The sequence below is a fragment of the Mustela putorius genome, unplaced genomic scaffold (assembly GCF_011764305.1).
Source record: "Mustela putorius furo isolate JIRA1106 unplaced genomic scaffold, ASM1176430v1.1 tig00003896_pilon_pilon_pilon, whole genome shotgun sequence".
Taxonomy (NCBI): domain Eukaryota; kingdom Metazoa; phylum Chordata; class Mammalia; order Carnivora; family Mustelidae; genus Mustela; species Mustela putorius.
Genome location: NW_025422045.1, coordinates 3,629,059 through 3,773,237, shown reverse-complemented (window position 1 = coordinate 3,773,237; position 144,179 = coordinate 3,629,059). Strand labels below are relative to the sequence as shown.

Below are 144,179 nucleotides of genomic sequence, written 5' to 3'. Positions count from 1 at the left end.
GTTGAATTTCACAGCAGAGCAAGGGATGGTAGAAGTTTGAGTACGTTTAAATGTCAGTGAGAAGCAGCTGCCTGGGAGGAAAGGGCCACACACACAAAAGGGAGTAGAGGTGACTCCCATTCTGACTCTGTCCCATATCATCCCTCTGGGCTCATTGCTCTGGGCTGTTCTGTACAGCGTTAGACCATTCAGAGCATCTCCCTGAACTGCATTGTGCATAGACTGGGGCTGGTGACTGACATTGCTGCCTCATGCAGGATTGTTGGGAAGATTAAAATAAGCTAACAGGTGAACAGAAGCTCTCATCTATAAAATCAAATTAAGAAGCTGCCAGTGATTATTGCCACTCCATCTCTGGTTCAGCCAAAGTTTATCTTTTCTATGTCCTCTTCCTTCAGGTCCCTGCTAGATAATTAACACCTGTCCCCCCCCCCCATTTTCTTATCTGTGTCTGATAATGACTTACTGTGCTACCGCTCCTAAATGTCAACAGGGGCGGGGTGGGGGAGAATGTAGGGGGCTCCTTATAACCTCAGAGGTAACCCGGAGAAAGGGGACTCAAAATCTGGTTGCATGTAGCATGCTGACCAGCAGACAGAGAGCATTGTGAACGAGACTTTCCTACAGCATACCTAAAATCATAGCCAGTAGACGACAGCCTTTTCGACCCACTCAGCACTGATGATTAAATAATAGAATGTGACTTCCCCCTTCTCCCCGCCAAATCTAGTCACCCAACTTTGTGAGGATTTCAGAACCTTTTTTTTTTTTTTTTTTTTTTTTTAATAACCAGAGGAGTCATTTAGAAAAATAAGGCAAGAATGCCATCTTGGGGTTTCTGCAGACAGCACAAGATACCTAAGCAGCAGATGGGGGAGGGGGGTGTTCCTAGAGGTGGTTCAGTGTCATTACAGCAACGGACTTACATCCTTAAGGGGTTTTTCTTTTGACTGAATTGAACTGTTGGAACCCTATAATTAAACAATGTACAGTTTTAAAGTCAGACTAATTCGTGACCTTTGGGTTTGGGGCTTCCCCTGTTTGCCTTCTAGCTAAACCATGCTCAGCTTTTGCCTACCTGTTGACAGTCTTACCTAGTTATGATCTGATTGAGAGGATGATTTGGAGTTTGAAGGGATTGTTCGATAGCTTTCATTTTCAGCCATCTTTTCTCCTTATCTCAGGATATATTAAAAGGAAGAGATGACAGAATGTATCAGGCTTTTGTTTATGTATTTTGGAAGGCAGAGAGCTTATGGCTTAGAGAATTAGCTCCCAAGCTTCAATCCGTGTGACTATAAAATAATAGGATTCCTTGGTAGAGATGAACTTTATTACTTCACAGACACCTTTGTAGTCTTTTCTTTTTTTGGCATGATACTGCCCTCATGGTTTTCTTTTTTTAAGAGATAGTGGAGAAGGCAATATACTTTGGTTGGCATACTTCATTAATCTTCCTACATCTTACCCTGATGGACTCAAAAGAAGTAAATGTAGTCAAAGTTGCAAAGAATCCACTAGCAAATAATTTGGAACCCAATTTTATGTGTTTCCTTTCTTCGCAAGGTCTTCCTGTTTAAAGGACAATCTTGCTTTGAGTAAGGATGTCTATGGAATTCTATGCATAAGAGACACGATACAGGGTGACAAAGAGAGCTTTGTGAAATGTAAAGACTTGTTTTCATTGTGCCTTCTGTCATCTTCATATGATTATCTCCACCCAACTTCAGTAGGTTTTTAAAAATTCCTTAAAATAAGGATGCATGCGATTATCTATCTGGTACGGGGCTAGAGATCGGTAAACATTTGTTGAACCCAGCAACGTGCCTCTGAAAGGTGCAACTTCCTCTTTGCTTTTACTTTGCCTTCAGGTTTCAGCATATACTCTTACAATCTTCCCCCAAGTTGGGAAGTGGGTTTGGTGACAGCCTGTGAGACACGGTGGTGAGGATAAGAAAGAGAAAGCTGAGCATCAATCAAGGCAAGTGCTGATTGCTTGTTCCTTTGTCTTTCCTACTATAAAGAACAGTATGATAATTATTTAAAAACAAAGGAAGAAATTAAAATTATGAGGGTTTTTTTTTAAAGACCAAATATGGAAGGGACAAAGGTTGTTGAGAAAGTGAGGGGGTAAAAAACTTCTGATGGCTGTTCAGAGCCTCCCCTTGTATCCGCTGAGGTTGGGGGTTAGTGGGACTAGATGTAGAGTTTGGGCTCGGTGCGAACTGTGACCTTAGATAAGTAACTTAAACTTTGTAAGCCTCTGATTCCCCATCTGTAAAATAGGGTTAATAACAGTAGCTTCTTCATGACTTTATGATTAGTGTTAAATGAGCTAGGGAATGTGAAGTGCCTGGCAAATGACCATTGTTCTACAAAAGTGACAGCTCCTGCTAGTAAATTCTGAAGTCCAAAAGACCAGTTACCCCAGTTAGTTCTGTGGGGTTCCTGGCTTTGGGCATCATCGACTACATACCCCTACTCCCTTGGAAGGCGCGACCCCCCTTCTAAACAAGTATGTATGTTATTCCTGCTAGGGGAAAGAATGATTACGTGTAAATATGGTTGTTGAGATACACAGTTGACCCTTGAATAACATGGGGGTTAGGGGCACTGACCTCCTTTGCAGTTGAAAATATATATAGTTTTTGACCTCCCATTAAAATGTAACTATTAATAGCCTACTGTTGACTGGAAGCCTTACCGGTAATATAAACAGTCAATTAGCACATATTTTACATGTTATAGGTACTATACACTCTGTTCTTATAACTTGTTAAACTAAAAAGTTATTGAGAAAATCCATCTAGGATACTGTACTGTTTATCAAAAAAATCCACATGTAAATGGACACACACATTTCAAACCCATGTTGTTCAAGGGTCAACTATAGTAAAATCTCTATATTCAGCAACAATTGCTAGGTTGACTTCAAAATTCAGCATCAGACAAATGACATGAGCAAGGGTTTGAACTCTTCAGAGCAAAAGGGAATGCAGGTTAAGGCAGCTTCAAGAGTCTACTCATTATGAGAAGAAAATGAGAAAGAATTGACAAAGGGAGTGGTTACTGATAGGAATGTGCCCAGGCAGAGACAAAGTCCCAGGAGAAAGAAATCAGTTCAAGGAGTGTACTAGGAGAAAGAGAGAAAGAGGACAGGGCTCATTGCATATGATGTCATCACAATCCACTATGATGAGCAACAAAGAGAACCTCCCTTCCTGGCAGTCAGGGGAGCTGAGAAACTCACTTAACTGATTCACAAGGGAAGGAAAAAGAGATACCAGAAACCTGAGCATTCAGTCTTTGGAAAAGACTCCTCTGATCCTCTGGGTGATGGGAATAGAGCTTGAACCTCAGGGTTCATGTCATAAAATGTTCTCTTGTAGACCCGTTTTAGAGTAATAGTGATTCCAATTTTTCTTTCTTGAAAATAGGTTTCAGGTAGATAAAAGTTGATCTCACTCACTTACCTTCATTTAAAGACATCCTAAGTCATTTATTAATTTTTAGAAAATAAAAAAATTATTTTAGTGCCTAAACAGGCACTCAGATACAGGTGGTGAGGCAAGACCAGTGGAGGGAAGTATGTCAATGTACATCAGAATTACAAATGCAGGGCACCTGGGTGGCTCAGCTGGTTAAGCGTCTGCCTTTGGCTCCAGTGGTGATCCCAGAGTCCGGGGATTGATCCCCACCTCCGGCTCCCTGCTTAGCGGGGAGTCTGCTTCTCACTCCGCCCCTCAACCTGCTTGTGCTCTCTCTCTCTCTCTCTTAAAGGGATAAATAAAATCTTTTAAAAAAAAATCTACAAATGCATGTGAGTTTTGATGCAGCATTTCTTCTTCCTGAAAATTTATTCTACAGATATACTTGCCCACAGATATATGAAAGCTATATAACTATAAAAATGAATGATGAATTTATTTATATGTTGGAATGAAAAGATCTCAAGGATGTGTTAAGAGAAAAAAGATACATAAAACATACAGAGTATGCTATCCTGTAAAAATACTATTAAAGCAGGAAGAAAAATACATGCATGTATGTTGGCTTGAGTATGCATAAAAATCCTCTGGAAAAATAACTAAGAAACTAGTAATTGGTTACATCACAAGGAGACTGTGAGCTGTGGGGTAGGAGAGGAAAGCTTGAATTGTGTGAATATATTAGGTATCAAAATTTCAAATCATTGAAAGTTATACTTTATGAGAAACTTAATAACAGTACATTTGATGCTGAAGAAAAACTTCTAAACCAACAAATTAGTACCAAATAACCACATTGGGGGCACCTGGGTGGCTCAGTCAGTTAAGCATCTGATTCTTGACCTCAGCTCAGGTCTGGATCTCAGGATCATGCATTCAAACCCTGTATTGGGCTCCACACTGGGCATGGAGCCTACTTAAAAACAAAACAAAGCCCCACATATTGGAAAATACCCCTCAAAAAAATATACAAAGAAAGAATTTAAAACAACTCACAAACCTCACATCAGACCCTTTGAGCTGAAAAGGACTCTGGAAAACATAATTCTCAATTTCTTAAATCATAAATTCCCACCAAATAAATACAGACTTCAGCAGTTTGGTTGGCATCTCTGTGGCTTGAGGTCTCTGATTATGAACTGTAAACAGCAATGCTAGCTTGTCATGTAAAATCTCAACCAGGATTATCTGATAGAGGTACCTTTGAGGGACTCTATCAACATCAGATACCCCATGGCAGTCTGCAGAAACCCGACCACCGCATGGCCGAGAGAGAGGCAAATATGAGGACGCCAGAAGTGAAGTACAAAAGAGGTTCAGTGCACTGGGTGTCGCACTGTAGGAGCTCAATAAACATTTGTTCAATGAGAAGACCCCAGGTGCCCAGGTCACAGCCATGGAGAGTTGGAGGAGGCCTTGGAAGTGAAGTCAGCTCATCCGACCTCCCACCTGGTGCAGACTTTCTTTCCAAAGGAGTCTGGCAGATGCTTCCTGAAAGGGAGAATGAGCTCACCACTTGCAGGGAATCCTTTTCCTGTTGAAGTATTTCCACCTGCTGGGATGTTTCCCTCACAAGAGTGGAAATCTGGGGGCTTCTACCATTGGTTCCTGTTTGGGCTCAGCAATGGAATGGAGCTACTGCCTTTGGCACACAGCACCCGTGCAGGAGGTCTGCAAGGGCAGGCGGGATTTAAACAGGGAGGTGAGGGGCTGTTAGTGTCCTCCAGCTTCAATCTGGTGTAGCTAGAGCATGTCCTGAGTTGGGGCTTCACTCGCCCAGTGGCCTCATCTACCCCATGCGTGAGTTCCCACCATCTGTCCTGTTAAGGAGGGAACTGAGTTCTCTCCAGCTGGGGAGAGTGGCATGATACTCTCAGAAAAGCAACTCCGGTTGAATGTCAAAAGCTTTCTGTCCACCAACCTGTGATGAGCACCCTGTCCCTGGATGGTCACCCAAACACCCCCCCCCTCCCTGCTGGAGAGGGACATCTTTGAGAAACTGAAGCACAGCCAGATGCAACAACCCTGCACAGTCTCTCAGGTGTTTGAAGACAGTGACCATGTATCTTCCAAGACATTTCATCTTCTTCAGACGTCCCAGTTTATCAAGTATGAACTTAAACTCTCTTAAAATGCTGAGTCCGTCATTAAAACAGTACTCGCTGTGGGACCTGACCAGCTCTGGGCACAGGGAGACTCTGATTCACACCTACACACATTTGCTCATGTTAAATTAGGGAGGAAAAATCCTGCATTTGGTTCATTTTGGAAAACTAGAAAGAATGAAATAAATTATAATGAGAAGCAAACAAACAAGTATGTTGTTTATTAATACAAATTCTTTTTTTTTAAAGTGTATATTAGCATTTAAATAAAAAGAAAAATAAAAAACAAATGTGGTCTTACATCCTAAAGATCAGGTTTTCTTTTCTCACAGTACATCTTCATATTTCCCTGGTTGAAGAAAGATACACAAACTGCTCAGTGACTACCCTTCAAGGTCATGATCACTCCCCTAGAGGGATGCTTAGTTCACCTGGAACTCCTACCAGTCTGTTCACTCTCCTGATCTCATCGACTATTTCCTAAATTCTATCTCTCCTCCAACTTCCCAGCCCTTCTCTCAGGCCCACTCTCAACTGATTCCTTGCTTACCATTTCAATAAAAACATAGAAGTATTCAGAAAAGAATATCTACCAATTCCCCCTCACCACATCTGTGCCTGCATCTGCCAACTTCCTTCCTGTTACTATATGTGGTAGTTTAAAAATATATCTGCAAAAGTAGAATCTAAATTCCCTCCCCTTGACTAGGACTTAATGACTCATTTCTAATAAGCAGAATGTGGAGATCCTGAGGGTGTGTAACTTCTAAACTAAATTATAAAATCGTTAAGGGTTCTGCCTTATTCTTGCTTGAATCACTGCCATCTTGTGAGTATACTCAAGCAGCACTGTGGAGAGGTGCATCTGGTGAAGAATCTAGGCTTCCTGTCAACAGTTAACATGAACTTGCCAGTCGTATGAGTGATTCATCTTGGAAGCAGCTCTGCAACACCCAGTCAAAATCAAAGCTTTCTATGACTACAGCCTTGGTCAACATCTTGACTACAACCTCATGAGGCACCTTGAGCCAGAACCACCCAGCCTAGATGTTGTTAAGCTCCTAGGAAATTGTGTGAGATAATAAATGTGGGTTTTAATGTTGTTTTAAGCCACTAAATTTTGGGACAATTTGTTACACAGCAATGGATAACTGACACTATGGATGAACTGTCCTTGCTATTATTTTAGTCCAACTTTGTGCACTAAGCCGCATCCCTTCTCTCTAGTGCAAAAATATTGTTCAAGCCAAGTGTCCCCTTTCACTCCTGCATCACTGATATTTTCCTCCATGGCAGAACATTCCCATCAACATGCCACCATGTTATAATATCTCCCCTCTAAATGCACACACACAATACCTCTTGATCTCACAAGCCCCTTCTCGCTACAGCCCCATTTCTCTGTTCCCCTGTATAGCAGAATTCCTCAAAAGAGTGATTTCTTTCTTTTCATCCTCTACTGAACTCCCTCACATCACTTGTCCCTCCACTCCACAGAACAAGATCTTGTCTGCGTCTCTAGTGATCTCAATACTAAAATCCATTGCCTCTGCTTGGTTGACCTCTCAACAGCATTAGACATCATCAAAATCCTTGTTTCGTTTTCTCTCCGGGGCTCCTCTCTCCCTTGGTGTTCCTCCTAGTCTTCAGGTCTGATCATTCCCCCTCAGGTTTCTCTGCTGGTTCTTCCTTATCTTCCTGACTCCCTGTGTCGAGTGCTCCCAAGCTCAGTCCTTGGGTCAGTTTCCTTTTTCAAGACGTCTGTCATTATCCCCATGCCCTCTGATGACCGCTTGCCTCTGCCATGAGCCCTCCTTGGTGTGAGGCTCAGGATTCTGGGAACACTCGACATCTGCTTTAACCAATTGACAGCACTGTATGTTGGGTCCCTACCCATTCACGAGAGAGACATTCACTGAGTGGGAAAAAAAAAAAAAAAAAAAAGAGTGAAACCAGTTATTTTGATCTACTAAGATCAAAGTCATAAAAGATGTGTGGAATTGATTTTATTACCTTCATCTGTCTGAATTGAAGTTAGACTACCTTAGGCCAAATTTTGAGGTGTGGGGGGGGTGGCTGGGCTGTGTGTTTTGAGATGTTTAGCAGCATCTCTGACCTCTCTCCACTAGCCAGTAGCTATCCCCACCCCAGCTGTGATACCCACCCCAGTGTTTCTAGACACCGCCAAACATGCCCTCGGGTGCAATACCCGCTGCCTTGAACATAGTGAGTATATAGGTAAAGAGGTTGGGGGATCTATTCAGCATTGACATATGGAGGAAAAGGCTAACACAGACAGACCCTCCTTAAGGTATGATGAATGAAGTCTTGTCACTTCCATGTTTATATTGGGGAGGGGGCACTGCTGCAAAGACCAGTCAACTGGCAGGTGTTCAGTTGCAAAGCAAAGCTAAGAAGGCCCCACCTACATTAGTAGTGCCTATCCGTATCTGTATTATTATACTATGACACCGTTGCAAATTGGTTCATTCTCATTTCCCTAAGATGCACGCAAATTGAGGTCAAGGACTTGCCTTTAGCACAAGCCCCAGTGCCTAGCTGATGTTTGTCAATTTTTAATTGAAACTGCCTGAGGCCCAATGCACAAGACTGGACTTACCCACTCTTCCTCCCGCTGGTGGTTCTCTGACTGCATGGGGCTCCCCTCTGTACACTTGCTTCTGTTTTCATCTTAGCCAGATTCATGCCTTAAGTATGTCCTAAGTGCGTCCCAAGCTAGCTGGACGAGGGCCATCCATCGCCCTTCAAGGAACTTGGCTATTGAGACAGTGACATGCTACAGGGGGGAGATAGTAGTGACCACTTTCACCCATGGTCAGCCCTCAGAACCCCTGGTAGTTAACAGAGAAACCTGATGGATTACTGTACAGTGTCTAAAGGATAGCTGGTGGGTGAGGCAGCTAACGTGTCCCGCCAGCAGCTTACCAAAAGGAATTACAGAACATCAGAGCTAGAAGGAACTGCACAGTGTGTGTTGTCTAGCTCTTCTTCCTAGAGAGGACAGAGGCTTCCAGGGCCCAGGAAGAAGTGACTGGTCTAAGGCCAACTAGAATCCTGGCAACACGTCCCTGACCCCAGCGCCTGCTTCCTGAGTTCCAGGTCAGGGCTGTCACCACCTCATTGAGCTGTTCTGGTGGCGAACACAGAAACTCTAAGAGACCCCCCCCACACACACACACCCCACATCACAGAAGGACAAGCTTAACACTGTAGCTGAACTCTGCCCCACCTCGACCACCCTGGCCCCGCCCCCCAACCTTGACTCACAGTGTGGAGGCTCTTTGCATCCTTGGACAGTTTCTACTTGCATCCGCATCAATTAAACCTTGATCTCATTTATTATCTCAGGAAATGGTCTCAAGGTCACAGGGCTGGAAATTTAATTATGGTAGCAGTATATTAAGTGGCACATTTAAAGATGCTGAATTGTAGTAATTAATTTTTTGGATGGTGGTCTCGGAGGAATGGGTTTTCTCCACACTGGGTGTTCGGCATCCATCATGGCCATTGAGCTTGGCAGCTGTCTTTTAGCTTTAAACTGCCTCGTTATTCATCTTTTATGACTAGCCTTTAAAAACACTAGGCGCCAATATCCCCTTTTATTGTAATATATGTGTGCAGTGGGAACGGAGCCATACTTCACCTTTGCTATAAAACATGAACCAAGGGTGCCAGCAGCTACCTGAGCTGGCCTCTAAATTGAGACAACAATTACCCTTCGCTGACATCTAGTGTCAAGGCATGAGATATAGCCAGAGCGCTGGATCCATTGGCCTGGAAAACTTAACGCTTCCCCAGCGATAAAGCCTGTCTCGCCCACGAGGCCCCAGCCCCAGCTGTAAGATGGGAAGCAGAGGGATGAACTTGGCCTTGGCTGTTGACTTTGCCAGGGCGCCAGGTTATCGAACGGGGTACCTGCCTGCCAAGGCCTTAAAGAGCTTGTAACGTTTAATGAAGGGACTGACATTAAATACATTTGGTTCAAATATTAGGCTCAATGAGCCTGGGTGGCACTTAAAAGAGAGGTGGGGAAATACGAATTAAATTAGAGAGATTCATTAAAGAAATTGGCCTGGAGCCCGAGAAGGACGGGTTGGTTGTCAGACAGAACTGCCAGTAGCTAGGTCCTCAGCCAGTGAGGAAAACTCCCAACTAATTTTAGGTTTTACATTCCAGAATACCAACTGTAAAATATGTTTAAACACCAGTCTGCAGTGTTCTTGCAGAAAGAGCCACAAAATGAAACATTTTATGGAAGAGAGTGTGAATGAAATGCTTATACACAGATTTTTGCCTTCTGGAGGATCCCTGGCCGTTGGCTCCTACAGTGCAAGAAAGAGCACAGTTTTTTGTACACATTTACGGCCGAGTTCCTAGATCTCTCCACTTCAGCTAGAGCCTGCTCTATTTTGGAGTTTCTCAGTCTGGGCACATGGCTATTTTGGACTGGATAATGCTTTGTTGTGGGGGAGGGCTGGGGCTGTCCTGTGTAGGCTAGGTTATTTTTTTTTTTTTTAAGATTTTTATTTATTTATTTGACAGAGAGAAATCACAAGTAGGCAGAGAGAGAGATTGGAGGAAGCAGGCTCCCCACTGAGCAGAAAGATCGGTGCGGGGCTCCATCCCAGGACCCTGGGATCATAACCTGAACTAAAGGCAGAGGCTTTAACACACTGAGCCACCCAGGCGCCCCTAGGCTAGGTTATTTAATAGCATCTCTGGGGGCGCCTGGGTGGCTCAGTGGGTTAAAGCCTCTGCCTTCGACTCAGGTCATGATCTCAGGGTCCTGGAATCCATCCCCGCATCAGGCTCTCTGCTCAGTGGGGACCCTGCTTCCTCCAATCTCTCTCTCTCTGCCTACTTGTGATTTCTCTCTGTCAAATAAATAAAATATTAAAGGAAAAAATATGAAAAAAAAGGAAAATATGAATAGCATCTCTTCCCTCTACCCTCTTTATGCCAGGAGTCCTCCTCCCACTCATTCTGACAATTAGAAAAGTCCACAGACATTGCCAGAGGTCCCCTAGAAAGCAAAATTGCCCTGGTTGAGAATCACAGGTCTATTCTCACCTTAGGAAGCTGGCTCAAACCCCTAAGCTGATCCGCCTCGGAGCTGTTTATAGACTGGAATATGCACTGTTGGGCCAGCACATCTGAGTCACCCTAGTAGCTGGCTTGATGATCACTCATGCCTGATTTGGGATCATGACTTTGTTTTCTGGTTTGTATGTTGGACCTTGGCCTGGTGAACTCTAACCTGACTTTGGCCTTAGTCCTGAGTCTTGACCATGAGCGTCATTTGATCTCCTGTCCTTATTTTGGTAACACTTATTCTATAATAGAGCGGTACTATCACTGGCTCTGGACAGTGGAGGCCTTGCTAAAGAAGTGAAGACAGCCAAGATGTAAACAATGAGAAGAAGGTGGTCTGAAGACCATGTTGTTTCCATTATAGCAGGCTGTATTTTAGTAAGAAAATTAATAAGATTGTAGCATATGCAGAGTAAAGCACATCAATCTTAGGTGTACATCTCAATGAATTTTCTCTCTTACACGCACATACACACACGTGTATATATGCTTGTGTAACCACCACCCAGATCAAGACCTGAAATCTTTCCATCATTCCAGGTTTATTCCTGTCCTTCCCTGTTACTACACATCCCCAGAGGAAACTGTTCTTTGATCACCGTCAATTCATTTTGCCAGCAGCCTGCATTATTTTTTTGTTTTTCTAAGAGAGCCAGTCAGTAACTTTTCATAAATTCTTGTAAGCCTCCAGTGACTTATGAAACTAAAGGAGCCCACTGCTGTTTCCTTTAGGAAACGATAGGAACCAGTGGGAAGGGGACTCACATTCTCAAGCCCCAGTCATATGAATCCAGCCCTGGCTAATTCTGTGATACCCCGAAGGGAGAAGAGACATGGAGGGAAGCAGAGTCCCTGAGCTCTCGTCGCTCCCCCAGCCTTCTTGTTTGCTGAACAAACATCCCTGCCAGGGAGAACAGCAGGAAAACACTGGGCTCTGTCAGCCCCCCGTTAATCAATGAGGCCATAACAAATCACGGGATGAAGTCTATGACACATCAATTACACTAAAAACTGAGGGCATCTACGGGAATTGGTAATCAGGTACAGGACTTTCGGGGTCACCTCCATCCTGGTTGATGAGGCTTGGATGCTCTGATATTTATTGATCCAGCTATGGGGTGCCATGGTTTGGACGTGGCTAAGTGGCTACAGTGTAATATATGCTTCATGTGGGCAGTGGTCTGAATCAGCTGTACCTGATGTATGCGTCTTCAAGCTAGTTCTGGATGGTGCCTTTTTACAGAACCTAGTTATGAGGAAGAGAAATGATCCAGTAATTGGAGACTTGTTTCTACCTCTGCCATTGACAAACTAGAAACGGAGGTGATGGAGTTGGCCTCTAGGTGTCTCGATGTCTTCGGCAGCCTGTAGGGAATCACTCCATCAAAACATTGTCTTTTGAGTGTGTGTGTGTAGTCAAGAAATGTGTATATTTATGGGTGATTATATTTGTATACGTTAGTATTTATTCACTCCACACCATGACATTAAATGTCTCTACTATGCGTCAATGTTCATTGATGACGTCCATGTTCATTCTCAATGCCTCATCTCTCTCAAGGGAGATTCCCACTGAAGAAGAGAAGATAGGTTGAGTTGGAAATGAGAAGCCTACATGGAGGCATCCAACAAAAGCTGTGAGTGCCCCCAAGAAAAGGCTGGCATTGCCTTGTTCTTTGACTCCCATGAGGCAGTTGGCACCTGGGAACAGGAGGAGTCAGATTTCTGAGGCTTATCTGAGCCAGCCTTGTGGAGGGTATAGTGGAGTTCCTCAGCCCTTATCCCAGCTTAGAACACTTGATCTTTCCCATTGCCCCACTGCTCCCTGAATATGAAAATGGAGCAGAGGAAAAGGACATCATTGGGAAGAGTCATGAAGGACGGTGGAGAGCAGTTAAAAATTGGCTAGGTTCAGAACAGTACTCTGGGACTGGGTTTGTGAGAGTCAGGCGCAGGAGCAAGCCCTTGCTCAAAAGGACACCGCCCCTTCACGAGCCAGTACTGGCTCTCTGGTCTTCCGGTGCCATGCTGTTTCTTACTAATAGGAGGTTGCTTACTAAGTCAGAGTCCTTAGCTGTAAGAAACAGAGACTAATTTTGCCTGATAAAGGAGAAGAAGAGTTTTTAAGCTGGAAAGTTGAGCACCTGGATGGGTCAGTCAGTTGAGCGACAGACTCTTGATTTTGGCTTGGGTTGTGATCTCAGGGTCTTGACCTAGAGCCCTGCCATCCAGCTCCACACTTAGCAAGGAGTCTGCTTCTCTCCCTCTCCCTCGGCTCCACACCCCAACCTCATGCAAACATGCAATGGAGCTTTCTCTCTCTCTCTCAAATAAGTAAATAAATCTTTTTTTAAAGATGATTTTATTTGTTTATTTAACAGGCAGAGATCACAAGCAGGCAGAGAAGTAGGCAAAAAGAGAGAGGGAGAAGCAGGCTCCTTGACGAGCAGAGAGCCTGACGAGGGGCTCAATCCCGGGACCCTGGGATCATGACCTGAGCCAAAGGCAGAGGCTTTAACCCACTGAGCCACCCAGGTGCCCTTAAATAAATCTTTTTAAAAACGTTTTTAAGAAAGATATTTCCAGGCAAGAGTTACCAATAAATACAAATCATTAAAGTGAAAGGTTTTCAAGAAGATATTCACAAGAGGAAAAGTAGATTTCTTACTATAAGATTACTTGCCAAAAGAAAAGACATACATTTACAGTGGAGAGATCTGGCAGTGATCATCCTAACCAAGTGATCAAATTTAGAATCACAGATAATGGAACACTATCAGTGATATACACAGCCCTGCCTGTGAAATATACTTACCAAAAAATGTTAACATCTGCATCAGGGGCACTTGGGTGGTTCAGTTGGTTAAGCGTCAGACTCTTCATTTTGGCTCAGATCATGATCTCAGGGTTTTGAGAGAGAGCTCTGTGGCAGGCTCTGTGCTGGGTGTGGAGCCTGCTTAGGATTCCCCCCCCCCCCCTTCTAATCCTCCCCCTGATGTCTTAAAAAAAAAAAGTCAATCTCAAGGATAAACTTTTAAACTTTTAAAAATGAGAAGTACTCTAGGCTAATGGAGACTACAGAGACATAACCACCAGTTAAAATACTGAACCTAGATTGGATCCTGTTTTTGAAAAAAAAGAAAAAATGTAAAAGATACTCTCCTGCCGGAGGAATTTAAATATAGACTGTATTCCAGATAGTATTACGAAATTAATATTAATTTTCTTGGGCTTGATAAGTGTCGTGGTTCTGCAGAAGATGATACCTGGGCTTAGGAGATGTGCTCTGAAAATATTTAGGAGTAAGGGGTCAGGAGGCAGATGGCCTCCAGGCAGACAGCATTCAAGTGGTAGAGCAAAAATGAGAACCAGAATGTACACATAGACGGCAGAGGAAGGCATAAAGCAAATACAGTGAAAGAAGATTGGTTGCTGAAGCTAGGTGGAGGTAAAGTGAGCATTCTTCAGAGAGGGTGGAGGTTATCAGTGATGAGAGGGAGGCCGAGAGCATGAGGCTGAGCTTCCCGGAGCAAGGCCTGACTCACCTGACGCAACTGGCCAGGTGAGAACTCACCTTTGCGGACGGTGCCTTCCTAACCACCAGAGGACAGTGCTTCCATCTGCCCCCACTTCTGCACCAGGAATTTACCCTGGAAACCAGCTGGGTAAATCCCCCGTCGCCTCTGTTGCACCAAGCGGCACACACCTGGGCCACGCACCACCCCAGCAAACATGGAAACGCTACCCACGGGAGTTTTCTCGGTTGGCTCAGATGAATCAGTCCTACAGGTGCATCTGTTGGTGGAGGCTAGTTCTCACGCCCGCGTCCTGGTTGCCAGGTAACCTGGGAATTGGCATATTGATGCTTGTCTCGGTGAGCCTAGCAAAAGATGACAGGCAGCCTTCGATCTAATCGGTGTTGGCTCTGCAGGATGAGAATGTCCACAAAAGAGCTGAGGGTCCAGGCTCTATCCTAGTCCTACCCATGACTGCAGCGTACCTCCAGGTGAGAAGAACCATTCTGCCCACTCTTTGCCAATTTCATACACAGCACTTCTTTAATGTCGAGTCCTGGTATAGGAGTTTATTTATGAAGCAAGTATGGGACTTATTTATTTGGGCACGTTGCCTTGTTTGATTATCAAGTGACTCTCTTAGCTGTTTTCTGTTAAAACGCCGAGAGGCCTTGAGCCATGGATTGTCCATAAATTATAATGTATTATGACTATTATTGTTCACAGTGGTTCAAAAATATACTCTGTCTCTTCAGAACGTATAATCAAGACACTGCATACAGGAAAGTTTTTAAGTCTTTGTGTTTTATCCATTGAAAATCTAAGAGAATGGCAGTGAGGTTCTTCTGGCAGTTGGTGATAGATTAAAATACAACTGAATTCATATTTACCATGACCTAATATTAATATCCATTAACGTATCTTATATTGATAAATTCAGAAAGGGAACTCGCGGTGCTCTCTCTCGGAGACTGCTGGGAAGCAGCTTCCACCCGTCCATTTGTCATCATTACGGGGAAGAGCTATGGTCCACAGCTTATCGTCTGTTTATGGTAGTGAATCCAGCAAAGAAGGCGAACCGGGCAGTGAGGCTGCTGGTTCTCCGTCCTGACCCCTGTCTCAGGGCTTGGCAATGTCACACATCCAGATCCTCAAGCCACAAACCTAGAAGGCATCCCTGATACCTTCCCCTCCCTTACCACACCCCACGACCCAATCCATCGCTAACCCTGTTGACTTTAACTTTGAAATCTCTCTCAAATCCAGGCGCTTCTCCCCGATCCCTTCAATAGCAGTCCATCATTTCCCCTGTAGCAACGGCCCACAGACCTCCTGCTCTCTCTTCATCTGCAACCTCAGGGGCCTTTTAAAAATGGCAATCAGATGGTATATTTCTCTGCTCTCTTCTCCCTAACCAACCCCCACCCCCCAAAAAACACCTAAAAATTGTTTCAGTGGTTTCTGATTGCCTGTACAATACAATCCAAAATCCTTAGTGCTTTGTTGGCTGTGGCCACTCCCCACCTCCTCAGCAACCCAGCCCCATCTGGCCTGACTCTCCCCACAGGGCCCTGGGCTCCAGCAACCCCCGCCACCTCCCAGTATTTTTCATGCTCCAAGCTCCTCCTCCTCTCCAAACCTACACATGGAGTGTTCCCTCCGCTTGATATTTGTTCCTTCCCCACCCGTACCCACTCCTGGGTATGCCATCCACAAACCAGCTCTGTTCTACATTCCCACAGCACTCTGTCTTTCCTTTTTTTGCATCCATCATTGAAATGGATACACACATGTTGGGGTGATTGTTCGCTGATGTCTATTTTCCCCGCTACACTTCTATTTTCCCCTGCTATAATGGCAGCACCTTGAAGTCTGGCACAGTATTTCAATCTCTTTGCATCTGCACCTCACACACAAAGCCTGGGCATAGAAGGTGCTAAGTAGGTATTTCTTGAATAAGAGAATCTAGGAACAAATGAATGAGTGGAAGTGACCACAATCTGGTCCAAAGGGATAAGAAGACCTAGATGACATTGAGATGGTGCTGTGGGTTGACCACAGTCCTTGAACCAGGATTTAGAAATAAAAGCCATGTATGCTGGTCTCTTCTGGTTTTCTCAGGGCTTCCTCCCCATCTCCCCCCACCCCCACCCCCCACCCCCCCCACCCCCCCCCGCCCCAATAAGAGGCTGGGTGGGTCCTTTCAGATGTAGATAACTCTAGAGATTTGAAAGGTATTTGAAGGCAGTAAAAGCTGACTCACAGACCTTGGTAAGATTTCATTCCATCCTTGGTTCCCGTGATTGAAATTCCCATAGCCACCTCCCCTGAATTGCATTCAACTTCCCTAAATGAGATTTTATGGGAACTGATTGTGATTAGATAAATGGGTGACTCCACTAATGTATAATACAATTTTCCATTACAGCGTATGTACAATAATTTACATTTCTTGTTTCGTGGTGTGATATTTATGTGACATATTCTGGATGAGACCCGGCTGCTGTTTACATAATGATCCTGCTTTTTCTCTTAGAGAAGATCTGGCTTTCAATTTTCTTTTTGTGCTGCAAGGTATTGTCTTTCCAAGATAAACATTGTATATTCTAGGATGTGCAGGTGAGAAACATCAATAAAGTAATAATCTAGATGGGTTTTAATAATTCTTATTTATGCCACTGGATTAGGTAATAGAAAGGTTCACCTTTCATAAAAGGTTGGAATAAAAATGTCCCTAAAATTACAGTAAATTTTTTGTGATCTGCTTACTATGATCAGTTCTGTGGCCAGGTGCCACTGAGTAACAAAAATGAGGGCTTCATCCAATATACTTGACCATTAATAACATAATATTCATCACCAAAACACTGGTCTGAAGTTGAAATGATGTCAAGGGAAAATATCTTTCTTTCTGACCTGTAAGTCTGCATGAAACACATGCTTTTATGCAGCTAGCCCTGAATATTATTCTTCCCCTCCCAGTTAGACAAGATTGACAAAGGAGAAAATAAGTCTCAATTAAATGCATCTCAGATAGATAGCTCTTCTTTTTTATTTTTTTTTTAAGATTTTATATATTTACTTGAGAGAGAGCAAATGAAAGAGAGAGAGAGAGAGCACAAGCAGGGAGGAGGGGCAGAGGGAAAGGAGAAGCAGGTTCCCCACTGAGCAGGGAGCCCAATGCAAGACTTGATTGCCAGACCCTGGGATCATGACCTGAGCTGAAGGCAGATACTAACCAAATGAGCCAACTAGATGCCCCTGAAAACTCTTTTTAACATAGGGAAGGACATCACAAAGGAGAGAGATGAAATGAGCCCAATTTGGGGTTCAAGACCCCACAAGTACCAGGATATATAGTCTTGAAGTCAGGGGGCCACAGCTGGTACTGGGGGTCACATCTGGTACCGGCAGCCCTCCAGCCTGCTTCAGCCAGAGCAGCTCTCCTTCTATCCATGTTCTGTACTGGTGCTCCCAGTAAGAGCTCATTCAAAAAGGAGACCTGGCTCTTTTTAAAACTTAATCATGAAAAGAACAAAGACACTTAACAGTTCAAGAGCACCGTTCTAGAAGTCAGCTCTCTGAGCCCCATTTCCTCATTGACAAAACGAAGAGTTTGTGTGTAACATTTTCTCCCATTCCCCTATTCCTCAGTAGGTACTGTTTTATATTCCAGGCCAAAACGCTAGTGTAGATGTGGCTATTATTTGGTATAACAATCTAATTATGCCATGTTATCAAACAGCATGCTTGCCTCCCTTTTAACATAACAAGGGAAGTAAAACATCCAGGCGTGGAACTGGCAATATATCAACAGAGCTGGTCTCAGATATAAAATGCTCACTTTAACATCGGTCACTGGGAAGTAGTCAGATAGCCCTCGCAGATTTTAGACTGCAGGGTAAAATACTGTAAAAGACTCCTTAAGACTTGACCTCATTCAGATGAGCCCAACACTAGATTAAGTTGCAAATAGACCTATAATTTTACTGTAATTAAAAAAATCTTTATCATTTGGGATAGTGGTTTTTTAGTCATGACTTAATCTAGCACTAAGCAGTTTGTTGAGTTTCTCCTCCTTTCTGCAAAAAACATAAAAACGAAAACAAAAACCCCCACAACTAAATGATTATGGCAAAACCATAAAATCAAATACTGTGCAGCCATTAAAACAATGGGTGCATATTTGTTGGCATGAGAAAATGTTCAAAATATATTAAGTAAACAAGGCAAATAACAAAGCAGTGTATATAGTTATTACTTCATTGTGGGGGGAAAAATTACATATTTTCATGTACCCATAGGAAAAAGTTCTGAAGGATGGCCGTAGTTATCTCTAAACAACAGGATTATAAGTCATCATTATCTTCCTTTTTATTATCTTCTTGTGTTCTGAAATGTTTTTCAGTATTGAGGTGAGGGGAAGCAAATTTGGAAAAAAGGGAACTTCACTAATTTCTTACCCCATATGTTATTTGGAAAATGTACAGTTCTTTAGGAAAAGTGGGTGATCAAGAATCAAACAACTTTCTCTGTAAAGAGCCAAATAGTAAATATTTTAGGCCTGAGGGCCATGCATAAATTTTATAGCCCTACTCAAAAGCCTCCATAGACAACAGGTAAATGAATGCATGCACCTGTGTCCCAATAAAACTTTACAGAAACAAGGATGCCCGGGTGGTGCAGTCACTTAAAGATCTGGCCCTTTGTGGGGTGCCTGGGTGGCTCAGTGGGTTAAGCCTCTGCCTTCCGCTCAGGTCATTTTCCCAGGGTCCTGGGATTGAGCCCCGCATCGGGCTCTCTGCTTAGCAGAGAGCCTGCTACCTTCTCTCTCTCTCTTTGCCTGCCTCTCTGCCTACTTGTGCCTCTGCATACTCTGCCTACACAGACTTGTGATCTCTGCCTGTCAAAGAAGTAAATAAAATCTTAAAAAAAAAAAAAAAAAAGATCTGGCCCTTGGTTTGGGCTCAGATCATGATCCCCGGGTCCTGGGATCAAGCCCTCAGTGTGGAGTGGACTTGTTTTCCTTGTACAGAAAAAAGAAAGAACAATACTTCCCTTGAAGATTTGTGTGAGAAGGCACATGTCATGAAACAGTGCACACAGTTAAGTGGTTGTTTCCTGCCTTCTTTCTTTTAATAGCACAACTGGGCGGCTCAGGTCATGATCCCAGGGTCCTAGGATCGAGCCCCACATCAGGCTCTCTGCTCAGCAGGGAGCCTGCTTCCTCCTCTCTCTCTGCCTGCCTCTCTGCCTACTTGTGATCTCTCTCTGTCAAATAAATAAATTTAATAAAATAGCACAACTGGGGAAAAAAAGTGTGTTAAAGTAAGATTTTTTTAGTAAACTAATTCTAACACCAACATTTATCCACAACAGAACTATTTTGTAGTGGGGCACCAAGGTGACACAGTTGGTTTACCATCTGACTCCTGGTTTCTGATCAGGTCATGATCTCAGGATCTTGAGATCAAGCCCCAAGTCAGACTCCACGTTAGCCATTGAGTCTGCTTAAGATTCTCCCTCCTTTTCCCACTGCCCTTCCCCCACCTCTCTAAACAAAACAAAACAAAAACCTATTTTATAGCTAAAAGAAGAATTTATAGGGCAAACTATGAAGTAGGTTAAGGAGAGGCAAAATGACCTGGTTGGAGGCCTCTAGTTCCTACTTCACTGCTCCAGGCTGACAATGACTACAGAAGGCTTTGAGCAGGTACCCTACCTTTAATTTAAAATAAGTACAATGTATCTCATAAGGTGCGTGTTGAATATACCCTAAGATAAAAGTCATCCAGAACTAGAAGCATTGAACACTGGCTCCAGTACTTTCAGACAGGCCGACTCACACACCTCCTCTGTGAATGTGTAATGGGCATCGTCAAGGATTCATACTAACAATCACTGAGACCCTTAGCTGCTGCTTTTCTTTCCTGGGTGTTGGTAATGATATCTGTTGTCCTGCACCTCTCTCCCTAGCAATAGAAAGTGGGAGGGACATTTTACAAATGATCAGAATATATCAACCCCTCATTTATTTACCTGCAAAAGTAGTTCTTATTTGTGAGTTCAAAGCTCTTTGACCACTCACCGTACTTCATTAGTTTCTGTCTCCATGTCCAAGAAACATGTCTTTTATGTTTTTTAAATTTTATTTATTTATTAGAGATCATGAGCACAAGCATGGGGGCGGGACAGAAAGAGAGAGAGAAGCAGACTCCCTGATGAGCAAGGAGCCCAATGCAGGGCTCGATCCCAGGACCCTGGAATCATGACCTGAGCCGAAGGAATTAGAGATCATGATTCACGTGGGTGTCAGGGCCAGCTCTGGTGGTCTGTATTCAGCTACACTGCTTAAATACAATATTGAAATCCAAAATAGGTCATTGGTGCTTATTCCTGTTCGTTTTCAGAGAAACAAGGTCTGTAGTAAGCAGCTAGCCCTCTTCAAATGAGAAGTGCTCACAGGAGCATGAAGTCCAGTGGTCTGTAGGTGGCACAAGCCCGAGGGACGTGGGGGTGGTGGTGGGGGAAGGGACAATGGCTGGCATCCAGCACCAGCTCCTAATTACCGAGAAGGAGTTGTGAGAGCTGGCTTCGGCTGTGGGCGCTTGGGCAAATTCATGTGATCTCGGATAGAGACATCACTAGAAAATCTAGGTTTTTCCTGGGAATCAAAAACCCAGGATGAGAATAGTTCAAGATAACAGGGGGGCTGCATTGAAAGGCCAAACTACATAGTGTTCTGTCATACAATAAACAGTTAACCGATGTTGGGGAGGGATGACCTCTAGAAACTTACACTCTAGCCCGACATCTAATGTAATGACATACAACAGTATCAATGAAAGGATGGAGGAGATAGAGAATAACTCATGGGGGGCGTGATGCTGGGAGAGGAGGGACAGGCAAATTGGAATGGTGTAGGAGGGATTTTAAAGGAGAAAATGGTGCCTGGGGGTTAAAGCCTCTGCCTTCGGCTCAGGTCACGATCCCAAGGTCCTGGGATGGAGCCCCACATCAGGCTCTCTGCTCAGCAGGGAGCCTGCTTCCCCCTCTCTCTCTTCCTGCCTCTCTGCCTACTTGTGATCAATGTCTGTCAAATAAATAAATAAATAAATAAAATCTTAAAAAAAAAAAAAAGGAGAAAATGTTTGATCTAGGCCTTGACAGATTTCACCAACTAGACAAGGAGAAAAAGAATATTTCCTGTAAAGGACCAGCATGAGTGAAGTTCAGAGGCATGGAACTTGCCAGATTTGGGGGAGAACAAATAATGTCTTGTGCCTGGAATGAGGGCTGACTGCAGATAAAATTCAGGAACTAGAATAGTAGAGAGAACGTGTTGTAAGGGGTCTCTGAACTTGGCCAAGGAGTTCGAATGCCATCCAGAAGGCAATGAGGATGACTGAAGCTTGCTTGTAGATTTTTTTTTTTTAAGATTTTTATTTATTTATTGAGAGAGAGGTAGTGAGAGAGAGCATGAGCGAGGAGAAATCAGAGGGAGAAGCAGACTCCCCATGGAGCCGGGAGTCCAATGCGGGACTCTATCCCAGGACTCCGGGATCATGACCTGAGCCGAAGGCAGTCGTCCAACCAACTGAACCACCCAGGCGTCCCTTGCTCGTAGTTTTAAAAGATATCTTCGCACATGTAGCTTCAGGAGTGGGCTTCACTGCATGCAGACTTTAAGGGATTTGGAGAAGACTAAGGCAAACCTATTTTGTTTGTTTGTTTGTTTGTTTTTATAAATAAATTGTACCAATACTGTTTGAAGTATTTTTGCATCAACTCCCTTAATCCTCGCAACAACCCTCGGAGGTAAATACTAATATTTTCCCTGTTTTATGGAGAAGGCAACTGAGGCATGAGAGGTTAAGTAACGTGTCTGAGGTCACACAGCAAATAAGTGGTAGAGGCAAAATAAAAGCCCAGGAAGAAGGCTGGCTCCAGGGTTTTACTCAAAACCTGTCCACTTAGTTACCTGTCTTGGGCACTGAGCCGAGTGTGCAGCTCATGGTAAGTCTTTGGCAGATGCTGGCACTGACCTAACCTCCCGCTGCTCTCCCCTCTCTCAATAATTGTCTTGTTAGTATCATCCCATCATCTCTCTGCCTTGAAGCATCTGCTGGAGGTCATGAAGGAGAACAAGGAGCACCTACTTTTCATTTATTCTCTTTCGTGGGTATTCACCTCCCATTTACACTGCGTGAAATCGTTTCAACAAGGCAGATCCAGGGGCTTAGTGAAGAAATTTAAATATACCCATTTTTATATTTATATATGGGTTTTGGTCATGGATTTTTTTTTTTTTAATTTTGCGAGCTATCCTTTGAAAAAACCCTTTCAACTACTATTAACACTTTTGACATGAATCTGTAAAATTGATTCAGACAGTTTGCCAAAGCCGCCAGTCTTAATTAACGACTTACTATAACCTCCTGTTTTATTAGATCTATATTTCTAGTATATTGGCACATATATTAATGACTGACCCGTGAATAAACTGACAGTTTTTAAAATGATATGAGATAACTTGTCTCCTTACGGAGAATTCACTTTTGCCTTGAACTTACAGTAAAATGATTATTAGTTCAGTAAATTATGACTCCAATGTTTTGATGATCACCTTAGCAATAGAAAGACCATCTGGATTTCATTTCTTGGTGAAATTCTATTTTGGATGAGTCTGTGGTTAATCACATGCTCTAGCAAATAGAACTAGCTTCAGAGTCATAAACTTTTCAAGCAGAAAAACATTCACTGAGGATCTGCTAGTTTCCTGTATTAGTGATATCCAAACCCGGTTTAACAATACTTTACAGTATGTTCTGATATCTTAAAGGATATGTGTGTGTATATATATATATACATATGTATATATATACATTCAAAATTATATATTCAAAATTATTTGGAATTTTATTTAACTTTCAACAAAATGCATAAGGAACATTTTAGAATGAGATTGACTCTAATAAAATAAACAATGAAAAGGAGCTGGTTATCTACTTTCTAACTTGAAGCAATTTGTTTTATTTCCACAAAAGGGGGCACCAGATATGCTAAGCTTTGTATTTATGTATTTCACGGACAAATTCTGGCTGAGAAGTGGTAGTAGAAGCAAAAAGTTCTGAATTGCTGTTGAATTACAATATGTCCCAGGCTTTCTTTCCCAGTGTGGTGCCTTTTTGAAAGGTAAACTTTGAAATAAATGTCACAACTCAGACAACGAGGGTAATATACAGAGCTGAGATTTTTCTTTTGAAATTAACCCGGACAGTGTGAATCAGGCCTATAGTAAGGTAGTCAAATGCATAGAGGTTACATTGTATTTGAGGGTTATTCCCAAAGGCATAGCACAATTCAAGACTAGCTTTCTCTAGAGCAAACAATAGCTATTGTTTCCTAGTCGGAGTGGCGCCACCACGTGGCAATAGCGCAAACACAGTTTTACAAGTCACTCAACCTGGAGGCTTCAAAATTAAGAAATTTTGACACTTTTTTTTTCCCATTGAGGAATATCGCATGATTTAAAACTTTCTGCATAAGGAGAGAGTCAACCTCTATGTTCATATTATGTGATTTCAAATTAGCATATTTCGAATTCCCATGAAATGTGGCCATGTTGTGTTCTTATACAGTCAAATGCAGAGTGATGAAGAAAATGCACTTTGGAGCTAATTAGTCTGATTTGAACTCCAGCTCTGCTCCTTACTCTCTGCAGACCTTGGGCAAATTACTCAGCCCTTCCAAGTCTCAGTTTTCCCAGCTGTAAAATGGGGACAGTATTAGTACCTATCCTAATGGACTGTTATGAGTATTGAGTTACTTTAAAACACTTAGAACAGCCTGGCTAAGTAATCTAGAAGCTTTTTGTTATAGCTTTTCTATTAATTTAATTAAGCTTGAAGAGACTTTGATAAGTTGTCTGTTTCACCTTTCTAACTCCATTCAGGGTGCGGTCTAAACCAACTCATGAGAGATCAACACCAATGACCAAGTTAAGAGAATAGACCGCAGCTATTTTTTACAGTTTAAAAATCAGTGTCATACCATGAACTGATCATTTTAAAACAAATCAAAATAACTTCAGTGTTTTTGTGTCAGATTACATCATTTAAAAGCACGATTATAAATGACTGAGCTTCAACTTAAATGACTGAATTTCAACATTTTAATGAAATTTATTCTCCTAGACAAAAGCTTCTCAAACTTTAATATACGTGCTAATAACCTGAAACTCTGATCGAAATGCAGATTCCAGTTTAGTAGATCTGAGTGGTTTCTGAGATTTTTGCATTTTTTACAAGCTCCCAAATGATGCTGATGAGGTTGGCCTTTGGAGCACGCTTTGAGTAACGGCACTCTAAATCACTGAAATTGATTTCCATTTCCCATTGTTATTATCTTCCCTTGTCACTCAGAAAAACATGGTAATTTAATAAGTCAGAGAAAGCCGCAGGAACCAAGATAATATCTTGTGTACTCTTCACTTACACTGGTGGTGGCAGCTAAGGGAAGGCTAAGTGCCTAAAAAGAACTGGGGTAAGTATGTAAGGACCAAAGTTTATCACAGTTGTTGAGTTCCACCAGGCCAGAATTACCAGGGAATTGGAAATGGGGTAGCTCACATTTATATAGATCTGCCTCCTATGTGAAAAGTAGAAGGGACTGTACAGAGCCCCCTGAAGGCTGAAGCAGGGACACCATTATCCTGGGGACTATACAGGTTGAGAATCATGACATATACATAATCAGCCTTTCTAACCTACCCAGAAGGAAGATAAGGGGTTTGTTATTTGTGAAGCAATGCCAAAAAATGTTGTAACTTTAAAAATTCTTTGGAAATCCACATAAGTGTATCTAAAATAAATTAGTTAAGACCGAGGCAAACCAGATACGCTGTTATTGTCAAAATCAGAGATTAGAAAATGACAGTTCAGGGGCACCTGGATGGCTCAGTCGGTTAAGCATCTGACTGTTGGTTTCAGCTCAGGTCATGATCCCAGGGTTGTAAGATCGAGCCCTGTGTCAGGCTCCACGCCAGGTATGGAGCCTTCTTGGGATTCTCTCTCTCTCCTTCTGCTCCTCATTTCTCTCTCTTCATCCCTCTCTAAGAACAGGAAAAGAAAATTACAGTTCAAAAACCAGGAGATCATGAAAAAGACCTGAGAAACTGAGAGCTTTATGGGGAATGTATTGTAAGGTTCTGATAGCATCAACTTACACCAAATGAACTTTAATTTCCAGAAGCTCAAAAAATAACTATAAGAGCATCTATGTGCTTATTTTTTTTTACAGATGCAACATTTATGTTCTGTAAAAATCGTATCTTAGCAAAAGGAAGTGTTATAAATATATGTACATGGGAAAAGATTATGAAGATGCACCATAAAATGCCGAGAATAATTAACTGACGGGTGATTTTTATTTTCTTTTTGTTTACCTGCGCTTTGTTCATATCCCATAATCAGTGCATATTATTTTTGTAAAATGGGGAAAAATTTACTTTAAAAAAGAAAATCATCTCCCGAATGCAAATGCTTTATTTTTTTATTTTTATTTTTTAGGCAAAGAAGAGGGGAAAGGGGCAAAGGGAGAGGGGAAGAGTGAAACTTTTTTTTTTTAATTTTAGGTAGTTAACATACAGTGCATTATTGGTTTCTGGAGTAGAATTCGGTGTTTCCTCACTTACATATAACACACAGCAAGTGCCCTCCTCAGTACCCATCGCCCACCTAGCCCACCCCCCCACCCACCTCCCCTCCATCGACCTTCAGTTTGTTCTCTGTCATTAGAGTCTCTTATGACCTGTTTCCCTCTCCCCTTTTTTCCTTTTGCCCCTACCCCTATGCTCATCTCTTTTCTTTCTTGAATTCCACATACGAGTGAGATCATATGGACTTGTCTTTCTCAGACTGACTCACTTCACTTAACATAATACACTATAGCTCCATCCACATTGTTGCAAAATGGCAAGATTTCAGCTTTTGATGGCTGAGTAATGTTCCAGGGTGTGTGTGGGCGTGGGTGGGTGTGTGTGCGCGCGCGCGCCACATTTTCTTTATTCATTCATCAGCCGATGGACATTGGGTTCTCTCCATAGTTTGGTTATTGCTGATGATGCTGCTGTAACGTCACGTTGCATGTATCCCGAATCTGTACTCTCATATCCTTTGGGTAAAATACCTAGTAGTACAACTGCTGGATCGCACGGTAGTTCTATTTTTACCATTTTGAGGAACCTCCATAATGTGGGAGAGAGAGGATCTTCAGCAGACGCCACGACCCTGAGATCATGACCTGAGCCGAAGTTAAGAGTCTGACGCTCAACATCTGAACCACCCAGGCGCCCTAAATAAAAGTACTATAAAAATTTACTATTTAGCAATTGGAAAACTTTATACGATACAGGTAACCCTTGCTCTTCAAAAGTCCACGTCACACCACCCATTCTTGAAAGACCTACATGAATACCTGTGCTCACTAATCAAAAGAAATCCGAAGAGTATTTTGCTTTTTCAAAACAAGGAGAAAAACAAAAATAGCCTTCCGGGGGATTCACAGTCAGCCTTCCCAGAGGCAGGCTCACCCCGAGCGGCGAGAATGGCGCCACCAGGCTGCTTCCCCGGGAACTGCTCTCAGCAGCTCAGCCTGAAGACGCTGAAGCTTCCAACGGTGTCAAACCCGTGGGCTTTATCTTGATTTATTTTGTGCCATCTGTCAGCAAGATATGTCCTGAGGTATCAGAAAAATCTAAAAGAGGTTATTTTTTGGCCTGGAAATGCTAAAAAAGATTTCCATGTAAATTAATGGTCACTTGATGCCGTTTTGGCTTACAGAGGGTTTCATAGGCATGTTCCTCTTTCAGATAGCAGGGGAAACCTATGTAACCATAGCTCGTGATACACCTCCCTATACTTATTGCTAATGGCTGAATTACTGAAATATAATTTGATTCATTTTTAAAAAAGCAAATACCAGTATCCAAAATAGTGTCATAGCATATTGAGAATTTTGCCTGCTGATAATTAATTCTGTGTACTCTTTGGGTTCTAAAGGACCCTACAGAAAATCTGAAGTTAGAAAACTACCGCATTTTTGTTCGTGTCAGGTTCTTGTGGCTCGTGACTATGGCTCCATTTCAAGTGCACCTGAGCCTTCAACACTGAATTTCTTAACTTTCTTGACTATAGAAACATTTCCAAGGCACACTTGCAAGAAAACTGCTTCAAATTGGAATCCTTCCGCTCGGGTACAATCAGGCAAACAGCCAGCAGAATTTATTTAACCTTCAGCCAACTGCTCAACCAACTTGAAATTATTGATAGCCCATCAGCAATGATCAAGATGGAGAGACTAAATGAAGAGGTGCCTTTTTTTTTTTCCTTCTCTCTCTCTCTCTCTCTTTTAAAAAAAAAAAAAAGAGAGAGAGAGAGAGAGAGAACCATTGAGCTGGTAACAGGACTTGAAATGCCGTGTCAGCTCAGCTCGCATGGTCAGGGAGCTCAGCTGCTGGAGGGAAATAAAACTGTTCAGTTACGGCCGCCCTCCAATCAGTCACAGGGGTAATGGTGTTTGGCTTCAGTCAGGTTGTATGTCAGCAAATATACATCTCTTCGACAGCCCCTAAGAGTGCCTTAAGATCATGCTTATTGTTTTATATAGATAGGGGTCGGATGCTGATAGATGGTGGTCATAGGCCACCGAAATAAATTTTACCATGTTTAGCAGTTAAAGTTAATCTCAATACTGGGGAATGAGAGAGCCGTTTTGATAGAATATTCATTCCATTGACAGTGATGGGACATTTTTCCTCTCTTAAAGCGTGGTGCAGATCATATGAAAGTAGGTATCTTCTGTTCCCTGCTCCTCAGCCCCCACGATGTGAGGTCCACGTGCAGAAAAGGGACCTCAGGTACAACTGGGAAATTTACTAAGGTTGAACTTTAAAGACCCGAGTTTGTTTGAAGGCATTCTCCAGGAAACTGAACATACTGTTGCACTACCCTGCTATGGTCAGAGTGACACAGTCATCATATGCAGAATTCAAGAAACACAGGCTGTCACAGTGAATGTTTTCTGCCCTATCCTTAGTCCAAAAGAGAATTGGAAGCAGCATTATGGGGCACAAGGGTAGCCACCTCCTTCCAAACCTATCAAATGGTAGCAATCGGCCCCAGTATCCTTTTACCACTGAGCCCAGATGAAGCTCAGAACCTCAATCCAGTGTCTCCAGCACTCAGGTTAAAACGAGTTGGCTATCATCACACTAAGTCTTTAAAATCTGGAAACCTGCCTTCAAACGTTTTAAGAAAGATAGTGAATCTTCTAAGAGCTTCCCAAAGGACAGTTAGAGGCCAGCTCCTCTGTGAGAGTCTGTGAAAAACAGAGTATGATAGGGTCCTTCAAAGACGATCTGTCTGTCTGCAAAAGATTTTTCTTGGGAGTGATAAATGAGACCCGGCAGAAACGGGATACTGTGCTCTTCATTGGAGAAATTAGAAGACTTTTTTCAAAGGATTGGATCCTTTTACCCCAGGCCAACAGAGTCAGCGAGACTCACGGATCTGAGTCAGAGTGACTTCAAGAGCCCCTCAGAGCCAGTCTTCAGTAGGAACTCCTAGAAAGTTTGAAGGTGGAGAAGGAAAGAAGAAGTATTAGAATGTGAACCTCAGAACTGCCTTCATGTTTATGTTCTGGCAGATAAACTTAAAGAAACCAACCTACTCGCAGTGACTTCAGCCCTTGTAGGAACTGCTGTAGATGTGGGACTTGCCTCATCTCCCTGGCCTACTGGTTTATCAGACTACGTTCCTCAGACGTTATGACTTAGAGCATGCTTGGAAATGAAAAGAAATAAACTAAATTCTCATTTTCTTTAATTTAGTGAGAGTAGGTCTTTGTTTTATTAACTTGCTCACCTTCTTGCTCACTACTTTCTTGAGGGTAAAGTGTTGCTCACATAGCTCGGGGTCTTGGGGGCAGATGGCACCCAGTTTAGTAAAACCAGTGAGTTCATCCTTTACTGCCTCCCTTCCACAAAGAAGCCCTAAATTAGGCTGCCATATGGATTTTAAAGCTTAGTCTACCTTAAAAAGGCCAATGTCTGCATCTAGGCCAAAGTATGTGCTTATCTTAAGTTCGTGTTCCCTAAAAAAAGAAAAACAAAAAAACAAGAGACTAGACAGTTCTAGAATTTGAAAAAACAAAACAAAAAACACAACACTTCTTAATATTTTGATCCAAAATTAATCCTTAAGCACAAGTTCTTTTTTATAATAAAAATGTACTCTATGGTGTTCTAGTAAGAAAATGTCCCACAGGATATAAAGGAAAGGCCATTCTGAAATGAGACTCAACAGTAGACTTTTTTTAAATGCCCTTTAAAATGTTTTTAAATAATGAAAGTTAATTCTTAATGAAGTCCTGTCAAACACAAGTCCTAGAAGACTTGCCTTTGATGAATAAATTAAGGATTTTTAATTCATTAATTTAATGGCTTCCTTGAGGAAGGAACTAGCATTTAATGTAACCTCGTGTCACTTGTAGTGCTCAGCAAGCTGCCTTGAACCAGGGCAACACTGAGGACCTAGCCACTGAGGAGATGAATGTGCTTGTAAGGACGTGCAAAAACCATTGGCTCTCTTGAGTAAACATTTCTTCTGTACTTTCGGGTTTTACAGTGTAATTGCCACCTTAGCCAGAGCAAAGTTCCATTTTAGTCCCATCCATGAAAGAGTGATTGTAAATTCCATACAAGTGGGATCCAAATTCCTATCATTTTACTTGACTTTAAAATGTGGCACTACAACTTAAGAGTCTTAAAAATAGGCTCGACTTTCACTCAGTAATTTCCCTTCTAGGGATAGTAAATAATAATGGATTGCATAACCATTCTATAAAAGAATGTCCATCACTTGGAAGCAACCTAAATGTCTACATATATTTGGTGAAATAATAATTGGCCTTTAAAAATTGTCTTGAAGGTAATCATTTAGTGACTTGAAAGATAATAACTATATATTACTTGGGTTTTGTTTTTTTTTAATCAACTTAAAAGTGACAGAGCAGGGGTTGGGTGTTGGCCGCATAGAGACAGCTTAAGCAGATTAAGAAAAGTGGGTTCTTGCTGTCAGAAAAGAGAGTTACAGATATAAAAAGAGGAAGGATTAGAATTAACCCTGCAGTGTTGAACTGAAATTGGAGATACTGGTGTGAGCTCATTTTATTCAGAATGCATAAACATAAAACCAAATATAAATGTATATGTGTATATGTATATTTCCTGATTTTGTCCACTCTTCATTGCCTGGGCACACCAACATTCTAGTAAAAGGGCATCAGCACTGGAGTAGCAGTAAGGACACCACTGCTGAGGTCTGGTGTCTATACCACTTTCCATTCAAAAGGGAGGATCCTTAGAGACATGGCTGATTCTAGGGCTAGGGCAGGGAAAAAACACAATAAGCCTGGAATATCTTTGTTCCAGAAAAAAAGGTAGTGCTTAGAGAACAATGGGAACATGTCAGAAAGACATGTAAGCTAGCTTGCAGGGGCTCCCACTGACCAAATCTGGGATAATTTAATTGTCAGAATAATTAATAACAGTAATAGATTTTACCTCATTGAAAATAGTAGAAATCTGTGGATCCACTCTGTTATAAATTAATGAATGAATACATGAAAGAAGAAAAAGCTCTTCCTTACAGTAGAATGTCAACTAACAAATGTAGAAAAAATAATAGATGTAGAAAATCACCACTTGGTAACTATCATAGTAATAATAAATTTAATTAAGAAACATCAAGGAATGCTAGAACTAGCGGAAAAGTATTGGTTGAAGAATGGGATATATATGCAGCCTCAGAGTATCTGCACCCAAAATATTTATGAATTACAAAGGAAAATTAAGAATTTTATAGTGGGAAGGGGCGCCTGGGTGGCTCAGTGGGTTAAAGCCTCTGCCTTCGGCTCAGGTCATGATCCCAGGGTCATGGGATCGAGCCCCGCATCGGGCTCTCTGCTCAGCGGGGAGCCTGCTTCCTCATCTCTCTCTGCCTGCTTCTCTGCCTACTTGTGATCTCTGTCTGTCAAATAAATAAATAAAAATCTTTAAAAAAAAAAAAAAAAGAATTTTATAGTGGGAAAACCTGGCAGACACCCCCTTACTCAAGTAACAAGAGTCAGCCCTACCACTAATGAGCCAGTCAAGTACCATCTTATAAGAGCCCAACAGCCCTCTGAGATCTGCCTGCCAAAGATGCATCCGCTGCATCCAAATCATGAGGAAACATCAGACAAACCAAATCGAGGGACAGTTGACCAAAAATTAATAATCATAATCCTAACTAATAGTAAGGTCAATAACCATAATCTTCAAATACATCAAGGTCATAAAAATCAAGTTAGGAATGGGGAACTGTCCCAGAATGGAGACTAAAAAGACAAGAGCAGAGCAACAACTATTTCTGGATTGGATCCTTTTTGTATAAAGAACATTTATTGGTAGTTGGGGCGCCTGGGTGGCTCAGTTGGTAAACGTCTGCCTTCGGCTCAGATCATGATCCCAGGATCCTGGGATCAAGCCCCACACCGGGCTCCCTTCTCAGCGGGGAGCCTGCATCTCTCTCTCCCACTCCCTCTGCTTGTGTTCCCTCTCACAATCTCTCTCTCTCTCTGTCAAATAAGTAAATAAAATCTTTAAAAAAAAAGAACATTTATTGGTAGTTAAGTAGGATCTTTAGATGATGAGTTGATGAGTTTAGGCAGTTCTTTGTTCTGTACTTCCAAAATTTCTTAAGTTTTAAAGCATTTCAAAACTTTTTTAAAAATGGATATAAAACAAAATACAACTACAATTCCATTTTGTACAAGTTGTACAACAGAATGTATGTGATACATAGAGGCCAAAGAATATGCATTAAATATAGTAATCTCTTGAGTAATGGACTGTGTTTGCTTACATTTTTATTTTCATTTATGTTTTTGTTCATCTATATTTTCTAGTTGTCAAATAATTACTATGTATGGTCTTTACAAAAATAAGCAAAAACTTATTTTTGCTTTTTAATGTATATTCATGCACTTTGGTAGTTTCTACCCTTAAACGGATAGATTATATTACAAGACATAATTGCTTCATCTATAATTCAGTTAGCCTCAACAATATATAATGTACTTCTGAGACACTCAAGATTACCTCCCATTTCTAAAATGTGGAAAATAGTCATATTTGGGAATCATTTATCTTTTTTCTTTATTATATTGTCTGTTATTCATTGATCATATTCCTGAAAAAGAATCTTATTATAGTTGAAACACCGCCTTTCACATTTTTATGATAGAAACTTTAAAATAGATTAGATCTTCTAATTACTATTCCTCTGGATATAAAAATTACTAAAATAACTGTCTTTTGCTATTATGAGCATCAACATCTTTTTATTGCTTTTCTTAATTTACTCAGGGTCATATTATGATTATAAATTTCATTTTAAAGAATAATTATAAATACTAACAAGACTGATTAATTAGTAATGTTGCCAGAGTACACAGTATCCCTCTTATTTAGCGAACTCATACTGAAAGGATTTATGATCCTGTTGAATCATATTCATTGAAATGAAATGTGTTTAATATTCTTATCTTTTGCAAAGGCAAAACACTTATACATTGGCCATGACTCTTAGAAGAAAAATCTTGAAAATGGATTTGAAATCGTATCTATGAAATGAGATTCTTGATCAGATTCCAAAGAGTAAATTTGCACGCATGGACATTATTCACTTAATGTATAGAATCCAACATTGGAAATGTACACTAAGTGCATTTTTTGCATGAAGACTTCAAAAAACATCTCCTGGGTCAGGTTAGCTGGAAAGAAAATGAGGGCCTTTGTGATCTATTCAGACCCGGATGCACACATACATCTCCAATTAACTGAAACAGGAATTCCCAGCATGCTTCCAGTAAAAAAGATATTTTTAATCATGTCATGGTATTTTGGCAGGTATTTTTAACTATGCAAGTCAGAATGTTATATCATGAATCCAGAAATTTGAGCAGCAAAACCAAGTCAGAGATACAGAGTTCTAATACTAACGTCAACACCCCTCCCTGGATAGGTCTCTACACCACACACTACCTTACTTACCAGATCTATAAGACAGAATCAATATTACCATGTGCAGAGGCAGAACAATTTGAACTTGGCTTATAAAAATTAAATCATACCATATATATAAGCTCATACAGCATTCAATAACACTTCTACTACACTACAGCTATTCCTCAAGCCAAAGTCTTAATCAGAGAAAGACGCAAGGTGAATCAAATCTGTTTCTTACAAATATTCAGGGCAGTAACAAATTAAGATAGTTAATTTAAAGACTGTGTTTAAATTTAAGATTATTTTAGCTACAAATACAGAAAACCTAATTGAAAATGGCTAAAGCAAAGATCATCTACCAACGGTAACAGCCTCAAGGAGGCTGCAGGCAAGGCCAATTTAGTCCTTCAACAGTGACATCAATGATCCAGGCTCTTTCTGAATTAAGGCTCAGTAATCTTCAGTGTATTATCTGTTACCCTCAGACTTGTGCCCTCATTGTAGCAAGGTGGCTACTGCTATCCCAGCCATCAAGTTAGAGGTATGTCTGAAGGCAGAAAGGGCAATATTTATCTTTTCATCAGGGAGAAACACTTCACTGAACTTCACCAGCAGACGTCCCCTCAGGTCCATTGGTCAAGAATTATTGGATCCAGAGATGCCTGGGTAGCTCAGTGGGTTAAGCCTCTGCCTTTGGCTCAGGTCATGATCTCAGGGTCCTGGCATCAAGCCCTACATCTGGGCTCTCTGCTCAGCAGGGAGCCTGCTTCCTCCTCTCTCTCTGTCTCCCTCTCTGCCTACTTGTGATCTCTCTCTCTGTGTCAAATAAATAAATAAAATCTTAAAAAAAAAAAAAGAATTATTGGATGCCACGCCAATGCCCTAGTTACAGGGAAACTGGGGAGGTACCTTTCTGACATTGCAGCCTCTGAAATGAGAATCAGTTTCGCCAGCAGGAAAAACATATGAGAAAATAGAATGGTTGTTGAGTAGACAAGAAATCGTGTCTACTATACTGTGTGTTTTCTGGTGAAAAGCATGTTTTCTTTACTTTTTAAAAAATATTTGGACTTTTCGTATAGCTTCAAGTAAGCATTAAGTAAATCTGTCAGTGGCAATTCAAATGCTTCTGAATGTGGTAGGTTTATGAGACCGTGCTTCTATTTAACTTTGCAGCCATGAGGAGGATGTTCGTTCGTGTTCTCCTGTGTTTTTGATGGGCTGACCGCGGAGAGCTGTATTCCAGTACCTCTGGGCTGATAACATCCTGCATTGACTAAAGATAGCAGTAAGTTTTAAGATAAATGAATTTTGATGAATGAATGAATGAATGAGATACCAGACTTGTAGCAGAGGTGATTTGATACTAAGTCATTGCAGTCCTATTTTTTATGATAATAACTAGCATTTGTATAACACTTTATAGTTAGAAAAGCCACTTATTCATATATCTTTCTTACTATCCACATAAAGATTGTGTCCATTTACTTAAATGAGTGAGGACAATGGGAGAGGCTCTCTATCTGGCACTCCAGAAAGCCTGAGACTAGACAGGTAAGCACTCAACCTCTGGAAACGTTGTCAACAAGGAGCTGGGCCCCAGACACTGGCCTATAGCTCAGAACAGAGCTCCAGTCTCTGGGGGGAGGACTAAGAGCAGGATGAGACTTTAGTGCAAAGGGAAACTTTTCTAGTAGAAGATTAACAGATGAGGACTGGAATCAGGACGAAGGGAGAAATCTACAAATGAGACCTAAGACTCAGGGATATACAATAAACCCAGAAGGTTCTAAGTAAACTTTGAGATGAATAGATAAATGAATTTTGATGAATGAATGAATACCAAATTTGTAACAGAAGTGATCTGATACTAAGTCATTGCACATGGATCTAGAACCTAGTATTATTCCTGGGAACTGGGGGCTGACTACATCTATAATGAGGGATCAAGTGCACCATTTGGGAATGAAAGGAGGAACAAAGCCAGTTAATTCGGAGTTTGCTGAAAATATAAGTTACCTGGGAAGCTTCTTAATTATGCAGGTTTTCAGCCACCTCCTTAGAAATTGTGATTCAGGATGTCTTGTTTCAGGCAGAGACTTTTTTTTTCCTTTTTTTTTTTTTTTAGACTTTATTTATTTATTTGACAGACAGAGATCACAAGTAGGCAGAGAGGCAGGCAGAGGGAGAGGAGGAAGCAGTCTCCCCGCTGAGCAGAGAGCCCAATGTGGGGCTCGATCCCAGGACCCCGGGATCATGACCTGAGCCGAAGGCAGAGGCTTTAACCACTGAGCCACCCAGGCGCCCCAGGGCAGAGACATTTTTAACAAGAATCCTAAAGTGGTTCTAATACTGTGGTCAATGGAATCGTCTCATATTCCTAATTAAACAGTAAACTCCCTAGGAGCCAACAGAATGCCTTATATTCCTTCTGTATCCCCCATAGACTTTAACTGTATGATGTAAATGTTCAGTATGCATGTCGATTGAAATCCCTGACGGTTTAAATTAGGTCACTTGGATTGACCATTTAGGATTATCGTAGAATCACCTGCTGAGGAAGTTAAAAGTACTCACTAGCTTAATGCTAATTGGTTACTCCCATCTTTAAGGTACTAGACATTATAGGGGAACAAGAGGTGAGTGGAGCAGAGTCTGCATTTGAGATAGTTACAAAGTAATGGGGTACAGGTGTAATTTCATACAAAACAGAATTTGATGCATGTTATGATATGAATAAAAGTGCTGGGAGAGAGGAACAGTTAGGGAAGTTCAGCTATGCCTTGAAGAACAAAGAAAATTTCAGTAGATGTTGGAAAAAAGAAAGGTCATTTCACACAAAGGTGTTCACTCATTCATTCATTCAACAAATGTTTACTGAGCCCCTGTCATGTGCCAAGCACTGTTCTAGGGGTTAGATATAGAGAAATGCACCATACCATGTCCCTGTTGATATTCTAGGAAGGATGGGAGATAGCCAGTAAACAAATTAATTAGTAATGAGCTAGTATGCTATATTTGATAAATGCAGTCTATCTCTTGTGTATGGCAGCTACGTAAAAACTGAATTGAAAAAGAGGAAAGGTGGGTGCAAGAGGGCCAGCTAGGAGACCAAAGAAGAGAGGAAGACGTGACAAGAATCAGACATATTACATGACAGTAGAAATGGAAATAAATCAACTCAGTGGAAAACCTGTAACACTAATAGGATAGATAACAAGAAAAACAAATATGAGCAAGTTAAGGATTTGGTGACCTACTGACCCACATCCTCACCCCCCATACTGTCCATTTTCACCATCCCTTGAGTACTGTCCCCAGAACTTCCCTGTCTTCCCCATGGCCTTTGAAATGATATGAAGGGATGGCAGTAGATGCTCCGTTCTCTCCACTGGGCAATCTGCTTCTATGGGGCAGATCCCCTTGGATCCCCTTTCCCAATTATCTGTCTGTAAGGCAACCTAGAGAGTATAGACCCAAGGCGCTGACTTCAAGAACTCATGTTGTATCAGGATAACCAATTATAAAACACAATGGCAGGGCACTATGGAAGCGAAGCAACTGATTAAACTGTTCTGTTTTCAACCCACAATATAGGTTTTTGGAAGAAGTATTGAGCCAAGTTGTTTTAATTGAACTATAAATGGCTATTACCTTTGTTTTCACTGTTATGCCCTAGATACTAACCATATATGAATGGAAAATGGAAGGAAAGGAAAGGAAAGAAATAGTTTTTTAGTAATTAAAGTGAGTAAGTAATCAAGCTGAATTTTTCTAACTGGAATCAATTTGAATACTCTTAGGGTGTTTGATGGAAACATGTTAGGTATAAAATAATGAGCAAGCTCTAAAAAGACCAGAAATTCCGTTTTCCTGCAATTACAAAATAAATGTCTTTCAACATTTTACTTAGTACAACAGACATTCACATGTATCTTACATGTCCCAAAGTTTAGACTCCAAGTAACAACCTTGTGAAGTGGTCCCTGCTACCTCCTCATTTTTACAGATCGAGAAGCCATTCCATGAGTTCAAGTGACTTGCACAAGGTGACACTGCTAGGAGGTGATGGGCACGAACTCTAGGTTCTACATTTCACTCTTCTAAAGAGCCCCTCTTCCTCCCTATTTCTATGAATAATAGATCTGAATTTGTATATATATTGAGTTTGCTTAAAGCTAGATAAAACTAACTTTTAGATAGATAATCATCACCTCAGAAGTATTAAAGGGCTTTCTTGACAAATATACAGCTTTCCATGTCGATAAGATGCCAAAAGGTTATGGACAAGTTAGTCAATAAACAATTTTTGAATTATTCAAGTGTACCTTACTTTATCCATGATTTTCTAAAACACATGAGAGAATTTTATTATGTAAAGAAACCCTCTTTTCCCTTCTTTCATAAATGAATTTTTTACCTAAAAACATAATCACAAATCAGGCTTACAATTGCCATTGCATTCATGAGGGTTTTAAGTCGTAAGCAATCAAGACCAGTGCTGGCAGTCTTAAGCAGAGAGATGATATTGGAAGGTTCTTGGGGGCTGACCAAATCAAACAGAAGGCTAGGGAGTCATGCCTGAAAGCTAGGCTACAAGAGAGCCAGGTAAACCAAGGCCATCCCACGGATGCAGTGGCCTGTCACCACCACACCCATAAGAATGACCTTGGCCTCCAAAGTTCCCTTTGCTTGTGCCTCCACTCAGTCAGGATCCAAAGCCCCGGGAGCAAATGCCTTGACTGCCCCAGCCTACCACGGCGCTACCAGAAAGTTAGTTGAGGAAGAACTGGGTCCCCTTAATTTCTGTTCATGTCCAGAAATGGGGGGGAGGGGGGAGAACCCTGGGAATTGCCCCCTCACGAAGACTAGCTACAAGGTTGAATTTGCCGGAAAGGGAGATCCAGACAGATGCTGAAGGGGGAGGGTGGAGTGCTGTGTAATGGTTTGAAAAAAAAAAAAAAAATTAAGTCCAAAATGTCATCACAGTATTGTGTATCATAATTAATGTGGCAAGAGGCATGAGAATATTTTCTGACAATAAGAGATTTAGTTAAATAAATTATAGTTCAGTTTATATAATAGAAACCCCTAAAACTATGAAAATGATGTTAAGGAAAAATATTTAATGATCTGAGAAGATAGTTATTAAACAATGTTAAGAGAAAAAAATAGATTATAAGACAATATTTTAAAGAGGATCCTATTTTGTAAATAAGAACAATGGGGGGCGCCTGGGAGGCTCAGTGGGTTAAGCCGCTGCCTTCGGCTCGGGTCATGATCTCGGGGTCCTGGGATCGAGTCCCGCGTCGGGCTCTCTGCTCAGCAGGGAGCCTGCTTCCCTCTCTCTGCCTGCCTCTCCATCTACTTGTGATTTCTCTCTGTCAAATAAATAAATAAAATCTTTAAAAAAAAAAAAAAAGAACAATGGAAGGAGACCTCCCCCAAAATTAATAGTAGTTATCTCTGGGTAATAGAACTAAGAATGCTTATCCCTGTAATACAATTGTATTGTTTTTAAATTATTAAAAGCTAGTTTAATGTGCATAATTTTTCATTATAGATACCTCAATTTCTTTTGTTTAAATATTCATATCCATTGTTTGTCTTAAATTGTGCATATTGTATATGTGCATAAGTGTATATGCACATATATAATACATGCATACATATATAGTATGAGGATGGGGACATATATATGCATAGATCGATCAATTGATTGATAGATAGATTGATGTAGTCCATAACTACACCCACTTTCCTTTCAATGTTTTACTAAAACTGCTCAATTGTAAACTTCCTGAGGACAGTGGCCATGTCCTCACTCTTTCGAATCCTACACAGCACTCACCACACACATTATACATATTAAGTACTTAGTTATTATTTATTATTGAGGGAAAATTTTACTGGCCAGTAAAAGAGCAATGTGCTTTTTTAAAACACTAGTCATGTTTACATCCTGATTTCAGTGTTTAACAACTGTGTCCTGAGTGAGTCACTGCATTCTCTGAGCCCTTGTGTGTGAAATGGCGCTATGGTCAGAGATAATCTGGAGGTGCCTATACTCTTTGACTAAGGTACTCCCGTTCTCAGAATTTATTGTACAGGTAAACTTGCATTCTTAAGAAATAATGTCTTTATAGGTTGCTTCATTGTAGCCTTGTTTGTAACCACAGAAGTTCTTAAATAATGTAAATGTCCATCAATAAGGAACTGATAGGATAAATTATGGTATATGTGTACGATGACATCATGAAAGGGACTGAAGAAGATCTCTTTGTATTGATAGGGGAAAATCTCTATGATATATTGTAAGTGCAGAACTGTGTGTATAGTATACTTGCATTTATCTTTAAAAGAGTAGGAAAGAGGGGCACCTGGATGTCTCGGTTAGTTAGGCATCGAACTCTTGATTTCGGCTCAGGTCACGATCTTGGGGTCATGAGATGGAGCCCTGCGTCAGGTTTTGTACCAGGTGTTGAGCCTGCTTAGGATGCTCTCTCTGCCCCTCTCCCCCTCCGCTGAACCCTCCCTCTCACTAAAATAAATGAAATAAACAAATAAATGAATAAGTAAAATTTAAAAAAATAAAAGGGCAGGAAATAATATATTCATTTACATTCATATGCATAAATTAGCTCTAAAGAAACTGATAACATTAAGTACCTGTGAAATGTCACAAACAGCCGGTAACATTAGTTGCATGTGGGAGGGTAGCTGAGAGGCTGGGGGACAAATGTGGCTGGGAGAGGTTTTCACTCTATACTCTTGTACTTTAAAATTTTTGAAATTTATGAATATATTCTTATTGGAAAATAAAGACTACGATTTAAACTGAAGGGATTAAAAATAACGAAACACTGTTATAAAATACTTAGCATGTGGCTGGCACTTAGATACCAGCGTCCAGCAGATAAGCTACCTACCATCTCTGTGAGTAGCAGAGATGTTAAGGCTACTTGCTTTTTTTCTCCCAACGTTAACGGTGCTCCCTCTGGTGGGGATACCAGGGATTGCAGAATAAAAATTGAAACCTCGAACTCATGATTAAAGAAATGGATTGTATACCTACATTCGTCTCCCTGAACCACTCCAGTCTGTGACTTTCCAAGGTAGCTCTTAACCTGGGTAGTCTGGCGCCTGAATGCTTCCCATGTCACACAAATAATGAATAATATAGGTGGTCACAGTGGCCCACGGTGCCGCTCAGTTTACACAGATCTGTGAGTGTATCTTATAAAACTTCCACATGGTATATTTTTAAATAGATAACCTAGAAATAAATGTCCAAATATTGTCCAATGATCGAGGCAACTCAACTGCTGCTATACAGCCATAAGCGTGATTTGTAATGAAGATGACTAATTCTAACAGTTTCCACCATGTAAGATGTCAAAGGCAGTCAGTTGTACTATTCTCTGTGAGTTGATGTTTGTGTTGCTGAAGGAGTGATATTCCATCTACGTCAGAATTTTTCCTAATGTGGACCCTGGTGAAGCCTCAGGAATTTTTAAATCCCATTAGCACTATCCCCACTGGAGGGGGAGCTGACTTAATTGGGAATCAGCACACATTTTACACCTCTTTGGGAGGAAAAAAAACCTCAGGACTTGGGTATGATTAACAGAAAACACTCTGTATGGCACCATGAGGAATAATTAAGCTATAAATTTCATCTGTTTGCCAAATGAGAAACGCCTTTTCTTTAAAAAAAAAAAAAAGAAAAGAAAAAGAAAAGAAAAGAAAGAAAGGAAAGAAAAGAAAAAGAAAGAAAAAGATCCACACTTTTCCCCTTAACTTTATCTGTCTAGGTAAATATAATTAGGTAATGGATGATGATTTGTTAGCATTTTATTTCCTGTGTTTGCAAGGGCATTAACAGTGATCAGAAAGCGCACAACAAATATGGTCAGTTTCTGATTTTCAGAGGGAAGAACGTGACTTTTGAGAATCAGATGGGCGAGAAGCAGGCATTCTTGCAAATTAACTCTTCCTGTATTCTGAACAGGATCAGAGAGACTTTTGTCTTAGCTGATTTGCATGCACTAATTGCTAGTGCTGAGTAAATGTGGAGTGATCACCTACACAATTACATTCATAAATTAATATTTTTACTTTGCAGTTATTTACACACAGGAAGAAACAGTACAAATAATTTTAAGGCTGTGTCTACACTTACATAATGAAGTGGTTAATTAAAGTAATGAGCTAGTTAATGACAGGCCTAGAAATTTTTCATGAAATATCCATATAAGGGAGGAAGAAATGTCTTTGCCTGAATAATTCTCCTAATTGCCTCAACATTTGATTTCACTTTCTATGCACAGAGACAAGCCCTAAATGACACTTTGGTTATGAATCTGAATTATCCTTTGATTTCTTGTGGGCGGTGTAGATGCCAAGGCCACCTGCCAAGGTAATGGGACTAAACCAGAGGTGTCCAACAGAAAAGGTCCCCACCCCGGAAGCTTCGGACCCAGGCTGATGCTGGCGAGCACATGGTGTCCTGAATGTTCAGAAACGGAAGTGTAGGCTGGGTCTAGAGGAAATCAGTCCTCAACTATCAATACCAAGGGATCACTTTATCACTCCCAATCCAGTGTGATCCACTCCAATGTTAGAGGGACCCATCCTTACTTGGGAGCTCTGATCCTTTGCTCCAGCAGACCTCTAACCTCAGGACTTGGATACGATTAACAGAAAATACTCTGTATGGCACCACGAGAAATAACTAAGCTAAAAATTTCATCTCTGTTTGCCAAATGAGAAACACCTTTTCTTAAAAAAAAAAAAAAATAGAAAGAAAGAAAGAAAGGAAGTAAGAAAGAAAGAAAAAAGAAACCTAACCTCATTACTGGAGGCCAAATTACCACTGAATGCTTGCTTCACATCTGCACTTCGGTGCCTGCAACAAACCCTAATAACCTGGGTTTGGACAAGTGCCTCATTCCCTGGGAAAAAGAGGTAGCTTTTCTCCACTTGAGTGAACAGCACCCCATCCACCCTGCTGCTCGTAGCAGAACTCTAGCAGTCATCCTTGATTCTCTGCTTTTCCTCCTGGTGATCTAAGCCACCATCACCTCTGACTTGGGTCAGCACAGCAGCCTCCTCACTGATCTCCTTGCCTCCCTCCGCTTCCCCCGGCTGCACCAGGATCACCAAAGCCTATTCTCAAAGCAGCAGTGAGAACGGTTCTCTAGAATGTACGTTGAATCATGTCAGTCCTCTGCTCAAAACCTTGCAATGACGAGAGCTTATACTGCGGAGTGCACTCCGGGTCCGGAAGCATATAGAGCAGCTCAGTAGTTCGGCTTCTGTGGAATACCAAAGAGTAAAGTACCCAAGAAGTGGGGGACTAGAGCTCTTCTCACTGTGTGAAGCCAAGACTGGGGTACATCTCCTCCCCACTCCTCAAGCTCAAGAATGCATTGGTCCAGGGATATAATTTAGAGGAAAATGAGACTCTAGGGAGGAGAAAGGACACAGACAAAATTTCTCAATCTAAACCTAATCCAATATTGTAATTTGTTAGTATTTCCCTTCCCTGGTGTACACACCTTGTCTAATAATTCCTACACTTGAGTGTTGATGGGATACCACAATCATAATTAGGTTATGTTTTATGGAAGAGTTTCCTCTAAGAAAAGTAGATTATTTGGGGTGGACATGACCTAATCTCATAAACCCTTAAATGGGATTGGGCTCTGTTTAGAAAGAAAGATTTGAGACAATGAGAAGGATTTGAAGACAGGGAGACTTTCCATTGTTGCATTTGAAGATAAAAAGGCCACCTGTAGAGGAATGAGAGTGGCCCCGAGAAACTGAGAACATCTCCCAGTTGACAGCCAGTAAGAAATGGGAACCTGAGTCCTACAGCCACAAGGAATTGAATGGAGCCACATAAGGCCCCAGATGGGAAAACAGCTCAACCAAAACCTTGATCCCCACTTTGTGAGACCCTAAGCATAGAACCCAATCAAACTGTGTCTAGACTCCTGACCTACAGAACTGTGGACTAATAAGAGAGTATTGTTTTAAGCCACTAAATTTGTGGTAATTTGTTATGTTAACAACAGAATACTGTTTTATGTAGATTAGTTTAATGGCCATAAGTAGGTCTGATCCTAGTAGAAAGAATCCAGAAGTCATCACACCAGTTAGAAATTGCTACAATAATCTAGGATGAGATGTTAAGGCCTGGACTGAAGTGTTCACAGTCAAATGAGGAAGAAGAAACTAGTAACAGATTGTGAAGGAAGAATCCAGTAGACCTGGTATCCACAGAAAAACATACAGGAATGGTAAACTGCTATAGCAATGATAACTGAATAATTCATTGGGAATCAATCATGAACCTCCTTTTGATATCTTTCTTGTGACTCTGTTGGATTACTATTGAAGTATTCCATTTGATTTTTGTGTGTGTTTGTATTAGGTTTTCAACTAGGAGACAAGATCCTTATGGACAGAATCATTTGAACTTCACTGAACTGACCCATGGGATCCAATGTTAAAAATATGAAAAGATTTCATTAAATTATAAGGCACTTCACTGCATACCTGTCAGATTGGCTCAAATCAGAGCAGACTGACAATACCAAGAAGGGTGCAGAGCAACTGTAACTGACATGCATCGCAGGGGGAATGAAAGGTGGTGTAGCTACTTTGGAAAACAGCTTGGCAGTTTCTCATAAAGTTAAAAATAGACTTACCATACAACCCAGAAACCATTCTTGGGTATTTAACTCCTCCAAAATAAAGACATATATACACACAAAGCCCTATACTTAAATGTTAGTAGCAGCTTTATTCAAAATCACCAAAAAATGGAAACAACTCAAGTACCCATCAATTAATGGATAAATTATCGTATAGCCATACAATGGAATACTACTCAGCAATAAAAGAGAACCAACTACTGATACATACAACAACATAGATAAATCTCAAAAAGCATTGTGCTAGAAGAAAGAAGCCGTACTCGAAAGACAACATGCTGTCTGCTACCATTTATATGACATTCTCAAATGGCAAAACTATTGGGACAAGATGTAGGAGGTCAATGATTGCCAGGTGGCAGGGTAAGGTCAGGGAAAAGGGAACTTCTCAGGATAATATAAATATTCTATGTCTTGTTTGTGGTGGTATTTTCTCTTTCTTTCTTTCTTTCTTTTTTTTTTTTTTTAAAGATGTATGTATTTATTTTAGGGGCAAGGGGCAGAGAGAGAGGGAGACAGAACCTCAAGCAGACTTCCTACTGAGTGCAGAGTCCAATGTGGGGCTCAATCTCATGACCCTGAGATCATGACCAGAAACCAAGAGTCAGAAACTCAACTAACTGTACCACCCAGTTGCCCCTGTGGTGGTATTTTCAAGTTTATATACATTTTTCGAAATGTATGGATCTATACATCTAAATGGGGTAAATTCTAATATGTGTAAATCACAAATAAAGCTTTGCTTGACCTTCGCTTTTTATCAGTCTCCCTTTGATCACGGATCCTAACAGCTCAGGATGATAAAGAGGTCTAAAAGCAAAGAGGACCTGCCAAACCCAGAGAGCATATTTATGCAAATGTACACCAGGGCTTCCAATATGTTTTTAGCACCACGTGGTAGCATTCCTCCCTCCTCTACTCTCCCTGGTGCCATGTAACAACAGCTGCTTAAACCCAGAAAGAGTTCAGAACTACTCCAAATACAGGACCCTGAGCGATGTTACCTCTACGTTCCATAACTCAGAGAGGTCTCTTTCTGCCTATAGACATACACCGGTATCTGTGACAGGTCAAGTCTTAGGAAGGCCCGTGTAGCTTTCCCATGTTCATACTCCTACTGATGTACATGCAGACATAACTGGTAACTTCCTATCTTATTTGCCCTGACTTGAATGTAATTTCTGTATAAAGAGAGAGAGTGGACTATTCTAAAGTTCGTCTCTAATCTTGGGGAAAAGGAGGACTATTTACCTTGTTCTCTTCTTAACATTTCACACTCAAGCACACAAAACTTCTCCAGGTGCCCAAGTGACACTGTGGAGGAAAGCATGTCAAATGAGATTGGTGTCAGGTTGGAGCAGAAAGGAACAATAGTACTAGTCTTAGCAAAAACATCAAAGCTAACAGGTTATTAGAAATGAAAGCAGGGGAGCCTGGCTGTTTCTTGATAGAACATGTGACCCTTGATCTTGGGGTTGTAAGTTTGAGCCCCTACGCTGGGTGTAGAGACTACTTTAAAAAAAAAAAAAAAAGCTATTTTTTAAGAAAATAAAAGCACGGAGCACCTGGGTGGCTCAGTGGGTTAAAGCGTCTGCCTTCGGCGCAGGTCATGATCCCAGGGTCCTGGGATTGAGCCCTGCATCAGGCTCCCTGCTCGGCAGGGAGCCTGCTTCCCCCCCCCTCTCTGTCTCCCTCTCTGCCTAATTGTGATCTCTGTCAAACAAACAAACAAATAAATAAATAAATAAAATTTTAAAAAAGAAAGAAAATAAAAGCAAAAGAGTTCTATTTGAACATGTGGCACCTTACATGTTCAGAGAGAGGCAGGCATTTCCCTTCTGCTATGTTGGTTGTCTTGGGTTTCATCTTTAAATTTAAGACAGGGGTATAATTTTTTTAAATGATTATACACTGTTCCCTTTGAGAATAAGAAATTTGAATTTAAAATTAACAATATTTCCAATATGTTAAAAATTAACTACTTCCCATGTTCAATATTTTCTTAAATAACGATTGTATATAACAGGCCATTCTGAAGTGTAATAAACGATGTCTTCTAAATTCTACTAATGGCACACATTACTTATGACCCTTTCTATAGCAATAGCCAATAAAAAAGATTATATTTTCAGTATATACATATCATTTTGAAGACTCTAACATTCAGAAGTGAGTCAATTTATTTAATTTATGGGAAGATGAAAACCATTCTAGGAATAACATTTTATGAGTCTACTCTCATCAATATCTGATACTTTAAATTTTCTTTTTAAACATCTCCATTTTCCATTGTCATGTTTGAATTACTTTTATTATTGTATTTTACCTATTTCAGTGTCTACTTCTTTTCTTCTATAAATGAATTCACCAGTTGAAGTCAAAATGAGCCTAGAAACCCTTGAGATTTAGAATACCCTTGAATTACCATAAATCATGCCATTAAGAAAAATCAGATACTGCTCTCTCTGCTAAGAATTATGGTTACATTTTTCTTATCATTAGATTTGACTTACTAAAAATAATCTTTTAACAGCAATAAGAATGGAAGTAACATACTAAAAATGGGCTATTCTTATTTTATCAATGTAAAATTTCTAAACAATTTGAATGCTGGTGCGACTGTATTTCCATCATTCCCTCCGCTTGTTTTGCTTAAGGAAAAAATATGCCCATTGGAAATATACATGGAACAGAATCTATACATAAATATATATAAAATGAAAATATATACATATATGCATATCAGCAGGCAGAACTGTAAAATGACTCAGTAAGACCTATAGTACTGGAGATGCTTCAAATACCAGTGATTAGAAATTTATCAGAGGTTTTTTTTTTAATTTAGAGAACAGCATAATTAATTTCAGATAAGTCTTTATCTGAAGGCTGGTCAATTAGTCTGGTCAATTAGTCCATGAAAACTTTCTTCTGGTTTTTCATTCATCAGTTATGCTGTCCCATTTGGCATTTTATAACAAATTAGAAGAATAAATCCAATTTGTTATGATCCAAGCATTGTGTTTACAGTGTCTAATTTAAACCCCAGATTGAAAGACCCACACATTTGCCTTCTATTTGAATGGATGTTGAGAAAAAATGAGAGAGGAAAAAGAAATATGACTTTGTTTCATAAAAACTAAATATCATCGAAAAAGTTAGTTTATTATCTATGATTAAATATTTGACCCTCATAAAGAAATTGCATGATATGCTTTTGAATCACTTTCTATCATTAATTGCATTAAACCTTCAAGCTTTCACTCTCATAATTCTTTTCAATTCCCACTCATTCCTTCAATGAATTATTCCCTTTAACTAGTTCAGTTTAATTATCATGTTCACTTTCCCAAACTGAATTGTGTACTCTTCATTATAAATTTTGTATTTCCATAGAATAAATAAAATTATTATTGCCCTGGTAGCCTAAATATGTTACAAGAGTAGATATTAAATGTGTTGCAGAATTTTTAGGATTAGACATCAAAGACAGGAATTGACACCAAGTTTTAAGAATTTTATGGTAAAGTTTTGTGATGCTATACTCTGGTCCCAATTCATGGCTGAGAAACTTAGAGCAAAATAACCTGATATGCAGATCAACAAATAAGTAACCAAGCCTGACATAAATGCCTTGTTTCTTATGAACATGTCTCACCTCACCTATAAGATGGTCAGCTTTTCTGGGACAGAGCCAAAGTAACTCGCCCCACATCTAGCATATGCCTAGTAAATATTAGGGAATAAATGTTTGAGTTGTTTTTTTAAAACCAATGAATCTTTGCCACATATGTTTATTTAGCCCAGAATGTAGTGTTCTGCCATTAAAGATGTACCCCTACTAAGTTATGTGCACATCTTATGACTTCTACCCAAGTCTCACTAATCAACTACATTCAGGGGTGCCTCATTGGCTCAGTTGGTAGGGCATATGACTCTTGATCTTGGGGTCGTGGGCTTGAGCCCCATGGTGGGGATAGAGCCTACTTTAAAAAATCAAAAAATAAAATCTTTAAAAACAAACCAATTAATTTCATTTTCTATTAAGCCCCTGAGTTTGTTTCTTCAATATACCTATCATGGGGGACTGAGAATGCTTTTGCTGCCCTTTTCTTAGATTTTATGTCACTCTTCACAATACCGTACAAAACAGAACATTTTTTTTTTAGAAAACTTTTGTGCCTGACTTACTCTTTTTGCTTTGACATGAAATTTCACGTTTTGTGCTAGTAGAAAGAAATAAAAATTATTTTAAATGTGCGAATGAAATGAAGACCAACAAAAACTGTTCTCTGCATTGGATAATAGAGTTTTAATGTATTTCTGCTGTCGGTTTGGTGTATTTGTGTGATAATTTTATGTGACAGTGTAATTAAATTGTAAAACAATTCCCATTTCCTATGTATTTTATCTATTTATCATCATTTATTTCTTTACCTTCTTTTTCTGCAATAAATATTATTGTAAGGAGAGTTAAATAAGTTAAACCAATGCAATTACTTTTACAGATTGAAATTAACTTCATATATCAATTTGTACACATTTATACAAAGTACCTACAACTTGCCCGATATAAATAAATGTGTTTATTGCAGTATATTTATGATGTCACTGTGGTTTCCATGTTTGCCTTCCTTTTGAATGATGATCTATATGTTTAAACTTGACACTTTAACAGTATTTTCAAACAATTTCATTCATTATCAAATAACCATTTATTACACTACGGCAATTTCGTACAATTTACTGAACCCTTTAGACACTCCTAAACAATGATTTATCAACCAATATACAGATTTTAATGCTTATCACAGCAAATATAGACAGTAACATTAAGTAGTGACTTGACAAGAGGTAACTAAATTATCTTTTTAAAAAAATCTTGATGAGTCATGTTTAGTAATAGCCTGTATGCTTTTATAGCTATACTAGAAATTAAGAGAATTATATTAGACTGTTCTATTCTTCATGCAGTAAGATGGCTAATTATAAAACCTGCATAGATGTCAATCATACAACCTCATACGTTGATTTTAAAGGCAAGAAAGAAGGAAGGATATTTTAGAAGTTTGGTTGCTGACCTGGTTGGTAGCTTCCTATATCTGTGCTTCCCCATAGATGGGTTAACATTGCTGCTCAGAAAAAGCGCCTCTGGGTGACAAATCTGGAATGATCCGGATGGATCTTGTTGCGTGAAACCAGGGGTTACTTAAAATAATCCCATCCGCCTGCTGCACGCAAAACATATCCAGATCAGTCTCGTGAGGTCTGACCAGACCATCCTCCCTGGAGCAATCCCACAGAAGTTATGTTGTAAAATGTATTGAGGGGAAAATTAAATTTCTCCACCCAAAGGAACCAGGTAGGGGGCAGAATGTTATCTTTGTAGGATCGCGTAGTGGATTCAATGAAGGCTACCGTCCTCAAAGAAGCCAAGAGACAGTTTAGGTTTAAAAACAATTAACAAGGACAGAAAGGGAGGAGAGAGAAATAAGACAAGCTTCCTTTCAAGTAGGATCATTTACATGAAACATTAAACCTGATAAAGGTTTCTGACAGTGTGTGGGAGGGTCTGTATTTCTTTAGTTATCCACATCCAGAATGAATTAATTTGACACTAATTGCAGAAGGATTAAATTTATTCAATCTCTATAGACTCCTCCTTGGCTATTAAAATTAAATGAAGATAAAAATGAATTATTCTTTCCTAGATCAAAAATTAAACACCAAATCAATTTACGAGGACGTGGGGGACAATGGGCAGTGAAGACCACAACCTGTGACTTTTTGTTCTGAAATAAATTGAAATGAGAAGATTATTTTTTGATAGACGTATTAATTTAACAAAAAGATCCCTTATTTCCAAGGCCCCTGGGATACCTTTGGAAAGCATACTCTAGCCTTATATAAGAACCTAAAAACATATCCGTTTCTACTAATACTTTTAAAAAATATATAGCTGTGTCAAGAAATTGGCTTGCTAGAGAAGGTCTTTTTTAACAGTCAAAACCCAAAAAGAATTATTACAATGAAAAAGAGGAACAAGCTTCAAGTTGTCTCCAGATAACTTCAAGACCGCGGATGTCTGTCCCTCCACATCAGGTAAGAACTGAAGCAGAAACTATTAGGAGGAGACAGTCTCATAAACTAAACTGAAGGAACTCCTCATTTTCAGAATGCTCCTTAAACAAAAATGATCACCTCAGGGCAATGCCTGAGACTCCCCGAGACTCATCTCTTTCTTCATCTGCCCTTGTCTCTCCCAGTCTTAGAAAAAACACAGAGCCTACAAGGTGTGGCAGGGAATCCTCAATGGTCGGGTTGGAATTGTAAAGGAAATTTGCTGACTCTGAACTCCTGAGTTCAGGATGCTATCTATTGTATTTTGCAAACCTGCAAATTATAAATACCCATTTCCCTGGTAAACATTCCGATTCTTTAAAGTATCTTTCCTATCACCTGGCATGGATTTGATGTATGCATTTGGATTGGAGGTTTTTATGTCATTTTTTTTTTTAAGGCAAGACAATAATACGAAAGATGTGTCATTTTCCTGTATTTGTTCTTAAACATCCAGGTGACATTTGAGTGAATTTCTAAAATGTAAGGAGAGGCTAAAACCAGCTTTTGGCAAAATGCTCCAACCACGGTCAAATGAGTCTTTGGTGTACCATATGAATTAGTGACAAGGAAATTGAAGATCTGAGGAAGATAGGGAACTTGCCCAAGGTCACAGAGACTGTAGCCGGCTAAAGACTAGATGGCCGCTCCTAATCCTAGCCTAGTCCCTGGCCTTCCCTTGTAGTGTAAAGTTTATGTGTTCAACGCTCTCTGAAAAATAATTGCTTTTAAAAAAAAATAAAAAAAAAAAAACAATTGCATTTTAACATGAATCAGTGTTGTAAGCTAATTAAGGAAAGACTAATAATGTAATTTCAGGCATTAGTCATCTTACTAATTCAGATTCGCTCCATACTCTCTCCTATTCCAAACTACACACAAAGCATACCAGGTACAAATTTTAAAATAGTGTTTGTCAGATAGAATAGCATCTTACATTTATATATATATGGAAAGTCCCTCATATTAATGGGTGACCTGCTGAAGAGTTAGTACTCCAAAAGCAAAAAAAAAAAAAAATCTAGAATTTTAGAGATTAAGGACCTTATAAAGATGATAATTCATGGCAAACTTCTGTCATTTCATGTCTCCCCATTCCATAAATACCTGAAAGGGGAAAGTGTCCTTCTTTTTCTCAGTAACTATAATTTGGTGCTTTAGCAATTATATAGGGGAAAAAAGTGTTTGTCTTTAAGCATCATTAGGGAGCCATGTAAATGAAAAATAATGTTACAGTATTAATATTTTCTCCTCAGTGGTACAGCCATTCATTAAAAAGAACTGGGGGGGGGGGGGCACCTGGATGGCTCAGTGGGTTGAGCCCCTGCCTTTAGCTCAGGTCATGATCTCAGGGTCCTGGGATCATCAGGCTCTCTGCTCAGCGGGGAGCCTACTTCCCCCCTCCCCCTCTTTGCCTGCCTCTCTGCCTGCTTGTGATCTCTGTCTGTCAAATAAATAAAATCTTAAAAAAAAAAAAAAAAAAGAATTGGCTTAGTACATTTTAACTGCATTTTTACCCGTGCCATTTTAAAATATCAATAATGATCTAGATTGTCTCACTTGAGGTAGTTACTTTTAGGAAGTAAAATATTTTTGGAAATACATTTGTAGAACATTTAGCCTATTGCCATAGCGAATTAGATGACATCACCTTTTAATTTTTATATTTGTATTAAATTAAAGTGCATACAGAGAGCATTGTTAGCATTTGTTAAATAAAAATGCCTTATACAGAACCATGCTAGCACTTGGCTTTGTTAATTAGAATGCAGTTTCCCAGTGACCCAACGATTGTTTGTATATTTTGAAATACACCTGTTTTGTTTTTGTTTTAAAAGATTTTATTTATTTATTTGACAGATAGAGATCACAAGCAGGCAGAGAGGCAGGCAGAGAGAGAGAGAGGGAAGCAGGCTCCCTGCTGAGCAGAGAGCCCGATGCTGGGCTCGATCCCAGGACCCTGAGATCATGACCTGAGCCGAAGGCAGAGGATTTAACCCACTGAGCCACCCAGACGCCCTGGTTTTTTGTTTTTTGGTTTTTGTTTTAAGATTTATTTATTTATTTGTCAGAGAGAGAGAGCATGAACAGGAGGAGTGGCAGACCGAGGTAGAAGCAAGTTCCCCACTGAGCAGGGAGCCTGAGGTGGGACTCAATCCCAGGACCCTGGAATCATGACCTGAGCTGAAGGCAGATACTTAACCGACTGAGCCTCCCAGTGTCCCTGAAATACACCTATTTCCTTGAAACAAAAGATTGTATTTTGACTTTAAAAATGCAGAAGAAATGGTAACTGCTTTGGTGAATGACAGTTTTATTATCTAATTTTGTATTAATCTGGTTGCAGGTGTTATAACTGACTACAGAATAGTTCACCTTGGTTAGTAAATTCTCACTTTTATTTACCCAGCTCAGGAAGAATTTCAGAAGCATTATCTCTGGTAAAAATCATCATCATCATCATCATCATCATCATCAGTAGTCAATCAAACTGCTTTTTTCTAATTGGAGGCTATCACTTATTTGTATGTTTCTAAATATAGATGTCATACTGAGAGAAAGAAGAGTGAAATCTACTTTCCCCTTCAAAATTATCTCTATTTTAGTAATAAACCAAGCATGGGATACTATGTCTCAAGTACTTTTGCAAGAGCATTAATTAAGAAGGGGAGCAGTTTTTGTTTTTTGTTTTTTGGTTTTTTTTGTAATGACCCCTATTCAGTGTAGATGGGTCTCTGCCATCTTCTTTCGAAATGTCAGCCATGATCTCCAATTTATTGTTGCATTGATATGGCCAAATTTTGGCTTTTTATATGTCAAAGTATATACCCTCAGATACCTTTAAACTCATATTTGTTATTCCTTTTACGACATTGCAGAAACAGCTTCACAGAAGACTTGAATATGGACTCTGAGATTTGTTCACATTTTTAGTTTTAATGAGTAATCTAAGATAGGTCTAGACTCTTCTAACTTATGTTGAATAAAATGCACATCCTCTCTCATCTTCAACAAACATGGCTCACTCCAGATCTGAGCTCTTGCTCTCACATGACTTCTACCCATAACCTATTTCCCTGAATGAGGCGAATACTTAAAGTCCCATGGACAAAAATTCTCTGGCAAATTAGCCTAGTTTTCCTCTTGAATGGCCATAATCTAATTCTGCATGTGGAAATATTTCTTAAAAATGTGTGCTGCTGTTTCCCTCTATGTGCTCTGTGAAATGTGGAAGCATCTTGCAACAGTGATGTGTAATATATGTCTGCAATCCAATTTGATTTTCTGAAATGAAGCACAAATTCTCTCTGGAATAATTTCTTTTACTGGTTCATTGTCGAAAAGAAACTTGTCACCAAGCCAAAGATAAAACTGCTGCTGGGTTTAGTTTCAAATTTTAAAAAGTGAATAAGTGAAAAATATATATACATGCATTTCAGACTCGAGTTATGAATAATTAAATGAATATATAATTGTATCCAGTTTTACCCTCAAGCTCAACCAGCAAAGACATCTTCAGTCCATGTAAAAAGGATACTTCACATTTTTTTCAAAAATTATGAGCAAGCTGCCAAACAACACTGAATTTATATGCTCATAAGCAAGAATAACAATCTGTCTATAAAATTATACAGTGGGGAGTGCAGCATTATTCAAAAGTTTTGTTTAATGTACATTCTGCCTTCTAAAATTTGAATTTACACAAGCATTTTCTTAGTGTTGTCTGAAATGTCTTCTTCATCATCTCTCACCCTACCTCTCTGATCCAACGTTGTAGTGGGGGTGAGAAGCAGATAGACTCAGCACTCTCTAAGTCTGTTTTGGCTGAGTGCTTTTGTTTTGATGTATGAAGTATGGCAAAGTAATGTGAATGATTTTAACACACATACCAAAGTATGTGTGAGTGTTGCCTCCTTCAAAGTGGTTCTCTCAGAACTTGTCCTAATAATGCCATTATTATGAGGGACATCTTTCAATCTCTTCTTTTGAAGCAGTTATAAACAAATAAGTGATTGCTTTTCCATGTTGTTCATTATATTGGCTCTGAATAAATTCTTAGTGTTAAAAAAATATGTCCCCCTTTCGTGTGGTCAGTTTATTTTTGATACTGGCCATTCACACCCATTTATCCTCCCACTGCTGGGGCTCCAGTCATTGGAGAAGAAGGGGCAGTTCCTAGAAGCCTCTGTGCATTTGCATACGCCATTCCCTCTGGCTGGAAGATCTTCCTTGTATTACTAAGCCAGAACTAACCTTCAGAAAGTCTTCCTTGACAGGCCCCACTTCCCCCGGGCCCCCTGCCGGCTGTTTAGCTCCCTTCTATTTAGCTGAACTTTGGAAATTCAAATGTCGCCTCAGTCCACCAAAGGCTTTTGCCATGTTTCTTTGCCCTTCTCCTGACCTAGTCTGAGAGTCCCTTGCAAACAGACACTCTGTCTTTATTATCTGTACCCTTGGGGCCCAATAATGGGACTCATAATATGTTCATTGCAAGTTTGTTCACTGATGGTTTGTGAAGGAATACAAATGTTTGTCAAAATGTTCGTGAATGGATACTTGAATAACATCGGCCACCTGAGATGACCTCTTTGAAAGCAAACTTTCATTTGATTGAGTCCTCCTCAAGTTTAGGAATTACTGGATTATTCCATGAATGATGTTAGGCAAACTCATTTGTCATTTTGGCAAAATCAGATTCCCTACCTCATATCATAAGCAGACAGACAAAATTCCGATTGAATTTAATGTTACTGGTTTTTGAAAAAATGAAACTATAGGGGCACCTGGGTGGCTCGGTCTTTAAGCGTCTGCCTTTGGCTCAAGTCATGATCCCAGGAATCCTGGGCTCCCTGTTCAGCGGGAGGCCTGCTTCTGCCTCTCCCTCCCTCTCCTGCTTGTGTTCCCTCTCTCACAATGTCTCTCTCTACCAAATAAATAAATAAAATCTTAAATTTAAAAAAACTTAAATAAAATCTAAGCAACTATAACTACTTGTCTAATTTTAGGTTGAGGAGGGACTATTTAAACATAACGCTAAAGCCCAAAACCACAAGGAAGAGGTTGATGGTGGTTCTGAGCAAATGTATCACTTTATAGATGGTATGTTCTAAAGGCACATTTTTTCTTCTGAATTCTTTTCCAACTTTTAAGATTCTGAATGTATGTCTATTCAAGGAGTCACACAGAAGAAAACAAGTGATTGTAAAAATACACCGAAGAGTGTCCAAAAAATCTGTAAACACAGGGAAAACTTTTTTTATTAACCTTTTTAAAAAAAAATTTTTAAAGATTTTATTAATTTATTAATTTATTTGAGAGAGACCATGAAAGGGCAGAGGCCAGAGGGAGAAGCAGACTCCCCACCAAGCAGGGAGCCTGGTGTGGGACTTGATCCTGGGACTCCAGGATCATGACCTGAGCCGAAGGCAGTTGCTTAACCAACTGAGCCACCCAGGTGCCCCTTAAAAATATTTTTTTAAAGATTTTATTTATTTATATGAGAGCAAGACAGTGAAAGAGAGCATGAGGGGGAGAAGGTCAGAGGGAGAAGCAGACTCCCTGTGGAGCTGGGAGTCCGAAGTGGGATTCAATCCCGAAACTCGGAAATCATGACCCGAGCCAAAGGCAGTTGCCTAAACAACTGAGTCACCCAGGTGCCCTATTTTTTTTTTATTTTACTTTTTTCAGGCTATCAAATGCATCCATTGCTTACAGGTATTTCACCTAAAAGCTGAAAGAAAATATATGGAGCATCTTATTTGAAAATATAACTACTTTCAAACTGTTGTTTGAAAAATCAGTCTTAGGTTTCTGACTTTTTGGTTTGTAAGTATGGTTCTTAACTATTAAAAAATGGAGCAACCTAAATGTTCAATAAGGAATTGTTAATACATAAATTATCCATAATAAAAATGATGGTGTTGAGGAGTTCAAGATATATTTTTACTGACCTGAAAAGGAGTTCAGGATATATATATTTTTTTTATTTTTTATTTTATTATATTTTAAGTAGGCTCCACACACAGCATGGAGCCCAAGTACTTGAATTCATGACCCTGAGATTAGCCACCCAGGCACCCCGACAATATATTTTTAAATGAAAAAAAAAAGAAAAAAGAAAAAAAACATTATAAACTTTTAGGTACATTATTTTCATAAAGATTATAAACTTTTAGGTACATTATTTTCATTTTTATAAAAACATATACGTTATTTATATTGTTACATGTATACAAAAATCTGAAAGGATATACACAAACATATTAGTAGTTACTATCTTTTTTGCCTCATCTATAGTTTCAAATGTTTCAACAATAAATACGCGTAATTCACAAGATGGGGATAAAAAGACAAATCTAGAATGGATTATTCATAACCAAAGCAAACACTGACCAAACTTACTAAACAATAAAATTTCTGAGATGAAAAAGAAACTAAAGATGGCAAGAAAACAAAAACAAAAACAACTATGTATGATTTCAAATGATTTGCTGCCACCTTGTGAGGAATGCTCCTCATTGCAGGACAGAAACAAGCAAAATATGGAAATATGAAAATTCTGTAAGTGAAGATGAAATCGCTTACATATGCATGATCCAAGAAGTTGCTTAGCTAAAGCTCTGTTTATCAGTTTTGTTTTCTAAGCCAGCTATTTAACAAAACTGCTAGAACAGGTGGAAAATAATATCAAACATACATGATTACAATGTGTCAAGCACAGTTCTAGTAGATAGCGCTTTATCTCACAAAAATCCTAGGAAATAGATATCATCTTTACCTGTTTTTAGAGAGGAGACAGACAGTTTAGCCCCCTGCCAACTTTAGTCAATGTTGCCAAAACGGTGTAAACCCGGGAGCTGCGTTTCCGGTCAATGATTTAAATTTTTGAGCTTTCAGTTCCCCCTCAAGCACCCCCCCCATTCTCAAATGCATTGCGCAGAGTTGACTGCTGCCTTTGTCGGTATTAGTGGATAAGAATTCCTAAGAATTCTGAGAGGGATTATTATGTCCTCCAAACTAATCTTAGTTCCTTAAAGCTGGGGAGCAGCATTGTTACTCCAAGTACGATGCACAGAGCTGGGTCCTTCAGTTACCAGTCCAAGGCCAGGCAGGAACAGAAATTGAGAGTAAGTAACTTTACAGGTAATATATAGCTGTTGACTCTAATGATAAAATGTTTCTAACATTTTTATCTTATCTTACCAGAGCATGGACCACAACTAACTGGTAATTCAAAAAATTAATCTGATCGGCTCCCTACATATAGTCTGGGCAGCACTGTTGTATTCACCCTCGAGAATTTTACAAAATTCTAAGGATTCTTCTGAGGTTTAGTTTCCCAAAATGAGGCTTCGGATATTTTCCCCTCCCGTATCTTCACCCATTTTATCCTATAAAATTGTTTTAATGATCACGAAAGCCAACATTAATAATGTAAAAATATCTCTGAGTCTCACGGGCCAAGAACCAAAGTAGAGAGATACCCAGGTACCAAGGTACCCAGGTGGGATGCGGGCTTGCACTCAGGCGCGTGCGCGGACGCCAGTCCGCGACGGTCAAGGGGGCGGGGCAGAGGCTAGGCGGCTCGGAGAAGCCACGCCTCCATCTCCGCGGGCCGCCGCGCCTGAAGAAGGCCGGGATACTGTCACTTCCGTCGGGGCCGCACTCTGCATCCGGGTCAGCTGCTGCCGCAGCAGCTGTAGACTGGGGACTGGGCCCGGGTCGCCGCTGCTGTCCGAGGGGAGCGGGCTCCTCTCGGCGCTATCTCCTACGCCCTGGCCGTCAGTCCCACGTCGCCGGCCTGGAGGGGCGAAGAAGACGAGGGAGCCAAGGCTTCCTGCGGGGTGAGTGCGGCCGGGGAAGGCTGGGCACGGCGGGTCTGGGCTGAGAGCAGGCCTGGGGTGGACGTCGGAGGGGTGAGTGCCCCTCGGACAGCCTGAGAGAGGACGCTCAGAGGGTTATCCGACGTAGGGGGCGCCCGGGAACCTGCTCGCGAGGCGCTTCCCGGATCCCCGCCCAGTTTAGGCCCCCGCCCTTGGCTCGGCTCCTGTTTGCCTTTGCTATCCTTGTCCGCCCCCCGGCCACCCCTTTTCCGTTTGTGCTGTTGTGCTCTGGATGGAACTTGCCCCCCTCTCGGCCCCGCTGCACACACCCTGGTCTGGGTGCGGTGACCGGCCACTTTGGTCGCGAACGTAAAACCAGCGTCCGTTCTGGTACAGAACAAAGAAACTCGGACGTCTGATGTGCCCTGTACCCTCGGGGAATAGACACGGAAGCGACATTTGTAATGAAGGCTTTAGTAGACTTTTCCTACGTTTAAAAGCCGAGTTCCCGCGTGGATTCAGACATAACTTTTTACTTAATGGTTTGGGGTGTTTGGGGTGTATCTGATGCAGATGGAGATGTACTAGATCAGCTCCTGTTAACTTTATTCGCGTCTACAACGTTGCTTTGAAACTTCCCTTGTCTGCCTGTTGCGGGAGCCCTTTGAGAGCACGGCTTTTGTCGTGTTCATCCCGGCAGTCATAGTGCCTTCCTTAAAGTTAATTGAATGAAGTGTGTGATTGCATTTTAGAGTTGCTTTTTTTCCAGCCTCACCTTTTGATTAGATCTCTATTTCTCTTCATGCCTAGTTTCTTAACCTTTTCAATGAAACATACTCTTTTTCTAAAATTTTATAAGAATTTCTGCAACTTGTAAATAACGTTGATAACTGAAATTACCCAATTTAGTTACCTCCTATACTATCTTCTTGATGAACTCTCACATCTTTTGCTTAGTTCTTGTCATTTTACATTTCTTCTAAACTATTCTCGTTCTTCATAATCTCTTCTATTGCAGCCTAACATTGTTGGGCTTATACAGGAAGTATGACCGGTGTACTTCTGCAAACACGAATCTTGAACTAGATCATAAGTCAGTACCTTTGTGTCCTTTAAGTGTTAGAAGACCTTTGAAGTTAAAGATAACCAAATCTGGCATTACAGGCTTACTCTGTATAAAGTTCCCAGTGAACTGGAAACAGTGTGCTATATTAGAAACAGTCTACATTTAATCTGGGAACCAAGAAGTGATGTCATTTGCCTCATATGTAAAACCGGGATAATAACACCAGTGTTTTTATTGGGAAAACATTGTTTTTGATGTTTTGTTGATTAGAACATATAGGAATGATGAATGTGCAAGTAGTTAGTAAATGTGAAAAGGAAAGTGATTCCCTTCATGGCCTCAGCAGCAAAGCCTGTAGGAGCAGTGATGGAGGAGGGCATCTAAAAAAGGAAGTATATATAGCCAGGACTGAAATATTAACCACGGCTGACAGTGGATTGAAAATTATCTTAAGCTTATATTGTATAAAGCAGAATACTAGTACAGTATGATGATAGTAGTATTCTACAATTACAATTTTATACAACAAATAATATATAACTACAATAAAGTGTCAGAGATCAATATTAGACTTCAATCTTCTTAAAGGTCTTAGAGCTTCTCCAGTATGTTCTGCATACTGATCATAAAAGTACTGTTTGTAGGTGGCATAATTATCCTTTGCTTTATTTTCACAATTTTTTTTTAAAGATTTTATTTATTTACTTGAGAGAGAGACAGTGAGAGAGAGAGCTTGAACGAGGAGAAGGTGAGAGAGAGAAGCAGACTCCCCGTGGAGCTGGGAGTCCGATGCGGGACTCGATCCCGGGACTCCAGGATCATGACCTGAGCCGAAGGCAGTCGTCCAACCAACTGAGCCACCCAGGCGTCCCTATTTTCACAATTTTGAGAAAAGTCAGCAGCATTGTAATTTTTCTCGTATTTTTTGTGTTAACATTTCAGGTAGATTATCTCATTTTGTTCTTTTTTTAAATTGAGGTACAACTGGCATATAACATTATATTGGTTTCAGGTGTACATACAAACAATGATTCGATATTTTTATATATTGGGAAATGATCACCACAGTGAATGTATTTAACATTCATTGGCGCACATTAAAATTTTTTTGTGATGAAAACTTTTAAGAATTATTTTCTTAGCACCTTTCAGATATGTAACACAGTATTAGCTATAATCACCGTGCTATACATTACATCCTTAGAATTTACTTTATAGCTGGTAGTTTGTCCCTTTTGACCCCCTTCACCCATTCGTCCAGCCCCATCCCCTCTGGCAATCACCAGTCTGTTTTCTGCATCTTTGAACTCGGTGTGTGCATGTGTCTGTGTTTTAAGATTCCACATATAAGTGAGACCATATAATATTTGTCTTTCTCTGTCTGACTTAAGATCTGTCTGTCTGCCCTCAAGATCTATATCCATGTTGTCCCATCTGGCAAGATTTCATTCTTTTTATGGCTAAACAATATTCCGTTGTGTGTATATACCACGATTTCTTTATCCATTCGTTTATCAGTAGAAACAGGTTGCCTCCATATCTTGGCTATTGTAAATAATGCTGCAGTGAATATGGGGCTGCATATATCTTTTTGAGATAGTAATTTCTTTTCCTTTAGATAAATACCCAGAAGTGGAATTGCTGGATCATATGGTATTTCTATTTTTAACTTTTTGAGGAACCTCCATACTGTTCTCTGTAGTGGCTTTACCAATTTACATTCTTGTCAACAGTTCACAGGGGCTCCTTTTTCTCTATCATTTGCTCTTCCTTGTCTATTCAAGAATGGTCATTCTAACAGACGTAAGGTGACATCACATTGTGTCATTTCATTCTTTTTTTAAAGATTTTTATTTATTTGACAGAGATCACAAGCAGGCAGAGAGGCAGGCAGAGAGAGAGAGAGGAGGAAGCAGGCTCCCTGTTGGCAGAGAGCCCGATACAGGGCTCCATCCCAGGACCCTGAGATCATGACCTGAGCCGAAGGCAGAGGCTTTGACCCACTGAGCCACCCAGGCGCCCTGTGTCATTTCATTCTTAAAAACCTACATGACCCTGCTCTCAAGGAAACAGTGACAAGTGTTTAAGATTTTTCTGGACGTGTTTGGTGATCTTTGCAAACATATAGACTGGCCTAAAGTATTTTCCTACAGCACTACCAGTGTTGCCAGCCTCATAGAGAAAAGAGAACATAAATATTTACAATGAAGCCCTTTTGTTTAAATGGAGAAGTGAAAGACTTGCCTGGGCATTTGCTTCTGCCATTAGTAAGTGATTTCAGCATAGATGGTGGTTATCAGCACCTATTCCAGCAGCAGGATTAAACAACATAATAGTAAAGTTGCATGTAAGATTACAATTTATAATTTAGACAGTTGTAAATATGATTTTAATATTTAATTTTTGCTTATATTGCTGAGTTGCATAGGGCAATCCTCTTCTTCGTCTTGGTTGAATTTACCACCACATTTCCCTTGGTTGAATTTACCACCACATCTCCCTACTGACACAATTGTGTTAGTAGGTACTCCGTTTTTCTTGATTATTAACTTCACTGAGGGATCAGCAAGTGTTCTGAATTTATCTGAATTGGTGTAAATAATCATGTGGTCTCAGAAACACAAGTATGTTGAGAAATCAAGTAATTCCTGTTGCATTAGGTTATTTTAACAAATGGCATCTTAAAGTGTTATTTCCCCATTCTAATTGACCAGATTTATGAACAAAAAATGGGAAACAGCCACAGTTAATTGTGAGTCAGCATTGTCCTGATTTCCTTCTCAGTGGTTGTGCTTATATTGCTCCTTTCTTGTTTGTTTCCTGTTCTTACAGCTGCTGATGATTAAGCCCTTCCAAGAACAATACTCTCTAAATTGTTTGAACTTTTTGTCTACCTAGTGTATTTTTCGCCTTACAGTCTGTGCTGAGATGGTCAAGAGTGAATCTATCTGTATCTCTCCTAGGTTCTGTTTAACTAGCTTAAATAATTATCCCTGAACTAAATATCCATACCCATGTGCTTTGTGTATTGAAATCACATGCTTCAATACGATTTTGAAGTAAAAGTTTAATAAATCAGTTGAGAGACCTGAAGGACTCAGGCTTTCTATGTTGAGAGGAGTTTTCAAGTGATAGACTTATTCAAGTGGTAGGGGAACTAAAGGACATGGCTTGTCTTATAGAATTTCACAAGTTACATACTTTCTCTTGCAAATAATGAATGATTTTACCAACAGAAATTGATAATTGCATGTGTGTGGGTTGCCCTAAATATTTTCATTACACTTTTTGAGGGTAAAACAACAGGAAGCCTGTTGAATAATGTAGTTGAATAAGAAAAATAAGCCCAAGGGGTAGAGCAAAACAAAGCCTGCTATCCAGTGCCCTACCTTAAAATATTCAGATAACTAACATTTACAGGCTTATGTACCAGACACCATGCGAGGTGTTGGGAATGTAGTAATAGCAACTTTCAATCTCTGCTTTTAATTTTGAGATACTGAATATTTTTCTGTGTATGGAGGGGTATTTTTTTTTTATTTTTTAAAGATTTTATTTATTTATTTGACAGAGACAGAGATCACAAGTAGGCAGAGAGGCAGGCAGGGAGAGAGGAGGAAGCAGGCTCCCTGCTGAGCAGAGAGCCCGATGCGGGGCTAGATCCCAGGACCCTGGGACCATGACCTGAGCCAAAGGCAGAGGCTTTAACCCACTGAGCCACCCAGGTGCCCTGGAAGAGACAGTTTTAAAGCTTTAGTAATAGAGTGTTTCAGTCTCACATGAGCATTAATTTCTAAGGGAATAAGCATTAAGTATTTGGGTTTGTTGGCCACAATTTGGGGGTCTTTATACTAGTTCTGTGTCCAGAATATAAGAGATTGGTAGGATAGGTATCTCTTTTTTATTTATTTTCTTCTCTACAGAAGTTGCCATCAGAGAACAATCAATGAAGTGATCAGTGAAGACTGTGTTGAGGTGTAGACTGTGTATGAGAAACAGAATGTGGTAAATTAAGTTAAGATCACTGTAATTTAGGTGTGTTTTCCAGTAATTTCTCAACATTGCCTGGCTCAGTGTTTTCCCAGAGAATTAAAAATGACTTACTCACATATATAAATACTGAGTTTTCCAAGCAAATATATTGGTGAGGAATAGAGCATTGGCCATTTTTTCTGTCCTTGAAAGTGGGTCCTCGAAAATTTAAACCTTTTGAGAACGTGTGAAACCGTTCCTTGAGTATAAGTAAGAATTCAAACTGAGAAGAGAGCCTCCCAGTCTTGGCAGAGATATAAATTTAGTTTACCATGTAAAAATCTAACACTTTAGAAAATTATCAGTGTAATTTTGTTGTTGTTCTAAGCATAATGCTTTTTCTGTATAGCTTTGTATATCTTTTGAGCATTGTAATGGCAGCAGATAAAGCAATTGTAAATCATGACCACATCTTTGTTTTATTTTTTAATTTTTTTATTCCAGTATAATTAACAGTCTTGTATTAGTTTCAGGTGTACCGTGTAATGATTCAGCAATTCTGTGTGTTACTCAATGCTCATGATGAGAAGTGTACTCTTAACCTTCCTTCACTCTTCCATTCATTTCCTACCCGCCTCCCCACCAGTTTGTTCTATGTAGTTAAGTCTGTTTTTTATCTATTTTGTTCATGTTTTGTTTCTTAAATTCCACATATGTGTGAAATCATATGGTATTTGTCTTTTTCGGATTTTTTTTCACTTAGCATTATAGCCTCGAGATCAATCCATGTTGTTGCAAATGGCAAGATTTCATTCTCTTTTATGCCTGAGTAATACTCCAGTATGTGGAGGCATCATGTCTTTGTTTTACAAAACTAATTGAAGTGAATGGCTGGCACCATTTGTTTTATTTGAAAAGTATTTTTAAAATTATATATACATGGTTTTAAAAGTCAGATAGGTTAGGATTTACTATGAAAAGTATCAGTCATTCTCCCCATCTCACTTTCTTTCTTCTTCCACTGGGACCAATCACTTCTTGCTTTGTTTAATACTTGTAGTGTTACTTTTTATCTCTTAAGAAATGCATGTTCTACTGCTTTAAAAAAAAAAAAAACAAACTTCAGTCATCTATTGACTTGCTTTAATGCAGCTGAACTAAATATTAGCTCATTTGTACCTCTTGTGCCCCTAAAGTTGTCACAGTTTTTGTGACATTAACCCGCTGATCTTTATGACTTCTTAAATGATATACTTAAACTTCCAGGTCTTATTCCATCAACCAAACCAATCTCTGCATTCTTCACTTTGTCAAGTGAGAATGTCAGGACCAACACCTCTCCTTGGACAGACTGAAACTAAAACTAAATGGCCTAGGTGAGCATGTGTAATTGCATGAACAGAAATAGTCACTAAGTCCATGCCTGAAAACATGCTGAACTACATGGGAAAAGTTTAGTGTAGATACAAAGCAAATCAAAATGTAGCATTCATTTACTGGATAGTTACTGAGTAGCCTTTTTTTTAGTGACTCTGGAATGATGGAATTGAAACTACAGAAATGGAAGTATAGAAAACAGTGCACATATTAATTATGCTTCAGTTTAATAGTGTTAATTACAGGGAGACCTGATGGCTCAGTGGGTTAAGCCTCGTCTTTGGCTCAGGTCATGATCGTAGGGTCCTGTGATCAAGCCCCACATCAGGCTCCCTGCTCACCAGGAAGCATGCTTCTCCCTCTCTCTGCCTTTTCCCCTGCTTGTGCTCACTCTCTCTCTGTGTCAAATAAATAAATAATATTTTTTAAAATGTCAATTATAGGGCACCTGGGTGGCTCAGTTGTTTAAGAAACTGCCTTCAGCTCAGGTCATGATCCTAGAGTCCCAGGATCCAGTTCCATTCACATCAGGCTCTCTGCTTCTACCTCTGACCTCTCCCCTCTCGTGCTTGCTCTCTCTATCTCAAATAAATAAATAAAATCTTTAAAAAAATTAATTATATGTCAGTTTTTAAAAGATGCAGCACACATACCACTTGGCTTTACTGAATCATGAATGTAAATACAATTTGCTAATGTTCAATTTCTAGGATCAGCTTCTATCCAGAAGACAGAAAATTTAATTATGGGTCCAGAGTAAAGAATATATTTACTTTTGTTCCTTGTGCCTCACCCCCCCACACCTCAGATTCTTTCTACATTCTTAAAATTTAAATCACAACCTGGGACACACATGCATATATATAACTGAAAGCAGATATTTTTACTACACAATACCCTTACTACAAATGGTACTTACTTTACTAGAATATATATACCCTGATTTTCATTCTAATTCTTTTTTTTTTTTTTTTAATGGTAGTTGCAACCCAATAAATTGATTCCATGACCAGGGTGGAATGTGAATGAAGATTATTATAAGATTATTGCACCTTTTTAGCAGATAAAAAGGAACATGGAAAATATGTTGTCACAAATTTTCCTCTTTTCCCAGGGCATTGGCTCTCCGGATTATCAGGAGTTTGTAGTTGATATTGAATCTAAGCTGAGGATGGAAGGTGTGGAACTTAAAGAAGAATGGCAAGATGAAGATTTTCCAATGTGAGCAATGCTTTCAAATGAAAACAGATTTAAAACAAAACTTCAAAATGTCTTTACTAAGATGTCACTTATTAAGTGACTATTGAGCTTCTTACAGAAACCCAGTGTCAAAAAGTGTTCATTTGATACTAGAAAATGAAAATTCCTTTCCAGCAGTTAGATGAATTTTCCAGTATCTTATTTTCCACCAAATATATATGTGATCTTCCCATAATCTTTATTTTTGTTTTCAACATTTAAATGTAAAATGTTTGCTGTTATAAAGAATGCTTAAATGTGGTATTTCTAAATGAGTCTAAGGGCTTCCTGGGAGAAGGGATTCTTTAGATGTCTGTAAGAATTGTTAAATTTTCTGCTTCTATTTTAAAAGAAAGCTTACTAAATAAGGGTTTTTTAGATTATCCGGCCAGCTACTTGGACACGTTTGCATTTGTAGTTGTATTTGTGTGGGTACCACTAGGTTAAGAGAAAAAGGGCAAAGGCAGACCATTGTGCTTTCATCCCATCTTGGTCAGAAGACCATCTCAGGGCACAGGAAGGTCCCTTAACAGTGGGAATATGGACAGCTGGTGGAAGTACCAAGTCACTACATAGCACATGGTGATAATAGGAATAATATAGAAATGCTGAGCTCAGAAGAATTGTAGCCCTCGTTGCCATCCTCTCACATGAGGGACCATTTACCTTCACCACACATTGTATTTATTGTATTTCACATTAAGCTCATGCATTTGAGTTCTATTTTTTTTAGGTTGTTTGTAATTTTTAGGTTTGTTTTGTAGTTATACTTAAGAGCAGTTACATAAGGAAGTTATATCTACTTTTATGTGTTACTTACATAAATATGTAAATCATCTGACAGTCTGAAAATTTTGTCTTTAAAAGTCGTTTGTAAATTACTGAAGCTTAAGAAACCACTTTCTTCAGTTTTCCACATAATTGGTTCTATGAGATATTTTTAATAGCTCTTTGAACTACAAAAAAGTTCTTTTAATTTGTGAATTAAAAATTTTGTCTGTATTTTCTAGACCTTTACCAGAGGATGATAGTATGGAAGCAGATGTATTAGCTGTAAGTGGACCAGAGAACCAGCCTGGTAAGAACTTGGCACTTGAGTTTCAATGAAATGGTGGATTTTATGCTATTTTTTTTAACACATTCTTTGTCAAGGAAAAAAAGTATACTCACTTTTTATTCTATTATACCGAGCCAAAGAGTAAGTGAATGTTTAAGAAAGCATTTTTTGAATGCTTTGGAAATTTAACATGCAAAAACATACCCTTGGGCTTGGGAAATTTCTATAGTAAAAGGTTGAGAGGAGATCATTTTTAGTGGTAAGTTGACTGTAATGTTTGCCTCTATTACTTAAAAAGATATATCCTTGCTGGAATGTGTTGTCTTTCCATGATGTAGAAGCAATAACGATCAAAATCCAAGGTTTGTAAATTAATGCTTTGGAATTATGTTTGATTCATGTTATTTTTCTCAAGAATGAAGTGATTAGAATTTTTCTCTAAATCGGGGCACCTGGGTGGCTCAGTCAGTTAAGCATCCTACTCTTGATTTTGGCCCAGGTCATGATTTCAAGGTCATGAGATCAAACCATGGGTTGGGCTCTGTACAGGGTGGTGGGGGGCTGCCTAAGATTCTTCCTTTCTCTCTGCCCCTCCCCCTGCTCACATACTCACACTCTCACTCTCTCAAAAATATAAATATATTTTTAAGATTTTTATTTATTTACTTGAGAGAGAGGCAGAGAGTGTGAAAGGAGAGAGCAAGGGAGAGAGAGCGCATGAGCAGGGAGAGGAACAGAGAATGGGGGAGAAGCAGACTCCTCACTGAGCAGGGAGCCTGATTCACGGCTGGATCCCAGGACCCACCCTGAGATCATGACCTGAGCCAAAGGCAACTGCTTAACCGACTGAACCACCCAGATTCCTTAAAAAAATAAATATTTTTAAAATTTTTTTCTCCTATTCAACTTGAGCAAGTAAACATTCCTTCTAATCTGTTTTTCACTTTTTTTTTTTTTTAACCCATTCCGTGCTCGCTAGAAGTTAATGGAAATAAAGTAAGAAAGAAACTCATGGCTCCAGATATTAGCCTGACCCTGGATCCTAGCGATGGCTCTGTGCTGTCAGATGATTTGGATGAAAGTGGGGAGATTGACTTAGATGGCTTAGACACGCCATCAGAAAACAGTAATGAATTTGAGTGGGAAGGTAAATGTTTCAGTGTTTTATCTGATCTTTATTAATGAATGTTTGTCTTTCTATACATATGTTTTTTGAATAGTAGTCTCATATTAGGATAATTGAAAACTTAAAACTTTATCTTGAACCTAAAATCAATGATTAAGGGATTTTGTTGACATATGAAGTTACTTTTTTTTTTAAAGTTCCTGCTATATTTTGTTACTAAGATGGGAAATTCTGCTGGCACTGAATATTCTCATCGCTTTCAAAACTGTTTTTAATAGGGTGGCTTTATTTTCTGTCTTAATTGCCCAGTATTGTGAAGTTATGTTTTTTCATGCTGCTCCCAAAATACTGCTTGATCATTATGGCATGTTCTTTTATTTAGTCAATCAGCTAAGAAAAAAGCTTTAAAGAGACATGTAACATAGGGAATATGCTAAAAGTAGTTAGGGGTTTGCAGAGAGGGAGCTTTGAAGGGAGTTTTTTTAGGGTGATGTTTTAATTAGGTTTGTCTGATAGTACTGCACTATGTAAACAACCATCTTGAATTAATGTATACTCTTAGTCCCCAAACTTTATATTCCTTATTATTAGTTATTTGGAATTCAAAGGAATTGGCATCTGTTTTGCTTTGCATGTTTTCTTTAATTAGATAATTTCTGTGTATAGTATCTTTATATAGTTGTTTGTATATTCCATCTTTAGAATGATTTTTACTTGAAAGCAGTGTTTTAGCCCTATGTGTCTTATCTGCAGTAAAGAGTAAGATCCTTGATATACTGTATCTTTGTTCCTTTTCTCTTCCCTATTTTACTGGTTCAATAAGCAGTCCAGTAATAAGCAATATTTTAAAAAGATACTGAAATAGTTTTCTGCCTATGTGTTTTGTCTCTTCTTTCTTTAATGCTGCTGTAGTCATTTCCTGGAAGGATATTTTCCGTTAACAGCTTTATCTTGGAAACAAACAACTAACATGCCGTAGGTTCCCCTCCCCCCATCTTTTGGTAAGGACTACGATACTAAAATTTTGAAAATCATTACTTCATTTAAAATCCGCTAAAGTGCAATCTTGAACTATAAACTACACCTAATCATTGGTGCTTCTGCTTTGGCTAATGTCAATTTAAAATAGATGTTTGCATGTACACATCAGAATATTATCAGTAAATTTCTGCTCAATAAACCTGATCAAATGAGAAATAATCATTGACTGGTTAACCACTTTCTATCTGGTATTACAGTGTTTGGGGAATAATTTATGTGCTCAAGAACAAAAAACCAATTTGCTCTCAGTTACTTTAAATAACCCATAGTGGTAACTTCCAAGAATAGTGTTGTAAATAGAATCTGAACAGCATTGTAAGGCCAATGTACTAAGATTCTGATGGCTGTATGAATTATCTTTTTTGAACTTATGCACATACATTGCACTGTGAATTGCTTTCTGAAATAGCCAATACAAAAAAAGTTAACCATAATTTCCAAAAACATAAAATGGCTTCATTATCAATAACAAGCCTTTTCCTCTGTTACAGAAGTAGTACTTAAAATTCCATGGAAGGTATAATGAAATATTCTCTGAACAATCTAATTAGATAGTAAAGTGGTTAACATGTAATTTGATTTTTACTGTACAAATAACAATTTGTGATTCAAAAACCTTTTATTTTGACAGATGATCTTCCAAAACCCAAAACTACTGAAGTTATTAGGAAAGGCTCGATTACTGAGTACACAACAGCAGAGGAAAAAGAAGATGGACGACGCTGGCGTATGTTCCGAATTGGAGAACAAGACCACAGGGTTGATATGAAGGCAATTGAACCCTATAAGAAAGTTATCAGCCATGGAGGTAAGAGCTATCAAAGAGCATATTTTTTAGTGCAATATCAGAAATGTAAATGCCTAAAGAAACTCCTCTATCTTGAGTTAAAGATGTATATATAGTGAACATTTATCATGTCATTTTAGAAACAACAGGTTTGAAGTAAAAGGATAAAACTAAATTTAAAAATCATTAGTACATGCACACAGTATATTCAAAAGGTATAAGAATATACAGTGAAAACTGTTTTCTACCTGACCTCTAGACAACCCCGAAACTGGGGCTTTCTCTCCTTTTTTATGCATTTATAATTTATATATAGTGAAATGGTATAAATCTTTTTTGTAGCATTTGCAGTTTTTCCCCAGCTTCATGAGATATAATTGACATATTGTTAAGTTTAAGGTTAAAACATGTTGATCTGATACAATACATATTGCATAATAATTAGCCTTTCTTTTTTGTGGTGAGAACATTTAGGATCTATTCTCTTAGCAACTTTACATAATACAGTATTACTGTATATAGTCGTTACGCTGTGCATTAGATCCCTACAACTTACTCATCACGTAACTGTAAGTTTGTACCCTTTGACCAACATATCTTCTTTCCCCCTAGACCCTGGTAAACACCATTTTAGTCTCTGTTTCTAAGTTCGGTGTTTTTAGATTCTGCGTATAAGTGATACCATACAGTGTTTGTTTTTCTTCTTTCTGACTTTTTCACTTCGAATCTGAAAGGTAGGATTCAGTGAGTTTTGACAGATGCCCATAGAACCATATCACCTACAGCTAGACATGTAAAACATTTTCATTGCCCCCCAAAATTCTCTCAGACTCCTTCCCAATGAATACCCCCTTCCAGTAACCACTATTCTAATGTCCGCCCCCATGATTACTTTTGCCTGTTCTAGAATTTCGTTTAACTGGAATCATATAGTATACCCTCTTTTGTTGACTTTTTTTTTGCTCAGCATGTTTTTGACATTTATCCATGTTGTTGCTTGTGTCTGTTGTTCATTCCTTTTCATTACTAAGTAGTATTTCATTGTATGGATAAACCACAGTTGGCTTATTCATTTTTCTTTTGATGGACTTATAAGTTGTTTCCTATTTGGGCCGTTATGATTAAAACTGCTTTGAACATTCTTGTACTTGTCTTTTTGTGTATATAAGTAAAACCTGGCATTTTAAACTATGACTCTTATTTTACATTAAAACCCTGAATAGGTATGCCTGGGTGATTCAGTTGGTTAAGTGTCAGCCTTCTGCCTTTGGCTCAGGTCATGATCCAGTTGTCTTGGGATCTTGCCCCACATTGGGTTCCCTGCTCAGTGGGGAGCCTGCTGCCCCCCCTGCTTGTGCTCTCTTTCTCTCTCTGGCAAATAAATAAATAAAATCTTAAAAAAAAAAAAAAATCAAACAATAAAACCCTGAATAAATCATTTAGTTTTACCATAAAGTATAGAACTAGTCCATTCCACATTTTTATGGAGCACCAGCTTTGCATATTTGTAGGATATCCAAAAATACAAGGCTTCGTTTCTTAAATCACAAGTCAAATAGGAAAGGCTATGGGAGTATGATTATAACTTCTAACCATCCTGACCGTGCCATATATAGAAGTTTACCTAGACACTGTAAATAGCGTCAGAACGTTAATGGTAGTCAAAATGCAAGTCACTCTCTAGAACATTTCTTTCCTTTTTTGTTTTTGTTTTTGTTTTAAAGATTTTATTTATTTATTTGACAGAGATCACAAGTAGGCAGAGAGGCAGGCAGAGAGAGAGGAGGAAGCAGGCTCCTTGCTGAGCAGAGAGCCCAATGCAGGGCTCTATCCCAGGACCCTGGATCATGACCTGAGCAGAAGGTAGAGGCTTAACCCACTGAGCCACCCTGGTGCCCCTCTAGAACATTTCTTTTCTTTTTTTTTTTTTTAAATTTTTTATTTTTTATAAACATATATTTTTATCCCCAGGGGTACAGGTCTGTGAATCACCAGGTTTACACACTTCACAGCACTCACCAAAGCACATACCCTCCCCAATGTCCATAATCCCACCCCCTTCTCCCAAACCCCCTCCCCCCAGCAACCCTCAGTTTGTTTTGTGAGATTAAGAGTCACTTATGGTTTGTCTCCCTCCCAATCCCATCTTGTTTCATTGATTCTTCTCCTACCCACTTAAGCCCCCATGTTGCATCACCACTTCCTCATATCAGGGAGATCATATGATAGTTTTCTTTCTCTGCTTGACTTATTTTGCTAAGCATGATATGCTCTAGTTCCATCCATGTTGTTGCAAATGGCAAGATTTTATTTCTTTTTATGGCTGCATAGTATTCCATTGTGTATATATACCACATCTTCTTGATCCATTCATCTGTTGATGGACATCTAGGTTCTTTCCATAGTTTGGCTATTGTGGACATTGCTGCTATAAACATTCGGGTGCACGTGCCCCTTTGGATCACTACGTTTGTATCTTTAGGGTAAATACCCAATAGTGCAATTGCTGGGTCATAGGGCAGTTCTATTTTCAACATTTTGAGGAACCTCCATGCTGTTTTCCAGAGTGGCTGCACCAGCTTGCATTCCCACCAACAGTGTAGGAGGGTTCCCCTTTCTCCGCATCCTCGCCAGCATCTGTCATTTCCTGACTTGTTTATTTTAGCCATTCTGACTGGTGTGAGGTGATATCTCATTTCTAGAACATTTCTTATTACGGAATCCTAATTCAAGAAAGGGGACCACATAGGTTAAACAGATTGCGGGGTTTTTTTGTTTTTTTTTGTTTTGTTTTGTTTTTTATGTAGAGTCCTTTCTACTTAATTTACTTTCTGCCAAATGCATTCCCCTCTGTATTTCTATAGTCTTCATTCATCTGAAAGCAAATCACTTGAATGTTTGCATTTACATTATTCCGCCTAATTTAATTCTATTCAGATGAAGAAAACAGGATAATCTGGATCAGGAAGTTCACAGTCTTGGATTAATTCAGCCAGTTCATAGGAAACAAGTTGTGAGACCTGCCTCATGGTTTAAACCTAGTATCTTTCAAAAAGAGTGCTTTATTTATATTAGGGGGAAATAATTAGGACCATTTTATGCTATTGAATTATAGCAATGTGTTTTGTGACTAAGAGATTGAGATAGATGCTAGTGTACTTGAAGTGTTTAAACCTTTTCAGTGCATGTTTGTTAACAATGGAAATGAAAGTTAAAACAATGTTACTAGATACGAGAGATTATAACAAACATATACATTTTAACACTTTTTCTTCAGTTAAAATTGCCAGAGATGTTATTGTAGTTTTCATTATTCTAGAATCTCCAAAATGCTAGGCATTGTTGAGTGTAAAGGTATTTTTTCAGAAGCATCCACTTTAACCATAAATTGCATAAGAGTGTTGCAGATGTCTTCATATTATGCCTGCTTGGATTATATCACTTCTTTTGTCTGTTTACTAAAATAATACTGGCTTTCTGATTATGCTACTTTAAATGGGTTTCTGGTTTTTATACCCACTATTTCCTCTTCAGATTTTATTCTCATTTTGAGAAGAGGGGATTTAAAGATCTATAAGGCTCTATAAGGTTAAAAACGAAACCATGTTTTTTGATCAAAAAATTTGTGGAACATGAACCACTATAATCTGTCAGCTGTACAGATTTCCTCTGCAAAAGTAAAATCATGCTGGTGTTTTTATCTTTGACTTAATTTTCAGGATATTACGGGGATGGATTAAATGCCATTGTTGTGTTTGCTGTCTGTTTTATGCCTGAAAGTGGTCAGCCTAACTATAGATACCTGATGGACAATCTCTTTAAGTAAGTATACCTTCACAGAAAAATGTGGACAGAATTCTCGGTTAATTAGATTTCCAGCTTAAGGAAGTGAACTTTGCCTGGGAGAAGATTATAATTATCCCCATTCCAGTTCTTTAAGTCCTTATTCTTTGGCATTATAAAAGTATGCATTTTCCAACTCAACAGGAAAATTACCAGTTTAAAACTGGAATGGATATTTCAGATTATCTGTTCTAACTTCTTTATTTTACATTAAATGTAAAGAAATTATTTTTATCTCAAAATCATATGGCTAAATGCATTTACTCCCAAAAAGCCAAATGTAACTGAACTGACTCAATTCTATTTCCACAGAGTCATTCTATTTCTTAAGTTAGTGGTATTTTTAAAAAAAAACTTACTGGGAAAATTTCAAACTTATATGAAGGTAAAAGAAGTGTATTGAATATTTGTGTATAAATCAAACGCTTCCACAGTTAATAGGTTTATACTTCATTCCCAAAATGTATACTCTTCCATTGTATAACTTTGAAGCAAGTCCCAGAAATCATGTCAGTTCATCCATAGACTTTTAAACGTGTATTTCTAGAAGGTAACTCTTTTAGAGTTACATATTCATAATACCAACTATAACAGTTCTGAAATTTTAATTGGTTTTGCTGTCACTGAAGGGAAGGAAGAGCATTATATAATTTGGATAATTTTCTTGGTTCTGCAAAGTAGTACTTAAGGCTTAAACTCAATTTGTCTTTATAGGTATGTTATTGGCACTTTGGAGCTATTAGTAGCAGAAAACTACATGATAGTTTATTTAAATGGTGCTACAACTCGAAGGAAAATGCCCAGTCTGGGATGGCTCAGGAAATGCTATCAGCAAATTGATAGAAGGTATTGTAAATACACATTGAAAGCTAGTCTGAATAATTTTTTTTTTTAGAAGAATTTTCTTTTTTTTTTTTAAAGACTTTATTTATTTGACAGACAGAGATCACAAGAGAAGCAGGCAGAGAGAGGAGGAAGCAGGCTCCCTGCTAAGCAGAGAGCCCGATGTGGGGCTCGATCCTGAGCCAAAGGCGGAGGCTTTAACCTACTGAGCCACCCAGGCACCCCAGTCTCAATAATTTTTATAATAGCTTTATTCAATTTTATTTCCTGTCGTCACCTAAGGGCACTATAAATTATACTTGTAAATTTTATAACACATTTCTGTTTTCTCAGTTCAGTATTTTAGAATATCATGAAAAATTAGTTTTGATCTGTTTAATAAAGAATAATCCCTTAAAACAAAACTATAAAATAGTCCTTTTTTTCTCCTTATTTGTACCACATTGAACATTTCCCTATAACTTGTATTTTAGGAAAGAATGAAGAACTTAATACATTTCCTATTTTAGTACATTCTGAATTTTGCCTAACTCATAGTGCTTAGCATATTTTATGGTTTTTAAGATGCTTAGCCATAATCTTACTTTGGAATCAGCTCTAGGGAGTGTATTCTCCTCAACAGTTAGTCATCAATGCTAATGGGAGGAACTTCGAATCTCCAGTTGGTTTGATTTAAGCTATAGCTAACTTGAACTAGTTTAATGAACTCAGATTCATTAATAGGTTTCTCTAAATATCTAAACATGGCATGGGCTAGTTCTTAACGATTTAAAAAAAAAATCCTTAATGGTCACTTTACTTAAGTGTGGAATATGCATAATAAAACAGCAGGGTTTTTTTGGTCATTTTAAGTCATTCAGGGTAATGCCGGTAATTTTTATTCAGAATTTTAGACTCTGATTTACATTTCCTGTTCTTGTGGCATAATGCCTTTCATGGTGTTGAAGAAATGAGTACCAGTTCCCCTCTCATCCTGAAAAATGAAATTTCGTATTCAGTATTGTCCTCTACCCCTGGTTGACAGAATTCTAAAGACAAGTGAATATATCTAGGAGACATTTAACAACAGGCTATACTGTGGACATAAATTTAGCCAAATGCAGTAAAGCTCATCTCGTAGCAGTAGAAAAGACCATCAGAATTCAAGAGTGTATTTCCTTGTCTTTAGGAATATCATATCTAAATGAACTTCTGGATGAGGAGTGTGTGTGTGTGTGTGTGTGTGTGTGTGTGTGTGTAAAGTTGCACATACTTAATGATGTCTTACCTTTTTTCCTAGCATTAGAATTTATAGAGCTTTAAAATTTTTGTTTCCTTTCCTTTCCTTTTTTTTTTTTTTTAACTCCAGGTTACGGAAAAACCTAAAATCACTAATCATTGTACATCCCTCATGGTTTATCAGAACACTTCTAGCTGTCACAAGACCCTTTATTAGGTAATTTTCTGAGAGTCATTGACTTAAAAAAAAAAAAAAAAAGAAACAAAACACCAGCTCCTTATGTGAATTTCTTGTCAGTTCTGTTGGTCAGAATATTGAGGTAATTATCTTTATTTTCTTCCATAGCTCAAAATTCAGCCAAAAAATTAGATACGTCTTTAATTTGGCAGAACTAGCGGAACTTGTCCCCATGGAATATGTTGGCATACCAGAATGCATAAAACAGTATGTTTTGTTTTATTTCTTTAATTGTATTGGATCTTTATATATTGATGTGCAAGAGGTAAATATTTTTCAATACTCCTCCTTTTCACTTCCTGTATGATAAATATTTTGTAACTGCTCTTGTTTTTGTAGCTAAGGAAAAGGGAAAGAAGCCATTTTCCAGCACCTTCCCCATACTGTTTTCTTCAGGCCATCACCTGAGGAAGCAGGAAGGATTATATCTGGTTGTAGTTAATTTTTATTTTTAAAGACTATTTCTTTTTAAAGACTATTTGCAATCTTAAGAGGTGATTTCCTGATCAGTCAGTACTAAAGAACATTCTCCATACTTGAACATGCTGTTCTCCAAATTTGAGTAAATTCATCCATGCGCTGAATAATCCTATTACTGGCGAAATATATTATTTATATCAGCCTAACCTTGGTTCATTCCAGTGGCTGGAATATGTTCTGTTTACTGAATTCACCTCCCATCTAATTTTTTAAAAGGATTTGGTAGAAGGCTATTAACATAAATCCTTGAACATCGCTCTGCTGTAGTGTCGAAAAAGTTTTTTGGTCTACTGATTTGAGGTTTAGTCTGTTGAATGTGTAAAGCGAGATTTCTTAGATCAATTTTGACTTTCTACATAGTGTGTTAAATAGTTTTGGTTTTGCCTGCAGACTTATATGAGTTTATTGTCAGTGCCTTTTTTTCAAGTTTTGTTTATCTTCATAACATGTATATTTACTGAAATAACTCTTCCCTACCAAGGTATGAAGAAGAAAAGTTTAAAAAGAAACAAAAAAGGTATATGCACACCTTGACTGGGTTGCATCTAGACTAGTCCATTTGCATTGCACAGACTAACTCTTCCTTATTGGTTGGTTAGCTTGTAGACAAAGATAACAGCATTTGTAAATATAAACATACCCCAGAATTCAAATATAGAGTGAATCTGAAGTTCCTGATGCTGAATATGGCTTGGATTCACCCTGTTCTAACATCATATATTAATGCCCATGAGGAATTAAAGGCCGTAGCCCCTCCTTACTCCTTCATGTTACAGGTACTGATTGCAAAACCAAAGAAACTGCTAAGAAAACTATTTGGAAAACCAATTACTTCTAAGACTTTTTTATTTGTTTCACCATTTTACTTATATGTCTAACTAGTGCTTTTGATAAATATATATGTACTCTTCTAAAGAAATAGTTTATTTCCCTGGGGTTTATGAGTATATTTGCAATGCACATATTCTTTGGCTAACCAACATTGATTTCCCTATACGCTTAAACGGCCTGCTAACCAGTCAAATTCTACATATGATAAAATACCTAAAATTCAGTAATATACTGTTAAATAGTTAAACACTCTGCTTTCCATCTTTAATTTTGAATACTTCTGCTTTGAGCATAACAAACTATTAGCTATTAATATCTCGGCATAGAAGATGAAAGGCAAGGTATAAAAGAGTTACCATTATTTATTTATTTATATATTCGTTTATTTATTTATTTATTTATTTTTTAAAGATTTTATTTATTTGACAGAGAGAGATCAAAAGTAGGCAGAGAGGCAGGCAGAGAGAGAGAGAAGAGGAAGCAGGCTCCCTGCTGAGCAGAGAGCCCGATGCGGGACTCGATCCCAGGACCCCGAGATCATGACCTGAGCCGAAGGCGGCAGCTTAACCCACTGAGCCACCCAGGCGCCCAAGAGTTACCATTTTAAATAGCAATTTAGAACAGTGTAGGATTTGGAGCTGACTTGTTAATGGATTTTTTTTTTTTTTAAATAATGACAAATTAGCAAAACAGCTTTAGTATAGTCTTTCTTATTGTATGTAGTTATTACCATTTTGACCATTCTAAGGAAACAATTATAAGGAACTAATTCTTTGAACACATTTTGACTGTGTTGATGAGCAAGAATTCAGTTGACCATGTGATGGAACCATAGCTCTACATTTTTATAGGACACTTAACAGTTTAATGAACATTTTTACATAGAGATGTGGATGGTAATTTTAGATATTGCTGATTTTTTTTTTCCCCTTTCTAGGCACTGGTGTACACTTGCCAGACAGATAACTGAAATTAAAAATACAATCTTTAACTGTATAATGAAGCCAAATGCTTCATGGATTTCAAAATGAATTGCCTTTGTTGATAAAATCCGCTGTATTGTGCCTTTTTACAAAGTTCTTAGTATTTAGTTACCTGGAATTTAGGCATCAGAAAAATAGTGGAACTATACTTTTTATTTAATATGTTGTTTGATACCAATCAATACTATTTTATCTTGAGTTTTTCTTTTTTTTTTTTTTTTTGTCTTGTTTAACTGTAATAGAATCACTACGTATATCTTTCAGACACTTGTTAGTTTTGGCATGGTTTGTTAGTCTTAAAAAAAACAATAAATCATTGTCAGCTTGAAGATGGTAACATTCAAGTTTTAAAAATAAAGGAGCATTTTTTTTTTAAAGGAGAATATTTTTTAAAATGTAACAGAGGCTGTGTGTGGAGGAGCTTACTTAAGGTGACATCTCTCTGATGAGTACCGGGCATAAGGAGGATTCAAAACTCCGTGTGCACACACGGTAGTGTCAAATGTTGTAACTGTTTCTTTCAAACGACTCAGTGCAAGTGTGGCCAGAGAGAGTGCAGCTGTTAAAGTGTTTGAATGTAGTTGAAAAATCAAGTAATTGTGAAAATAGTTCATAAGAACTAATTTAACAGATTTCAGATGTTGAAAAGACCGGATGTATATTGCATGCCTTATCGAGACTATATACCTCTTATATTTTTGATACCAGCATAAAAAATGTTTTTAAATGTTATTAATTTGACTTTACACAGACCAAGACTTTTAGGTTTCATTCACTGATGTTCAGGTGCTCCTAGTAATGGGTGGTGATGATCAAAAATTGGAAACAAGTGTGAAGAGTATCTTCATATATTGTACCAAGTTTTAAACTCCCCTCCATCAGTAATTCAGACTAGTAAAAAGAGTAATAGACTGTTGTATATTATTTTTAAAGTGTTGTTTATAGTTGTGTTGTAATTACATAATTCTTCTAATCCCCACTTGCCTAAATTTTGGTCTCTATGCAACCCACTCTAATTCAGTTCGATTTTTAACCACATCTAGATATTTCCAATTATTTGATGGCTTCTTACTATCAAAATAAGTGAAAAGCATTTACATTCTATGTATACTAATAAAAAATTTTGGAGAATCATTTCTGTAAATATGCATTTTTATCACTGAATTTAAAAACATGGATCATTTGGTGACATTTTAGTATGTCAGTTAACAAAATCATTTTTGAGGGAGTTGTTTTTCCTGCCACTCTCTAATCAATTAGATCCCAGCCATGCTACAGTTTAAGATTTTAATATACCTGTTGCAATTTAACTTTTAATAAAACTCTGAGCTTTTGTGTACAGTATTCAGTAATCTTCAAAGAAACAACAAGCACATTTCTTGTCAGTGTCCTCTTGTCTTTAAAAATTATCTTTCCTGGTTGGGGAAATGTTTGGTAACTTTTTTACTATGTCTGCTTCTTTGCAAAGCTTTGTTTTTAACAGAATAATATTCTATGCTAAAAGTAGTCACAATTTTTAGAAAGAAAATTGTTTAGTTGCTAGTGTCTTATTATCTCTATTGTTTTTCATTAAACAGAGTTGATCAAGAACTTAATGGAAAACAAGATGAACCGAAAAGTGAACAGTAAGTTTGGTGTCTAGTCCAAACAAGACTGAAGAATGTGCTGATGAAGCAGTGCTCTTTTTTGCATTTATAATGCATTTATTGGCCCTGATTTTTATGTAATCTGTTACAAAATTGACTCTTCCTTACTGGACTTTTGTATAAGGGACTGTTCACTGCTGTATTGGTTTGCAAATCTCTTGAATTTAGCTCCTTATTAGCTAATTATATTGTAATCATTTTGTATTTTATATTGCTAAATAGCAGAGAACCACACTTTATATAAAGCGGTTTTTGCATTTGTTTGTTGAATGATGCATCATCTTCAGTAAACTATTTATATGCCTAAATGGTAAAGGAAAGAGATAATATATATTTTTGTTTCTGAGCAATATTTTTTAATGTATACCTGTCTTGTGGAAGAATATGCAGGTAAATAAGACCATGATTTGTAAAGTGCATGTTTGAATTTTTGTTCTTGTAAATGGTTAGATACATTTCCTGGGTAACTTAGAAAACAGAGTTGCTCATAAGGTGAGGGACAGTTAAACTGGTTCTCATGAATACCCAAAGGTCATGTACATAATCTAAGAAGATTAAGATTAATACTATCCTAACCTTTTTTCCCCCTCATTTATTACTGTTTCTTAATTCAGAAGCACAGATACAAATGTATTGCACACATTTTCCTTTTTAAACTTTAAAGACAAGTCAAAAAGCCATTTTTAGAACTACACAATTTAAGAGGCTAAGAAGTGGGGTTTGTATATATGTATATATGGGATGTTTTATCTTCTGGCCAAAAGTCAGAACTTTATAAAAATTTTAGGTCTGTTCACTAATGTGAAATAAGCTTGTGTGTCCAGGGTATCACTCTCCAGAATATGTGAGTGCAGTGTAGTGTTCAGAGAATGTGATGAGTTACTCACTGTCACTATTTTTCTGTAGAAAATAGGGGCTGCTTTTTAACTGCTCTCAGTGTGGGCACTTTACCAAAACACTTCTGTATCGGTTACTGAAACTTTATAGCAGAGGTTCAGGTGTTTGACCTTGTGGAATCATGTTGACAGTACTGTAAATTTAAGTTATTTTATAAGTCTTAGAGCATCATTACATTATGCTGTTTTGGACAATATGGGATATAAGCATATAAACTTTTCATTTAATTTGGTAAGTACCTTGACTCTACATTGAAATACATTGTACTGAGGTGCCCAAACAGAACTTAATAACCCACAAAATCATCCTAAAACAACAGATTGATCTGATAGTATCATCTGCTTGTGTGACTCATACACACGTGGAAAAATTAGTATCCTCCAAATTTAAGGGTACTACCACACCCCAGCCCTTCCTGTAAGGTAATTTATAAAAGAATGTGCTAGAATAGCAAAATGAAGCAGATGAGAGCTAAGCTTTTAGGATTTATTCTGCCCTAGACTGAACACACATATGGCTTTTACCATTGCCATTTTTCATACAAAGTTTCTACTAAAAAAGAGAATTTTCCTTTACTTTTTGTCCTCTTTGGTTATAGACTTGGCATGCTAAACTAAGTCCAGTTATGGGAGATGCTGGAGGATTCCCAGGATGAGGTGTTCCTCAGCAGTCTTCTAACTTAACTTGAATCCAGCAGCCATAGGCAGATCCTAAACTGATGTTATTATATCAAATAAAGCCAAAACCATTATTGCTTGCTCAAACCTTAGAGAAATTTTGTGTTGAAAAAGCAAACTAACAATAACAACTTAGGCATTCCTTCGGAATTTACCATGTGAGAATTATGAATAAAGGATCAATGAATTTAATTGTGATTAGAGTCTATATTTATAGAGCTCTTTAAGCAGTCTTTTCTCTATACATATTTATCCTGTTCAAAATTTGCTGAACTTCTTACATAGGTGGTTTTCCTCCACATAAAGTACACAGTTCTTCAGGGTCAACAGTTTATTGCCTTTATTCACTTTTGCTTTTGCAAGCATTGCCCCTAACTATAGATACAACTTGTTGCAAAAGTGGTGCATGTTCCTAAATATATTTTTAAAGTACAAATAACCTTAATCTGTTAGAACATGAAAATTCAGAGGAAACAGTGGTAACACTTGGGATATAATGAAAGGCATGTGTTGTGAATCAGTGGATTAAAAGACACCTGCTCTACCCGACACCTGGTATAGGGACAGGTCCCCTAATAAATGTTTCATAACTGTAAGGCTTAAGATCATAACTAATAGGTTAGAGGAAAAGCATTTAGGAAGTTTGTTATTTGTAATTTATCACTATGTGACATTCCTCCCATAGCATTCAATTTTAATTTTCCATTGCTGATTGAAATGAAAGTACATAAAATTATATTATTTTATCTGTCTCCTGGGGTCATGGATCTAACTTAACTGGTTTAATTTTATTTTTGCCACTATATTTTGTTATACTTGGTCTCAAGTGTCTCTTTTTAATCCAAAGTTTCTCATACATATAATTTACCTTTGTTCTGCTTGGTTATATTCCTAGTAGCACCAAGAAAACTGCTACATTGGCCTCCTACTTGAAGCTTAATAGCCTTTAACTCAGTTCATGGCATGGAAGGATAGGATCCTAAGGAGGGCCTAGTGGGGTAGTTTGAAAGGAAGATAACAAGGAAGTAAGAGAAAGAACTTTAGAGTTTAGAGTGGCTGTTATCTCAGGTGGCACTGAATGTGTCCCTGTTAAGGGAAGTACCGTGTATGGCATCTCTTTGCACCATCTAACAGGCTTTCTTGTGTCCAACAGGAAAACCTGCAGTCTTCACATAGAATATGTGAAATAAGACTGGAGTGAAGAGTGCAAAGGCTGACAATACCTCTAAAGAGAATTTATATTCTCTCTGCTTTGTCTCTTCACACAGAAGCAAATTTGAACAGAGAGGGTCAACAATTACAATGCTCAGATTAAAGTTTAGGGCTAGATTATTTTTCATATTTTATGAAACAAACATTAATATAGTCTTCCAAAATGAATAGCACTATTTGGTAACTGCACTGAATACTGAAATTTTCTGATTGTATATCAGTAGCTAGAATTTCTTCAACTATAACTTCAGAATTTAAAAAAGTCAAGGATCTGATTTTTGATAGAAACTTCTTGTAGATGATTATAGTGTTATTATTTGGCTATTTTTATGTGAGAGCTCAGGGAATTTGGAAGTATTTAATTTAGTGCAGAAGTGGCTTTTTTAGATTTCTTCAATTGAGAGGTAAATTAGCATTAGGGTGTTATTGGTTAGAACAGGCCAGTTTCTTGTTGAGATCAGTAAAGGTGTGTATATTAGGTGACAGTAGCTTCATTCTTTTCCCTGTGTTATATGTGGAAATGGCTAACATTGCTCAGTCAGAAGGGAGAAGATAGGCTGAAAATAGAAATTTGCTAATCCATTCCATCATGTTTTCTTTCTTACTTTTTTTCAAATATTTAGATATTTAAGAAATGGATCACAAACCTCAAAAGGAAGGAATAGAGGAGAGTTAATATGCTTATTAGTTACACCACCTATTCTGTTAGAGTTTATCCTTGTCACAGGGAACAGGTATTGTGTGATTGGAGTCACTAGGAGAAAGCCTGAAGAGTTTGGACTCGCCCAAGAAAGTCAGCTAGTACGGGAAGTGGGAGATTTTCTACTCAGTGTTCTAATAGTACAGAAGAATTACCTGGGATCCTTTCACTCACCTCTACCCCAGTCGCAAGATTCTGAATGAATAAGAATCAGATCAGTTTCTTTTGAAGTTCTAAATGGTACTTGAAAATAAGTATTGTGTTGAACATGAGGAGTGACACTAAAATTTGAACATAGCTGTTATTTTCTTGCAACTGTATATGATAGATCTATTTAATTTCTTATGTTTTGAGAATTACTTTTAAGGATGCTATGAAAAGTTTGCATAAGGCACTTAAAAACCTGATGAAAATCAAGGGTTTAATTAAGGTTTCAGATCGATAAGGAATAATGTTGCGCTGTTTGCTTCATATAGCTGTCTGATTCTATCTTGTAAGACCTACAGGAGATTAAAACATGTACATTTTGGAATCTTTGTGCTTTCACAATCAGTGTGGCTAAGGAGGAACTTGGAAAATAATACCAATTAGCTATTCCACTGCACTTTTTATATACACGAGCTTTCTAAAGTTACATCCCATAAACCATTTATTTACATAAACCTAGCTAGCAAATGTTGGAGGTGTGTTCAGGGCCACTGACTTGCACAGTCCATAGGACACTATTCACATAGAACACAATTAATTCAGAGTGAGTTAGACACCTACACACTTAGATACAGATTTCAAAAATTCAAGTATCTTTTTTAATATAAGTTCACATGCTGCCATTTAGACAGAGTGTGCTGTGATCATTTCACTGCTATTCAGTTGATGTTGCCTGGCTTGGTGCTGTCATTTTACAGCGTGAGAAATTCAGTTCTGATGACTGTGCAAGATGTTGATGTGATCCCTGTAAGAAATAATAGGGTTGTCGTGATTTACTAAGGAGATGTAATATTTTATTTTCCTTTGACTTGTTAGGAATATGGTAACTTGTGTCCTGATTTGTTGCACATCATATTTTTGCAACATTAATGAATTTAAATAAATTAATTGGAAAGTTTGTTTTTGACTCATTTTTATCACACTTTTTTTTTTGGGGGGGGTCTTCTCTTAGGCTACTAAATGTTTACACTGAGTTATCTCATAAGCCTTTCAAATAGTTTAAGACTTTTTGTTTCTTTTTCTGTAGTCTGGGTGTTACTTCCTATTCTTCAAGGGCATGAAGTATTCATCCTGTTTTAATTTTAAACGTTACCTTAATTATCACACTTTGTATTTTATAATTTAGAATCATTTTAGTAGTGGATAATCCAGCAATAAAAGTTCAATAAGTGGCTGAAAACATGCCATAAATGAGACTCTGTTCTGCTTATAGGCCTGCTCAGAGAGTGAGTCTACTTGGTAACACTTATGTATTTACTCCTTAATCACTGTTCAGCTACTTAATGGCAAACAGCTGTACACATATTGCTGCCTTTAATCCACATTTAGGATACCATTTGGATTTTTATAAACCCATATATATTGAAATGTTTGTCTTCCATTAGGTACAAATTTTAAATACAAATTCTCCCACATTAAAATTCTTCAGGAATCACAAGCGCTTGCTGGGCTAAGTGAATTGCAGCCCTGTTTTGAATGGTAAGTCCTGCTCTAATCTTCACAATTTGTCTTCAATTTAGTATTGCAACATCTTCAACAGTATTACCTAGAACATCTTAAGGCATAGAGTGTGACTGCCCTAACATTCCTAATTGTGTATCTAACAGTGGATAAGATTAATCTCTCAAAGTTAGAATTCCCTTATGCATGATTTGGCAAACCTGGTGAATTACTCGGAAAGGAAGCAAGTTCACCTGTCTGGGGCTTGAAAGCCGCTGGCCCCACGCCCCTCCTCCCTCCCCACTCCATCCTCCCCAGACCTGTCTGGACGGGCGCGTCGGAGCGGGGCTGGGCGGGGCCTCCCGGCCCACTCGCATGCTGTCACTTCCAGGTTCGGGGAGCACTTCCGGGTCGTTGGCACAGCTCTGCGGCTCCTGCGGCGGCCGAAGAGGTGGTCGGGAAGTGGGTGCTTCCTGCTGGACTGCTGGCTGCTCCGCTTCAGTCCGCTCCGCGGCGGGAAGCGCCTGCCCCACAGGTACTTGGTGAGCCGGGCCCACGCTCCCTGCGGTCCCGAGAGGTGGGGCTGCGGTTGGTTGGGTCTTGGAGGGCTGCGCGGAGGGCAGGGGCCCAGGGTGGGCCCGTTACCGAGTTCGCTGCCGGGTGGCCCCCGCGGCCGGTACCCGCGAATGAAAAGTGCGGGAGGCGGCGGGAGGCGGTGGCGTCCTCTGCCGGGAGGTTTGTGGTCGTCGGGGCGCCAGCCGAGCGGTCCTGGGGAAGGTCCTCAGCCCAAAGCGGGAATTTTAGTCAGGTGAATGTCTTTACGCATCTTGATTTTGTCAAATATCAGGAGCGCGCATTCCGTGAGTGTCTCATTCCTCTGCTGCTTCGCTTATTTGAAGTCTGCCTTGAACTTCCAGCCAGCTCCCTCAGGGTAATGAATTTAAACAGGACCAGGACTACAGAGTTAATTCCGAACGTGGAGCCCTTGTAATTTTCTCAACTGCAGAATGAAGGAGCACGAAATTGATGTGGCGGATACCAGATCTAACAGATTTGAATACTGCATAAGAAATTTTTAAGAATCTAAGATCCTTGAAGCAAGTAACTTTAACATGTATAAATAACTTAGAGCTCCTTTTTAAATTAGCATTTATTGAGGTATAACTGACACATTAGTTTCAGGTTCGTGTTTTCGTTTTCGTCAAATAAATAGGAGAACCGGAATTGCTGGATCATTTGGTAGTTCTATTTTTAATTTTTGAGGAACCTCCATACTGTTTTCCACAGTGCTTGCAGCAGTTTGCATTCCCGCCAACAGTGCACAAGGGTCTCATTTTCTCTACCTTCTCGCCAGCACTTATTTCCCGTCTTGTTAGTAATAGCCATTTTAACAGGTGTGAGGTGATATCTCATTGTGGTTTTAATTTGCATTTTCCTGAGCCTTCGTGGTCTTAAACATCTTTTCATATGTTTGTTGTTGACCTGTATGTGTTCTTTGGGAAAATGTCTGGATCTTTTCTGCCCGTTTTTTAATCGGCGAGTTTGCTGTTGAGTTGTATGAATTCTTTATATATTTTGGATATTAGCTTCTTATTACATACATGATTTGCAGATAGTTTCTCCCATTCCAGTATGTTGCCTTTTTTTTTTTTTTAATGAACAATTATGTTTATTTAGTATTACTTTGAACCTCTTTGTTTGGCTGTATGACTTGTGTTCAGAATTCCAGTTTCACTTGTCCTCTCTAATACTTTTATATTGTGTATGTAGCATATATATAAAAGTCAGTATTTTGAATGATTCAAACCTTCTGTGTCTGTTTTACATTGGCTCCCTCTACTATATTGTGTCCCCAGCCTTACAACTACAAATCTGTTCTCTGAATCTACATGCTTTTTTATCCTCCTTTCTGGTTTTCAATTCCACATGTATCCAGTATCATACCTATTTGCCTTTCTCTCACTTAACTTCATTTAATGATAATGCCCATTATATCGATTCCTGCTATGAATGGCAAGATTTCATTCTTTTTATGGCGGAATAATATTCCATTGTGATATATTCCCCACAGTTTCTTTACCCATTGATGGACACTTAGGTTGCTCCTATAGCTTGAATATTATAATATTGCAGTGAACAGATATATTTCTTTTCGAGTTAGTGTTTTCATTTTGGGGGGCTAAATACTCAGTAGCGGAATTGCTGTATCATATGGTGGTCGTGTTTTTAATTTTCTGAAGAACATCCACACTGTTTTCCATAGTGGCTTTACCAATTTACATTCCCACCAGTAGTGCACAGGGGTTCCCTTTTCTCCATATCCTCACCAACGCTTGTTATTTCTTGTCTTTTTGATAATAGTCATTCTGACAGATGTGAGGTCATACCTCATTATGGTTTTGATTTGCATTTCCCTGATGATTAGTGATGTGGAGCATCTTTTCATGTGTCTGTTGGCCATCTGTATGTCTTCTTGGAAAAATGTCTATTCATATCTTCTGCCAATTTTTAAATTGAGTTACTTGTTCTTTTGCTCTTGAGTTGTATGAATTATATATTTGGGATATTAATTTCTTATATGATTTGCAAATTTTTTTTCATTCAGTAGGCTGCCTTTTTGTTTTGTTGGTTTCCTTTGCTGTGCAGAAGCTTTTTAGTATGAGGTAGTCCTACATTTGTTATTTTTGCTTTTTTTAATTTTGCTTCCAGTGTCAAATTTAAAAAATTATAGCACCAGTGTCAGGGAGCTACTGTAACTGTGTTTTCTCCTAGGAGTTTTATAGTTTCAGGTTTTACATTCAAGTCTTTAATCCGTTTTGAGTTGATTATTGTATATAGTGTGTAAGTTAGTGGTCTGGTTTCATTCTTCTGCATGTGTTTGTGTAGTTATCTCAAGACCATTTATTGAAGATACTGTCCTTCCACCCAATAGATGGTCTTGACTTCATTCATTGAGCATCTGTGCATGGGTTCTTTATACGGGCTATTAGATTCTGTTGATGTGTCTGTGTGTTTTGTGCAAGTACTATACTGTTTTGATTATCATAGCTTTCTGATCTTGTGGGATCAGGGAGAATGATTCCTCCAGCTTTGTTCTTTCTCAAGATTGCTTTGGCTATTGAGGGTTTGGTGGTTCCATACAAATTTTAGGATTGTTCTGTCTCTTTGAAAAATACCGTTAGGATTTTGATAGGGATTGCATTGAATTGTAAATTGCTTTGGGTAATAAGAATATATTATTAATATTAATTCTTCTAACCCATGAGCATGGAATGTCTTTCCATTTATTTTGTCATCTTCAGTTTCTCTTATTAATGTTTTGTAGTTTTCAACATACAGGTATTTTCTCTAGGTATTTTGTTCCTTTTGATGCAGTTGCAAATGATTATTTTATTTCTCTGATAGTTTTTGTTATCTTACCTTTTCCTTTCCAGTTTGGATGGCTTTTATTCCTATTTCTTGCCTAATTGCTCTGGAAGGACTTCTAGTACTTTGTCAAATACAGTAATTGGGCAGGAATCTTGTCTCGTGATCTCAGAGGCAAGGCTTTTAGCTTATTGCTGTTGACTGTGATGTTAGCTATGGGCTTGTCCTGTGTGGCCTTTATTATGTTGAGGTATGTTCCCTCTAAATCCACTGCATTGAGAGTTACCATAAATGGATGTTGAATTTTGTCAGATGCTTTTTCTGCATGTATCGAGATGGTCATAGGATTTGTATCCTTTATTTTGTTAATATGGTTTATCACATTGGCAGATTTGATGCCATTGAACCATTTCTCTACCCTCAAATAAATCCACCTTGATCATGGTGTATGATCCTTTTAATGTATTGTTGAATTCAGTTTGTTAATATTGAGGATTTTTGCATGTATATTCATCAAGGATATTGGCCTGCAATTTTTTTTTCTTGTGGCATCCTTGTCTGGTTTTGGTTTCAGGGTAATACTGCAATCTTCAAATGCGTTTGGAAGAGTTTTCCTTTTCTATTCTTTTTTAATGATTTATGTATTTATTTGAGAGGGGGAGAGAGCACGTGACTAAGCGCCCAAGTTGGGGGAGGTGCAGAGGGAAAGAATCTTGATTCAAGTAGACTCTCCACTGAGTGGGGAGCCCAATGTAGGGCTCAATCCCATGACCCTCCTCTTCTGTTTTTTGAAAGAGTTTGAGAAGGACTGGTGCTAATTCTTCTTTGAATGTTAGGTAGAATTTATCAGTGAAGCCATCTGATCCTGGACTTGCATTTATTGAGAATTTTTTGTTTACTGGTTAATCTCCTTATGTGTAATTGATATATTCAGATTCTCTATTTCATCACTGTTCAGTTCTGTGCTTTAAGGAATTAATTTCTTGTAGGTTGCCCAGTTTATTAGAATATAATTTTTCATAGCAGTCTTTTTAAGATCCTATTTCTGTGAAGTCAGTTGTAACATGTTTTTCATTTCTGATTTTATTTGACTTTTTTCCAGGTGAATTTTACTAGAGCATTGTCAGTTTTATCTTTCCAAAGAGCCAGCTCTTTTTTTCATTTGGAATTGCTAGTTCTTTTAAATCTCTATTTCACCTCTTTTTTTTTTTTCTTCCTTCTGCTTATTTTGGGCTTCATTTATTTTGTGTGTGTTTTTAGTATCTTGAGGTGTAAAATTAGGTTGTTCGTGAGACTTTTCTTATTTCTTAAGGTAGACATTTATCAATATGAATTTCCTTCTTACAGCTGCTTTTGATGTAGCCAATAAACTTTTCTTATGTCTCAAGGCATTTTTTTATTTCTCTTTGAATTCTCCTTTGACCCATTGGTTATTTAGTAACATGTTGTGTAATCTTCACACATTGTGAATTTTCTGGGTTTCTTTGTATAATTTCCAGTTTTGTGCCATTGTGCTCGTATAAGATGTTTGATATGATTTCAGTCCACCTAAATTCATGTTTTGTGGCCTAAACTGTGATCTATCCTGGAGAGTGTTGCATGTGCACTTGAGAAGAATGTGTATTCTGTTGCTTTTGGATGGAAGGTTCTGTGTGTATATATGTTAAGTTCATCTGGTCTGACATGTTCTAAGACTGATGTCTCCTTACTAATTCTCTGTCTGGATGATCTATGCACTGATGTAAATGGAATATTGAAATCTATTATTGTATTGCTATTTATCCCTTTAGGTCAGTTAATATTTTTTTTTAATATGTCTAGGTGTTCCTATGCTGAGTGCACCAGTATTTCCCAATATTCTGTTCTGTATTGGATGGACCCCTTCATCATTATGTGACACATATCTTGTCTTATTACAGTCTTTATGTTTAAGTCTGTTTTTTCCGATATAAGTATAGTTGCATTAGTTTTCTTTTGGTTTCCATTTGCATGGATTATCTTTTTCCATCTCTTCACTTTCCATCTGTATATGTTCTTACATGTAAAGTGAATCTCTTGTAGGCAGCATATAGATGAGCCTGGGTTTTTTTTAATCCATTCAGCCATTCTCTGTCTTTTGATTAGAGAATGTAGTGCATTTACAGCTAAAATAACTATTGATTGGTATGTACTTATAGCCATTTGTTAATCGTTTGCTGGCTGTTTTTGTACTTCTTTTCTTCCTTTCTTCTTCTCTTCCTTTGTGGTTTGATGACTTTAGTGGTATCCTTTATGTTTTGTGTTTTTACTATAGGTTTCTGCTCTGCGATCACCATAGGCTTACATACATATAACAACTTTTGTCTATAATAGTCCTTTTTTTTTTTTTTTAGATTTTATTTATTTATTTGACAGAGATTACAAGTAGGCAGAGAGGCAGGCAGAGAGAGAGGAGGAAGCAAGCTCCCTGCTAGAGCAGAGAGCCTGATGCGGGGCTCGATCCCAGGACTGTGGCATCATGACCTGAGCCAAAGGCAGAGGCTTTAACCCACTGAGCCACCCAGGCGCCCCTAATAGTCCATTCTTTTTAAGTGTAAGTAACATACAGTGTTAGTTTCAGGCATTACAGCATATTAGTTTGACAGTTTTATACATTACTCAGTCACCACGATAAGTGTAGTCACTGTCACCATACTGATGTTATTACAGTATTGTTGACTATATTCTTTATGCTGTACTTTTCATCTCTGACTTATTTTATAACTGGGAGTTTATACCATTTACTCCCCTTTATCTATTTTGCCCATTCTTGCCACTGGCCTCCCTTCTGGCAACCACTAGTTCTCTGTATTAGAGTCTGTTTTGTTTTGTTTTGTTTTAGAATCCTCCTGTAGGTGAAATCATATGGTATTTGTCTTTCTCTGTCTGATTTATTTCACTTCCCATAATACCCTCTGGGTTCATCAGTGTTGTCACAAATGACAAGATAGTCTTTTTTACAGCTGAGTAATATTTGTTTATACTACAGTTCTGTAGGGAGTTTTGAGTATGATTGATACACACAATGTTACATTAGTTTCAGGTGTACAGCTAGTGATTAGGCAAGTTGATACACCTTATGTTCACAAGGGTAGCTACCATCTATCCTGTTACATTGCTTTTCAATATCATTGACTATATTCCTTATGCTGTACCTTTTATTCTCATGACTTACTCATTCTATAACTAGAAGCCTGTATCTCCCTCTCCCCTTCACCCATTTTATCCAACTCCTCACCCCTCTTCCCTCTGCCAACCATCAGTCTCTGCTTACCCATCTGAGTTTGTTTTTTGTTTATCCATTTGTTAGGTTGTGTGTGCGTGGGTGTTTTTTAAAAATCTTTTGTTTCCACTTGTGAGTAGAATCATATGGTATTTATCTTTCTCAGTCTGAATTATTTCTCTTATTATAAGACACTCTACCTCCATCCATGTTGTCTTAAATGGCACGATGCCATCCTTTTTTATGTCTGAGTACTAGTCCATTGTGTGTATATATACCACATTTTCCTTATCTGTTTTTCTCTAGATGGACACCTGGGTTCCATATCTTGGCTATTGTAAATAATGCAGCAACAAACATAGGGGTGCATATATTTTTTCAAATCAGTGTTTTTAATCTTGGGGGTTAATCCCTACTACTGAAATTACTGGATTATATGGTATTTCTGTTTTCTTTTTTTTTTTTTTTTGAGACCCCCCCATATTGTTTTCCACAGTAGCTGCCCCAGTTTTCATTCCTGCCAATGGTACAAGAGCGTTCCCTTTTCTCCACATCCTCTCCAACATTTGACATTTCTTGTTTTTGATTAGCCACTCTCATAGAATGAGTGAAGTGAGATCTCATGGTTTTGATTTGCCTTTCCCTGACGATTAGTGATGTTGAGTATCTTTTCATGTGTCTATTGGCCACTTACTTGTATGTCTTCTTTGGAAAGAGGTCTATTCAGGTTTGCCTAATTTTTAACCAGATTACTTGATGATTTGGTGTTGAGTTATAGAAGTTCTTCATATATTTTGGATATTAACCCCTTATCAGATATATCCTTTGCAGAAATCCTCTCCCCCGACCTCACAAGGTTGCCTTTGGTTTTATTGATGGTTTCCTCTGTTGTGTAAAAGCTCTTTATTTTGGTGTAGTCCAGTAGTTTAGTTCTTGCTTTTGTTCCCTATGCCTGAGGAGACCTATGCATAAATAAGCTGGTAAGGGTAATGTCCAAGAGATTACTGCCTATGTTTTTCTTCCAGGAGTTTTATGATTTCAGGCCTCCCATTTAGGTCTTTAATCCATTTTCTGTTTATTTTGTGTATGGTGTAAGAAAATGGTCCAGCACTATTTATTGAAGATTTACTCTTTTGCCTATTGTATATTCTTGCCTCTTTTGTGATAAGTTAATGGACTGTAAAAATATGGGTTTATTTCTGGGCTCTGTATTCTGTTCCATTCACACGTCCTTTTTTATGCCAATACCAAAATGTTTTAATTACTTTAACTTTGTAGTATAGACTGAAATCAGGAAGCATGTTGCCTCCAGCTTTGTTCTTTGTCGGGATTGCTTTAGCTATGTGGGTTTGTGTTCTGTATAAATTTTAGGATTGTTTGTTGTAGTTCTGTGGAAAATGAGAGTGGAATTTTGATATGGATTGCATTGAACATGTAGATTGCTTTGGGTAATATGGGCATTTTAACAGCATTCTTCCAGCTCATGAGCATGGAATATCTTACCATTTATTTTTGTTGTCTTCAATTTCTTTCTTCAGTATTTTATAGTTTTTGGTGTACACGGCTTTCACCTTGCTTAAATTTATTTTTAGGTATTTTATTCATTTTGATGCAATTGTAAATGGGATTGTTTTAATTTCTGATAGTTCATTGCTGACTTAGAGCTATGGTCTTAGACTGTTGCCAAAAGAGTATGACACAAGATTTGGTACTCCTACTTTGTCAGGTGTATATCTCCATTGGGACCTCTCCTTGTGCTTTTTAATTCTCCCCCACCCACCCACCCACATACTCAGTTTTTTGCCCTCATTAATTTACTGAACAGATACTTATTTGGCTTCTGTTATGAGTCAGTTACAGGTACTTGCTTTACTTAAGTGAACAAAACAGACGAAAGTCCCTGTTGGAGGATGTAGAAAGTAATTACATAATGTAATTATTGGTATTTTAAGTACGGCCATCAGTGTAAGCCTCATCAAGTACATATTATACTTGAAGGAATTACAAGAACCAAGTGGATGTGGATGCCTGGAGGAAGAGTATCCAGGTAGAAAGAGCCGCCTTTGCAAAGGCTTACATAGGGAGGTACATGTCTTGTCATGTTCTAAGAATAACATGGAAGACAGTGTGTCTGTAGAAAGGTGAGAGCAAGGGAGAGATCCTAGGTAGCCACATTTTTGTAAGGATTGAGTAAAATGGAAGCCATGGGAGTTTTGGAGCTGAAAAGAGATATGGGCTGCTAGATTGGGATTAAAGTGTAGGGACAGCAGGGAAGCAGGGCAGCCTAGTAGGAAGCTGTTTCAGTAATCCAATTGCAGATGACCATAGCACAGACCAGGGTGATAACAGTGGAAATGGTGAGAAATGGATGGATTTTGAATGCATTTTGAAGATAGTTTACAGGATTTTCTAGGGATTGGATGTAAAGGTGAGATGAGGGGAGTAGGGGAGGATTTCAAAGGTTTTTGCATAAGCCCATCGAAGTATGGAGTTACCTCACCTAAAATAGGAAAGACAAAAAGTAAAGATGTTGAGTAGGCAGTTGGACCCAGGAGTTCAAGGGCAAGGTATAGGAAAAGGATGAATCTGTGAGCTTAAGAGAACAACCCAGAAAGCATCATGCCCCAGAAGCTTAGCCAAGATCCTTTATCAAAGAGGAAGGGGTAATTAGCTGTGTCAAATGATTAAGTCTGGAGAGGAGTGAGAATTTTGTGTTAGCTTTACTAGTGCCATTGGTGACCTTCACCATCTGTTTATTTTGAATGTTGGAGGCAAAAGCCTATAAGGAGTGAGTCTATGATGAGTGAGTAGAAGAGAAAATGCGAGAAAAGGAATGAGAAGGCACTGAGTACAGACAACTCTTAGGAGCAATGCCGCACAGAGAAATGTAGTGCAGCTAGTGTGGAAAGGGAGTTGAGACTTTATTTATTTATTTAGGAAGATGGGATAAGTAGCCACCTGTTTGCTGCTGGCAATAATCCATAAAGATGGGAAATTTGACGGTAAGGGAGAGGAGGACTAATTATATTGTTGGAATGATATTCTTGAGTGTACTAGAGAGAATAGGCTTGATGCAGAGATAGAAAGATTGTATTTGCATAGCAGCATGGATAGTTTGGCTATAGTGACTGGCAGGCAGGCAGAGTATGTGGTTACAGATACTGGTAGATGGTTTGATGCCATTTTGAGAGTCTGGAAGTTTTCATTGCTTCATTTTCTTCAGTAAAGTAGAAAACTTTGTATTATACTTAGACAAATTTATAATATTTGATAATAGTTTTAGACATAGCACCAAGTGACTTACTAACAAATACTTACTGAATACATACTCTCTACTAGGCATTGTTCTAGATGGTAAATATATAACTGAACAAAGTCCCCATCCTTATGGAACATCTCTTTTAGTGAATGGAAACAATAAGCATATATATGTCAGCTTCAGTGAATGGTATGAATGAAAATAAAGTAGTATAAGGGGTAAGAGAGGTAGTTCCTTTTTATAGGTTGGCCACAGAAGTTTTTTCTGATGAAGTGACATTTGAGCAGAGGTCTGAATTAAATCAGGGAGTGAACCATGAAGGGATCTGGTAAGAACATTTGAACCAAAAAGGACAGACAGTGCAAAGACCCTAGTGCAAGACTATCTTGCCATACTGAAAACCAGCAAGGGACCACCAGTATGATTGCAGCAGAGGGAATGAAGGAATAAGTGGCAGAAGGTTAGTTCATTGAGGTAATGGAGGACCACAATTGTGTTTTTTACTCTGAAACAGGATGCTGCTATTGGAGGTTTTGAATAAAGAGGGATTGGGGTAATTTGTTTTGATTTATGTTTGAAAAGGCTCAGTGTGGCAGCTGTAGGGGCAGGGGTTTTACTGGCCATGGTAGAAACCCGGAGACCTCTTACGGGGCTATCATAGTAATCTTGCTGGTAGATGATGGGGACTTGATGGTGTAGTACTGGAGATGGTAAAGGTTGTCAGCTTCTGGCTATACTTAGAAGAGCTGGAAAGATTGACAGATTAAATGGAGAGTGAGAGAGAAGCTAATGTCGAATGTAAAATTGGGGGTGGGGGGACTAGATTTACTGTTTACTAAGGTGGGTGAGGTGAGGGTAGAAAGGGTTTGGAGGGACAGTACCAGGAATTCAGTTTTTGATACATTTCATTTGAGCTTCCTAATTGGTATTTCCATTCATTGGCAAGGAGGCAGCTTTATATAGGGCAACAAGGGGAGGACTGGAGATAGACATTTGGGAGTCATCAGCAGATAGCCTAATACTAAGGGAGTTAAAGCATCTAGAGAAGACCTAAGAAGCCTTAGGGTACTCAAGTAGAAGTCAGGTACCTGCAGAGGGATGGGCCAAAGAAAACAAATACAGTAGTATCCAGTGAGTTAGGAGGAGAGAATGAAGTGTGGGGCCCCAAAAGCCAAAGAAAAGGTTTCAAGAAAGCAGAAATGATCTCATATCAAGTGTTCACAGGTATATAATGTGAAGACTGATAACCAGTCATTATTTTTGCTGAGTTTTGCCTGATAACTCCCTGTATATGTCTCCTGTCCATCTCTAAGCTGAAAGTGCCACGAGGTCAGGGATCTTGTGTATGACTTGTAGCTCAGTATTTGTTGAATCTCTACTACTGTCCCACTATTCAAGCCCTCATCTTCCAGTACATTCACCCTGGCATCCCTCCCATTGGAACAAATACATTCATGCCATCTTCTTCATACTTAGACCTTAATACTGTGGGACAACTTACAGTTCTCTCTACAGACTGTACCATTTTCATACCTTTCAGCCTATGATGATCTGCTTTTGCTTGGCTAAAGTCTAGCTTAAAGAATCAGGAAGCTTTTGTTAACAAGTTCACTCAGTCCACATACACTATGTACGTCTATCATGGTGCTTATTCTCTACTGAGTTAATTGCTGTTTTGTATATCTGTTACCCTCTGTAGAGTATAAGGTTTTTAGAGTCCAGGAGCATATTCTATCCATCTTCCTCCTGCCTAGCACAGTGCTATCTTCTTGGTAGGCACTCTATAAATACCAAATGTTAATTAAGAATAAAGAAAATGAAGTGGAGGGCATTCACATGTGAGCCAAACATTGTCTGCATCACTGACTGATGGTAAGGAGAAAGGAATAGTAGTACACAATAAATTGATTCTAGATTAGGTCAAAAGGCAGACTTTTAAAAGAAATGGTAAGGATGTACCTTTTAATAAATATATCTATGCTTTGTATAAAGGAGTATAAATGCCCATGTCAAAGTAACAAAAAAAAAAGAAAAATAATTTTTAATCTTCTTTGTGTTAATTATATAACAGTTTGCAATTATTACAAGTTATAATAGCATATATTAGGATGTATGAAGTAGACTATATTCCATTCATGGTTTATAATGTTTAATATTTTCATATTAAATTTTTAGGACATCAATGCAAGCCTGAATAAGAGAAACCAACTTCTTTCTCCTAAGCCATGGCATATCAATTATACAGAAATACAACTTTGGGAAACAGTCTCCAAGAGAGCCTTGATGAGCTCATACAGGTGGGAGACTAAAAACCAACTTTTACTTAGATGAGTCTATAATAAGTTTTGTTAGAGCCCTTCTTGCAGGCAAAGTAATGAGGTTAAGTACCTTGGAATCTTTGACCCAGCAAGTCAGTAATTATCCCATCCTGACTACAGGGCAGAAAATATAATGAAGATCAAATGACATAGTTTAACATGCCCAAATTTTCAAGGATTTTTGTTAAACATAAAAATTGAGATTATTGGTTTTCTCTTACTTATAAAGCATAGTCTCTGTAGCTTTAAGATAATTTTGGACTATTTGATAGTCTTTGAGATTTAAATTTGAATTTATATTTCAGTTTTAGGAGAAGTAAACTTTTAAAATAAACTCATCTAAGAACATAATAAGTATTCCCATTTGTTTTCATAAATTTTATGAGCTTTGATGAGATTGGGTTTTTAAAAAAATAGATTACTGGGCCTGCTTTTTTTTTTTTTTTTAAAGAAACTGCATTCCTTCAGTCGCTGAAATGCCTCTTTCCAGACACTGTAAAAGAGTGATAGAGTCTTGTCCTGGGAGTGCAACATCACTGCATGTCTTCTTCTCCAAATTATGTTTGTGTTAAGATAGTGCAAGAAAATTTCTTCAGGCTTTTACTCCTTAATTGTCAGTATGTTAAAGAATAAGGGAGTCTAGATTAAGAGGCTCTGGTTAACCTCAGTTAAATTTTAGATGATAATTCATACATATTTTGTCTTTAATGTCCTTCCCTAAAAGGATTTATGACCTTTACTTTTTCTCAGTCTCAACAGATCACCCCCCAACTTGCCCTTCAAGTTCTACTTCAGTTTGATAAAGCTATAAATTCAGCATTGGCGCAGAGGGTCAGGAACAGAGTCAATTTCAGGGTAAGGATATTTTATTAAATCTAAAAGCTTGCACTGGTGGTTAACAACAGTGCTTTTAAGGACCCCTTCATATTTAGGAATCATAAAAGGAAGCGACGGTTTAATTATACTTTACTTTTAAGTGACCTCCATACTAAGTTTGCCCACTTAATGTGAGACAGTTGTTTTTAGATTTTTATTCCATTGTTTCACAAATAAGCTTATGTATGTTTGGCTGCCTTCCCTGAAGAGTTACTGAGATTTCAAGAGCCTGAACCATTACCTGCAGGATTGAAGGTAAGTGACAAAGTACTCCCTAAAGCTCACTTCTGTTTTTCAAACTCTGATCTTCACCCATTCCATGGAAGTGCGTTCATGTTGCCTCCCACCGACTCTTATGAAGACCTAAACTAGTAGATCATGGTCTTTTCTGGTAGCTTGATCTCATTTGAACAGTAATCCCAAACTGAACAAAATTGTCTTTCTCAACTTGATGGTAAAGTCAAACTAAAAGCCCACTGAAAGTATCATGGTGAAAGAAGTAATTTTACCACATTGATACGGATATTGGTGGAGTCAGATATGTATCAGTGTACAATGATATTTAGTTATATGTAATATTTATGCTTATGATGTTTTAAGGGATACCATACAGTAGAAATTAAAAGGTTACACTATATGAAAAGAACATAGAGGTTAATTCGCTTTTAAAAGAACCAGAGCGTTTGGGGGTTTTCTTAAAGTTTTGAGCTAAAAACTTATTCAGCAAACACTTCAGTGCCTGTTACATATCAGGCATTGTTGTGGATATTGGGTTGGCAGAGAACAAATTTAGTGAAGGGATAAAGCATGCATGTTATGGAATGTTTCGAATGCTTAAAAGTTATCTGGAGTAAAATATATCTTTATAAAATTTTATAAATATGTTCTTGAATTTTTAACAGTAATGATTTTGGCAAAAGTAGGTTTCTGTTTTATACAACCATGTGTACAAATCTGCCAAGATGCTTTAATTTGAAATCAATCCATGTCGATACCTGATAGTTTTCTAATTGTATTATTGTCACTCTCCAGTTCCTTTTAGCTAAATTTCTGTTGCATAATGTTTGGTAAGTGTGTGTATTTTTAAAAAATTAGCTTTGAGATCTGACTTTACCACTCTTGTTTTTTCTTTTCCTACTTTTCTAAGCTCAGGCTTTCATTACCTACCTCTCCCATTATGGCAGACTTGATCAATTTTATGTCCAGAAAGTTTGCAAATAACGTGTTTTGCTTGGTGGGACATATGACAAAGGTAGAAGAGATCACACATTGGTCATTTCTAATTTTCAAAGGCATTTGGCTAGATCACATTGAAATCCATATTGTAGTGAATTTTACTGACCCCGAGGGCTCGTTGAAACAATACTCTTAGATAACGTGGTAAATTTTTTTTGTTTGTTTGTTTTAAATCCTCAAAAGAATTTCATATAACTGAGATCATTTTGTAGAATGTTACAGGGGGAAAAATCTCCTTGAGTATGAGAATTAAGATTTTAATAATTTCTAATTTTTAGGAAGAACATTTCTTTTAAAGAGTCAACGTATGCTTTTGATAGAATGTATGCTGGCAGGTGAGAGTTGTAATTAATGTTAAATAGTAAACATTAAAAGATTTAATGGTCAAGAAAAATCACCCTCTAAATTCCCTGTCTGTTCCATTTTCTACAATAAACAAGATATCTTAACTGTAAGAATGTTGCCCAGTTGTAGATTAATGTTTAAAAAAGAAACCTGTATTTATTAAAGGTGCATTCAAGATACTGTTTGCCAGATCAGTTACTGTGGAAATCAGTTACTTGACCAAAGCCCAATATCAGAATTATTTTTTAATATTTATCCCTCTTTCTCTGCCTCAACCCTCACTTGTTCTAGTGCATTCACTCTCACACACACACACAAAAAAACACACAACTTAAAATATATCATCTTGTGTTCACATTTTATTAAGCTTTTGTTGGCTCAAAAGCATTTAATATAGCAATAAAATAAGTGAAACATTTATATAACAATTTCAATATATATTTGAAAGTGAATCGTCACACACTAGGCATAAGGCCCAATGACATGGCCTTGTTCAGATAATTGGCATAGCTGTCCCTAATGAGGTATGACAGTAACATTACACACAAGTTCAGGGAGGCTAGAAATGAACATTAAAATTGGCATTTGGCTGTGTAGTCTTCCAAAGACTCAGACTATAGCTAAGGAGATCTACTTTTTTTTATAATCCTTTGTTAACCTAATAAGACATAATAGTATGTCTTACGTGGTTTTCCATGCATTAATCTTACCACTCCACTGAAACTCTTCTTGCCATGCCATTGCTAAACCTCATGCATAATTTGTGATATTATTGATTAGTCCTGGCTTCCATTCTCTGACTCCTCTCTTTCTCAGACCCTTTGTAGTTTAATTATTGGTATTCCTTACGTTTAGCTAGGGCTCCACATAGTCCCTGAATGAATGCTTCCAACCCTGTGGCTCTAAAGTCAATGGGCTTATGCGCCCAGGCTTTCTTCTACACACCAGCTGGTTATTGCACATGGTGATTTAGAGTGCACTGTTACTGGAGCCAGAATCTTGAGGGGTAACAAATTTTGTCTCCCCACCATGGCAAATTGGTTGAGAAATTTTTATTTTTATTTATTTATTTATTTATTAAGATTTTACTTATTTAGAGAGGGTGGGAGAGGAGCAGAGGGACAGGGATAAGCAGACTGTGCTGAACGCAGAGCCCAACAAGGGACTCAGTTTCATGACCCTGAGATCATAACCTGAGCAGAAATCAAGAGTCAGATGCTCAACCAGCTGGGCCACCCATGTGCCACTCTCTCCACTTCTGTTGACCTCTTTGCTGCTGTAACAAAGCCACTCTCACCTCTCGCATTCAGGCATCTGCTGCCTCAGCCTCCAGTCCACTCTGCCTCCAATCAGCTCTTCCTGTTATCAGGAGAAATGCAAATCTGATGATACTACTTTGTTCAAAATCTTCATTGACCTAAGACCTTTAGGACAGAGCAAAAGCTTTCCAAGGTTCTCCAGGATCTTCAGAACCCTTGGGACTTCCTGACACATTTAGTTTTCTGGAACTTACTGTTCCCTTTATATATGTGTTTTCCTTTCCATTGTCCCACCTCTCCCTGGACTTTTACTCATTTTTCAAAACTTAAACTTCAATTTATGGGAGAAGCCTTCTGTGCCCCATGTGTTCCATACCCTTGGGTGCCCCTAGCTTATTACTCTTTCATGATACTGCTATACTATATATTTTCTTACTTTAATACGCTACCCGAAGCTTGTTGATGACAGGAATCATATTTGTATGCTCAGGGCCTAGCACAGTCCAACAAATAGTACTTACTCATGTTTTTAAAATTTCATTAAGTCATTCATAGCCTTTATAGTTTCCCTGATCCTTCTCACTTGATAGAACACTAGATACACTGTAGTTTTTACTATTATGGGTACCACTGCAGAGAATGTTTTTCTGAATTGAAGGTTTGGGGCATATAAATCTCTGACCAATACTACATTTCCTTTGTGAAGATTCCATGTGTAGGTATGTCTCAAGTTTTTATTACATTCAGTTGGTGTCTGTCTGTGCACTTTCACCCCATTCTTCAAAAATTTCCTTTTAATGTTTAAGCACATATTCCTGCTCCTAAAAAAAAAAAAAATCATTTGCACAGGACAGTAATGTTGTCGTTTCGGGGGCTGATAAAGTAATTCATCTGAGTGAAGCACAGGTTGAAAACAATGTTTCTGGATAGTCCCTGCTTCTGCACAAGTTTGGAGTTAACACATACAATAAAAAGCAGTAGACCTTGAACAACAGGGGTTTGAACTGCATGGATCCACTTAGATACAGATTTTCTCAATAAATACAGTACTGTAAAGGTATTTTCTTATCTTTCTTTTCTGTAGCTTTACTGTAAAAATACAGGATATAATGCACGGAATGTTACAAAATGCATTAATTGACTATGTTATTGGTAAGGCTTCTGGTCAACAGTCATTAAATTTGGGTGGAATCTAAAGTGGTGTGTGAATTTTCTACTGCGAGAGCGGTGAACTTTTGTCATGTTGCCACAAGAGGGCAGTAGAAGTACAAATTTAAATTTCCTTTCAACTTTTCCCTCTTTCAGGTAAGTTGCAGATTCTAACAGTGCTGAAAATAGTCTGCTAACTACAGTATATAACTCTTAGTAAAGTTACATAGGGTGGTTTTTTTTAAATTATTGGGTGAAGATCTTAAGGTAAACATTAAATTGCCCTGCTGTTTTAAGAATTAGGTACTTGGTAGCTGAGTTCTCAAATTGCTTTGGGGGGAAAAAATGACTTCATGGTATGTCTAAATGTTTTGTTTTAAAGGGCTCTCTAAATACATACAGATTCTGCGATAACGTGTGGACTTTTGTATTGAATGATGTTGAATTCAGAGAGGTGACAGAACTTATTAAAGTGGATAAAGTGAAAATTGTAGCCTGTGATGGTAAAAGTAAGTGTTTACCTAATTACTGTGAAAGCAAAGCTGCTTGAAATCTTGTTCTTGTGAGTCTTTAGAAAATCTTTGCCTGAAATTATGGGGGGAAATGGCTTCCATCTCAGCTAGATTCTGAATTCCTGATCTCAATTCTCAAACAGTCCTCTCAATGACTTTAGGTGTGAACATTTCATAGGACATGTGGACTGCCTCCACACCTTAAATTTCTGTGAGTTAAAAGTAAGCAGGGTAAGGGACTTTTTCCCCCCATGTTAGTTGCAAATTTGAAGTGTTTAATTTTTGAAATTTATCCTAGTTTCTGTGTTGCTGGATGCCTATACATGTTATATTTTTAAAGTAATAATTTAAAGATTTTAAAATAACTAAGAACCTTATCAGGTATAATTGTAAATTACCATTCCTGATCTATCTGTGCAGATAGATTTTCTGTGGCAGATCCAGGACCTTGTTTAAGTCAAATGTTTCAAAACCTATACATCTTTCTCTTCCATGATTAGCTATTTCTTTTTTGCTAGTTATATTTTAAATATATTTTTACTTTATGATCTGAACCATTTATGTCTAAACAGCTGTTCTGAAATACAGAAGACTATAACTCTCTAAGAAGGGGAGTTTTGAAAAGCAAAAGAAACTGTACAAATACCTTAAATTTCTCGGGTTTTGTTTTATGTATTTTGGGTTTCAAAAGAAATAAGCTAACCAATGAAAAACTGTAAAGAAGATAGAAAAGCATAATTTGCAACACCATCTGTAGATAACATCACTTAATACTTAACTTTCTAGTCTTATGTATATGTTTTTACAGTAATATACATCCACATGTATACACATTTGCCAATACATCATTTTTCAGGGCTGCATAAAATTATACCCCTCCCCCCACTTTTTCCCCAAAGAAATAGTCTCTTTTGGGTATCAGAAAGTGTCCAAAACTTAGCAACATTTCAATGACTTGCACTTTTCAGGTTAGCTAGGAGTAATCATTCTTAAATCAACTTTAAGCAAAGAGGACTTTTTAATATAGTTATCGAATACTTTGCTATAATGACAGAAAATATGTAACTTTATAGTTTTGGATTACAAGATGTTAACATTTCTGCATGTCAAACAATGTGTACTTGTTTTGTATTAAGTTTTTACCAGACTCTGGAATTTGGGCATTAATTTATAACTTCTGTATCTCTGTCAGAAGACCAGCAGTAGTCAGTAAAACTTGTACCTACAGAAAGTGTTCTCTGTCTGTACTTCCCAGTAGCCACATATGGCTCCTAAGCATTTGAAATGTGCTAGGGCAACTAAGAAATATTAATGTTTTATTAACTAATAGCCACACATAGCTAGGCAGTGGCTACCATGTTGAACATTACAGATACTTTTGCCTACAGATGCAAGATGAGCTGTTTTTTCAAAATTCAGTAGATGAAAAGTAGCAAATCAGCCTTACCTATTGCCATAGCTTCTGAGAAGTTTGCCCCACTTCCAGTACATGGTATTAACTGATCTCTGCTGAGTGTTCAGGAAGAGCTTCAGTTGTGTTCCACGTGTGCTGTCAGCAGAAAAAAAATACAATCTTAGAATGTTTTCTTTCCTAAAGTAAAATATAAAAAGTTTGGCATCTAAAAGTAGAAGTTCAAGTAACAGAGAAACTACCATTCCTTAGTGACCAAATAAATGAGTGCTACTATGAAGTAAGCCCATTTTTTCTAAAAGTCAGTTTTCTGACATAGGAAGAGTGATAGTGGCTGGAATTTTGGTATATGCCTCACCAGGAATTAAAATACAATTTTCTTCTGAAAATTGGTTTAAATTTTGGTTTAAAATTTGAGGACAGTAGAGGACCTGATAGAAGAAATGGTCATGTAATAGCCCTAGGAACCAAACCAGTATAACTTATATAATGAACCAAGTAATACAATTTGGTTTTTCAGTAACATAACTATGGAGAATTAAGAATTATCCTCTTACCTATGCCTTAAATAACTTTCAAGTTCTCAGGGCAGTTCTTTGATCAGCTTCCCTCAGGTTTACCTTCTCTACTTCCCCAGCCCTCACACCACCATTAGTCCTTTTTTTTAAGAGATTATCAAAGTATTTAAATTTTAAATTGCTCCTTGAATTTAATCTTTCTCTCCTGTTTCCTAGATACTGGCTCCAATACTACAGAATGAATAGAAAAAAATTGGCTTTTTTATGCCATCTTCTGTTGTTATTCATCACTTTTTGAAGAGAAGCATAGAAGAGACTTTTTTTATTTATTCTAGCATTGCGGAAATGACTACACTGTGCTATATATACTACCAGAATTCCAATAGGAAGAAGCTTATAACTATAGCCTCTTACATTACTTTTTCAGCATGAAGAAACAGAAGTTTTTTTTAACAACAAACATTGTTGCCTTCCTAAGAACATTCTTGAATAAATTCATTTTAAAACTCACTGTGAGTAATAAGTGGTACAGCTATTAAGCTAGCAATATGAGGATATTAGATAAGCATTTGCACCATCTGCCTTACAAAGGAAATTAGGAAATGCATTCTCTTCACTGAAGGGAAGTGAGTTTCATCAGTAGGGCAAAACCAAATTCTGGATTGGGATAGGTCTTTTTTAAAAATATAAAACCGAAGTACAATTCAATTAGGAAAAGTTAGACAATCTTTACACAGCTTCCATAACCAAAACAAAACTAAAAAAAACCTAGCAACATGAAATAGTCTCTACATGACATGTAAATAATTTGTTAAGCTGGCCATATTGGTCATATTTCATACATTTTAAAATTATCTACATCTTAACAGTTACTAGACTTCTAATAAAAAGTCCTACCAAATATATGCCATATCTTTGTGTACTCAAAAGAAGTTTCTTTGTTTGTCAGTCTAAGTATATATAATGAAGAATGTGGCTTTTCTAAAGTATCAGATGAAGAATATTGGGCACTGGGTAGGTTAAGTAACTGAAATTTAGCAGCTGATGATAGATGAGTCAAGACCAACTACTTTTAATAAGGATCTGACACTGTTTATCGTTTAGTGAGAGTAGGCTCTCAAGGGTCCCATCCAGTGGTCACCTGCAATTAGTGTGCCAGAGCCACACTGGGATGAAAAATTACCTTTTTCTCTCTCTCTGAAAGTTAATGCTGCCGCGAGATAATAGAGTTGGTGGTAATCTTCAGGAAAACAGCTTTTTACAAACCTATTAAAATGTTCAATAGCTTTTTGTATTACACATAGTCCCCCTTTTTTCATTTGTAGAAGCACATTGTATAACAAGTGTCATTTTTTAAGCAACCACTACTCAAGTGTGATCACTTTTCACTTTAGCACCACAGACTTTGTAAGATAATAACAAGCATAACTGACTATTACAAGTGAGACTAAGTGCTATATGTGTGACCTAGCTTTTCCTGGATGAGTGTCACAACAACCCAGAAGAACTTTGTTCCCCTTTTACAAATTAAGAAACCAACTCAACCTCTCTGTACCACCAAAGGGTACATAATTAGGACTTTCCTCAATTGCAACTAATCACAACCAAAGCTTTTTTACTTTGGAGGTTCAACATAATGCTTAAGGGATAGGTGTGTTGATAATAAACAGTAGTGGTAGAAATTTCTGGTTCTTAAAGAGTAAGTCATGATTTAAACTTTTTTTTCCCCTAGTAATAGTCACTTATATCTTACAGAAGGAAGAACAGGGCTGGAGTTGTACACTTGTTTGGGGATTTAAAATCCTGTAAATGGTATTGGTAGATTGTTTTTCTGAGAAATGGAGAAGCATTTCTCCTCCCCGGGTGAGGACTTTGGTGTAAATGTGGCTGACTGACCTGACCTACTAACTGGAGTGATAATGACATAGGCCATGCTCTAGGTGCTTCTGTAGTATCTCCTCAGCATGTTAGTGTAATCCTTGACTCCCACATGACCATTTAACGGTTATCTTTGCAGCCCATTCTCGTCATCAGTTCCAGGGTTCTCTTCCTCGCGTTCCCCACCACCCAGCATATCATCTGCTCCAGTCAAGTTTGGTTATATTGGTTATGTCCATTTCTTGCGGCTTTCCTTCTACAAATCCGTATCCTACCAAGCCTTCAAAACTTACTGATCTCCTCTTACAAAGGAGTCCTTTAAATACTTGAAAAGACCCCACAAGCAACTGGAAGAACGTGGTCTGTTTCACCGCTCACTCAGGTGCTCAATCCAGGTAACGTCATTGGAACTTCATTCCATCAACTGAAGGCTGTTCTTGTGCTTAGGTTAGTCACCATAACCTTTTGCCTGGGCAGGGCTGCAGTAACGCTAGCTCACGTTTCCTCCTGTCCGTTCTCATTACTTGCATACACCTCACACAGCTGACATTTTTATTGTGGTAGGTGTTCTGATGGTCCCACACTTTACTGGGATTGCGAAAGGATCACAGCAAGAGCTCACTCCACTTTATGCTTTCCCAGCTGGCCACAGGCTCCAATGATAGTAAGTTTACTTGCCTATTAATAGGCAAGGAAGAAAAGGAAGAATAGGAAGAAGAAAAAATCCATTAGTTTTTCTACTGTTAGGACTAAGATTAAAAGCTGGGCTTTTGTGGTAATGTAGAATCAGTCCACTATAGATGCATTACTAATGCTACTTTAACACCCGAATAGTGGGCAAAGAGTATCCTCTTTGACTTTAGTGGGTTGGTTATTGTTTGACTTGTTTATTTTGATCTATCTTCAACTAATTTTGAAAAAGACAAATTTCTCTCTTGGTAGACGTCAATTACAATGTGAAGGTAGGTTGCCTTCAGTCTTAGTCAAATTATTTTCAATTAGTAGGAATTAGATTCCTACTAATAGTAAAATTTTGAAAATTTACATACATGTGTCATGAATATATATATTTTTTCAACTGGAGAGGTCATTATTTGTAGCCTAGTTATGAAATTTGGACTCAATAAAAGAGCACAGGGTAGGGGAAAATAGAAGACAGAGTTGACACGAGAATGAGAACACAATACCAGAGGTTGTTAAAGCTGGACAGGGGAATTCTTAGACAGCCTTGAATGGTCTTTGGGGAGGGGAGACACATGAAGCAAAGCTGAAATAATGCAGGAAGATAGGAGCATCCACTCAAGAGTTAAAATTTGGCCTAGAGAAATACTTGTGGGAATGCAAGACCTCCGGATCAGGGAAATTTCACCCAAAAAAGTCAACAGAGCTGAGAGTTTGGGGTGTTAACAATTATATGGACATCCATCCAGACCTGCTGGCCACGACGTGATGAGGTTCACAGATCAGAGACTTCAAAGCTGATGGAAGCTCAAAGATCAACCAATGAATCCAACCTCCTTCAGTGCATTATGAAGTTAAGATCAAGAGGGTTCTGCTTCTCCAAGCCCAAAAAGCCAGTCAGGAGAGGCAAGTATAAAACCCCAAAAGCTATCAAACTAGGGTACATGAAAATACTAGGTGTCCTTTACAGCATCTCTTATTTAAACATCTTAAGTCCTTGCTGATGGATAAATGTGTGTATTTCTACAATGGAATATTACACAGCCATCAAAAACCCCAAAGTCCTGCCATTTGTATTGATGTGATTGGAACTGGAGGGTATTATGCTAAACGAAATAGGACCATTATCAGGATCTCACTCGTGGAATTTAAGAAACGAAAGAGGATCATAGAGGAAGGGAAGGAAAAATACGATGAAATCAGGGCATATAGGTGGCTCAGTCATTTAAGGATCTGCCTTTGGCTCAGATCATGATCCTGGAGTTCTGGAATTGAGCCTCACATTGGGCTTCCTGCTCAGCAGGGAATCAGCTTCTTCCTCTGACCTTGCCCCCTCTCATCCTCTCTAAAATACATTTAAAAAAATAAAATCCTAAAAAAAGAAAGAAAGAAATCAGAGGGAGATAAGCTAGAAGAGACTCTTACTCATAGGAAACAAACAGGGTTGCTGGAGGGTTTAGGGGGAGGGGGATGACATAACTGGGTGATGGACATTAAAGAGTGCATGGGATATAATGAGCACTGGGTGTTTTAGAAGACTGATGAGTCACTAAACTCTGTCTTAGAAACTAATAATATACTACATGTTAATTAGTTGAATTTAAATTTTAAAAATATATTTTTTAAAAGTCCCTGCTGCTGTTCATGTAGGAGCATATTACATGGAGTTGTCCAAGTGAGAATCTAGTTGATCAAAATCCATGCTTGCTACTAAATATTTTTAAAATTATATGATGCCTGGCATGTCAAAAACAAATGAGGGAAGTGATGGGTGTGAGGGGGATATTAATAAAACTAACCATGCGGGGTGCCTGGGTGGCTCAGTGGGTTAAGCCTCTGCCTTCAGCTCAGGTCATGATCCCAGGGTCCTGGGATCAAGTCCCGCATCAGGCTCTCTGTTGAGCAGGAAGCCTGCTCCCTCCTCTCTCTCTGCCTGCCTCTCTGCCTACTTGTGATCTCTGTCAAATAAATAAATAAAATCTTTAAAAAAAAAAAAAAGTTAACCATGCATTGATAGTTGTTAAAATTCAGTAATAGGTAAATGGGATTCATTATACTCATCTATTTGAATATATGTTAGAAAATTACTTCCTCCCCCCCCCCCCCCGCCGCCCCAGACAATGCTTGTACTGTGTAGCATTGGGCCTAAAATATTATATTTAGGGCTTGTTTTTTAACCCTTGTTTTCTGTGTCCACATCTTGCCATCATAGCTTTTGGAACCCACATAGCAATCTCATGACTCACTTTCAGCTTCTCTAGACAATAATTGCCATCTGCCTTCCAGGACCCTCCAATAGATTTTAGAGCCTTTGTCAAACCACTCTAAAAACACCCTCTAATTTGGTGAAAATTCACCCAGCTACTTTGTTATTTTACATGCTGTGATAGTAAAAGGATCTTAATTTCCTAGTACATAGGTTGATAGGATTTGCATGGGGTTTGGGACAAAGCACTTCACTTTATAATAGGTACAGGAATGTAGCAACGTGCAGGAAAGAATGCATTCAGTTAGTTCAACAGCACTGTGCAGGAAGACTCAATAATATTCTGTCTTGAATGTCTCAATTCTTACTTTCTGATTCTGTGAGCCTCTGAAAGTTCTGTTCCAGACGAAACTGGTTCTTTTGCCACTGGGCAGAGATTAGAGATTGTGCTTTCCACTTCTGGAAATGCATGAGCAAGTAACCAAAACTTTGCCTAAGTTAAGGGGGTGGACACACATGCTCTATGCTTTTTTCCCTGTGACTTTACTCATTCTGTTTTCTAAGATGAAGTACCACAAAACACCCAAATAAAGCGTTCTTATGAACAAAGCTAAAAGCATTATGTTCCCTCATTTCAAACTATATTAGCAAAAATACAGTAATCAAAATAGTACGGCATGGAAATAAAAATGCACACATGGATCAATAGAGCAGAGAGCCCAAAAATAAACCCGTGCAAATACACTTCGTTTATGACCAAAGAGCCAAGAATATACGCATGGCGAAAGGGTAGTTTCTTTAATACATGGTGTTGAGGAAACTGAATAGCTACATGTGAAAGAATGAAGCTCAACCACACCACTATCTTCTACCATACACAAAAATGAGCTCAGAGGCACCTGGCTGACTCAGTAAAGAACACACCTCTGGATTGCAGGACTGTGAGTTCAAGCCCCACATTGAATGTGGGGGATTACTTAAAATCTTTAAAAAACCTCAAAATGAATTAAAGACAAATGTGAGACCTGAAACCATGAAACTCATAGAAGAAAACAGGTAGTAAACTCCTTTATATCAATCTTGGCAGTGATTATTTTGGATCTAACTCCAAAAGCAAAGGTAACAGGAATATCTGGGTGACTCAGTTGGTCAAGCATCCATCTCTTGGTTTTGGCTCAGGTCATGATCTGAAGGTCATGAAATCAAGCCCCATCCATGTTGGGCTCTGTGATCAGCATGGAGTCTGCTTAAGATTCTGTCCCTCCCTCTGTTCCTCCTCTGCCCCTTTTCTCTCTCTCTCTCTCTAATAGATACATAAATAAAATCTTTTTTAAAACATACTAAACAACAAGGCAACCTACTGAATGGGAGAAAATATTTTCAAGTCATATATTTGATACAGCGTTATGACTCAAAATATATAACTTGTAAAACTAACGGAAAGCGGTCCAATTTTTAAAAATTGGGATTTAGAATAGACATGAGAGACATACAAATAGTTAACAGGTACATGAAAAGGTACTCAGTATTACTAATATCAGGGAAATTCGAATCAAAATGACAATGAGATATCCTACCCCATACCTGTTAGAATGGCTTTTATCAAAAAGTAAGTGTTAGGATGTGAAGAACTTCTGTGCACCATTATTAGTGATAATGTAAATTGGTAGAGCCATTATGGAAAACTATATGGAAATTCCTCAAAATATTAAAAATAGAACTCCCATATGACCCAGTTATTCCACGTGTGGTTATTTACCCCATGTTCATTGCAGCATTATTTAAATATCTGAGACACAGAAATAGCTTAAGTGTCTGTTAATACATGAATAAAGAAAATGTAATATATTTGTGTGTGTGTATATGTATGTGTGTGTGTGTGTGTATATATATAGAGTGTGTGTGTGTGTGTGTGTGTGTGTATGCATAGATACAGAGACTAGATCACAGGAAGTAGGTATAGGTGGGCAAAATGTTCAAAGATGGTCAAAAGGTACAAACATCCAGTTATAAGTAAGTCCTAGGAATGTAATGTACAAGATGGTGACCATAGTTGACAGCACTATTGAATATTCGAAAGTTGCTAAAAGAAAAATCATAAAAGTTCTCATCATAAGAACATAAATGTGTAACTGTGTGGTGATAGTAGATTGGGGTTTAGATTGGGGGTTAGATATTAACTTGTAATTACTCAGGTAATTAGAAGTTAGCAGAGTTTCAGAAAGGAATTAATACAGTGTGGTCCCCTAGAATCTTCATGGAGTACATAAGAAGAATGACACTCTGCAATTACAAGATGAAGCTGTACTTCATCTTGTACAAGATGACACTCTACAAGTACAATAAGTGACTGGGGATTGTGGGTGGTTAGTTGTAAACAGCAATTCCCAGAGCTCACATAGGACCAGGAGCCAGAGTACAGAATCCTCAGTAGTCATCCAGGGTATTAAATAGAGATCCCAGAGGGATCATGCCTTATTAATAGCCATAAAATATCCCTGGAGTGAAGGCTACTTTAGCTTGGACCCACTCTAGCAAAGATGCTTTAAATACCAAACTGTTGAAAGAGCCAAGATACCCTTCAACAGACGAATGGAAAGAGGAGATATGGTCCATGTATACAATGGAGTATTATGCCTCCATCAGAAAGGATGAATACGGGACACCTGGGTGGCTCAGTTGGTTGGATGACTGCCTTCGGCTCAGGTCATGATCCCGGAGTCCTGGGATGGGGTCCCGCATCGGGCTCCCAGCTCCATGCGGAGTCTGCTTCTCTCTCTGACCTTCTCCTTGCTCGTGCTCTCTCTCACGGTCTCTCTCTCAAATAAATAAATAAAATCTTTAAAAAAAAAAAAAGAAGAAGAAAGGATGAATACCCAACTATTGTATCAACATGGATGGGATTGGAGGTGATTATGCTGAGTGAAGTAAGTCAAGCAGAGAGAGTCAATTATCATACGGTTTCACTTACTTGTGGAGCATAAGGAATAACACGGAGAACATTGAAGACGAGAAGAAGTGACTTGGGGGAAATTGGAAGGGGAGATAAACCATGAGAGACTGTGGACTCTGAGAAACAAACTGAGGGTTTGGAGGGAAGGGGAGTGAAGGGTTAGGTGAGCCAGGTGGTGGGTATTTCGGAGGGCATGTATTGCATGGAGTACTGGGTGTGGTGCATAAACAATGAATCTTGGAACACTGAAAAAATAAAATTTAAAAAAATTTACAAGATTCAAAGCTGATCCACAAATAACTGCTAAAACAAAGCCTGACACTTAAGTAAACAAAATCCAGATCCTCAATAATGTAACAGACATAATGTCCTGCATCTAATCAAAGCATTATGAGACATATAAAGAAGCAGAAAAATGTGACTGATAAAACTAGAAGAAAAAGTAGTCTATAGGAAAAGACCCAGAAAAGGCAGGGATGATAGAGCCAGCAGATAAGAATATTAAAACAGTGCGCCTGGGTGGTTCTGTCAGTGAGGCATCTGCCTTGGGCTCAGGTTATGGTCCCAGGGTTCTGGGATCGAGTCCCTGCTCTGGGCTCCATGCTCGGCAGGAAGCCTGCTTCTTCCCCTGCCTCTGCCTATGGGTGCGTGTGTGCTCTCTCTCTGCCGGGTAAATAAGTAAAATCTTTAAAAAAAAAAAAAAAAGGTTAAAACAGCTGGTTTTGTACAAGTATTAAAAACATGAGAAAAAATGTTTTAATCAAATGGAATAGAAATAAAAAATAAATGCAATAAAACATTGGATAAATTAATAAATTAGACACTACAGGAGAAAAAGTTAGTGAAATGGAAGACTTAGCAATAAAATCTATCCTGAATTTTCTTTTTGTCATAAAGGGTGCAAAATGAAGAAATAATGGCCAATTTTAAAAAATTTGATGAAAACCATAAACTAACAGTGAAGAAGCTTCATAAACTCCACATGAGATAACCATGCACGTATTAATGTACTTGCTGAAAACCAGTGATAGACATTTTTTTTAAATAATAGGAGTAAGACACACTACATTACCACAGAAAGAGATAACAAATACCACAGACTTCTTAGAAACTATGTAGCTAGAAACAAAATCTTTAAAGTGTTGAAGACCATTTTACAGCCAATAAGACGGCTATTATCAAAACAAAACAGCACAAAATACAAGTGTTGGTAAAGATATAGAGAAATTGCAGCCCTTGTGCACTTGCTGTGACTCTTAACAACGGTACAGCTACTATGGAAAACAGTACAGCAGTTGCCCAAAAATTTTAAAGTAGAAGTCCCATATGATCCAGCATTTCTACTAATGGATATATACCCAAATGAATTAAAAGCCGAGATTGAAGAAATATTTGTAGACCAATGTTCATCACAGCATTATTCAGAAGAGTGAAAAGGTGAAGGCAACCCCAGTGCCTATCAGTGAATGAATGGATAAACAACCGTTACATACACACATAATGCAGGATCATTCAGCCCTTGAATGAAATTCTCACACATGCCCCAGCACAGATGAGCCTTCAGGACCTTGTGCTAAGTGAAATATAAGCATAGATATTGTGTGATCCCACTTCTGTGAGGTACCGGGAACAATCAAATTTAGACAGAATGGTGGTTACCAGGGCTGGGGGGCTGGCAGGATTAGTTGTTATTTGATGGGTACAGAGTTTTGTTTTGCAAGAGGAAAAAGGTTCTAGGCTATTGGTTGCAAAACAGTGTGATCCACAGTGAACTGTACACTTGAAAATGATTAAGATGGGGGCACCTGGGTGGCTCAGTTGGTTAAAGCCTCTGCCTTCAGCTCCCGTCATGATCCCAGGGTCCTAGGATTGAGCCCCGCATCGGGCTCTCTGCTCAACAGGGAGCCTGCTTCCTCCTCTCTCTCTGCCTACCTGTGATCTGTGTGTGTCAAATAAATAAAAATAATAATAATAAAAAAGAAAATGGTTAAGATGGTAAGTTTAATGTGATGTAGGGGTGCCTGGGGGGTGCAGTCAGTTAAGTGTCTGACTCTTGGTTTTGGCTCAGGTCATGATCTCAGGGTTGTGAGACCGAGCCCTGCATCATCAGACTCTGCACTCAGAATGGAGTCTACTTAAGATGGTCACTCCTTCTCCCCACAGCGGGTGCATATGCTCGCTCTATCTCCAAAATAAATCAGGGAGCCTGGGTGGCTCATTTGGTTAGAACTGTACCTTCTACTCAGGTCATGATCCCAGGGTTCTGGGATCAAGTCCCACATCAGGCTCAGTGGGGAGTCCACTTACCCCTCTCCCTCTGCCCTGCTCCCTGCCTATTCTTGCACATGCTCTCTATCTCAAATAAATAATTCTTTTAAAAATTTGTTATGTATATTTTGCCACAAATTTTTAACCTTTAAAAAAGTAATGCTTAGAGGGGCGCCCGGGTGGCTCAGTCATTCAGCATCTGCCTTCAGCTCAGGTCATGATCCCAGGGTCCTGGGGTCAAGCCCCACATCGGGCTCCCTGCTTGGCAGGAAGGCTGCTTCTCCTCTCCCACTCCCCCTGCTTGTGTTCTCTCTCTTGCTGTCTCTGTCAAATCAATAAATAAAATCTTTTTAAAAATATTAATATCAATGCTAGGGAAAAACCTGTGTCTTCTCTCTGCCTCTCCTGGCGGTCTGTTCTACTTGAGCCCCACCACTTCTAAGGAGCTTTCCGTCATCTTTCTGCTTCCCATGTTTCTCAAATTTCCCTGAATTCCTGAACCGCCCTATTAAGTATTGAATTATCTACTCATCTTGACAATCTGTAGGACCCCTGAAGAAAAGACTGCCGTCAGCTTGTTTGGGGGGGGCCCAACTGTACCCGTGTTAGAGGAAGTTTATCAGTCAGTGTCCAATCTGTGAAAGAGAAACCACATTATTTCAAACGGAAGGAACATAATACAGGGAGTTTGTTACAAAGGGCTTCCAAGGGCTGGAGGAACAAAAGAGAAGAGGTAAGTGCATCTGACTACTAAGGAGACAGCATACCATCACTTCTAATGGAAGGAACAAAAAAGCAAACAGACCCACGGTCACCACCACCGAGGCCCCGACTGGGAAGCCACGCTGCCTGACCAGCAGCCAGGAGGCCTACCCCTGTGAGCCGCCGCTGCCGCCGTGCTGTCCAGCCCTCCAGCTCCCACAGCTGTCCTTCCGTTGCTTGTGATACTCTTGGAAGTTGTACAAAAAATGGTTTCTTCTCCCCGACAACAACTGCCTCTCAACAGTTGGACGAAACAGAAATCCAGCTGCAGGGATCTGGGGCATTGTGGCTTGTGGGTCTCCCGCTGCAACAGCGAAGAGGAAAACACAGGAGAGGTGATGCAGAGCTGAAGGAGCACCCAGCCCTCAGCACCCTCCTGTACCTACTCAGCATAAATACTCATTCTTTTGCCTCTTTAGAGATTTACGCACACAAAAACCTTCTGTACAAAATACACTTAATCTGTCCCCCAACAGAAAGATGAGGACCCCACCAGTCACTGTGAATATCTGGGTGATGATAATTCTAGTTAAGTCAAACCAGCGCCCCACCCCCAGATGTGCTGAAATCTTAAGACTCAATGGTAGATCAGTTACCACCAAAATTTTACATTTAATAGAAGAGAGGGGGGAAGGTAATTAACATGTACAAATACGTAAGAAAGAAACAACTGGCATAGTCCTCATTTTTATAAATCAAATAGTTATCTCTGATACTTTTTTTTTTCCCTCCCCACAGCCCATATCATTTTCCTGTCGCCCTCAGTCAGAATCTTAGCTGGCTGGGGTTCTTTACCTGCTGGGGAGACCCTACACTTAATTCCTGAGGGATTGAAGTCCTTATTGATTCTGGCTTTGGAGAGTCGCGGTGGCCTTCCATTAACTTTTAACAACTGAACATGGAAGCACTATGGAGGCATGCCAGAGAGCTGTCTCCATTGTTGAGCAACAGTCACATTTCCCTCGATAATCGAGATCAAGCACCCCAGTCAATACAATAAGCGCCTTTTCCCATTGGTTCAGTGACACAAGAACCCAAAATGCCCAAATGGGAATCTCATTTCCAGTTCCTTGAGAGCACTGTTCATTTCCTAGCGGACAGATTTCCTCCCTTGGGAACCCAGGCAATAGATCCTCAAATTGTAGGTACAGAAACCAAACTTCTGGGAGTAGGTTATTAGATTTAATTTTGAGAAGAGTCATTCTCACTGTCCCCCAACCGATTCCTGCATCCTGTGATTCCTTGTGTCCACTGACTAGCAAAGATCATTCCTAATGCCCAAATTGTGGTTCATAAATACCATTCATACTTCAAACAAACAAACCCACCTCCTTGCAGAATGGCTGATTAAAGGTAAGGGATGAGAAATACATAAAGAACCTGGAAAGCCTTCTCATATCAGGAAGTAAGGCAGTCATAAAAAAACCCACTGGAGTCCTATCAAAAAGACACAGAGCTTCGGGGATTTAAAAGCCCAACTTTAAAGGGCTTTCACCAGCTTTAGTAGGCTGTATAATGGCCCCCAATGATATTGGGTCCTAATCCTTGGAATATGTTCCTTATACAGCAAAGATTTCTCAAATGTGATTAAGGAATTTGAGATGGGGAGAATATAGGATCATCAGGATATGTCCTAAATGCAATCCAATAGGCCTTTGGAAGAGGGGTACAGAAGATTTGCCACACAGAAGAGAGAGCCACATGACCATGGAGGCTGAGAGATTGGGGTGATGTGGCTGCAAGCCAAGGACTGCCAGCAACTGCCAGAAACTAGAAGAGGCAAGGAACAGGTTTTCCCCTACAGCCTTCAAAGGGCGCATAGCCTTGCTGATGCCTTGATTTTAAGCCAGTGGAACTGATTTGGGGTTCCTGGCCTCCAGGACTATGAAACAACACAATTTCTGTTGTTTTAAGCCACCCAATTTGTGGTAATTCGGTACAGTAGCCACAGGAAAATAACACAACGGTGCTTGGGTGGCTCAGTAGGTTAAGCCTCTGCATTCAGCTCAGGTCATGATCTCAGGGTCCTGGGATCAAGCCCCACATCGGGCTCTCTGCTTGGCAGGGAACCTGCTTCCCTTCTCTCTCTCTCTCTGCCTACTTGTGATCTCTCTCTCTTTCTGTCAAATAAATATTTTTTAAATAAATATTTTTTTAAAAGAAAATAATATACTAGCCAAAGATGGAGCATTGTGAGCATCAAAATAATTATTTTTAAACCATGCATTCAAAATGATACCAGTATGCACTGGGGTGCCTGGGTGGCTCAGTGGGCTAAACGTCTGACTCTTGATTTCATTCAGCTCAGGTCATGATCTCAGGGTCGTGAGTGCGAGCCCCCCACAGACTCCATGCTCAGCAGGGAGTCTGCTTGGGATTCTCCCTCTCCCTCTGCCCCTTTCCCCCACTGCACTTTCTCTCTCTAAAATAAGTAAATAAATCTTTCTAAAAAATGATGCCCTCTCTATGTACACAAATTTGTCAGTAGGTAAACTATTCAGTGTTCTAAGAACTGACAATGGGAAATAACTGTACTTTAGCAGAAGGATACAGTTAGAGAAGTTTTGCTTTACAGAAAAATTTACAGAAAGAATTAAGATGTCTCCATTTTGCAATCCATTATGAATTAGCAGCAATGACCATCAATGGCTACCAAGACAATTAGGTAAGAGAAGGTTATGGGGAATTCACAATCAGGCTGGCAACGTCCAAACCCCACAGTTCAATCAATCCCATCACTTAAAAAAAGAAAAAAGAGAAAAGACATATGTGCTTCCTGATGGGATGCAACAAGAAATACAAAATACCATCTATGACATTTTCTTGACAAAATTTCAGAACTGAGCCTGCTGCAGCCTAGATCTAAGTACCAGTTTGCAAGAAACATTTGGGACAGGAATATGTTCAGTGATCAAAACTGATGGCATCCTATCAGTAGAATCCCAAATGTAGGGAACTACAGAGGGAAAAGACCTAGAGCTTGTTCAACAAATTGCCAAAAAAAAAAAAAAAAAAAAAGTGGAAGGAGAAATCTATAATTAAAGATCTAAGAGAGTTCAAATGTCACCATTTCCTTAAACCAAGACTCCTTGAAATAGAACTGACCCCTCACTTCGAAGCTGTCCCAGCACATGAAGAACATGACTCGCCAGGCACTCCCCTTGGCATCATTCCAGCGTCATCCCATCCCCCGACCTTACCCCTGAAATTTCACGGCCCATCATTAGGATCACGCCCTTGCACATAACAACTCTTTCGCCCCTCTCCCGTCCATGCTGGGGTAAATCACAAACCTGGGTAAACCCTGCTCTGTATGCTTGTACTCTTGCGGATGAATGGCCGATTTCTTGTTAGACTCACTCTCCCTAATGCCATTGGATCCGTAACGCGGCCTGCCATCCTCTTTCACCCCTCGGTCTGGCTTCTCGTCCGGTTTCCAATTTGATCCAATCATACCTTCTCCTCTTCCCAAACACTTCCAGTATCTCCTCCATCCTCATCTGCTAAAATCATCTTGCTCTTTATTTCACTGAACAAAATAAAGGTAATCATCAAAAGAGAACTTCCAAGACATCCAAATGGCTAATAAACATCGGACAAGCTACTTAACATCACTAGTCATCAAATGCGAGGTAAAACCACAATCTGATACCACCACCACTCACCAGAGCACCTGCAACAAAGCCAGAGGGTAATATAGGCATTCCTCAGAGACAGTGCGAGTTGGGCCCCAGACCATTGCTATATAGCAAATATTGCAATAAAGCAAGTCAAATTTTTGGTTTCCAGGTGCATCTAAAAGTAACAATTATGCAACACTGTGGTCTGTTGGGTGTGCAACATTACGTCAAGGAAGGAGGAAGGAAGGAAAAACATACCTTAATTTGAAAATACTTCGTTGCTAAAAAATAAAATGCTAACCAACCTCTGAGGTTTCAGTCAATTTTTGCTGGTGGAAAGTCTCTGCCTTGATAATGGCTGCTGACTGAGCAGAGTGGGGGCTGCTGAAGTTGGGGGTGTCTGTGGCAGCTTCTTAAGATAAGACAACGATGAAGTTTTCCCCCTCAGCTGACTCTTCCTTTCACAATTTCTCTGCTGCTTGCAATGCCGCTTGACGGCGTCTCACTCACGGTACTTTTTTCGACATCAGAGTCTGGCCTCTGGCTGCTGCTTTATCAACTGAATGTGTGGCATATTCTAAAGCTTTTGGTGTCATTTCAACAATCTTCACGGCATCTTCACCAGTAGCTTCCATCTCAAGAAGCCGCTGATCCCCATAACAAATGCGAAAATAATGAAAAAGTTCGAAGGACTGCAAGAGTTACCAGCATGGGACGCAGACATAACGTGAGCAAATGCTGTTGGAAAAGTGGCACCGCAAGACTCCCTCGACGCAGAATCGCCACAAACCCTCAATTTGTGCAAGAAACAAAAACAAAAAACAAACAAACAAAAACAGCACAGTTCAGGGAAACACGTGAAAGCAAGGGATGCCTGTGGTAACGAGGAAGCAAATGGAACTTTCACACCTTGCTGGAGGGAGCTGAGTGGGTAGGTCGTGTTGTAAAACGACATGACACTTCACTAACGTCCAGCACGTGGATACGTAGGGCCCGGGAGCTTCTCCCCTAGCTATGTACCCAACTGAGACATATGCATGTTGTCTATAAAACGGGTTCCAGAAGGTTCGCAGAAGCCTGACTCAGACAAAAGCTGGAAACAGCCCAAATGTTCCTCAACACTAGAAGGGAAGAAGTATGGTACAGTCGTGGGATGCAGTGTTACATGGCAGGGAGAGCAAGTGAACTACCGCTATACCCAGCAACATAGGTAAGACTCACACGGAGGCCAAAGAGCCATAAGCAAAAGAGGATATAGTACTTACAAGATATGCAAAGGCAGACAAGGTCATCTGTGGTGTCAGGACTGCAGTTGCCTTGGCAGCAGCCTGGGGAGGACCTGGAAAGGGATACAGGGGCACTCTGGATTGCTGATAATGTTCTGTTTCCCGACCTGAGCCCCAGTTGCACAGGTAGGTTCGCTTCGTAAAAATTATTGAGCTGTAGATTCGGGACTTTTGTATTTACACCTCCGAGAAAATGTTAAAGGAGTAAAAGACACCCCACAAACTGACGCTACCACACGGACCCATCTGTGGGAAACCACGCCCAGCCTCCCTATCGTCACTCCTGTTCCTGGGGGTGAACTGTTGTTCATGCTTCCATCGAAGACAGGCCTTGCCTCCTGCGTCCCCACAGAACTACCCCCTCTCTTCACAAGGATGACAGTCTGGTCCCCCGTCTCATTCCTATACCTTTTCTCTGGACTGGATCTTTCCCATCAACCTACAAACATGCTATCACTTTCCTCATTTTTGAGACCACCTTCTCAACCCTCGGTTACTGTAGTTTTTTCCCCTTCTCTAGGCTAAAGCAAAACTCAAACAATGATCTATACTTGCTGATTCCAGATTTGTTCTAATACTCTCTTTGAACCACTCCAGTCATATTCTCACCTGCACGCTCCACAAACGTGGATCTCATCCAAGTCACTTCTGCATTGTTAAGTCTAACAGTCACTTCTTCACCCTCATCTTCTGTGACTTTCAGCCGCTTTAGGCATGACCATCAATTCCTTCTTTCTCAAATCACTTTCTCCTCTATGCTTCCAGAACATTCTACCACACTAGCTGCTCCTTTCCAACTTTCTTTTATTAGTTCCGCCTTATCTCCCTGACCTCTCATTTTGGAGAGCCCCAGAACTCATCTTCTATATGTTTTCTTCTATATGTTTTCTCCTTCGGGACTTTCATCCAGTGTCACGTACACACTGTGTAAGTGGAGGAATGCCAACAAAGGGTCTCCAGCCCAGATCTTTCTCCTGAACTCAGGTTCCTCATGCATTCGCTTCCTCAGCACCTCCACCCATGTCTAACAGGCATCTCCAATTTTGTATGTGCAACATCAAACTCCTGTCTTCCCCAAGAACCCACTCAAAGATTTCCCATCTTGGTTAATGGAAACTCTATCCTTCCGAACGATGATCAGGATAAAACCCTTGGAGACATTTTCAACTCCGCCATCTCTCAGAAACAAAGTCAACCTGTCAGCAGATCCTCAAACAACCTTCAGAGCATTCCCAGAATCTGACCACTCCCACTATTTCCACTTCTTCAACCCTAGTCTAAGCCACTATCACTAGGTGCCAGGATTATTGCTATAACCTCCTAGCTGGCCTCCCTGCGACCCCCGCACTAAACTCCCCACCAGCCTGTCCTCGGTGCAGCATCAAAATGTCAACCAGATCCAGTCAATCTTCTGCTTAAAACCTTCCGGTGACCTGTTTCGCCCAAAGACAAATTCCGTGTAGTAGGTTACCAAGGCCCTCACGGTGAACCCGTCTCCCTGCACTTTTACCTCTTCTCCATGTACACTAGCCTCTTTGCCATTCCTCAATGGAGGCTGACGAGCTCCTGCTTCAGGGCCTTGCAAGTCTCCTTTTGGAGACTGGAATGTTCTTCCCTCATTTGTTCTCAAGGATCATTCCTTCATCCTCTTCAGATCTTGACTCGAATGCCACTTTCTCATCGAGGGCCTCCCTGCCCCCAACATTCACTATGTTAAGCACTCTGCCTCTGCAATCCCTCTCCCCTAAGGTCTCTATCACTTCCTTCAACTTCTCCCTGTGCCGTCTCCTTCCAATAAACGTATGTCCGTATATAGTACTTATCTGTTTGCAGTCAGTTTCCTGCTAGTATGTGAACAACAGGGGCATGAGAATTTGTTTTGCTGATTGCTGTATCCCCCAGCATCAAGAACAATGCCTAGTAAGTAGTAAGAGCTTAGTTAATATTTGTGGAATGAACACAGGAGTCATATCAATCCTTGTCGTACACTCAAGCTTCATAGAAATGGGAACTATATATACAAAGCAGCTTTGTCATAAATGACTGAATGGAAAGGCAAAGAACAGGCCTTCAGCCCAATTAAGGTACTTAAAGCACGCAGTGTACTTTAATTGCTCTTCCCATTTTTTTTTAATTTTCTTTAAAGATTTTATTTCTTTAACAGAGGGAGAGAGAGAGAGAGAGAGCGAGTGAGCTTGCGCACAAGCAGGAGAAGCAGCAGGCAGAGGGAGAACTCGCTGCTCGGCGGGCCCGACCCTTGGATCATGACCTGAGCGAAGGCAGATGCTTGATCGACTGAACCATCCACGTGCCCCTGTTCTTTCCATTTCTTTCTTTTTTAAAGATTTTATTTATTTATTTGACAGACAGAGATCACAAGTAGGCAGAGAGAGAGAGAGAGAGAGGAGGAAGCAGGCTCCCCGCTGAGCAGAGAGCCCAATGTGGGGCTTGATCCCTGGACCCTGGGATCATGACCTGAGCCGAAGGCAGAGGCTTTAACCCACTAAGACACCCAGGCACCCCTATTCTTTCCATTTCTAATGCAAATACTTGATCTCCCCAAATTAATCAGGCCATCTGTTTCCAAACAATGTTGGGACTGTTATCAACCACCTTTTCTTCCTTACTTAAATTCTCACTCAGTCAAGAGCAAAGATTACAGTAGGCAGAGTGCGCAACAAAAATACAGTTATTAAAGCAATGCTTACCAATTCAAAGAGAGGAAATATTCAGACCTTGAGAGGTAATACAAACATCATTGCTCAACTCATTTATGATTTTTCTTGATCAGACAAAGGTTAAAGCAACAGATATGACTCAGAGGGAAGGAAAAATCAACAGATACGATGGTTTAATCGTATGATTTCTAAAATACACTAAACAAATGATGGAGAAATTTGACCCTTCTGATAGGAAAACCTCAAGTTATTAAATGAAAAGCACCTCCTATTCATCCAAATATATTTCTAGAGACAATCTCTATGCTTGAAAAATTCCAACAAATTATTCCCCCCATAGTGAAAAGTTCACATTTTTATCTTTTTAATTTGTATTTTTAAATTACGATTTACTTCCCATGAACACTTAGAGAAGAAGTTGACCATGAGACCAAAGACCTGCGTTCTCTTCTCAGAACACATGAACTCAGGGGAGCATTTCTGTGCACTTCCCACAGCAGCAGGGCACCACCTTCCAAACCCCACCCCCTCAATCAGAGGAGGAACAAGGACAGTCGCAAAGGCTAGTAGGTGGAGAGGTCCATGATCCCCACGGCTGGGGACAGACCTCACAGGGCTCATCTGCTGAACACACATTTCTTCACTGGTCACTTCTGGTGGGGCTGGGAGGAGGTAAGGGGGGCGCAATACTGCAAGGTAGGTAAGTAAGGTGTGGCAATGCCTGTTACCAAAGGACTGCAACCTTATAGAAAGTAACAATTTATTAAGTAGAAGACGCACTGTGTTAGACACAGTGATCACGCGTCAGAGTACGTGGGTTGCAGGGAAAGTCGATTGAGGAAAAAGTTAATTAAGTGACTCACAATCGGAGATGAACATAGTGACATCATGACCTCATTGGATCATTCAACTTGCATTCACCTGTGTATATATCCCTTTTCCAGAGCACAGGGTGTGCAGAAGATCAGCTATACTAAGATACACCTGTCTCTTTATAGAACATCCCTCGCCCCTCACAGAAGAGTCTGACTTCCAATCGTCTGACACTTGTGTCTGGAGCTTCAGAAAGAAATCTTTCATTGAGTAACATTTACGGGGCGGAGGGAGCGGAGAAATACACACACAACTGTCTGCCCATGAGGAAATGTACAAATCCCAGAACTACACACAGTGACGCTTCCATTCATATACACAAGTAAGAGTTTGGACCAACGAGGCCTAACTTGGGATGCCCAGACTTCCTGCTTTAGCTAGACAGTCCTAGTCCATTCTTGCTGTTTGAACAACATATGGCGACCTTATCTAAATCGCTATTATCTTTGTTACAGAACATTAAGCTTTGGCTGTGAAACGGGCAAAATTAGTGCTGTAACTGCCTCCGAAGTTTATACAGGTGGTCAGATTGGTTGAATTGCCCTGCTTTTTCCCCTTACAGACAAGTCATGAATCTGTCCATGTAAGCGAAATGAGGGAGGCTTTTAATAATGAGAGAATCAGTTCTGTCCCTCTGTACTCGTCTGAATCTGTTGTCTAGACACCTCGCCATGTCATTCTGGAATAACGGAGATCCTCTTGCCAGCCACCAGGGATTGTGAATGTCACAAGTAGGTACGAGAAAAAGTTTTCCACTCTTACCTTATTTCTGGCTTAGAAGACAAAAAGCAGAGGTAAGGGCTTTGAATCAAGAGCTATTTATTTTTAAGTGAATAATACAAAAGGCCCTCTCTTTCCATTGAAGTCCCACCCCCTCCCTACTACCAAGTCTCGAATCATTAGAACCAGCGTCTCCACAGAGTAGAAAAGCAGACACCAAGCATTCAATGGAAATCCAGGGCCCCCTGCCACAGTGCCCTCCCTTCCTCTCCCAAACAGGTGGATCTTACTCTGACTCTGTGAGAACGGCAGTGGGGGAGCTATTAGGAATGGGGTGAGCGCACACCCAGCATTCACCTGGGACTGCAACCCCCTGACTTGGGGATGCCAAGGATTGATTCCAGAGCCCTGGTCCCCCTCCCCGCTGTCCCAGCACCCCCTAGGAATGTTTGCATGTTTTCTTGTCCCACAGGTAGCACTGCTCTGACAGGGCATCTCAGAGATCAGTCCCGTAGATGGCCTTATAACGTAAGTACTCTTCTAAGCACTGAAGAACGTTGTCATCCACCTTCGGGTCAAACTTGTTAGCCAAAAGGTGATGGTTTTGAAGAATCCAGTGCAGGTCCCCAGTCCCATAAACACAGACAGACCGCTGGTGGGTTCCCGAGCAAGGTGCATACGGTGCCCCCCTACTGACATCTCCCTCATGGCCCTGCCACTTGACCAGCCTGGCAATGGCTGTCATGTCGGAGATGTGAAACTTGGGGTGGTAGGGAATAGAACCCGGCATCCACGGTGCGCGCTGAAGGGTGGCCCACAGATGCTCGTCGGGGCTATAGGTGTCTTTCACCCACTCGATCAGTCTTCGGGACTTGGGGTTCTCCAGGACATGCTGGACAAAGTCTCGAGAAGCCACGATATAGGCATTCCCCGTGAACATAGGTATATTATCTGGCGGGGGATCCTTCATCTTGCTGGTTATGGACAGTGTGTCTGTCACCTCATAGTGATAGGTCCAGCGAGACCTTTTGTACTCCGTAGGCTTTTCTGACTCCATACTGTTCTTCCCGTTCAACAACTTGAGGGCCAGGACCATCTCGGCATTGGTCTTTATAGGAAAGTCTGTCCCACACGTATTCAGCAAGTATTTCCATGGCACTGAGCTCTGGAGCAAGTCCTCCATACAGTTGAGGTCGGCCTGCACCCTGGACCAGGAGGCATAAACCACCCGAACCAACTTACTGGCTATGAAGACATTTGGGAAGCATGACACAATTGCCTTGACTGCCTCTTTGAAAGTTTCTGGGGATTTCTCATCCACGTGGACACAGTATACGTTCTGAGGAGCATACAAAGCTCGCAGCAGTCTTTCGAAGTTCTCTATCTTCTCATGGACCACCATAGAGTACGCGATAGGGAAGTCTAACTCTTCTTTGCTCAGAGGGAACCGCAGGAACTTCCGCTCAGTCTTAAAGTGCTCACAGTCCCTGGTCATGTTCAGGTAGTCAGTGTCTGTGAAAGGCTCCCGCTTCTTCTTGACCTCCAGGTTGTCCAGGAGAGCCTCCGTCACCGCTTGCTGGTCCCCTCGGATGATTCCAGAACAGTTGATGGTTCTCTTCGCTGGCAGCTTCAGGGACTTGTACAGGATGTCCCTACAGTGCTGGCTCTGAAAGACCCGGGACTCCAGATCCACGGAATCAAAGTCACATTTCAGTCGGAGAGAAAACCTCAGAGCAACCACAGCCAGCAGCATATAGCAGCCCAGGGCCCACAGGTGATGCTGGCGGCAGAGCCGCTTCTTCCACCAAACCATCTTCAAGGAATGAGAAACCAGTGGAGCTGGGGCACAGGGAAGGAGGAGGAGGATGGGATCCTTGGACAGAACAAAATGCCTTCGATTACAAATGAACCCTGAATGTATTCACAGGAACACCAAGCTCAACTCCAGAGGGATGGCAAAAAGGTATTTCTTCTCTATACAAATATCCTCAGTCAAGACCTGCCTAGGAACCTCTTACCCCTGGCTTGTTGACAGAGGTCTATAATCTGACCCTACAAACAAGCCATTCATGCTGGGATCGAGGTCTGGATCCACCTCCACCCCAAGAGACAAGGAAAGGGCACAGAACAGAGCACCTGCTGCCACTGGGGTGTAATGAGTAAGAGGAAATCCCTGCCTGCCTCTCTTTCCTCCACCTACCCCCACCCCAACCCCCGCCAAAACCTTGTTTCTAGTATAGCTCTTATCTGGGGCTGAGAATTTCTAATCAGTCTAGGGAGACACTCCATGAAATTCAGACTCTCAAGCATCTGTTCTAGAAATCCAAAGATCCAAAGCCTCTTAGAAGAAAATGTACCGGGGCACCTGGCTGACTCAGTTGAGAGAGCATGAAACTCTTGATCCCAGGGTCATAAGTTTGAGTCCCACGTGGAGATTATTTAAAAATAAATAAACTCTTAAAAAATAAATAAATAAGATAAAAGTACATTTCTTGCTCTTGTTTGGCAATTTGTGAATTGGGCTGTTTGCACCCCACAGAATTCACTGGGTAGATGTGGTATCTAGCCCACCCTTCTTTAACAACAACAAAAAATTTTTTCTTGAAGAAGTACAAAAAAACTGGATATGATCCAACAAATGCATTGTAATCATTCATATAGATAACCCAGTCTATCCAAATTCAAAATATATCTACAGTCAGAGACACACAGAGCTATGCATATATATAGTAGTTAATGTTTGCTTTGTACGGGCCAAAAATATTTCTTGACATTGTCCAATTTAATCTTTGCAACATACCTGAAGTGTAGTATTCCTAGGCCTCTTTCAAATATAGGAAAACAAATGCTAACTAACTTACCAAAGGTCATGTATATTTTAAGACACAACTAGGGGACTTAGCCCCACACCCCTTCTCCCCAATTTTTTTTTTTGTCTGCAAGCCCAATACTTCTTCCTCCAAACCACAGTCACCTTTTAAATAATACAATACAGGGTTCTGGATCCCATCAAAGAAAACCAGATGCTATAGAGAAAAAAAAAATCCTTACTAGAAAGAAACAAAATGTGACAAATCCTCCTGACAAAAACTGTTTTCCCTTGTCATGTCCTCTTTCTAAGCATAAGGTTGTGTCCTTCTTGTTCCTAACTTTTTACAGGAAACTAAGAAGAAGGAAAAATGAAAGATTAAGAAAATTCTCACCTTTTTAAAATAGCTTTGCTCTTGCTTAGGAAAGATTACTTGCCAGGGTGTGTGTGTTTCCAAGGGAAGATTGATTGGAATCCGTGGAAGCAAATGTGAACACCATATCCCCTTCTTCTAACCCCTCCAAAATATGGTATCTGATATTCACGGGATGTCCACGACCCGTCTCAGGCTCCTTCTCAGTCTCTGCAAAGGAGAGAGCAGCAGGTGGCTCTATCACTCACCTTCTAGCTTCCTGCTCTCAGACTTGAGCACAAGCTGACGAAGAGTCAGGAGCACATTCTCAGGCACTAGTCATTCAGGGAGGCAAATAAGGCAGGAAGAAAATGCTGGCTGTATATATACAAGCAGGTTTTTTTTTTCTTTAAGATTTCACTTATTATTTGACAGAGAGAGAGAGCGAGCACAAGCAGGGGGAGCAGCAGGAGGAGAAGGAGCAGCAGACTCCCTGCTGAGCAGGGAGCCCCCCACAGGGCTCAACCCCAGGACCCTGAGATCATGATCTGAGCTGAAACCAAGAGTCACCCAGGTGCCCCGCAAACAGGTATTTCGACCAGAACAGCCAGTTTGTAACCTGCTCTCCTGCCACAAAACTATTCATAAACACCTGTCAGTGCTCACACAAGAACTTGAAAGCTTTCCTGCCCCTTTCCCGCTTAGCAGGAACCATAGAAACACAGGTATTCCCTTGCTTTCTTTTGGCCTGGAAATTAAGTTACTCCTCTTTTTTCCCCTGAACATTACAAGAGTGAAGCAATAAAAAACAAGACCAAAAAAAAAAAAAGACACCCAAAACCCAAAAAAATGAAAAAGATTTTTTTTAAACCTTAAAAAAATCCTTAAAAACCAGTTTTTTCTCCAATGCCAACTGCTTTAAAAAAAAAATCCATTTGCCTGCCCTTCGTTACTGTTTATTGTGAGCTGTAGAAATACCCACAGGCTTCCAGTTCTCACTCACTAATGTCTGTGAGTCTAGGGTCTTGGCAGTGGAAGAAATGGACCTTCAGTGAGAGCCCCACGGGGTGGGAAACGCCTTCTTCAAAGCCGCTGTCACTGGGGTTTGCCAGTTTCTCTCCTGAACCCAGCCCCCACTCTAACAAAGCAGCATTCCTGGCCAAATATTTGAGAGAGAAAATTTAATATAAAGAACTTAAGTAGCTATAAAGTTAAGTAGGTAACTGCAGGGCAGAGGGAGGGCGTGTTAAGACGCCCTAAATTAGGGAAGTAGCAATTGCTGGAGGTAGTTACCACTCCCAGGCTGGAGGAATGAAGACAAGATTTGGGAATTTTTTAATTTAAAATTTGGGAAGATGGGTGCCAACAAGCTGAAACGCAAGACCTCTGAGATGAGTACGCCACCAACTACTCAATGGGGACTGGGGTCTCTGTCCTCAGAGGGCCGCTCCCAGGCTGAGATCCCAACCTCTCCTGAGGCGGCTGACGTCTTTGCCCACCGTTACTGTAACTGGATTCAGTGCAGTTACATAAAGAAACTGCCTCTGGGAGGTAAACAGGCGTTGACATGGTGATGCTCACTGAAGCAGGAAGTGGACAGGAAGCCAGCAGGAAATCGCGCCTTCAGTCCTACTGGCTCCCTCCAGCGCCCCCTGTTGGCCGAGCCTAATAGGGGGCAGAGCCGGCGATGCAGAAATCCTAGCTGATTCCAAAATGTGGGCTTCATATGATGCAGAAATCCTAGCTGATTCCAAAATGTGGGCTTCGTATGAGGGCAACAGCATAAGAACGGAGATCAATCAAGTTACCTTATTCCTACAGGAATTGTTTATGCGGCTTCCAGTACAGCCTAGGGAACTTAGTTCTTTTCTTTTTTTAGGCCTCTTCTTCCTGCTTCTGACTATAGATGGAGACAGACCAATGGTGGGGGAGCTATATAGGGTCATCTGTGCTCCCACTTTTACTGGCCCCGCTCCTTGGGCTCTGTCTTCTCTCAGCTTCCATCATTCAGAGTCTGTGTGGCTCTCGGTTTTGAGCTGTGACATTTCTGAGGCAAACATGGTTAAAGGGCAAATGCTGGTTCAGGTATCCGAATCTACAAAAATCTCTCCAATTTCTTTCTATGTGACTTTTCTTCGATGGGCCCCCTCAAAGTCCCACCTTCTTTCCCATAAAAATCATATCACAGAATCTCTCAGTAAAAAGAAAACATTCTGAATATTTGATTAAGGTAACCAAAATAAGTATCCACTCTTGTTAAATATATGCTAATATAATATTAACACATAGTAAAATAAGACAAAATCGGAGGGAGGCAAACCACGAGAGACTCTTAACTCTAGGAAACAAACTGAGGGCTTCCTGAAGGGAGCGGGGTTGGGGGAGGGGGTAACTGGGTGATGGACATTAAGGAGCTCATGTGATGTAATGAGCACTGGGTGTTCCAAGCAACAGGTGAATCGCTAAATTCTACCCCTGAAACTAATAATACATTGCATGTTAAATGAATTTAAGTTAAAAAATTAAACTGTAGATAGAGTTTGTTGAGATATTCTACATATTAGTAATATCAAGTGGGTAGTATTTACAGGCACACCTGGGTTTTGACAAGAGAGCAAAGTCTGAATCCTGGCTCTGTCACTTTCTAACTGCAGGATCACAGGCAAATGATGTAATCCATCTATGCTTCACTGACTTCCTTTGTGTAACTGGGACAGATACCAATACCTATTTTATAGGATGGTTGTGAGGATTAAACATGATAACACATGGCTTAATATCTGGCACCAAGCAGGCCATTGAGGAAGGTCACAGAGGCTCCCAAGCCAGCCCTCAAAGGCCTCTTATACTCACAGAATAGCTCAAGAAGGGTACTATTAGCATTCTTGAACTGTGGACCAAGCAACAGTATTGATGCTGGTAATGTGGCCAGAAGGGTAGACCAGCAAAAAGACTTGAGCTCGTCCCCTTTTCCATGCCCTCCCTGTTACAACTGTGTTGTAAGTGGTGGGCAGGAGCACTGCAGAGAGGAGGGGTGAGCTGCAGCTGAGACCAGGAAGGGCAGGCAAAGGGGACAGGATGGCTGGAGGTACAGGAGAGTCATGAGCCAGGCTACCTGTAGAGATCCCTTGGACAGATATTCGGCATGGTCACAGCTTCCACACTTTAAGTCCATGCTGGCCTTGAGGAGAAGGTAGAGCATAGGCAAGAGGGAGGGCTCAGTCCCGGAATGCCTGGGAGCCAGGCTGTTTTCAAGGCAGGAACCCGGACCCGGGACCCGAAGCCCCGTCATTAGGACTTCTTTTACCCCTGCTGACATAAGAAAGCAGAGCGAGAGGATCCTGGAGGCAAAAGTGTCTGAGAGTTCAGGATGACAGGAAGATAGCTAGAAGTCCCAAGCACTGAAAATGATAACAGCACTCACCTTTCTAGACTATCAAAAATAAAAGCAACATGAATCCAGATCATAAGATTGTCCAACACAGGTCTGAATTCCCACGATGACCGTGGCTATCTTTGCTACTTCAGAAAACAGTAAGACTCAGGAGTTGAGACTCCCCACTGGGCAAAAAGCTTTGCTCGCATCCCCTGAGCTCTGAATCATAAATCCTTACAGGTCTGTGGGAAGGACCGGGACTTCTACCAAGAATGGAATGGAGAAATGGAATGGAGAAACTAAGTCGGGCTCATCAGGGTGAATCTGGAAGACTCCAGTGGAGTTTAGCAGATGGAGGGTCGGGGACCCCTACTGTCTTAACAATAGGGTCAGAGGAGGGTCAGGGTAGCCAGAATCCAACCCCTGTATTTTTTTTTTTTTAAGATTTTATTTATTTGTCAGAGCGACACAGAGAGCACAGGCAGGCAGAGAGGCAGCCAGAGGCAGAGGGAGAAGCAAGCTCCCCGCGGAGCAAGGAGCGCGATGGGACCCAGCCCAGGACGCTGGGACCATGACCTGAGCTGAAGGCAGCTGCTTCACCGACAGAGCCACCCAGGGGTCCCAGAATCCAACCACTTTAAACTGGATTCACAAATTGGCAGATTTCCCCTTCCACTCATTCTACGGGATGGTGTTTACCTCCGGGAGGTATCAGCTTCGTCTTCTCATTAGGCTGCAGCTCCCGGAAATCACGTCCTTTCTCGCTCCGCGCCCAGCACGGTCGACATGAGAACTCTAAGGCTTCCCAGGAGAGAACCACCACCCGGGGCCCGCGGACCGCAAGGGCCACGTCCCTGACTGATGGAGAGGAGAACGTGACTCAGGGAGGCAGACGGAAGAGCAGATAAGCAGGCAGTAAGCCAAGTTAATGTGTTACCGATCCGCCGGAGCAGGGGTTTGAAGGGAGCCTAAGGTTCTGAGGAAGACGAGGTTGCAGTGCTTTGAGCTTCTATCACAGGTTCTAGGTCTGGGGGTTCCTGGGGGAAATGGGGCTGTGCTATCCGGCCAAACAGAAGTGGTTAAAAGACCCAACAGGACCAACTCTGTCTCCATCAGGGCTGGCAGCCTGCTCGCCAGGCCCTCCCCCTGCTCACGCCCCACAGCCCAGAGCAGAAAGGAACAGCGATTCAAGAAAGAAAAAAGACACCCCCTCACCCCACAGAATTCAGTCTATACCTATTTATTAAACGCAGAGACTTTCCAGAGTCGGAAAGAAAGCCATGTAGCCAGGGGGACACAATCCCAAGGCTCCTTCCTGCTCACAGTCCCAAGGCAGACCGTCTGCTGAACTGTGAAGGACGTATGTGCTCCCTCTGTCCCCAGGCCCCCAACTTTGGGTGGGGCTGCCCACTCCTCAGCACACAGACCCAGCGGGGAGCCACAGCCACGTGTTCTATGGGCTCAGTCCTAAACCTGTCAAAAGGCACTGGACCTCTGTGGCATCCTGAGCTCCTGACTCAGCTCTGCCTTCCCACCCAGCCTAGGGGGACGCCCCATGGATGGTAGATTCCCCCAAATGTTTCCTGAATGGACAGCGGCTTCTGTGTCCCTGAGAGGGTGCTCTAAGTACTAGAGCCTTGGAACTACGGCTTACGGCTCTGTGGCTGTCCCTTGACCAGGACAGTTTGGAGGTCCTGCGGTCCACGGACCTGCAGATTTCTTACAGTTCAGTAAAACAGGATGCTTGTTCTCTCTTCCTTACAAGGTTCCACATAACCTTTTCTCTTCTCTAAAGCTTACTCCAGAGTAAGCATACAGCATACAATACTCACAACATACAGAATACATGTTCATCGACAGCTGATGTTATCTGTAAGGATCTGGTCCACACTAGGCTCTTAGTTAAGTTTTGGGGGTGTCGGAAGTTAGACGTGGAGTTTTGACTGTGTGGTGGGAGGAGGGGCAGCAACTCTAAGGCCCAGTGCTGGTGAGGGTCACCTGTAATTACTGGAACTACTGGGTCGAGACTCCTGGATGTAAGCTGTGCACGAAAATGGGATCCAGCAAGCTGAAGAGAACCAAAATCCGAATAGGAGTCAATGGATTAATTTTGCTTAGGAAACGTCCTCCAAAATAGCCTGCCAGGGGTGCCTGGGTGGCTCAGTGGCTTAAGCCTCTGCCTTCAGCTCAGGTCATGATCTCAGGGTGCTGGGATCGAGCCCCACATCGGGCTCTCTGCTCAGCAGGGAGCCTGCTTCCCCCTCTCTCTCTGCCTGCCTCTCGGCCTACTTGTGATCTCTGTCAATTAAATAAATAAAATCTTTTTAAAAAAATAACCTGCCAAAAGAGATTCGGGAGCATGTTAATGATGGGATCAAGGTGCCTCCCACTGTGTCCTTAAGAAGGAACCTAAATGGAACCAACAATAAATGGTACATGACATGGCAGTGCTTCCCTCATTTACCCCACTTAACAGCTGTTGACTGAGGAGGTTGCTAAGATTAAATGCCAGAGATAGAGTTGACTAAGACAGTCTTTACTTTTGGGGCACATGGGTGGCTCAGTGGACTAAGCATCTGCCTTAGGGCTAAGATATGATCCCGAGGTCCTGGGATCGAGCCCCAAGTCAGGATCCCTGCTCAGCAGGGACCTTGCTTCTCCTTCTCTCACCCCCCTCCCTACTTGTGATCTCTCTCTCTCAAATAAAAAAATAAAATCTTTAAAAAAAAGTCTCTATTTTCAAAGTGCTCATAGTCTTATGTGAAAGAAATATGTGAAAATAGATAATAATGCCATGTGTGAGTGCAAACGGAGGTATGCAATGGATATACCAGATTCCCAGAAGTTAAAATGTCCAGAAAGATGCCCCTTTCCCCCCAGCTCTTGTGCTCTGCCTTTGGCTCAGGTCATGACCCCAAGGTCCTGGGATTAAGCCCCACGTTGGGCTCCCTGATCAGCAAGAAGTCTGCTTCTCCCTCTGCCTCTCCCTACCTCTGCCCTGGCTTGTGCTCTCTCTGATAAATAAGTAAAATCTTTTTTTAAAAATTAAAAATTCAAAAAAGAAAAAGAAAGTTCCAAAATTTCCAGATAGTATATAGAATTTTTTTAAGGTTTTAAAAAATTTATTTTTTAAAAGTTAACATGTGCATAAAAGGAAATTGAAAAACATAAGAAGCAAAGAACAAAATCATCCATAATCACAAGCAGTTTACAGTTTGACTTCTAGGTCCCACGTGTGTATCTACAAAAGTAAGCATTTTAATGTAATTAAGATTGTAGTTATGTATCATGCTTTTTTACACACCATGAATATTTACCATTTCAAAGTCCTCAAACTATGAGTATTTCAATAACCAAGAATACACTATACCATCTGAAAGAAAAAAGTGTAATCCTGCCTTTCTTGACGACAAAGATTTCAGAAAAGACAAAAATGGCAACAGGCCTCTAGATAAAGATACTGGCAGGGTTACCATTAAAATACTGCATTACCTTAATGTTCAATTAAAACAGACATAAGTAAGAGTACACAATGTATAATGCTTCTAAAAGAATTCATTATCCAATCTATACTATTCAAATATTAGCAATGGGGTATGTTTCCATTGAATCACTTAATGTATTCCTATAGTACAGCCAAAGAGACACACACACATTAACAGTTATTACAATGTAAGTATGAACGCATCCGCATACAGCTCTCCCTCTATACTTCCTCCTGCCCCTCTGCGGCCAACCTAGTAAGTCCTCACATTTCTGAGACAGCGTAACAATTCCACGTCCAAGATACTTCGTTCCTATCAATGATAAAAGAAACTTATAAATTGGTTGACTCACTAGCTGTACATTTTATCATACATTGTCACCTCAGGACATCCAAAAAGCTTAGATGTTACAAAATAATGACACTTGTCCACAACAAACAGAGGTACTTCATCAAAATGCACATCCAGGGACGCCTGGATGGCTCAGTTGGTTGGACGACTGCCTTCGGCTCAGGTCATGATCCTGGAGTCACAGGATCGAGTCCCGCATCAGGCTCCCAGCTCCATGGGGAGTCTGCTTCTCTCTTTGACCTTCTCCTCGTTCATGCTCTCTCTCACTGTCTCTCTCTCAAGTAAATAAATAAAATCTTAAAAAAAAATAAAAAATTAAAAAAAAATGCACATCCAGACCTATGGTTATAACCTAAAATGGTCTTCCATATGTGGAGGTAACTAGCAAAAAGCCCTTCCCTTCACCCCTCCTCTGCTCCCTCCACCATTTTAATGACCAAGCATAGGACTACATCTAGCTCTAAGAGGTGATTGACAGTCCCAGAACAGTCCTTCCTAAAAACCAACAAAAAGGCATTCATAAAGGGAGTATTTTACTACCTCTACTTTTAATATACTTTGAATATTAGGACTTGTTTATCCTTGGACACACAGCAACATTAACTAAAACGCACATACAGAACTTTAAGACTCATGGGCACAGAACCCTTTGCTCCTCACTTCCTTCCCTGCCCCCATCCCCATCCCCTAGTGACCCCAGTGAACAGTCAGCATACGCTCCAAGACATCAAGTTTAACAACTCCATTCCCAAAATACAAACATTCCTGTAGATTAACAAGAAAGGGTGTTGCTACTCTACTCCTAACATGTGGTTCACTTTCAAACATCCAGAAGACTAGATGTTTCAAGTAAGGATTTATTTAAAATTTGCCCACTACATACATAGTAGCACTGAAAAGAATATTCTGGCTTAGAATCCTTCCTCTTCTCATTTCTATCAACATAGTGGAAAGTATAAGCCACTGTAATGCTTAGAGGGGACTTTAACATTTTTATGATACCTAAGTGAGAAAGTTCTTTTTAGTATTATACCAAGACCATAAGATTAAAAACAAAACCAAGACAGATCTGACTATAAAGAAACCATAAACAAAAATATCACTGGAAGTGAGAAATGGGACTCCTGGGGAAGTTCTTCAAAAAGGAGAGGCTAGGGGCACCTGGGTGGCTCAGTGGGTTAAGCCTCTGCCTTCGGCTCAGGTCATGATCCCAGGGTCCTGGGATGGAGCTTCACATCGGGCTCTCTGCTCAGCGGGGAGCCTGCTTCTCTTCCTCTCTCTCTCTCTGCCTGCCTCTGCCTCCTTGTGATCTCTGTCAAATAAATAAATAAATAAAATTTTTTTTAAAAGGAGAGGCTAATATCAGAAAGGATAAATACCCACCATTTGCAACCACTAGGATGGAACTGGAGGGGGATTATGCTAAGTAAAATAAGTCAATCAGAGAAAGACAATTATCATATGGTTTCTCTCATATGTGGAACATAATAAATAGCACAGAGGATCATAGGGGAAGGGAAAGAAAACTAAATGGGAAGAAATCACAGAGATAAACAATGACAGACCCTTGACTCAGAAACAAACTGAGGGTTGTAGAAAGGGAGATGGACAAGGGAATGGAATAACCAGGTGACAGGTATTAAGGAGGGCACATAATGTGATGAGCACTGGGAGTTCTATGCAACTGATGAATCACTGAACACTACATCAAAAACTAACGATGTACTATATGTTGGCTAATTGAATTTAAATAAATTTAAAAAGAAAAAGGAGAGACTGAGCCCTTCTTCTTTTCCTTCTTTGGGAAGTCATGAATGCAGACGTAAATGGCTGGAGCTTCAGCAGCTATCGAAGACTTAAAGGCAACATTGAAAATGGAAGCCATGAGTTGAAAGTAATGCCATGGCACCATTTCACCAGTTTTGAACCACCTACTTCTAGGTTTCATTTATAGAAGAGAGAGAGATAACTCATGTAGCCACTACTTTTTCATGTCTCTGATATGAGCAGTCATTCACAAATTCCTAACTCATACAGAAGCTGTTTCTTAATTCAGGGACATTTAGAACCATAGGTATGAAAAAGGGACATATGTCAGGGGAGTAAGGAGAAGGTGGTCTGAAGCCTGCAGAGTACAGAACAGGAGCTCTAATTCCCATTCTCTCTACCGCCACCTCCTTCATCTCCACACCACCATCATCATCTCTTGTTCCTTAGGAAAAACACAGTTCAGGGGGCACCTGGCTGGCTCAGTCAGGTAAGTGTCCGACTCTTTATTTCGGCTCAGGTCATGATCTCATGGGTCATGGGATCAAGCCCTGTGTTGGGCTCCCTGCTCAGTTGGAGTCTGCTTCTCCCTCTGCCTCTGCCCTGACTCGAATGCCCACACACATACTCTCTCTCAAATAAATAACATCTTTTTTTTTCGAATTTTTATTTTTTATAAACATATATTTTTATCCCCAGGGGTACAGGTCTGTGAATTGCCAGGTTTACACACTTCACAGCACTCACCATAGCACATACCCTCCCCAATGTCCATAACCCCACCCCCTTCTCCCAACCCCCCTTCTCCCAGCAACCCTCAGTTTGTTTTGTGAGACTAAGAGTCACTTATGGTTTGTCTCCCTCCCAATCCCATCTTGTTTCATTTATTCTCCTCCTATCCCCTTAACCCCCCATGTTGCATCTCCACTTCCTCATATCAGGGAGATCATATGATAGTTGTCTTTCTCCGCTTATTTCGCTAAGCATGATACCCTCTAATTCCATCCATGTCATCGCAAATGGCAAGATTTCATTTCTTTTGATGGCTTCATAGTAGCCCATTGTGTATATATACCACATCTTCTTTATCCATTCATCTGTTGATAGACATCTAGGTTTTTTCCATAGTTTGGCTATTGTGGACATTGCTGCTATAAACGCTCAGGAGCACGTGCCCCTTCAGATCACTACGTTTGTATCTTTAGGGTAAATACCCAGTAGGGCAATTGCTGGGTCATAAGGTAGTTCTATTTTCAACATTTTGAGGAACCTCCAGAGTAGTTGCACCAGCTTGCATTCCCACCAACAGTGTAGGAGGATTCCCCTTTCTCTGCATCATCTCCAGCATCTGTCATTTCCTGACTTGTTAATTTTAGCAATTCTGACTGGTGTGAGGTGATATCTCATTGTGGTTTTGATTTGTATTTCCCTGATGCCGAGTGGTATGGAGCACTTTTTCATGTGTCTGTTGGCCATCTGGATGTCTTCTTTGCAGAAATGTCTGTTCATGTCTTCTGTCCATTTCTTGATCAGATTATTTCTTCTTTGGGTGTTGAGTTTGCTAAGTTCTTTATAGATTTTGGACACTAGCCCTTTATCTGATAAGTCGTTTGCAAATATCTTCTCCCATTCTGTCAGTTGTCTTTTGGTTTTGTAAACTGTTTCCTTTGCTGTGCAAAAGCTTTTGATCTTGATAAAATCCCAATAGTTCATTTTTGCTCTTGCTTCCCTTGCCTTTGGCGATGTTCCTAGGAAGATGTTGCTGAGGCTGAGATCGAAGAGGTTGCTGCCTGTGTTCTCCTCAAGGATTTTGATGTATTCCTTACTCACATTGAGGTCCTTCAACCATTTTGAGTCTATTTCCATGTGTGGTGTAAGGAAATGGTCCAATTTCATTTTTCTGCATGTGGCTGTCCAATTATCCCAACACCATTTATTGAAGAGGCTGTCTTTTTTCCACTGGATATTCTTTCCTGCTTTGTCAAAGATTAGTTGACCATAGAGTTGAGGGTCTATTTCTGGGCTCTCTATTCTGGCCCATTGATCTATGTGTCTGTTTTTGTGCCAGTACCATGCTGTCTTGATGATGACAGCTTTGGAATAGAGCTTGAAGTCCGGAATTGTGATGCCACCAACTTTGGCTTTCTTCTTCAATATTCTTTTGGCTATTCGAGGCCTTTTCTGGTTCCATATAAATTTTAGGATTATTTGTTCCATTTCTTTGAAAAAAAAAATGGATGGTATTTTGATAGGAATTGCATTAAATGTGCAGATTGCTTTAGGTAGCATAGACATTTTCACAATATTTATTCTTCCAATCCAGGAGCATGGACATTTTTCCATTTCTTTGTGTCTTCCTCAATTTCTTTCATGAGTACTTTATAGTTTTCTGAGTATAGATTCTTTGCCTCTTTGGTTAGGTTTATTCCTAGGTATCTTATAGTTTTGGGTGCAATTGTAAATGGGATGGACTCCTTAATTTCTCTTTCTTCTGCCTTGTTGGTGTAGAGAAATGCAACTGATTTCTGTGCATTGATTTTATATCCTGACACTTAACTGAATTCCTGTACAAGTTCTAGCAGATTTGGAGTGGAGTCTTTTAGGTTTTCCACATTTAGTATCATATCATCTGCAAAGAGTGATAGTTTGACTTCTTCTTTGCTGATTTGGATGCCTTTAATTTCCTTTTGTTGTCTGATTGCTGAGGCTAGGACTTCTAGTACTATGTTGAATAGCAGTGGTGATAATGGACATCCCTGCCGTGTTCCTGACCTTAGCGGAAAAGCTTTCAGTTTTTCTCCATTGAGAATGATATTTGCGGTGGGGTTTTCATAGATGGCTTTGATGATATTGAGGTATGTGCCCTCTATCCCTACACTTCGAAGAGTTTTAATCAGGAAGGGATGCTGTACTTTGTCAAATGCTTTTCAGCATCTATTGAGAGTATCCTATGGTTCTTGTTCTTTCTTTTATTAATGTGTTGTATCACATTGATTGATTTGCAGATGTTGAACCATCCTTGCAGCCCTGGAATAAATCCCACTTGGTCGTGGTGAATCATCCTTCTAATGCACTGTTGAATCCTATTGGCTAGTATTTTGGTGAGAATTCTCCATCTGTGTTCATCAAGGATACTGGTCTGTAGTTCTCTTTTTTGATGGGATCCTTGTCTGGTTTTGGGATCAAGGTGATGCTGGCCTCATAAAACGAGTTTGGAAGTTTTCCTTCCATTTCTATTTTTTGGAACAGTTCCAGGAGAACAGGAATTAATTCTTCTTTAAATGTTTGGTAGAATTCCCCCGGGAAGCCATCTGGCCCTGGGCTTTTGTTTGTTTGAAGATTTTTGATGACTGTTTCAGTCTCCTTACTGGTTATGGGTCTGTTCAGGTTTTCTATTTCTTCCTGGTTCAGTTGTGGTAGTTTATAGGTCTCTAGGAATGCATCCATTTCTTCCAGATTGTCAAATTTGTTGGTGTAGAGTTGCTCATAGTATGTTCTTATAATTGTCTGTATTTCTTTGGTGTTAGTTGTGATCGCTCCTCTTTCATTCATGATTTTATTTATTTGGGTCCTTTCTCTTTTCTTTTTGATAAGTCTGGCCAGGGGTTTATCAATCTTATTAATCCTTTCAAAGAACCAGCTCCTAGTTTCGTTGATTTGTTCTGTTGTTTTTCTGGTTTCTATTTCATTGATTTCTGCTCTGATCTTTATTATCTCTCCTCTCCTGCTGGGTTTAGGCTTTCTTTCTTGTTCTTTCTCCAGCTCCTTTAGGTGTAGGGTTAGGTTGTGTACCTGAGACCTTTCTTGTTTCTTGAGAAAGGCTTGTACCTATATATATTTTCCTCTCAGGACCGCCTTTGTTGTGTCCCACAGATTTTGAACCTTTGTGTTTTCATTATCATTTGTTTCCATTAATTTTTTCAATTCTTCTGGTTGACCCATTCATTTTTTAGAAGGATGCTGTTTAGTCTCCATGTATTTGGATTCTTTCCAAATTTCCTCTTGTGATTGAGTTCTAGTTTCAGAGCATTGTGGTCTGAAAATATGCAGGGAATGATCCCAAACTTTTGATACCGGTTGAGACCTCATTTAGGACCGAGGATGTGATCTATTCTGGAGAATGTTCCATGTGCACTTGAGAAGAATGTGTATTCTGTTGCTTTGGGATGAAATGTTCTGAATATATTTGTGATGTCCATCTGGTCCAGTGTGTCATTTAAGGCCTTTACTTCCTTGTTGATCTTTTGCTTGGATGATCTGTCCATATCTGTTAAGGGAGTGTTAAAGTCCCTGCTATTATTGAATTATCCTTGATGTGTTTTTTTGATTTCGTTATTAATTGGTTTATATAGTTGGCTGCTCCCATGTTAGGGGCATAGATATTTAAAATTCTTAGATCTTCTTGTTGGACAGATCCTTTGAGTATGATATAGTGTCCTTCCTCATCTCTTATTATAGTCTTTGGCTTAAAATCTAATTGATCTGATATAAGGATTGCCACCCCAGCTTTCTTCTGATGTCCATTAGCATGGTAAATTGTTTTCCACCCCCTCACTTTAAATCTGGAGGTGCCTTTGGGTCTAAAATGAGTTTCTTGTAGGCAACATATAGATGGGTTTTGTTTTTTTATCCATTCTGATACCCTGTGTCTTTTGATTGGGGCATTTAGCCCATTAACATTCAGAGTAACTATTGAGAGATATGAATTTAGTGCCATTGTATTGCCTGTAAGGTGACTGTTACTGTATATTGTCTCTGTTCCTTTCTGATCTACCACTTTTAGGCTCTCTCTTTGCTTGGAGGACCCCTTTCAATATTTCCTGTGAGCTGGTTTGGTATTTGCAAATCCTTTCAGTGTTTGTTTGTCCTGGAAGCTTTTTATCTCTCCTTCTATTTTCAATGGTAGCCTAGCTGGATATAGTATTCTTGGCTGCATGTTTTTCTCGTTTAATGCTCTGAATATATCATGCCAGCTCTTTCTGGCCTGCCAGGTCTCTGTGGATAAGTCTGCTGCCAATCTAATATTTTTACCATTGTATGTTACAGACTTCTCTTCCTGGACTGCTTTCAGGATTTTCTCTTTGTCACTAAGACTTGTAAATTTTACTATTAGGTGATGGGGTGTGAACCTATTCTTGTTGATTTTGAGGGGGGTTCTCTGCACCTCCTGGATTTTGATGCATATTCCCTTTGCCATATTAGGGAAATTCTTTACAATAATTCTCTTCAAAATACCTTCTACTCCCCTCTCTCTTTATTCTTCATCTGGAATCCTAATTATTCTAATGTTGTTTCATCTTATGGCGTCACTTATTTCTCGAATTCTCCCCTCGTGGTCCAGTAGCTATTTGTCCCTCTTTTGCTCAGCTTCTTTATTCTCTGTCATTTGGTCTTCTATATCACCAATTCTTCCTTCTGCCTCATTTATCCTAGCAGTGAGAGCCTCCATTTTGATTGCACCTCAGTAATAGCTTTTTTTATTTCAACTTGGTTAGATTTTAGTTCTTTTATTTCTCCAGAAAGGGCTTTTATATCTCCCAAGATGGTTCTCTAATATCTTCCATGCCTTTTTCGAGCCCAGCTAGAACCTTAAGAATCATCATTCTGAACTCTAGATCTGACATATTATCAATGTCTATATTGATTAGGTCCCTAGCTATGGTACTGCCTCTTGTTCTTTTTTTTTTTGTGTGGTGAATTTTTCTGCCTTGTCATTTTGTCCAGATAAGAGTATATGAAGGAGCAAGTAAAATACTAAAAGGGTGGCAAAGACCCAGGAAAATATGCTTTAACCAAATCAGAAGAGATCCCAAATTGTGGGGGGGGAGAAAGGGGATAAAAAGAGGTTCAGGAAAAAGAAAGAAAGAAAGAAAACGAATAAAGAAAAAATATAAAAAATTAAAAATATATATATATATTAGATAAACTATTTTAAAAATGTTAAAATAGGGACACCTGGGTGGCTCAGTTGGTTAAGCGGCTGCCTTCGGCTCAGGTCATGATCCCAGCGTCCTGGGATCGAGTCCCACATCGGCCTCCTTGCTTGGCGGGGAGCCTGCTTCTCCCTCTGCCTCTGCCTGCCACACTGTCTGCCTGTGCTTGCTCTCACTTCTCTCTCTATGACAAATAAATAAAATAAAATATTTTAAAAAAATGTTAAAATAGAAAAAGGTAAAAGTTAAAAAAATTAGCAGAAGAAGAGAAAAAAAATTGAAAAAGAAAAAAAATTAAATTAACTGCAAGACTAAAGACTAAAGAATCATTGGGAGAAAGCCATGAGTTCCGTGCTTTGCTTTCTCCTTCTCTGGAATTCTGCTGCTCTCCTTGGTAGGTGAACTTGGTCTTGGCTGGATTTCTTGTTGATCTTCTGGGGGACGGGCCTGGTGTAGTGATTCTCAAGTGTCTTTGCCCCACGCGGAATTGCACCGCCCTTACCAGGGGCCAGGCTGAGTAATCAGCGTGGGTTTGCTTTCAGGAGCTTTTGTTCCCTGAGCGCTTTCTGAGGAGTTCTGGAGGACGGGAATGAAAATGACGGCCTCATAGGCTCCGGCCCAGAGCTGAGAGCCCAGGGCCCCACTCCTCAGTGAGCCCTCAGAGAATAGTGCCCAATTACTCCCATCTCCCTGGCCTCCGGTCGCATTCTGAGCTCACCGAGCCTGCCACCAGTTCAAGGTAGCCCCGAGCTGTGAGCTTACTGTTGGCTCTGTCTCTGTAGCCGGCTTCCCCATTCTAATACCTGCGAGCTCTGCAACACTCAGACACCCCCGATCCTTCTGTGACCCCGTGGGACCTGAGGCCACGCTGACCCCACGTGGGCTTCACCCAGGTTTAGCCTCTGGAGCGATGTCCCTCAGAGGAACAGACTTTTAAAAGTCCCGATTTTGTGCTCTGTTGCTCTGCCCCTTGCCGGGGCCTGGCCCCTCCCCCCACAGTCTATCTTCCCGTCGCTTTGGATTCACTTCTCCACCAGTCCTACCTTTCAGAAAGTGGTTGATTTTCTGTTTCCAGAATTGCTGTTCTTCTTCTCTTTGATCTCCCATTGGATTAGTAGATGTTTGCAATCTTTAGATAAGCTATCTAGCTGATCTCCTGCTACCTGAAGTAGTCTCAGCCTGCTACTTCTCCTCCATCTTGACCCCTCCTCTCAAATAAATAACATCTTAAAAAAATTAAGATATGGGTATCCTCTGTTTTCCTCATACTACATACCTACTTTACTTTATGACAGACCTATGTGTGTGTTAAATCCAAAGAAGATTTTTACTTTTACAAAAAAGACTGCTACTATACTATTGTAGATCTTTCAAAAAAGCAAAATGGCTTAACAGAAACTTTCAGAAAGCAGGGGATACTCTTCCCTTTACACCATGTGGCTTATGAGAGTTTTTCCTGGGGACACTCTACTTTCACACAGTCGGGGGAAACATGTACTCTCGTGGGTTCTAGTCAACTTCCCATTCATGCGGCCATACTTATTGTCATTAGTGCAATCTTGAAAAGATAAAGGGCATCCAACACCAAGCTGATCTAATTATACTTATGGGAAATTTTTTTTAAATTAAGGCACTTATTCACTTGTTGGTTCTGTGAAAGAGCCAAAACCAGGAGAGGTTAGAAGGTAGTACTTGCAAAGGGAGATAGAAGTGCCACTGGGAGGACTGAGGGCAGGTAGAAAGCAGAAACACACAGTGACAAGCAAATAGCATTAATTGTAGGACAATTGTGTAGCAGGAAAAACCTGCTACACAATCA

General features: G+C 39.6%; 3 protein-coding genes and 1 long non-coding RNA gene across 13 annotated transcripts; 2 read left to right on the top strand and 2 right to left on the bottom strand.

The window, feature by feature from the left end:
* The first annotated feature begins 57,807 nt into the window (after nucleotides 1-57,807).
* BNIP2 (BCL2 interacting protein 2) lies at nucleotides 57,808-84,330 on the top strand. 6 transcript variants are annotated; one of them, XM_045067544.1, is made up of 11 exons: nucleotides 57,809-58,013; nucleotides 65,522-65,628; nucleotides 66,657-66,724; nucleotides 67,683-67,850; nucleotides 69,502-69,678; nucleotides 73,377-73,479; nucleotides 74,215-74,346; nucleotides 75,692-75,778; nucleotides 75,908-76,006; nucleotides 76,761-76,796; nucleotides 79,671-84,330. In XM_045067544.1, the coding sequence occupies exons 2-11, from the start codon at nucleotides 65,579-65,581 to the stop codon at nucleotides 79,720-79,722; spliced, it is 972 nt and encodes a 323-aa protein (XP_044923479.1). In that variant the 5' UTR covers nucleotides 57,809-58,013; nucleotides 65,522-65,578; the 3' UTR covers nucleotides 79,723-84,330. The 6 variants fall into 6 exon arrangements, 5 of the variants coding, with proteins under 5 accessions (XP_044923483.1, XP_012915031.1, XP_044923481.1 ...); XM_045067548.1 differs by lacking the exon at nucleotides 67,683-67,850 and having other exon boundaries at nucleotides 57,808-58,013; XM_013059577.2 differs by lacking the exon at nucleotides 75,692-75,778 and having other exon boundaries at nucleotides 57,808-58,013.
* Nucleotides 84,331-85,263: 933 nt separating this feature from the next.
* On the top strand, nucleotides 85,264-104,872 carry GTF2A2 (general transcription factor IIA subunit 2). 3 transcript variants are annotated; one of them, XM_004758787.3, is made up of 5 exons: nucleotides 85,264-85,407; nucleotides 96,914-97,035; nucleotides 97,807-97,911; nucleotides 102,304-102,430; nucleotides 104,579-104,872. In XM_004758787.3, the coding sequence occupies exons 2-5, from the start codon at nucleotides 96,964-96,966 to the stop codon at nucleotides 104,602-104,604; spliced, it is 330 nt and encodes a 109-aa protein (XP_004758844.1). In that variant the 5' UTR covers nucleotides 85,264-85,407; nucleotides 96,914-96,963; the 3' UTR covers nucleotides 104,605-104,872. The 3 variants fall into 3 exon arrangements, with proteins under 3 accessions (XP_004758844.1, XP_004758843.2, XP_044923484.1); XM_004758786.3 differs by lacking the exon at nucleotides 85,264-85,407 and adding an exon at nucleotides 85,446-85,680; XM_045067549.1 differs by lacking the exon at nucleotides 85,264-85,407 and adding an exon at nucleotides 85,879-85,969.
* A 9,833-nt stretch (nucleotides 104,873-114,705) lies between these two features.
* On the bottom strand, nucleotides 114,706-120,266 carry LOC106006464. The gene is made up of 3 exons (XR_001180511.2): nucleotides 119,996-120,266; nucleotides 118,404-119,521; nucleotides 114,706-115,414 (listed from the first exon to the last, which is right to left on the bottom strand). It is a non-coding gene; the product is annotated as an uncharacterized LOC106006464 (long non-coding RNA).
* A 3,801-nt stretch (nucleotides 120,267-124,067) lies between these two features.
* On the bottom strand, nucleotides 124,068-131,736 carry GCNT3 (glucosaminyl (N-acetyl) transferase 3, mucin type). 3 transcript variants are annotated; one of them, XM_013059425.2, is made up of 3 exons: nucleotides 131,524-131,736; nucleotides 127,491-127,679; nucleotides 124,068-126,160 (listed from the first exon to the last, which is right to left on the bottom strand). In XM_013059425.2, the coding sequence occupies exon 3, from the start codon at nucleotides 126,098-126,100 to the stop codon at nucleotides 124,784-124,786; it is 1,317 nt and encodes a 438-aa protein (XP_012914879.1). In that variant the 5' UTR covers nucleotides 126,101-126,160; nucleotides 127,491-127,679; nucleotides 131,524-131,736; the 3' UTR covers nucleotides 124,068-124,783. The 3 variants fall into 3 exon arrangements, with proteins under 3 accessions (XP_012914879.1, XP_004758845.1, XP_004758847.1); XM_004758788.3 differs by lacking the exon at nucleotides 131,524-131,736 and adding an exon at nucleotides 128,833-129,037; XM_004758790.3 differs by lacking the exon at nucleotides 131,524-131,736 and adding an exon at nucleotides 128,917-129,037.
* Between the last annotated feature and the right edge of the window lie 12,443 nt (nucleotides 131,737-144,179).

Coding starts and splice junctions, on each gene's coding strand:
- BNIP2 (XM_045067544.1), top strand. CDS start 65,579: ATGGAAGGTGTGGAACTTAAAGAAGAATGGCAAGATGAAGATTTTCCA. Junction 65,629..66,656: donor CAAGATGAAGATTTTCCAAT/GTGAGCAATGCT, acceptor TGTATTTTCTAG/ACCTTTACCAGAGGATGATA. Junction 67,851..69,501: donor TAATGAATTTGAGTGGGAAG/GTAAATGTTTCA, acceptor TTATTTTGACAG/ATGATCTTCCAAAACCCAAA.
- GTF2A2 (XM_004758787.3), top strand. CDS start 96,964: ATGGCATATCAATTATACAGAAATACAACTTTGGGAAACAGTCTCCAA. Junction 97,036..97,806: donor GCCTTGATGAGCTCATACAG/GTGGGAGACTAA, acceptor ACTTTTTCTCAG/TCTCAACAGATCACCCCCCA. Junction 97,912..102,303: donor GGAACAGAGTCAATTTCAGG/GTAAGGATATTT, acceptor TTTGTTTTAAAG/GGCTCTCTAAATACATACAG.
- GCNT3 (XM_013059425.2), bottom strand. CDS start 126,100: ATGGTTTGGTGGAAGAAGCGGCTCTGCCGCCAGCATCACCTGTGGGCC.